Source organism: Chenopodium album, chromosome 14 (genome assembly GCF_948465745.1).
Source record: "Chenopodium album chromosome 14, dcCheAlbu1.1, whole genome shotgun sequence".
In the NCBI taxonomy this organism is placed as follows: Eukaryota; Viridiplantae; Streptophyta; class Magnoliopsida; order Caryophyllales; family Amaranthaceae; genus Chenopodium; species Chenopodium album.
Window position 1 is genome coordinate 51,423,886 of NC_137847.1, and position 110,244 is coordinate 51,534,129.

At 34.1% G+C, this 110,244-nt stretch overlaps 14 protein-coding genes and 1 pseudogene across 15 annotated transcripts; 4 read left to right on the forward strand and 11 right to left on the reverse strand.

The window, feature by feature from the left end:
- Positions 1 to 4,803: 4,803 nt before the first annotated feature.
- LOC145578299 ((3S,6E)-nerolidol synthase 1-like) lies at positions 4,804 to 6,103 on the forward strand. Its single transcript, XM_081635643.1, has 4 exons — positions 4,804 to 5,061; positions 5,193 to 5,285; positions 5,378 to 5,440; positions 5,903 to 6,103. The coding sequence occupies exons 1-4, from the start codon at positions 4,804 to 4,806 to the stop codon at positions 6,101 to 6,103; spliced, it is 615 nt and encodes a 204-aa protein (XP_081491769.1).
- Positions 6,104 to 13,031: 6,928 nt separating this feature from the next.
- On the reverse strand, positions 13,032 to 16,632 carry LOC145579513 ((3S,6E)-nerolidol synthase 1-like; annotated as a pseudogene). Its single transcript, XR_014099159.1, has 6 exons — positions 16,455 to 16,632; positions 15,970 to 16,234; positions 14,331 to 14,739; positions 13,872 to 14,231; positions 13,492 to 13,739; positions 13,032 to 13,381 (listed from the first exon to the last, which is right to left on the reverse strand). The product of XR_014099159.1 is annotated as a (3S,6E)-nerolidol synthase 1-like (transcript).
- Positions 16,633 to 37,587: 20,955 nt separating this feature from the next.
- LOC145579515 (alpha-amylase-like) lies at positions 37,588 to 39,759 on the reverse strand. Its single transcript, XM_081636755.1, has 4 exons — positions 39,612 to 39,759; positions 39,369 to 39,501; positions 38,271 to 39,076; positions 37,588 to 38,047 (listed from the first exon to the last, which is right to left on the reverse strand). The coding sequence occupies exons 1-4, from the start codon at positions 39,699 to 39,701 to the stop codon at positions 37,781 to 37,783; spliced, it is 1,296 nt and encodes a 431-aa protein (XP_081492881.1). The 5' UTR covers positions 39,702 to 39,759; the 3' UTR covers positions 37,588 to 37,780.
- A 372-nt stretch (positions 39,760 to 40,131) lies between these two features.
- LOC145577482 (uncharacterized) lies at positions 40,132 to 46,139 on the reverse strand. The gene is made up of 6 exons (XM_081634965.1): positions 45,854 to 46,139; positions 44,679 to 45,624; positions 44,357 to 44,574; positions 41,810 to 41,846; positions 41,240 to 41,304; positions 40,132 to 41,074 (listed from the first exon to the last, which is right to left on the reverse strand). The coding sequence occupies exons 1-6, from the start codon at positions 45,949 to 45,951 to the stop codon at positions 40,588 to 40,590; spliced, it is 1,851 nt and encodes a 616-aa protein (XP_081491091.1). The 5' UTR covers positions 45,952 to 46,139; the 3' UTR covers positions 40,132 to 40,587.
- A 1,884-nt stretch (positions 46,140 to 48,023) lies between these two features.
- On the reverse strand, positions 48,024 to 55,004 carry LOC145579516 (alpha-farnesene synthase-like). The gene is made up of 7 exons (XM_081636756.1): positions 54,818 to 55,004; positions 54,321 to 54,588; positions 53,864 to 54,230; positions 53,470 to 53,688; positions 49,004 to 49,145; positions 48,664 to 48,912; positions 48,024 to 48,317 (listed from the first exon to the last, which is right to left on the reverse strand). Exons 1-7 carry the CDS (start codon positions 54,971 to 54,973, stop codon positions 48,024 to 48,026), a joined length of 1,695 nt encoding a protein of 564 aa, XP_081492882.1. The 5' UTR covers positions 54,974 to 55,004.
- Positions 55,005 to 59,999: 4,995 nt separating this feature from the next.
- Positions 60,000 to 61,481, reverse strand: LOC145578300 (uncharacterized). Its single transcript, XM_081635644.1, has one exon. The coding sequence runs from the start codon at positions 61,479 to 61,481 to the stop codon at positions 60,000 to 60,002; it is 1,482 nt and encodes a 493-aa protein (XP_081491770.1).
- Positions 61,482 to 62,505: 1,024 nt separating this feature from the next.
- Positions 62,506 to 68,843, forward strand: LOC145578301 (uncharacterized). Its single transcript, XM_081635645.1, has 3 exons — positions 62,506 to 62,953; positions 65,541 to 65,604; positions 68,210 to 68,843. Exons 1-3 carry the CDS (start codon positions 62,506 to 62,508, stop codon positions 68,841 to 68,843), a joined length of 1,146 nt encoding a protein of 381 aa, XP_081491771.1.
- A 5,545-nt stretch (positions 68,844 to 74,388) lies between these two features.
- On the reverse strand, positions 74,389 to 76,062 carry LOC145579517 (anthocyanidin reductase ((2S)-flavan-3-ol-forming)-like). The gene is made up of 6 exons (XM_081636757.1): positions 75,915 to 76,062; positions 75,511 to 75,677; positions 75,223 to 75,423; positions 74,970 to 75,129; positions 74,655 to 74,868; positions 74,389 to 74,533 (listed from the first exon to the last, which is right to left on the reverse strand). Exons 1-6 carry the CDS (start codon positions 76,060 to 76,062, stop codon positions 74,389 to 74,391), a joined length of 1,035 nt encoding a protein of 344 aa, XP_081492883.1.
- An 805-nt stretch (positions 76,063 to 76,867) lies between these two features.
- On the reverse strand, positions 76,868 to 79,235 carry LOC145579518 (uncharacterized). Its single transcript, XM_081636759.1, has 2 exons — positions 78,193 to 79,235; positions 76,868 to 78,030 (listed from the first exon to the last, which is right to left on the reverse strand). The coding sequence occupies exons 1-2, from the start codon at positions 78,926 to 78,928 to the stop codon at positions 76,976 to 76,978; spliced, it is 1,791 nt and encodes a 596-aa protein (XP_081492885.1). The 5' UTR covers positions 78,929 to 79,235; the 3' UTR covers positions 76,868 to 76,975.
- A 1,129-nt stretch (positions 79,236 to 80,364) lies between these two features.
- On the reverse strand, positions 80,365 to 82,239 carry LOC145578302 (uncharacterized). Its single transcript, XM_081635646.1, has 2 exons — positions 81,639 to 82,239; positions 80,365 to 81,111 (listed from the first exon to the last, which is right to left on the reverse strand). Exons 1-2 carry the CDS (start codon positions 82,237 to 82,239, stop codon positions 80,393 to 80,395), a joined length of 1,320 nt encoding a protein of 439 aa, XP_081491772.1. The 3' UTR covers positions 80,365 to 80,392.
- A 2,308-nt stretch (positions 82,240 to 84,547) lies between these two features.
- LOC145579519 (protein HEAT-STRESS-ASSOCIATED 32-like) lies at positions 84,548 to 90,564 on the reverse strand. Its single transcript, XM_081636760.1, has 5 exons — positions 90,286 to 90,564; positions 86,004 to 86,195; positions 85,696 to 85,906; positions 84,983 to 85,206; positions 84,548 to 84,861 (listed from the first exon to the last, which is right to left on the reverse strand). The coding sequence occupies exons 1-5, from the start codon at positions 90,409 to 90,411 to the stop codon at positions 84,751 to 84,753; spliced, it is 864 nt and encodes a 287-aa protein (XP_081492886.1). The 5' UTR covers positions 90,412 to 90,564; the 3' UTR covers positions 84,548 to 84,750.
- Positions 90,565 to 92,177: 1,613 nt separating this feature from the next.
- LOC145579520 (protein DESIGUAL 2-like) lies at positions 92,178 to 93,234 on the forward strand. The gene is made up of 3 exons (XM_081636761.1): positions 92,178 to 92,393; positions 92,547 to 92,752; positions 92,856 to 93,234. Exons 1-3 carry the CDS (start codon positions 92,286 to 92,288, stop codon positions 93,088 to 93,090), a joined length of 549 nt encoding a protein of 182 aa, XP_081492887.1. The 5' UTR covers positions 92,178 to 92,285; the 3' UTR covers positions 93,091 to 93,234.
- Positions 93,235 to 93,642: 408 nt separating this feature from the next.
- On the reverse strand, positions 93,643 to 94,808 carry LOC145579521 (protein H2A.7-like). Its single transcript, XM_081636762.1, has 2 exons — positions 94,516 to 94,808; positions 93,643 to 94,105 (listed from the first exon to the last, which is right to left on the reverse strand). Exons 1-2 carry the CDS (start codon positions 94,711 to 94,713, stop codon positions 93,899 to 93,901), a joined length of 405 nt encoding a protein of 134 aa, XP_081492888.1. The 5' UTR covers positions 94,714 to 94,808; the 3' UTR covers positions 93,643 to 93,898.
- A 6,139-nt stretch (positions 94,809 to 100,947) lies between these two features.
- Positions 100,948 to 102,575, forward strand: LOC145577483 (uncharacterized). Its single transcript, XM_081634966.1, has one exon. The coding sequence runs from the start codon at positions 101,035 to 101,037 to the stop codon at positions 102,268 to 102,270; it is 1,236 nt and encodes a 411-aa protein (XP_081491092.1). The 5' UTR covers positions 100,948 to 101,034; the 3' UTR covers positions 102,271 to 102,575.
- A 5,762-nt stretch (positions 102,576 to 108,337) lies between these two features.
- On the reverse strand, positions 108,338 to 109,872 carry LOC145577484 (oxygen-evolving enhancer protein 3, chloroplastic-like). Its single transcript, XM_081634967.1, has 3 exons — positions 109,501 to 109,872; positions 108,700 to 108,998; positions 108,338 to 108,575 (listed from the first exon to the last, which is right to left on the reverse strand). The coding sequence occupies exons 1-3, from the start codon at positions 109,802 to 109,804 to the stop codon at positions 108,477 to 108,479; spliced, it is 702 nt and encodes a 233-aa protein (XP_081491093.1). The 5' UTR covers positions 109,805 to 109,872; the 3' UTR covers positions 108,338 to 108,476.
- Positions 109,873 to 110,244: the final 372 nt, after the last annotated feature.

Below are 110,244 nucleotides of genomic sequence, written 5' to 3' on the forward strand. Positions count from 1 at the left end.
AAAAAAAAAAAACTAAATTTCGTCGGAAAGGAGGTTAAATTCCATCGGAAACTTTCGACGGAATTAATTTTGATCGGAAATTTTCGACAGATTTAATATCCGTCAAAAAATATAACATTTAAAATTCTGACGGATTTTCGATGGAAATAAAATCCATCGGAAATTTCGTACTTTCCGACGGATTTTCGTGTCCGTCAAAACGGTTCCTTCGGAAATGGCTTGTTTTTTTATTAGTGAATGTGAGTTGGACTGTGTTTGACTAAACATTAGAACTGATCTGTTGACTGATTTGCAGGTATGTTTGACTGAAAATGGATTTTAAGCACTCCCGAGATTAAATACTTGACCCAACCAATAATAATGGCGGTGAAAGGTTGTTCATCATCGGGTTTGGTTTTGGGGAGACATTTTTAGGTGTCTACACCGATCGTTTGGCCTGTTGAAAGAAAACGTCTTTCAAAGTTGGGATTATTCCATAATAATCAGAATTTGGATAATTAAAGTAGACGGTCCAAAGTTGGGAGTATCAAAATCAATTTTGATAATCCCAACTTTGGACCATTTACTTTAATTTGGAAAAATTGATTTGTGTTCCCAACATACTTTATTTCAACATTTTTTCACTACCCTAATTTACAGAAAAGATTCCAAATGAGAAGATCATTTTGAAACAGAGGGAGTAAGTTTAACAAAAAAAAAAAAATTCAACCAATGAAAATTAAGTATAGTATGTGGTAGTCATTTTGAGGATGCCTATATCCTTACAGACTAATTAAAGTTTGATAACCCAATGAAGGATTCCCAACTCGTCAAGTTAGCCCCATGAAGTCTACCTCGTAACTAAAATCATCTCGATCTTGACTACCACTATAACAAATTTCAAAACAGTCACATAATTGAATTAAGCTCATTATCGTGTCTTTAATATATATATATAGAAATGGGATCATATGAGACCACATCCCTTATGTGAGAACCCTATTATATGTGAGGACATACTACCTCCGATTTTTTTTAGTTGCAACTTTGGGGTATTACTTGAGAGATATAAAATATTCCAAAGTTGCAACTAAAAAAAATCAGAGGTAGTATTACAACCGTTGGATCAATTGCATCCAATGGTTACAATTTATCCCAATCAAACATAATTTCAAAAATAATTTTCCAGCGTTTTCTCTCTCCTCCTTCATTCAACGCGCCATCTTCTCTCTCCTCCTTCAATTTCTCTACTCCTTTTTCTTACTACTATTTGCTTTGATTCTTCATCAATTCTTCTTCAAACTTCTTTGATTCTTTGTCAAGGTAATTTTCGTTGATTTTAGTTTGATTTTCATTGATTTAAGTTTGATTTTCATTGATTTTAGTTTGATTAATTAAGGTTTTCGTCAATTGAATTCTTCATTAATTAAGGTTTTCGTCAAATTTTTTGCGATTTTCGATTCAATTTCCGTTTGAAATGTTTGCTCATTTGTTCAATTACCAACTAAGTATTTGCTCACTTGACAAATGAGCAATTAACTATTTGCTTATTTGCTAAATGAGCAAAAAATTGATTGCTCATTTTCCAAATGATTAAAAAAGTGTTTGCTTATTTTACAAATGAGTAACTAATTATTTGCTTATTTGACAAATGAGAAACTAAGTTTTATTGATTTAATCAATGAAAATCAAACTAAAATCAAACTAAAATCAACGAAAATCACCTTGACAAAGAATCAATGAAGTTTGATAAAGAATTAAAACAAATAACAGTAAGAAAAGGAGCAGAGAAATTGAAGGAGGAGTGAGAAAATGGCGTGTCGAATGAAGGAGGAGATACAAAACGCTGGAAAATTGTTTTTGAAATTATGTTTGGTTGGGATAAATTGTAATCATTGGATGCAATTGATCCAACGGTTGTAATATGTCCTCACATATAATAGGGTTCTCACATAAGAGATGTGGTCTCATATGATCCCATATATATATATATATATATATATATATATATATATATATATATATATATATATATATATATATATATATATATATATATATATATATATATATATATATATATATATATATATATATATATATATATATATATATATATATATATATATATATATATATATATATATATATATATATATATATATATATATATTCTCTTTGGTAACATCTAACTTTTTATTTTTCTCTTTGGTAAATTGGAAAAAAAGTTATTATATTTCGTAATATTTTTTTATTACCAAATATAATAGATATTTTAATTAAAATAACTAATCATGATTGTTTTTTTTAGGAAATAATCATGATTAATTTTATAATAATTACATAGTTTTTTTTTAAAGAAAAAAAAAAAACCACCCCTCCTCCACTGCTGGCGCCCAGCATACCATCCCCGCTAGCGCTCAGGCTTTCCCCCGCCGGTCGACCCTACCCTCGATTCCCCTATCCCGATTTTCCCCACTCTTTGAGTTGCGCCCCTGTAACTCTTACCTGATACCACCCTCCCTTTTTTTCTCTCCTCTTCTAACCTAAATCATACTTCAGCACGATCCAACTCTTACATCATCACATCAAGGCCTGACTCACTCAAAAACATAAAATCTTATTTAACCTCCATTTCATATTTTTGCAACTTTTGCCAAAAATGGATGCAACACATTATTTGTAACTAATGTTTTCTTTCCTTTTTAGGTTGTCATTTCACTCTATCTCTTTCCTCATCACATGCATTCTTATTTTTCTTCTCTATCTTATACTCACAAATAAATTTTGCCTAGGAGTCCATGCACCCTTCAAAGTTGCAAAAAATGTGAAACAGAGGTAGTATGGGCCTGTTCTCATTGACTGAAATAAATTAAACTGAACTTATTAGAGCTGAACTGAACTGAACTTATTAGAGCTTAACTGAACTGAACTGAACTGAACTGAAATGAATATATTATAAGAGAATGAAATTAGGAGCTGAACTAAACTGAACTGAACTAAACTGAACTTGTTAGAGCTGAACTAAACTGAACTGAACTTATTAGAGCTGAACTGAACTGAATTGAAAATAATCGTATGAGAACAGGTCCTATATCTGACAATTTTTCGTGTTGTTTTCGGGAGAGAGAAAATGTGTGTGAGTTTTCATGAGTGAAAGCGATAGTTTTTTATATAGGGTTCCCTTTTTACAAGTCAACAATGACGGATTCTGATGTCTGTAAATTGTTCATCCACGAAATTTCTAGGGATACTTCCAACACTAATTTAAGGGATTACTTTGGCTAATATGGCTAAGTTTCTTCCTTCATGGTTGTGCGCCGGTAGGGACGGTAGGCTAGGTGCCAGTTGAGAGCCGGGGGGGGGGGGGGGGGGGCTGATTGGTTGGGGGAGGAAGATGTATTTTTTTTCAAAAAAAAAAATTATTTCTAAAATTATTATTATATTGTTTTAAAAAAATCTAACTATAGTTAAATATTTAATTAAAAAAAAACCATTGATGTTATAATAACATAATATAATAATTCATGATTACCAAAGATAATAACTTTTTTTTTTTTTTTAAATTCACCAAAGAAAAAATTACAAAATAAAGTGTTATCAAAGATAATTTCCCAAAAAAATATCCATTGTCCTAAAGAGTAGATATTGAAAACCAAACCACGTACTACCTCCGTTAATTTTTAGTAGCAACAAAGTGGTATTATTTGTGAGACATAAAAAATTCCTTTGTTGCAACTAAAAATTAACAGAGGTAGTATATAATGTTTTTATTTTTTTTTTAATGCAAAAACCACGTATATATATTTGAAAATTCTAATGTAGTCTTATTACTTTTGACTACCACAATTTTTTTTAAATGGACATTATTTGTTTTTTGATTTATCTTTTATTAGTTATTTTAATTACAAATTAATTTTTATTTATTTTATATATATTTTTTATTTCCAGAATTTATTTCTTATAAATTCACTCGCAGACTTTTGAAGGCCTCCTTGAAGAATGTTGAACAACATGAGAGTATGATAATAGGAAACACACTTAAATATCCGTATCATAAGAGCTCGCCAAGACTTATGGCCAAAAAGTTTCTTCCTTATTTCAAAACTTCCCTAATGTTCCTCCATGATTCCAATCATATCAACGACTGGATAAACGAGGTACAAGATCTAGCAAGAATCGACATCAACTTGGCTCAAATCTCACAGCAAATGGAACTAATTCAAGTTTCGAGGTATATGAGTATAATACATATTATAAAGTACATTATGATACTATCTCCGTTTCATATTATTTACAACGATTAGACATTTTGCCTTTCTACGTAATGTATAATATGAAATGGAGGTAGTATTTATAAGGTACACATCATAAAAATATAAGGTAGATGTCCAAAATTTAAATTAAAAAAAAACGAAATTTTTGAATTAAAATAAATAAAATTTTGTGCTAAGATGAACTGATAGATTCGGAGTAATGGACATAAGATTTCACGAAAATATTTGTCAAAATTAACAAATGGGACCTTAATGAACGATTAAAGTAAATATAATTGATACTTTTGGAAATTATAGTACTGTATACAATTGAAAATATTTGTCAAAAATTAACAATTGATTATCTACATACAATTGATTATCTAAGTACCTATAATTTACTTTAATATAAGTTCTAATAAGTTTTAGATAAAGTAAGTTAGTGCTCGTGTAATTTGAATATTGTGCTTACACTACACATAAACTGCATATCATATTAGTTGATGCACCTATGTGCTCAATGATCATGGTACACCCTAATAAGTAAAAAATATGTTCCTGTCCAAACATGGCACAACAAAGAATAGACCTCACAAAACCGATTTCATTAATTTATATCTTTGATGACATCTATGATGCTTATGCTACACTTGAGGAGCTAACTATCTTCACACAAGCTGTCAATAATTGGGAATATACAAATATAGACGAACTACCACATTACTTTAAAATGTGTCTTAAGGTACTATTTGACATTACTAGTGAGACGAGCCACGAGATTTACCTTAAACATGGATGGAATCCCGAAGTTAGTTTAAGAAAGGCGGTATGTATGTGTCAATGACAATTTTTCAAGTGGATTATTGATTAATAATCTTGTTTAAAAATAAAAGAAAGTGATACATATGTATTATATATATATATAGATTGATTGTTCTTGTTTATTTTTCGATGCAGTGGGCAGATCTGTGCAATGCGTTCCTAGTGGAAGCGAAATGGTTGGCTTCTGGATACTTGCCTACAACTAAGGAACATTTGGAGATTGGAATAGTTAGTACCGGAGTTGATGTTGCGTTTATATACGTGTTTGCTCTTTTGGGTGGAAAAATGAATCAAAATGCGACAGATTTGTTTAACAACAGGCCACAGATTGTATCATCAACGGCAATCACTATCGACTTCGGAATAGTCTTGGTGGTGCAAAGGTACGTCTTAGCATTAAGCACTAAAACGCGGCCTACTATGGCCTGGCTACATATGAATCATATAGTTTTGGATAACACATAAAAAGGCTCGGTCAAAATTTTAGCTAATGTAGCATGTGTCTCACCATATCAAATATTATTTTAATCTTCTACTTTGAAAAAAGAGGTAGATGAAATTTAAATCTGTAACCATCTTGTCAGGTTGGATTTGATATCATGCATGTTAAGAACCAACTCTTAAATAATTAAGCTGATGATTGAATCTCAAGATTAGTTTATGTACTCTATCACTAAAAGCAAATGAAAAAAAAAAAAATTTACTCCATATTAATAATTAAGCCATGTGGTAAAAGTGTCAAATTGAACACCTTCATTTATTACTAGCTAGGTTTTTTTTTCATGAGCAACTCTTTCGTATTGTGCAGGATGAGAATGAAGATGCACACGATATTTCATTCATAGCTTGCTACTTGGATGAAAACAATTAAAGGTAGCTCGGCAGAAAGTGCGCAACAATATGCACTTGAGATGATTTCAGATGCTTGGAAATGCCTGAATATGGAGTGTTTGTCCAATTCTCCGTTCTCAGTAGATTTTAGAGCAGCCTGCCTCAACATGGCTAGGATGATTTCTGTGATGTATGACTATGATGTCACTAACTAGATTGATTTAAATCATTGGATACTATTACGATTGTTAATAATTAGTGTCCATAACTACTTTTAGAATGAAGGTTGATTTATATAAGATTTAAAAATACATACAGGCTCTTTCACTAAAAAAAGTTTTGGGTTTTTCTACATAGTACCCCCAAGATTTTGCGTTTTATATGTTGTGCCCTCCTAAATTCAAACTTCTACACGGTGCCCACAAATTTAATTAACTTAATCATTTTTAACCTTCTTTAAAATTAATGTTAAATACTCTTAATTGACTACTAACTATGATTAGCAATATATTATATTTTTTTTCCTTTTCTTAAAAAAAAGTGGTTAGCAATAAGATTAATTTGGCAATACTAACTTCTCCCAAACTCACGTGTAATGACCCTCCCCATTCTTATTTCTTTCTTAAACTTCTGCAACAACCCAAAACCATAACCAATTCATACCCTGGCAACCCTGCAACCTTCCCCAAAAACCCAGAATTCTCCTCCAATTCAGCACACAATTTGTCGCATACTCATTTCTCCGACGAAAATGACTCAAATGTACCTAACCATACCTCTGCTCAAATGACGAACACCAAAAAATCTGATTGAAAACAATGCAAAGAAGAATTTGGAGATGTTATTGTATTAATCAATCCTTATTAACTTCGAATTTTTGAGCAAAAATCTTAGGGTTTGAAACAATTGGGAATTTGATGAAATAAGCATTCGAAATAAACAGGGACAAAAGATGGAATGCGAGGGGTTTGATCAGAAAGGGGTTTTAATTTTCTATTTTAATTTAAATTACTTCCTTTGAATTTAATTAGTAATTAATTATGGTGGGTGGTTAACCTAATCACACGTTAATTACCATAACAAAACAGCTTATGAAGAACATATATTAAACAATATATACAACTTGTGGGCACCGTGTAAAAGTTTGGATTTAGGAGGGCACAACATAATATAGAAAACGCAAAACCTTAGGGGTATTAAAATGCCAATAAGGAATGCGACACTTTTAAATTTCATATTGATACAATATAATACACAAAATGCGTTCCAAAAATGTCAATAAATACTTACTCCCTCCGTCCCCTTTTGATAGTCCCTTATGGGCATTTTTCACAGGAATTAATAAACACAAATAAAAGTAGTTAAAGTACATTGAAAAAGTAAATTGACATTGGGTATGCAAAAAAGTAGAGAGAGAAAGTAATAAAAGTACATGAGAAAACAAAATTTACATGAAAAACTTAAATTTGCACAAATATTGTTGCAAATTTGAGGGAATTTTGGTAAAAATTTAATATTAATGGTTGTTGAAAAAAACAAATGAGGTGAACATTTTGGGATTTAAATTTATCCATAAGAGACTATCAAAAGGGGACGAAGGAAGTATAAATTATTATCACTAATAACGAGAGTAATTATTCACATAGACAACTTTCTCGCCATCACCATCAAAAATTATACGAGAGCTAGGTGGAAAAGTCATACCTATAATTAGTAATTTTTCATTTATATGTAATTTACCTATAACTTCTCTTTGGTTTTGGACTGAATATGTGAAATGAGCTGGGGACAATTTGATATTTTGATTCCACCTCGATTGTTTTGAACCCCATTTGAGTCATACCTCACTACATAGTACAAGTATATTACTTTCTTGCATGTGATTATGCATTATTTAGTAGTACAAACTGTGCAATGACAGTTTTCATAGCTTTACAATGTGCTCCATATGTATACACTCTCGGCATATATGTAAAGTACTCCCTATGTATACACTCTCGGCATATATGTCTCAAGATATTTGAGACGTTGGACTTTTTTCAATATTAATTTATAAGATTTGATCATTTTTTGTTAACATAATAAAAAACATATTTTATAATAAAATATGTTATTAGATAGACATTAATATAAACTTTTATGAAATAATTTTTAAAATAATTTTTATTAATATTTAATTACTACCTTTGTTTTACATTTTTTGCAACTTTGAAGGGTGCACGGACTCTTAGGTAAATTTTATTTGTGAGTGTAAATGCATGTGATGAGGAGAGAGATAGAGATAAATAACAACCTAAAAAGGAAAGAAAACATTAGTTGCAAATAATGTGTAGCATCCATTTTTGGCAAAAATTGCAAATTAAAAATATGAAATGGAGGTATTATTCAAAAATAAACTCAAATTAGTAAAGTACATTAGCATGTGTGCAAAGTTGATGGTTTCGGATATTTTGGGACAAAGGAAGCATAAATTTCCTAGTTTAACAAGTTGATGTTTAATTCATTTTGAAGGTAGTGATGTATGTAGATCTTAGAGTTGTATATGAACACTATACACATATCTTAATAAAAGGTGTAAAATTGAAGATTAATGATAAAAACACACGTATGGATCAATGTAATTAATGCTTAGTTATTTTCAATCTTGCTTTGTTATAGTAGTTATCTTTTTATTTTTAGAAGATATCTGAGACAAAAAAAAAAAAGAAAAAAGAAAAAAAAAATCGTCACTAGAAAGGGGCCAAGGGTCGACCGGTATAGGAATTAAGGTATGATAGGGATTATTGTAATTAATTAAATGGGATCATGCTGTAGTCGTTACGAGTCGACGAATTGGATTCAAATAAAGGTGTAAAGGTCAGAGGATAAGATCGGAATGTTTAGGGACTTCTAGCTCCATCAAAGCATGCAATATCAAAGGGGCTAATAATATAGTATTAGCTTGTGTATTGCGAGTTGACAATGGAATTGAGAGACTAAGGGCCTATTCACTTCAGCTTAATTTCATTTCAGTTAATTCAGTTCAGTTTTTTTAAACTCCGTTCAGTTCAGTTCAGTTCAGATTCTAAATTTCTTGTCTCATAAAATATTCAATTCAGTTTAGCGCAGCTCTAATCAGTTCAATTCAGTTCAGTATATGTGAACAAGTCCTAAATTGCAAGAAACTAAGGGATAATGGGTGAATGCTAAGCTGTAAAGGAACCAATTGTTCCCATCTCGTCAAATCATCTTAATAAACTACAAAGTATCTTGAAAATCGAGCTCATTTGCTAGGCCTCCCCCCCCCCCCCCCCCCCCAAAATCCTATCACAAGAATGGCGGGGAAGGGGGGGTTTGTGGAATCGAATATCCATCACTTAAAGGGAGATGGAAGATCTCCCAGATTCTCCGATCTCATAACCTATTATAAACAAACAAATGAGTGTAATTGTCTCACTCTGAAAAATAAAGTAAACTCTTATATTATGGTTAAATTAAAGGTTATCCACAATTATAGGTGTACAATAATCCCATCTCCACCAAACATTTGATTGGATATGTTATAAAATATAAAATATTTTTTAATGGGGTGTTAGGGCCTGTTCTGATTTATTGAACTGAGCTGAGCTGAAGTGAACTAAATATTTTATGAGAAAAGGAAATTAGAAACTGAACTGAACTGAACTGATTTAAGCTAAATTGAAATTAAATTGAAGAGAACAAACCTTAATTACGAGTAATATCTATTATGTTATAGCTCTAAACTTCTAATGTCATTTCAAGGAATATCATATTTTATGGCTAAAAGTTGGGCAACAAAAACACGGATTGTCAATTGTCAATTTTAAAGAATCATTCAATAGGCATTCATTCATCCGCATGACCACATCCCCTACCAAAAAATGAATTGGACACTTCAGACGCACATATTGCTTTTTCGATGTATAATTTTTTTAAAAAAATTGAGAAATTATTGTGTGAGTTCAGACTCACAACGGAAACATTATTTTTCTCTAAATCTTCCTTTTCCTTTATTCTAACATTAGTGTTACGCAATAGATCTAACGTCATGAATCATGATACTCATGAACATGACATATCACATATGAAATTGAGGAAAACGATTTTTTTTTTTTTTTTTATCTTTTATTGAATAAACGATTTTATTTATTTATCATTATTATTTTTTTGAAAGATATTTATTATTATTATTATTATTGAGTATAACTTTTTTTCTCTTTTTTTTTTTTTTTTTTTTTTTGAGACAAAGGATAACGTTATTTCAGAGAATGTAACTGGACGGCAAAAACAACCAATGACTGTGAAATTTTCAAATCTGGTCTATGTGGTGAAAATGAAGCTTCTTGGGCGGATGTATAAGGAGTTAATGACATAAGGTCATACGAGTATCACTTTTCTGGGGCATACATTATTACCATAGTGGATTGACGAATGTTTTTTTTTTTTTTTTTTTTTGTTTTTGTTTTTTTTTTTTTTTTTTTTTTTTTTTTTTTTAATAGGCAATTACACCTTTTATTTAAAGTTTTACCTTGTGTTCTTCAAAAAAGAAAGTTTTATCTTGTATGGTAGGCAAGGGAATTTATTTTCTTAAAGATGTTGTATAAGGGTCTGTTCTCATTGACTGAACTGAGCTGAATTGAACTTATTAGAGCTGAATTGAACTGAACTGAACTGAACTTATTAGAGCTGAAATGAACTGAACTGAACTAAATTTATTAGAGCTGAACTGAACTGAACTGAATTGAAAATAATTGTATGAAAACTGGCCCTAAATGTATAGTAGATTTTGTAAATTAAAAAAAAAAAAAAAGTGCAATAGATGTATTCATTATAGGTAGTATTTATTATCAAATTCAAAAGATATTCTTTGAAGTATAAATGAAATCATATATCAATATTATTATTAAATATGTGATTATTTATTACGGAGTACTATTTTTGACATTGGTCATTTTTTATTTACTTCATATTATGTTTGTATTTTAATGGGTGTGTTTAAGATAGTTGTGGTTCATGTCTCTAGACGAAATTATGAATGTTGGGATTAATTAGCTAGGTTTGGTTCATGATCTACATAACTTCTTGTGTTGAAATTTTCAAACTATCAACACATATATGCATATTCCAAGCTCATATGCCACATGCCGAATCGTGCCGTGCTCATGTGCCTAAGCTAAATTTCACATATTACCGTGTTTGTCGTGTTAGATGGATCGTGTCATGATTTTCCCAAATAAAGGTGGTCCACAACTAGGCTTGCACAATAATGTGTCGCGTCTACACTCTACACCATACGATGCTCGTGTCGTGCTGTTTTTAGGCTAGCCTGGCCCAATGCCAAATTTAGATGCGTTAGGTCATTGATATAGTGTAATGTAAAAGCGATGCTGTATAAGGATTTCTATAGCAATCAAATGTTGTGAATCCTCCCCTCACAAATTTAATTTTTTTTTTTTTTGGGTGGATTACTGGCCCACATATTCTTATGTAGATATGAAAATGTCTTCTTGACTTCTTTCCTCTATTTTAGATAAACTGCAATGGGTGAATTAATGAAATATATACATTTGACAATGATTTTTAGTTTTTTACTAACCTATACAAGTGCGTTGTGCATATGTGACGTTTTAAAAATAATTTCAAATGTATATTTTCAGCATATATCACATTTTTAATAATTTTAATCGTAAAATGTAAAAACAATATATAGATTTGAGTTCAAAATTGTCATTGCAATTTAAATAGTTGCATTATTTAACCTAAAACAGAGGGTGTATGACCTTGTGATTATGTATGAAATTAGTTTTAATTTGATCAAGTACTACTTATTGTCCATCTAAAAAGGCCTAAACCTTACCATGTTGAATCAAGAATCTAGGTGAGATTTTTTTTTTTTTTTTTGAAAGAATCTAGGTGAGATAATTAAAAACTTCAATTTATTTTACTCACCATTTATTTATGTGATTCGTGCACCTGGGTGTACCATGTGCATGGTACGGCATGATACACCCAGATTAAGCAGAAAAAAAATGGCTTATAATTATAAAGAACATTATGAATTTATAAAAGAACACAACATTATAATTTAAAGGACACGGTTTATTTCTATGAAACAGTTTGTAATTAGTTAAAAGATAATTAATAATTGATTTTTACCACGCATTTAATATCAAATCATTCTAAAATATTCGGTTTTCGGAATTTCTTAATCTAAAATTATTTTTGACTAAAAGTAATTCAAGGTTTCCTTTTCAAATTTCAAATATTCAATATTCAATATTCAAATTTTCATTTTTAAATTTCAGTTTTCAAATTATTTTATTTCAGTCATTTTCTTTTAACAAGATTCTCAAAAAGTTGATCATATTTTTTCACCATATTTTTTATTTTTATATTATTCATCTTAATAATAAAGGAACATTGTTTGTAATATAAAGAACATAGTTTGTATTATTGATATGTAAACAACATGTTTAATCTATTGTAAATAACTTATAGAATATTGTTTGTAATAATGTAAAGAACATATAGTAGTACGTAGTAGTTTTGTTTATCAAAAAAACATATAGTTCAGGCTCAAAGAACATATTAATCAAACTTAAAGAATATATTCCATTCCAATTTAAAAATAAATATGTACCCAAAAAATGATAAAATAGCATTCATCATAATATGAAGAACATCATCTTCAACCTCAGAAAATAACAAAAAGAAAGAAAAAAAATTTAAATTGAAAAATACCTTTTCTCCCAGCAATAAATTAGTCAATTACATCTTTTGATTAAAAGATTCAATAGAACGACAAAATCAACCCTGTAACCTGTAATGACATTGAATCACTTTAAAATTCAAAATTTACTATGGTTTATATCTCTATATCAACTCAATTTCTCTCTCTTAACATTAAAAATAAAAAAAGAAAAAAAAATGATATTCTGTGTAGTGTTTATCAAAATTAAAATGGAATGCAAATAATAAATCTATTCCATAAATTAAAGAGTATAAATACCAAATCAATCCCTTAAACCAAAGAAGGAATCATTTTAAACCAAAGAAGGAATCATTTTGGAATTTTTTGCTCTTATACCTTAAATTTATACATAGTACAATGTTCTTTTCATTATTATTCTTGTCTTTTGACCGATGGTACACCCGAATTTATGATGAAATTTTCAAAGATTGATTAGATGACTAGATTTTCGATCTTAATTGGTTTACTCATTAAGCAATGAGTTCATGTGTTTCTCAAGGCTTGGCAGACGATGGTTGTCATCATATTTGTACATAATTGGAATCCTCCTTGCTAAATTAAGCAGAGCATTTTTTATATCTATTGAAAATGGAGACTGAGATAGGCACTCTTCATTGAGGTACTTCCATGCTTCTGAAATCATCCCTAATACTTGTTCGCGTGCACTTTCATCTGAGCTTTCTTGGTTCTCATTCATGTAACACGCTACAAATGATCCATCGTAACCATCTTGATCCTCATCCTACAAATTAAATGTAACATATTTTAGTAAGGTTCGAAACACAAAATCTTGTATGAGACAGTTTCATAATTAAATAACGTACTACAAAACTAAAGCAATACATGACATACCTTGGCACTCCCTAGGTCATCCCAAAGACAAGAAGTGTACCCGTCATAGTAGCAATTCTAGGATGGTTAATCCAAATATTTGTGTTTTTAACATTTCTTGCTTCACCCAAGAGTGAGAAGAGGGTTGCAAAAACAACATAAACACCAGAACTAACCACTCCATTCTTCAAATACTCCTTAGTTGTTGGCAAATGCTCGTAAGCAAACCATCTTGCTTCTACTAAGAAAGCATTGCATAACTCTGCCCACTACATGTATATCAACAAATACAACATATTATTTCCTAAATAACAATAATGCACGTAGGATTTCAAAAGGAGGTACGATTTATAATGACTCTGCCATTAACAAATTGAAAGATTAGTAAGAGATTCATGGACATACCCGTTTTGTAAAAACTCTTTGGGGTTCCATCCATGTTTAATGTAGATTTTGTGGCTCATCTCCGTTGTAGTGTCAAAAAGTGCATTAAGGCAAGTTTTCATGTAGTCCGGCAAACCTTTGATGTTGGCATATTCCCATCTATTGACTGCTTCGGTGAAGAGAGTGAGCTCGTCGAGTTTTCCATACACATCAAAAATGTCATCAATGACATAAACAAAAGATATCGATTTTGTGATTCTGTTCTTAGATCTGCCTTATCTGGGCCAGGGAGGGCGACCGAGGACCACATATGCCATTTTACTGGTTGGTTTCTTGCATGCTCCAACACCTCAGCCATGTGAAGTTCGTTCCACCACCTAAGTAAAATGAACATAAAAATCCAATCATAAATCATTACTGATGATTGATGAATAATTATTTATGTAGGGAAATTTGTTTGAAATTATGTTTCGTACCTAGAAACTTGATTAATTTCATTTTTAAGGGTGGTTTGAGACATGTTGACATCAATTTTAGCTAGTTCTTGTATATCTTCGATCCAATCATTCATACCATAACAATCATCATGTAGATAATTTAGCAAAGTTTCAAAATTGTGTATTTGGTTCTTTGCAGTAAGTCTAGGAAGGCTTTTATGAAATGGATTGTTAAGCGTGTTTCTTATTATCGCGGTCTCATCAGATCTTTTGACATGCTCCAAAGACGTCTTTAGGAGATTCCATGTAAATTCACTAGCTTCATCAGGTATTTGATCCCCTGGGATGCCTAGCTCCGATGCCTCGAAAAGACTAATTAGCCCTTTTGTGTCTTTCTCAAGCTCTTGTTTGAATCTCCCATTGTTGTCTATGAACTTTTCGAAAATATCTGTACGTGTAAATGGACACCAAATTTTACATACTACCTCCGTTACAGGTTATGTGCAACGATTTGACATAAAGTAGAGAGAGAAAATGTCTAATCGTTGCACATAACCTGAAACAGAGGTAGTATTAGTAGTGTCATATTAAAATTTCTAAATCAAGTGATAATATCACTAATATATATGATAATAAATTTATTACAAAGAAATCGGTTGTATAATTGTTTTATGATGCTCTCTAATCCATAATTTACTAAGCTATCATTATTAAGTACATTCATAACCCATTCATTGCCCTAACTTATAATAAAAAATAAATAAAAATAATAATAAAAAAAGAAAAAAAAGAAAGAAATAATGGAAGTGGAAATAAGTACAGGTTAATGAGTTATAATAACAAAATAAAAATGGAAAAAGGTATATGTATATGCTGTTTAGAATAAGTCAATAAGACTCCGATATAGAAAATTACAAGACTTGCTTGTAATTCTATAATTAATCAATATAATAGTATTAACTAGTCCAGAGTATTACGGAGTAGGGCTGTTCATTGGTCCAAGATCGGTCCGGACCAGGCCAAAGATCAAAATATTGAACTTGAACACTGAAAACTGGACCGATTAAGCTAGAATTGAAACCGAATCGAACAGAAAAAAATCGGTCCAAAACCTGGACCGGGCCGATTTGAACTGATTTTAGAATTTGTATAAAAAAAAATTACCTAAATTTTAAATAATTTATGAAAAATTCGAAAAAAAAAAAGGAAAAACAATATTATTTTAACATCTTTTTTTATATGTTTAGTACAAAAAAGCTCATACGACTAAGGTTTTCAAGGTTGTTAAGGACAATCTTAATCATCATTAAAGGTTTTATGCAATGTATAATTTTAAGCAAAAACTCTGTCCGATCCAAGACCGGTTTTCATAGGGTTTGGACCGAATCGGAAAAATAAATTCCTCGACCCGAAAACCGGATCGCTTAATTTGGTCCTATTCGGAACGTGGGTCCGGACCGATCTGGTCCATTTTTCATTTTTAACACCCCTATTACTGAGTACCTATTATACGTTACATTTTTATTTTTGCCTTTTAAATGTACGTTTAAATTGTTTATGGTTAATAAAAATTTGTCAATAATAAGAATAAAATGTTTAGTGTAAAATCATCAAATAACCGTTGCAAACACAAATAACTAAATAAGATTAAGATAGCATGAAATGTAAGACAATCAACCTGCTTGTACATTGTATCCTCCTTGTCTTAGTAGCCGAAAGCGAAGAGCAACACCATGAAGGTTATCACCACCACCTTCACTTCCGGTTTCGCTACATTTTCTCAGTACATGATGGATATCATCTCGAAAGTAGCATTCGAGTCCTAACCTCTGGATGGCATCAATCATAACCAACTCTTCTACGTGATCAACACTGCCTTCACTCGATTTGTTTGCCATTGTTTTCTTTATCTTCTTGACCAATTGCTGAAATTGATACTCTTGCTGTAAATAATGGGAAAAAAAAAACAGTTACATAACTTGTATATTATAATTTAATAAGCTAAATGTAATAATCTATACAAGCTTAATAAACTATGAGTACAACCATAGTTTTTCAAAGATGAGATAATCAACCCCATTTGTAATTTGTATTGCCTGTTTATCCGACCGAAAAATAAAAATGCAATAATAATAAAGATTAAATAAGATTAGATGACTCAACTGGGAAGGAAATAATATGGGACTGGTCTAAAAAGCTCTGCTTTACAAGGGCAGAATTTCCCTTGATGTAATTTCTTGTATTTGGGTCGTCATTATGAAATTATATGACTAATTAATTTGGGATTTTTAAGAGTAATAGAAGTTGTTATTTAATTAAAGGGGAATTATATGTATATATTTTTTTTTCTTCTTGTTTGTAAAATACGAAGAGAAGACAGCCTTATTTATAGTAATGAAGCAGATATTATCACAATCCTAGCCTTTTTCTAGTCAACTGTTAAATTATTGTTTTTATATTTTTTTTTTTTTGAAAGAACTATTAAATTATTGTTTATCACGTATAAAATGAAAAGGCTGATGAAGTACGGAATAAGTAGTAAAATTAAACTCGAATAATGAAAATGATTATTTTTCCTTGCAATAATACTCCCTCCGTTATTAAATAGTTGTTTCACTTTTCTTTTTCGGTTGTTTTTAAATACTTGTTTCATTTTCTTATTTGGAAAGTTTTTACAATATTTAATTCATTTCTCTTAAATAGTGGACCCAACATAAATTATATTTTATTAATTTCATATTCTCTCTTCTCTAATTCTCTCCACTACTTTTGCTTTTTACAATTTTTTATTCTTTCATCTACCCTACTACCTTCATATTTTATTACTTTCTCCAATTTCTCCTAAAACTCCACACATGAGAAATGAATCAAGTATTCAAAAACGGAGGGAGTAATACTTCTACAATGACTTGAGTTGAAAAATGACCTTCAGTCCTTCATTATTGATCCGCTTTAGTCTGAAGCCTTGACAACTTAAGGTCCCAGTTTTTTGTTTTTACAAAAGTTACCAGCTTTAAAATGTGATTTTGTACTCGGTTTAATAAATGTATACGCATGCGTCCACATCTACTGGGTCTGTAGGGTCTTGGGGCTAAAATCAGTATGGACTACCTAGTACTAAATTTATAATCGGTCATTTGTATATCTGGGTGTACCATGGATAAAAGTGGAAAGAACATCACTTATTATTGCAAAGAACATCACAAATATATAAAATAACACAACATCAGGAAATAGTTAAAATGATTTGTAAATTAATATTAACATTTAACAATATTTCAAAAATCATTAAATTTCAATCGTTTATTTTTTAAAATTATGTTTCTCATTTTTCAAATGACAACCATAGGATCATCCTTTATTGAGTAGCCTTTGTTAATTTCTCATAATTTGTATTTATTAGTAGTATAATATTTTTTTAGTGAAGACAATAATGAAAATGCCTTTAATTTATTTTCAACATGTGACTATGTGAGCACCAATTTTGAAGGATATTTAGGGTAGTTTATTAAGTTAAAAGGTGTAAAGTAGGAGTACATAGGTAATTATACATGAAATAAAAAAAAATAAAAATAAACACTTAATTTTAAGACACCCGATTAGGAAAATAATGACATAATAAAAGGGACGAAGGAAGTATAATCTACTGCAGAGTACGGAGTATCTAGTTATTTATTTCAATAATATGTATATATTTGTACATTTTTTTATGAGTATTGTTTGCTCAGTTACTACAGTTAATGTTCATTTGGATGATCTCAACAGGATAAAAAAAATGATACTTCCTCCATTTTTATTTGTTAGTCCCATATCCTATTTTGGGCTTTTTAAAAAAGATCTGCCTATATTAAATATATTCCATTTTTAACTTAATTTTTTTGGTCCTATTTTACGCATATTAATTAAAAGCTTGTAAAAATTGAAGGTACATTGGTTAATAAAATGTCAAAAACTCTTCTAATTGGTTAAATAAATTGATTAAGGATTGATGACATGACTTTAAGTAAGGGAATCCCTCACTTGAATTATGCAATTATGGTAACCTTCTCCCAAAAAAATTCAAAAAATTTAAATAAGGCAAAACTAATTAATTATGAGTTGTTTTGTACTTTATTGTTATTTCAAACTTATTTTAAGTGATTGATTCCATATGGGACAATCATATGATAGCAGAGGGAGTAACTAATAAGGCTCTATTTACTTTACCTTAAAATAATAATAGTCACTAAAATAATTTCAGTTTAGCAAAAATAATTTCAGTTCAGACAAAATAATTTCAGCTCAGTAAAAATTAGTAAACTTGAAGAAGAAATATAATAGAAAATCAGTAAAAATAATTCCAATTCAGCAAAAATAAGGTGAAGTGAATGAGACCTAACGGTATAAAAATCAAATTTGGAATTTATTAACTACTTTGTATCAGCTTAACTTTTTATTTGAGTTAATCCCCTAACATCACATCATATCAAATTCAAAAGGCAATGTGACAAGATCACGGTTTCAAACTCCATCGGCCATCTCTTCAAATTGAGTAATTAGTGATGGGTATGGGTTACGATAATAGTCAAAGTTTTACCCTTTACCGAAAGTGTACAGTGCATACTTCTTTTTTTTCAGAAGTGTTTTTAAACTTTTAGAGCACAAAAAAGGAAAGAGATCAGAGTGCTAACCATGGGTCTCACTAAATCTTGAGAGACTATTTGGGTGATTTACACTATCCACTTTGCTTATTAATTAGCTTTTAAATTGTCAATTTAACCAATCTCTACTATTCATTAGTCCAAGACTATCACGGACCTTTATGTGATTGATTAAATGATCCATTTTCATGCGTTATAGCCTTCAATTTGGCTTAAGAGAATTTTTTTTGGATCCAATAAGGTTTTTTCTACAAGTGCTTACCGTGATTCCCAAATGGTCTTGAAAGCAAAGACTTACTTGATGCTCGAAAGCATATCATTCATACCTTGGCATACCTCTCGACGGGGCCTAAGAGAATTTTTAGGATCCAATAAGGTTATTTACATCATGCGTATAAAAAAACTTCAGGCAATGATGTGAATGCTCAAGCTTACCTACTTACTGTAGTATTTTTGAAAAATTGTACTCTATAACTTTCATATGCTATTCGTGAATAATGTTTCCATTTGAATAATTGTACTCGATCATTATTTTGAAGTACTATCCTTCTTTAATTGATGTGCATAAAAAAACTACAGGCAATGATGTAATACTCAAGCTTACCTACTTCGTATTTTTGATATCTATCTGTCTCTTTCGATTTTATTTTATTTTATTTTTTTTATTTTTTATTTTATTTTATTTTATTTTTTTTTTTTTTTTTGTGAAAAGGATCAGAATTTAATTAACTACTCCACCCCTCTGAAGTAGCAAAAACGTGTACAAAGTCAAAAGCATACACCGCCCCTCTGTCTCTTTCGATTAACTTTATGATTTGTGGTTCTTTATATTTACTAATTTACTCTCTCCGTTTCTAAACAAAGGTTACCTTTAGTAATTTTACATGGATAATAATTTTTTTTTTAAATGTCACGATTATTCAATCTAATATCATATAATAACAAATATATAAAGCTAAACTTTTAGCCAGGTCACGAGGCAACGACACTTGGCGTTCTAACTTTTCGCCAAGTGTCGCGTCACATTGGATAGATTTAAATAGATTTCATAAGATAAAAAAAAAAGAAGTTAGTTTAGAATTATATTTGGATAGAATTTTAAGATGAAATTGTTAGTTTAGAGTTTTATTTTTGATAAAATACCAATATTTCAGATGTACAAATTAAATTATAATTTTATTCAAAAAAAATGAGATTATAATTCTAAAAAGTTATCATATAAATTTATCTTTTATATCATAATATTTTTTAGAGCGAAAGAATTAGTTTAAAGCGTAAAACATGCATTTATAATATATATTAATGGTTAAATAATATACTTCACAATCTAATAGAACTTTATTACTATGTAGACCTGTCAATCAGGGTCGGGTAATGAGTCATCTCGGATTGAATCACTTCACATTACGAGTTAAGAAATGTTCAACCTTTGCCCAAAGTTTTGGGTTCAGGTCAATCCAACGGGTTTTGAACATTTATTTGATTTAATTTATTTTTTGCTAATTTTTTTTTTATTTTTTTAATGTATTAATTCAAACATTTCCACCAACATTATTATTAGTCATTACATGTCTACTACTCTACTAGATAGCAAATTGTCATAAAAGCACATCAATTCCTAACAAATTTTATATCTATGATATATTTTAAAATTTGACATATAGATTAAAAATTTATCGCAAAATACAATAAACAACCCGGGCACAAAACTAGTATATATATATATATATAAAGGGGAGTTTTTTCTCGAGTTTTTAGAGAGCCACGTAGGATTTAATTTTTTCAGCACACCACGTAGGATAATAAATTTTAGTGGTAGCCAATTAAATACGAGATTATTAATTTCTTTTAGAATTAAATAATTTAAATGACACGTAAGCAGAATGAGATTTTCCAGTTTAAATTAATTAAATATAAAATATTATCTTTTAATATCAGGAATTTTATCTAAATATAACAAATTTTAGCACATAAATACATATATATATATATATATATATATATAAATTATTTTTAAAAATTCAAACAAACCGTGCATCGCATGGGCTTCATCTAGTTTTTGTATAATACTGTGTATATGGCAACATAATAGACGAAATTCAATAAATGTAGAATTAAATTAAAAGAGTCATGCACACTTTTTGTATAGGTAAATAATCTGGCATCACCTGGCCTCAAAAACTAATTGATAATCATATGATCTGAGTGCATTAGTAGATACTATATATATATATATATATATATATATATATATATATATATATATATATATATATATATATATATATATATATATATATATATATATATATATATATATATAAATTAAAAAAAAAAAAAAAAAACCTCGTACAAAAGTTAAAGAATGTAACGTCGATGCTTATTACTCGTATCATTTTTAGTTGGATATGAACACACTTACGCACCAAAAAAAAAAAAAAAAAAAGTTGAATATTGTTGGATAAACAGCCGAAAAACGTTTTTTGTTGAATAAAAGCTCAATTGACAAATGACAACACCACCTAGAATTAACATTTTGTAGGAATGAAATATTGAATTATTGAATTTTACTAAGTGTCCTCATCAGTGTTAAATTTGTCTCATCAACGTAAACAGAATAGACCTTTCAACAATACTCCTATGTAACAATTTATGCAAACTGTTGAGAAATATGCCTCGAATCGGTGACCGATTAGGTACATGATCATGTAGTCCATTGTACACGATCGTGTAGTCACTGTTATTATGTACTCTTCTATATACACGGTCATGTGGTTCATAGTACATGGTCGTGTAGTTCCGCGACTACAAGACATGTCACACGGTTGTGTAAGTCAAGGTACACGGTCGTGTGGTTTTGGTCCGTATGATTATTAATTGGGCTTTGGTCCAAATCAGTTTTTGTTTTAGAGAGTTCTATATATACCCCTTAGGGTTACTCCTAGCCGAATAAATTGAATGGTTATTCAGAAATCTAATAGTCTTTTGTGTAATTTCTTATTTGTGAGATCTGAGAGAGAACAAGATTAGAAATCTAAGAGACAATCAATCTGTTTTTGAGATTGGTCTCAAATCTGTTCTAAATCTATAATAAGTATTTCCCGAGATCAATAAAACTATTACTCTCGTCTGCCCGTGAACGTAGCCAACACATCGTTGGTGAACCACGTAAATCTGTGTCTGATTTTCTTGTTAATTTTACGTTCGATATTTATTCTTTTTCACATCCGTTACAACACAAACAAACTCATGCTCATCGCCTTTCATCATCGCTCACTCGCTCTAAAAACCAAGGACAGGTCGTTTTAATGCGTATGTAAAATGAAATTATATGAACAACCTACATATGAGTGCGTGGCCGCATGTCACTTAAATAAGCCTACAAATTACTTCTCCTATGCAGATGGTTTTAAGATAAAATCTCCCATGGACTAGTAAATTATCGCACTATATAATCAATTTTTTTTTTTTTTTTGATGTAAAGCCGGGGGTAAGAATTAAATTAAAACACGGTCAAAAGTACAGAGAGAGTTAGGGAGGTCTATCCTCCAAAAGTACATCCCGAATATAGTCTAGTAGATAATCTAGAATTACAACTGAAATATCCTGATCCGGAGACTTTCTACAATATTTTGCTAAGCTGTCAGCTACTTTGTTAGAATTCTTGCCTTCATAATAGAGCTTTGCTGCTTGTAGCCTATTAAATTGATCCCTGCAAGTGTTCAGAATAATTAGGTTAGCATCCTTCACTACCTTTGTATCATGGATACTCTCCACCACTTGCTTAGAGTCTGAGGAGATTTCCAGAGCAAACCATCCTCTCTCGATGGCGATCTGCATGCCAACAGAGATGGCTAGCAATTCACCCATGGCAGCTGACTTGATGTGGCATTTCATCTGGAAACCCAGCACCCAAGAACCTGCACAGTCACGAAAAACACCAGCAACACCAGCCCATTCCTCCATCGAGGAGAAAGAGGCATCACAATTGAGCTTGAGGTTAGGAGGAGTGGGAAGAGACCAACCTGGCAGCAAGGGAGAGGAAGGGTTGATATCCATAGACAACTTTAGTGAGGTGTGGAATTCCCAAGCTAAAGCTTGGGCCTCTCTAAGGAATTTATCAATGGATTGGGTAGAGTGGTTGAAAATGCAATCATTTCTTTTGAGCCAAAGTGTTCAAATAATAAATGAAAACAAGGTATGCCAAGGGAGCTGTAAGTCAGCAGAAGGAGAGGGAGGGAGGGAGAGATTGGTGAAGAGCCAATCCTTAAGAGATTAAGAGAAAAAAAACAGGAGGCATATGGAGCAATTCCCACATTCCTTTAGCTTGCACACAATCCCTGAGAATATGAAGAGTATTCTCAGGGGTATCCTGACAATGAGAACAAGCATCTGAATTGGTAATCTTTCTCTTGAATAGAGTTACTCTATGAGGTAACCTATCCAAGAAACAAAGCCAAACAAAAAATTTAATTTTTGGAGCTGTTTTAAGTTTCCAAATCAAGCCCAAATTGAAGTTTTCCAAGCACTCATTTTTAAAAAGATTAACAGCCTTTTTGAAATCAAATTTACCTTTTGAGGTAAGAGTAGAAAAAATGAAATCATTGGATGATTGACCTGTATTTGGGATAGGAACACTTAGACACATACTAGCAATCTCTTGAGGGAGATCAAAAGAAAGCTTAGAGAAATCCCGTTGAAAGTTAGAAATACATCCATCAAGCACAATGTCTTCTTCCTCTCTCTATAAAGGCCCCTGAATGAGACTTCTAAGAGACCCAGCCCCCGACCAGTTATCAGACCAGACAAAGATATCCATCCCATCCCCAACACCCCACTGGATACAAGACTTAAAAATGTCCCAAATCTTGCCCATGCTCTTCCAAAGATGGGAGCCTGCAGAAAAAGATCGAAAAAGATTGTTTGGTTCGGAGTATTTGTCTTTTAAGACTTGGACAACAAGATTATTCTCTTGGTTTAGCAATCTCCACCAGAGCTTCAACATGTGGGCTTTATTTAAGGATTTAAAACACCTAATACCCAGACCACCTTCATCTCTAGGAGAAGCAATTTTCTCCCACCCCACCAAGTGCAAGCCTTTGGAGTTATCTCCCTTTCCCCATAAAAACTTAGCCATGAAACTGTTAAGGTGGTTCAAGACAGACATAGGCAAGAGCATACATTGCATGTAGTAATTTGGGAGGGTGTTTAAAGTAGCAAAAACCAAGCAAAGCCTACCAGCCTTAGATAACATAGAGGATTTCCAGAGTTCAAGTTTTTTGATGATTTTTTCTGAAATGAATTTAACTTTGTTCCTGAAAGGTCTGCTATTTGAGATGGGAAAGCCTAAATAAGGGCTCGGATCTTCAGTTTCCTTAAAACCCATGGCATCACAGAAAAGAGCTCTATCTCCCAAAGAAGTATTGCTAGAGAACAAAACCCTACTTTTGTTAACACTAATGGTTTGTCTAGAGAAAGAACAAAAAGTGTCAAGAGTTTCTTTCAAGGAGAGAATATTTTCAATGGAAGCTTCCCAAATAGAAGGATATCATCTGCAAAGAGGAGATGAAAGATAGGGACTTGTTTCCTACCCATGCAAAAAGGGCTCCACACCTTACTTTCCACCTCTCTCTGAATGAGCTGAGACAAAATTTCCATACAAATAATAAATAGGTAGGGGGAAAGGGGATCCCCCTGCCTAATACTTCTAGAGGGAGAGAATTCATCAATAAGAACACCATTGATCAGAACAGAAGCGGAGACAGTAGAGACACAGGACATAATGAGCTCAATAGAAGGATCATCTAGGCCAAAGAAAACTAAGATATTTCTCAAGAAAACCCACTCAATTTTGTCATAAGCATTTTCAAGGTCCAATTTCAGGATGAACCAACCCTTCATACCCTTTCTTTTTTTCATAGAATGAAGGATATCTTTTTTATTACTCAAAGGGTGTGACCAAGGTTTATTAAACAATTGTGAATTAACAGTGTATATCTAAAACGTCACAAAAAAATTTAAACGAACATATATAATCACGATTGAATATAAGATAGTCATATAGGTTTCCCCAATTTTAATCTCTACTTTTTTTTTCTTTTTTTTTTTTGGCGATTTTATTCTTTCATAAGTTGCTAACGATCACTTTGGTGAATGTGAGAATTTTTGTCAGTGAAGAGTTTATTTTCTTCACTGTGATAAGAATGATTCAATGGAAACTCAGCTCATTTCATAAAATTTCAAACAAAAAATATTAGTGATAAATTAAAGGCTTTATCATGGGGTATACTTGACAAATGACAATACAACAGGCCCCAACTAGACCAGCCCATGGAATTAGCCCAAACTTCATTCCTTCTTTTTCCTTTTTAAAAAAAAAAATAATAATAATACAACTATTTTTTAACACAAGCAAAATATCATTTATATTAAATCGATGCTGCCCAAAAGAATGCCTAAGAGTAAGGCTAAACTACTTCTGCTAATAACCAGTTCTAGTAAAGCTAACCCTTCCACCTATACTACCCAAAAACATCATCCATCCATACATAAGAACAAACTGAAACTACTCTTGTGCTGCAGCAGCAGCCACTCCTGCAAGATCAGCTTCATAAATGTCTCGAACGCAATCTGGAACGAGGTAATGAGTCTTGTACCTCACTACCATATCCTTTCCAAATACCGCAAGCTTGTGGGCTAATAGATGTTCTTTTCCCTTGGCATATGTGAATTAACAGCAACCTCAAAACGACTTAGCACAGCAGCAACATCAGAGACTGCAGCAGCAAGCTCGTGATGTGGATTAGATCCCAAGTCACAAAATCTTCCATGTCATTAATTTTAGATAAGGTAGTTGCTCTAATCATTGTAAGAATATAAGTAGGCAAAAGATGCTCAATATCCTTCAAATACCAAGAACCATTCCTTAGCTTATTATATTTGCCACATTCCAATGACCTTTAGAATTAGGTACCTCAACATCCATAAGAGTATGTAATGGTGCCTTGCCAACCCAATGGTGATACCAAAGAGAAGTTGTTCTACCATTACCAATACCAACCCTTAAACCTTTCCAAATTTAAAATTGAGAAGCATTTACATTACAAGAAAACAAGGCACTATTCTTTTAAGTATTTTTCGTTAAAAATTCTAACCCATAATTTGTTAGGATTAATTAGTAAGAATAGTCCACCCTAACTTGGCCATAAAAGCTATATTCCAAAGTCTTAACCTTCTAATCTCCAGCCCTCCAATCTCCATAGGTTTAGTGACATGTTTCCATTTTTCAACCTAGCCTAAAACTGTATTTTGATTTATCAACTTTATTCCATAAGAATTTTCGACACTGCTTTTCTATGTCATCACAAACTGAATATGGTAGAATGCTAGATTGAATCAAATACACAAGGAAAGAAGATAAAACTGACTTAACAAGTGTGCATCTTCCAGCCATATTTAGGAGTTTAGACTGCCATCCTTTTATTCTAAGGCCAAAGTAATCACTTTTCTTCAATTTATTAGGATTGATTTCTACTCCTAAATATTTGCCAAAGTTAGTAGTACATGTAAAATTAAATCCCTGCATTATATTAAATCTTTTCTAATAATGTGATTTTTTTTTATTTATTTATTTTTTTTTTTGGAAAAATGATAGTGGATATATTTTGATTAACTCTTAAACCCGAAATGCTTCCAAATTCATCTAAAACATCCATAATAATTTAAACATTGGATTTTGAAGCATGGGCAAACATAAACACTGACACATCATTAGCATAGAGAATATGGGAAAGATGAATAGCCTGAGTTACCTATAATGGTTTCCAAAGTTTTTGAGTAACTTTCTCTTCAATCATTAAAGATAAACGCTCAAGGCACAAAACTTAAATATAGGAAGACATTGAATCCCCTTGCCTTATACCTCTTGTAGGCTTGAATTCCGAAGTTATATTTAAATAGAAAGAGTGTCCAGGGAAAATATTTACTGTGATTGCAGGAAACTTATGTATGCATGGGGCATTGGGGCATGGCTAGCCAAGAACTAACTTTTGGTGAAAAAAAGATTAGTTAAAATATTGTATTATATGAATAGTACAAAAGCCAAATCGAGACACTTAAATTAAAGAGTGCTCTTATGTGCGGTTGGCAGCACCGTGTACGTGGCCGCTTGTAAAAGAACAAAGTAACCCCTAAAACACTGACCGAGTAACTTCTTTAACATTGATTGATTAACCCCTATAACACTGATGAAGTAACCTTTATAACATTGATCTAGTAAACCCTTTAACCCTGATTAATTAACTCCTATAACACTAACAAAGCAATCCCTATAACTCTAACGAATTAACTGCTGAACATCGACAGGCCGGGTAACCTTTATAACACTCACGAAGTAACCCCTAAAATGGCTAGCAACGCAGTATGTCCAACCTCATATAAGAATTTGTGTAAATTAAAATGGATAAAGTAAGTATTAAACAAAAAAAAAAGATAAAAAAAAAAGAGAGAGAGAGAGAGAATCTTGACTTTAGTGGAGACTATTAATGAGGTCTCTTATAGAGCTGGGCATGGGCCGGGTCAGCACGCGGGCGGCCCGGGCACGGCCCGAGGATGGCCCGGCACGGCACGGCCCGCTGAGTGGCCCGGCCCGGCACGACGGCACGCCCCTCGTGCCTCGTGCGGGCTGCGTTAAAAAAAAACAAAAAATGGCACGGCCCGGCACGAGCCCGTGAAATGGCCCGCCGGCACGGCCCGAGGCACGGCCCGCCGGCACGGCCCGCAGCACGGCCCGTGGGTAACGGCTAGTTGGCAGCAGCTCTATTTCCCTCCAACGGCTATAAACGGCTCTATTTTCACCTATAAATACCACCCTCAACTTCCAATTCTTTCCACAACTCATCTTCTCATCTCATTCTTTTACTCTCTTATTCTCGTATATTATAATTTATAAATTATAATCTCTTAATATTTCTTAATCTCTTATTCTCTTATACTAAATTACTAATTAAGTAATAATTAAGAAAAAAATTGGGTTTCGGTTTAGTGGAAAGCTTTGAAGCACGGTTGTAAGATCTTTCTTATCTTTATCTTGTTATTATTAATATTATTTTAATTGTTGTTTACTTGTTAATTTGTTATTAATATTGTTATTAATATTGTTAGTATTACTAGTTATACTTATACTTGTTAATTGTTATAATTTGTTATAATTTGTTACTTTGTTAGTGTTATAAACTTATAATTGTTAATTTGTTATAATTGTTAATATTGTTGTTAATTATTATTTATTAGTTAATAATCTTAATTAATCATGACATCAAACCCGAACCAATCCTCCTCTAAAAAAGCCAAATCTAAACGATCATTGGAAGGCTCTTCTATGCCCCTCCCTACAATGCAAATCCCTACTATGCAAATCCCTACAATGGCCAATCCCACCCACCCCGGGTTTTCTACCGGTTTTCCCACCGGATTAGATCAACAAGGGGCATTCCAACCATGGCAAAGGACCCAATCTCCACCTTATTATGCCTCCGCACATGATATGCCTTTTGAATTTAACTATCAAACAACTCAAGCAAGCAACACACAACCTGCCGGCTCTAGTGACCCATCCGTCCAAAATACTATTCCCCCATCTGATAACCCATTCATTGAATGGTACACCGAAGAAGAAATGACCCTTTTGAAAAACCGAAAGAGTAAATGTTGGCAATATTTCTTGTTAAGTAAAGATGGTGAAAAAGCCAAGTGTAAAACTTGTGGTAATGTTTATTCGGCTCCAGCCAAAGGCGGTACGGGGCACCTAAACCGACACAGTGAAAAATGTGGTGCCCCTAGTACTGACCCAACTCAACCAAAAATTTCTCAATTCCATCCTTATGGCTTCACTTACAATTATGAGAGGGATAGGGATGAACTTGGGAGAATGATAGTCCAAGCCGAACAACCTTTTCTTTTTGCTGAAAGTGATCCGTTTAACAATTACATTAAACGAGCACTACAACCCCAACACAAAAAAATCTCCCGAAAAACCGTTAAAACAGCTGCCATGAAAACTTACTTAGAATACAAAATGAAATTAATTGAAGAACTTAAAACTCTTACTTCAAGAGTTTCTATAACTTCTGATGCATGGGATGGTGGTTATGGTTTACATTATTTGTGTGTTACTTGTCATTGGGTTGATAGTGAATGGTTATTGCAAAAACGTATTATTTATTTCAAAATGCTTGAATACCCCCATACGGCCTTTAATATTTCTAATTGTATTATGAGTGCTCTTGATGAATATTGTCTTAGGGACAAAATCATGTCCATGACGTTTGATAATGCAACATCCATGACAGCTAGTGCTAATCTAATTAAACCAAACTTGCATAATGTCATAATGGATGGAGATGCATTACATATTAGATGCATTTGTCATGTTTTAAACTTGTGTGTTAAGGATGGACAAGAAGCAATTGGTCCATACTATTCCAAAATTCGAAATGCTGTTTTGTCTATTATGTCTTCTAGCAGTAGGTATCAGGAATGGAGGCGATATCTTAAGCAAAATAAGATAAAGCCTATTAGAATAAAAACGGATTGTCCAACTAGGTGGAACTCCACCTATGACATGTTGAGTCAGGCAATTTCGTATAGAGTTCCATTTTCATTGTTTTACAATAATAAGTATCCACAATTCATGATAGCAGACTCCGATTGGGATAATTGTGAAAAATATATGCAATTTTTACAATTATTATATAGTATGACTCACTGTTTTTCTTCTGTTTATGTTCCTTGCATTCATTCTTTCCTTCAAAATGCATGTTTATTTGCTCAACTTCTTTCTCAACATCGATCACAACAAGATTACAATGATTATGTTCCACAAATGGAGGCTAAATGGCGTAAATATTACACTAAGCTTCCTATGGTTTATATGTTTGCTTCTATTTTAGATCCTAGATCAAAGTATGATGGCACATTTATGCTAATTGATATTTACTATGAATGCATGCAACTCGGTGATGGTGCCGAAGAATATAAAAATCATGTGAAAGATAAATTTTTTGAGTTATATAGAGTTTATGAATCTAAATATGGAACCGTCACTCATTTTGCCCCTTCTCAAACATCCAAAAGCGTAAGTAAAACGGGCAAAAGTTTGGCGGCCCAAGCTGCTAACATGTTATCTAAGTTTTCAGGTAGTGGATCATCATCAAGGCGAACACAAAGCGATGTTTCGGAGTTGCAAATGTACTTAAACTACGACTTCATGAAAGGCTTGGACGAAGATTCGAGGTTGGGGATGGACATCCTAGATTGGTGGAAATCCCAAAGCACAAAGCATCCAATTTTGGCGGCAATGGCACGTGATATTTTCAGCATCCAAGCCTCCTCCGTTGCCTCCGAACGAGCTTTTAGTGCTTCGGGAAGGGTTCTAGACGATAGAAGAACAAGTTTGTTGCCCGAAACACTAGAAATGTGTGTTTGCTTGAAGGATTGGATGGATGCCCAAGAACGCATCCAAGATCGTACTTTTACGGCCAACGATAACATCGATGGTTCCGATCGTTCTGGTTCAACTAGCTCCTCCGCATTAGCTAGTGAACATGAAGCCGAAGATGAAGACGAAGAAGATAATGAAGACCTTGATTGAAGATTACCAACAACTCGAGAATTAATATTAATTAGCGAAAATTCTAGTATTTCCTATGTACTCTATTAATTAGTGAAAATGTTAGTATTTCCTATGTTGGCTATGTACTCTATTAACATTAGCCGTATAATAAAATAACAAAATAAGTTATTCATCAATTATTGTTAGTTGTACACTTGTACTTCATATTATCTTTTACTTAATAAATTTTTATGAATGAATTTTTTCAACTTTTAATTTTATGGAATATGTTATATTGTTATTTAATTTTTGTCTAATACTTATATAGTTATATGAATAATATGATATATAGTAAATTATGAATGAAAAATAAATATTAATATAATTTAAACAATATTTAATATAACTTAACTCCATAAAAAATTTAATAACTATTAAATTCAAATATTAAATTGTATAATTATTCAATTCAATTTTTTCTTTCATAAAAAAAATTCAAGTTTTTTTAAAGTTTTTTTTAAAAAAGAAAAAGAAAAAAGGGTAAGCCGTGGGCCGGCACGGTGGCCGGCACGACGGGCGGCCCGGCACGGCACGACCGGCACGGTGGGCCGTGCCGTGGACAGGGGAAGCTTGAAGGCCGGCACGGCACGGCACGGCCCGCCTCCACCGTGGGCCGGCACGGCCCGGCACGACACTGTTCATGGCCCGCCTAGGCACGGCCCACGGTAGGCCCGGCACGGCCCATGCCCAGCATTAGTCTCTTACTCCCAAAAGAAATCGGAACTTCTAAAAAGCAAGTTTTCAATTAATACAATCAAGGTTTGTCTGTTTGTATTGAATAGAGTGTCATTAATTGTGTAGTGAAAATTTAGATGTTTGTTCATTCAAACTATTCTTAAACTTGCAGACATTCTAATCAAACAAACATGCATCATTTTTTTTTATGTACTTGTATATATAATTTGGGTTATCTTCCCCATTGCCTGTCATCTAGAGTTACGAGAAGAGAAGAACAGAGAAAATGGAAGCTTTGTCATCTTATTCTGTTGTACATATTTTTTGGTTTAATTCTTGCTTAAAGTAACTTTTTTTTAGAAAGAAAAAGTAACTTATTACTTGTGTAACTTAATTTTTTTTACTAATCTACTGAGCAAGCTATTGTAAATTAACTAGTTGTAAAGGAATTATTAGTTCAAATTTTGATCTATGTAAAATGCACTTATTTCTTTTTTTTTTTTTTTTTTTTTTTTTTTTTAACTTTGTCCAAAGTAACTACAAAGTTCCCAAAGCAAGTAGAGATGGAGTGCAAAAAAGAATTTGCTACATTGTATAGCTCCAACTTACTATACGTTTCTACTTCCTCTTCATCTAAAATTTCTTAACTGTGTGGAGTACGTGGACAATAATTATCGTTCCACAAAAAGAAAATTCAAAAATAAAAACTTTTAGAAACGAACAGAATGGTTTAATGCTCGTGTAATTCACAATTTCAAAATTTAATACCTGTATAACAGTAATTTGGCCCTATTCATTTCACCCTATTTTTACTGAATTGAAATAATTTTAATTGAATTTAAATTATTTTTACTGAAATAAAATTATTTTTACCAAACTGAATTTATATTTACGGATATTTTTTTTAAGGTGAAGTGAACGGGGCCTAATGCATCTTACAACTTTAATGCCCTGTTTAGTGGTAGCGTTTGAGGTAGCGGTTAGCGTTTTGACAAGTCAAAACACTAGTAGAAAAGATATGAGAGTGTTTGGCAAGCGATTCAAGTAGCGGTTTAGGGAGCTTTCAAAAAAATTAAAAATAGTAGCGTTTAGAAGTAGCGGGTAGCGTTTGTCACATTTTTATTACTTTTTAAATTATATATATATATATATATATATATATATATATATATATATATATGAATTTTGATATATTTTAGTATTCTAACCGCTACTTTTAATTTGCCAAATACTCATACTATCAACCGTACCGTTACTTTGACAGTTAACTTCTATCCACTACTAATTGACAACTACTTACTAGTCGCCATCTTAACAGTTACCCATTACTCAACCGTTAAAAGCCACCTACCGCTATTTTTGCCAAACAAGAACTTAATATAGAATTATGATATTAGACAAATCGTTAATGTTGTGTTTATGATCTAGTTAGGTCCACTTATAAGTGGACCTTAATATAGAAATATGATACGGAGTATTAGACAAATCTAAAAGAAGAGGGAAAATAAAATTAGTTTGGTGCCCACCTATAAGTCCAAGTTATTTACATTTTCCAATATGAACATAGATAAACTAATTAATTGGTCCAAGAACCTTCTAAATATTGGCACAATATTATATAGAAGTGCAAATTTTTTTTAATCAATCTTAGAATTCCAAATAATTCGTTCAACAAACAGAACCACCCTATTTGGAATTAAGCTAGCTTGCCAACTTTTTGACCAAAAGTTCAAGTTTTCTTCCAAAATCAGCCTTCCGAATTAGTCATCCCAATTAGTCACCCCCCTAAGGTTTTCCATTGAGTTGTCAACCCTAATAGTCAACTTTTGTCTGACTATAATTGTCAATTGATGAATACAAACAGATAATCTAAAATAACGTACAATAGTTCATAAACTAGGCTAAAAAGGCTTGAGGTCTCTCCTTTTTTGAAATATGGGGCTTCTGCGTTATTGAAGCTTAGAAACAGGGTTATGTGTTAATAAAGCTTAGAAATGACATTATGTGTTAATGAGGCTTAAAAGTGACTGGCGCTTAAGGATTTCACATTTCCGACATGTTTTTTTATTAACAAAGCTAGAGTCATTTTCATGCTACATAGTTCAAAAATAATAACTATAAAAAGTTGTACGGATTATATACACATACACAAAAAGAAATAAATAAAACATACATCAATATTTACTGAATCATAATACGTACTAAAAAAAAGGTGGGGATATAATGAGGAATTTTCCTTGCCATAGTTTTCATTTACTGAGGTCCAAGCCTCAAAAGTTAACCACAATAATGATGATGAAGTACAATAACTAAAGTCCTAAATAATCCTAACACTTACCATTATGAACAAAGCTTTGGGAGATGTTTAACATTATGTACACAGCACACTTTTGGTGTTGTCATCACATTTGTGACATAATGACTTTGTAACTTACCAAGAATATTTTCTAATTCTACAACTGTCAATCCCATTTCTTGTAGATGCACTCTAAACTCCTCCTTCTTGGCTAACTCTTTGACAAGAACTTCATCCCTAGTTGTGAACGATTTCGCTTCATGACCCCTACAACTCAAATTTCTAAATACTTTGAGGTGATTAGTGTCCTTGATAGAGCGTTTTAGTGTAGGATTTTGATGTATTACGGCTTGTACTATTGCTAACAACGGAAAACTTGTGTTTCTAGACAGCCGGTTTAGTACTTGTGGCGAAAGCTTGTTGTAGTTCAATGCTGCACATATTTGAGTCTTTTGTTCTTCATTGAGTTTTGGATGAACCTACAAAAAATAAGTAGCATAAAAAGAGTAAGTACTAATAAAAAAAAGTATTGAGCCAAAATAAGTTATTTTGTACAATAACAACTTATTTGTAATTTTATATAAAAAATTGTCATTACTTAAAATGCATGGTGAATTACCTCAAGAAAGATTTCAATAGCTTGGTATATCTTGTCACAAGAGTCACGAGCAGAATCTGGGATTACCATGGTAAGTGCAACAAACATGGAGGGTTTCAATCGATGATCCGGTGCAATTTCGCTAGCATATGAATCCACCAATCGCGCTACTCTTTTTAATCGATATGAGCAAAGCTTATGATGACTAGTGTTCCCATCCAAAAGAAAATTCTTCAAAAACCTTAGTACAATATTCACATTGTACATAGTATATTTCTTGGTTTTTCTTAGTGGAAATGGAAGAAGTAAATCATCTAATGTCGCTTGATCAAGCTGCAAACCAATTAAAATCTCGAGTTTGCTCTTGTAGGGTTGTGTTAGCTTCAAATTTGAAGCAATCCTTAAGGTCTCAAACAATCCCTTGATTGAAATAATCCTCTTATCAAGGAGAGAAAGTAGGTTGATTAATTTTTCGACGATTTTAGCCCTTAAAACTATATTTGTAACACGAAGAACTCTCACCCTTTGATAGTAGAAAATAAACTTGCTTATTGTAAGATGATCGAATTTCTCTAACACCATTTTCTTTACCAATAACTCAATCAAATCAATATTGAGAGTTGTTGAAAGATCCTCGAACCACCAAAACATACGAAAATAGCCACTTTTATTACTTATTAGAGTGCTCTTAGAATCACATGAGGATCGAAAACTCGAGCACTTAGAAGAATGAGAGGAAGGTGTTGTTAAACAACGCGATGCAAGCCTCCCAACAACCTCACCTACTAACCTTCGGACCGAAGAAACTGGATTGATATCGATCAATAAACGTTGACCGTCAGTCAATGCTAGTAAGAGCTCGGACCAATCCCATAAATCGACTCCCTCGAGAAATTTCTCGGTTCGATCCATCAAACTAGGCCTTCCAAACACAACCTTGTTCATTTCCAAGTATCTAGCTACATGGTGTAGAAACAATACGTTCGAATGAGTTATGTCAATGACACCATTGTTGTAGAAGAACCTTGTGATTAGCTCAAAGCCGGCCGGTCCACCCGGAAAGTCTTGGAATATTACTTTCATCTCCTTACCACCATTTTTGCACCTTTTCTCAAATATATTGCTCAACTTAGTAGAAAATAGAGCATAAATTTCCTGCCAAAAAAAAAAAAAAAAAAAAAAGCTTTATACACCCCAAAATTGTAAGAGAATGTACCAACTATGTAGTAAATGCATTAAAAACATAGGTTAACTTTATTTTATACGTAGTAACATGTAAATATGATGTAATTTTGTAATATGATCAAGAAAAATTACCTTGTTCACCCAAAAAATATGTTGGCCATTGATATCTACTTGAAGGTCACAATTAATTTCCATAATGATGTTTGAAAACAAGTAATTAAACAAAATTATGTCTAAATTTTGAATTATTTATGGTGATTAAGAATGTAAGATGTGAAAGGCAACAACATAGAAATATAGAATAGGGTGGAACTGAAAAAGAAACAGAAGCTTCTTTGTAGTAATTTTAATTTGTGGAATTTTGTGTTATTTGCACTAATTTCAACTTTTCAAGTTTAGAGACAAAACATAAAACAAAGAGAAGCAAAAAAACATGTCTTACATTAGACTAATAAATTTATTTAGTTGATAAAAGTTGACCATCCCAGAAAAAACCAACCACTTGTGGACAAAATTGTCACCAATTTTATTTTCATTGATCCTTGAAATAAGATTCGCTTTTCCTAATTTTATACGAAGTACAAGTAAATTAAAAAAACATATTCTTGGGTATGTTATTTTTTAATATCTTTTTGTTTTTGACAAATATGTTAATTAACTGATTGCTAATTGTTTATAAGCACTAATGTCCATTAATTATAAAGGTATAAATCCTGTTATGGTGTTTTTTGAGATGGTAGGTCCGTAATGTATGAACTAAAGCTAACAAATTGATTATTCACTTAATCTTGTCAATTGATTGCAATTTTTGGTAAGTATTTGAGGTTCTAGTTGGTGTATGTTTTCCCACTTGAGGCGTGTCGTGTTTTTCTACATGTTTGAAATTGCGATTATTGATTATGTTTATGATGTTACCTAGTTAATCAATAATTTTAACAAAGACAATATGTGTCGGAAACAAAATTGTACAAGTAATAGTTAAATTATCAAGTAGCTTGACAAAAATCGAAGTGTCTTATACTCTCAACAAATACTATCATGTTAATTACTTTGAATGTAATTTTACATTCTCTCACATTTTCAATTTAATATGGCCAATTTACACATGACTTTATAGAGTCCATGTAAATGAAAATGTGACATGACTTTATATTACACTTGTTTATAAGATGCATGGACATTATTATTCATATTAATGCAATAGCCCTATCTTTCGTTTGAATTAAAATATTGGTAAGATGGTTACTCCTTTTGGTCATGATTAGCAAGTTACTTAATGTTTAAAATTAAAATTCCATTTAATAATGAACAAAAATAATTCAACACTATAATTCAACACAAATCTAGACAAATGTATGATCATTAAAATTATGATCAAGCATGATATTTCGCCTACCTTATTGTATAACAATACACATCAAGTGTGAACAAAAATAATTATAACTAAGTCTCTATCCAATTATTCCAGTAGTCTTTATCCTTTCGCCCCACGTTTCCGGTATGCAAGCAACACTTTTAGGCGCCAATTATGGCTAATAATTATGGAGTAGTGGCTTGACATTAATAAAAATATTCTTTCATTTCTTTACTTGCCACAAAAGGCAGAAACCAATTTAACATAAATTTTAGAAAAAATATAAATTGAGAGAATAAATGAATGAAAATTATGGCAAAACCACGTATCAATTGGTATAAAGACGCTTTAAATATATATATATATATATATATATATATATATATATATATATATTTGTATCTTATATGTAATTCTAAGAAGTATCTACATCATTTTTTAATCTTTTGGAGACGTGGAAAAAGCTTGTTAAGAAGATAATATGGGACAGGGGAGTCAAAAAAATCTCACTTTTTAACTTGTGGAAAAAACTTGTTGAATATATGCCAGAAAAAAGAGTAATTATTAAATAAACTCTCTCATGCCCAAAGTGGGAAACTGAAATGAACAATTTAAATCATTCCATTTATATGTCATTGCCTGGAAAATTGGAAAAAGTATTATGCTTACCTATCCAGAAAATTAATATAGAAATAGTTAGTTAAATCATTTTTTTCATATTCTATCTCACGTTATGGTACTATGATAGAGTTTTGACTAAATGTTGATTAAATACCACTTTTGACCATATTATTCAGCTAAACTTGTAAAAAATTTATGTGAACGTCAGCTCGCTTTGTCGGTAATATTTTTGGAGTTGTACCAAAATATAGGATCGAATCTTGTTTATATACTTCGTAATTAAATTGACCTTTTTGGGTCTATCGATTTTACATATTGGACTACTCTTTATGAGCATCAAAAGATTGAAGAAATACATACAAGTACATGAAAATTGATTAAAAATGTAGGAGAATAATTATGCAAGACAAGTACATTGAAGCAACCGTTGACAATCAAAATGTCAACGTTCATATTACAACTAAGCTTTCCCTCTCCCAAACGGCGTAATCGTTTCCTGAAGTAGCAATCTTAAAATTTGATGGAACAAGGTCACCAACTTCAAATCTTGAACCAGTCTTAACAATAATCTTTTCATCAACCATGGCAACGTAGAGGTCGGAATCCGAGGCCAATATAATCACTCTACTTGATTCACATATACCATTCCTTGCCCTGATTGAAGCCAACTTAACGATTTCTTCCTTTAGTCCCCATTCGAAAAAATGATCATAGAACTGTAAAATCACAAATTATAACTTACGGTTAGTCTTAAAGATACTTAAAACAATGTAATATAATTCGAAAAAGGGGTGAGGGATAGCTTAAGTAGTTAGAGCTTCTCTCCCAGTTTTAAAAGATTCTAGGATCGATTCGCATCCCTGCCCTTGTGGCTCTCTATACACCAAAAAAAAAATATAATTCAAAAAAGAACGTTACAAAACTAGTGATCATACTTACAATTGATGGAATACCGGGATGAGTAAGAATATAAGCATATCCTAGCATAACTTTATCAGATGGGAAAGGCCACATATTTTGAGTAGAACCAGTGTCATGGTTATCAATGAAGGTAACAGCATGTCTTGGTGAAACTCCAATCATTCCACTCGGTCGCCCACTCGAGTCTTTCATTCGCCACCATTCGTCTAGGACTGCAGCCTGCAAGATACCTTTGGTAGTAAAATCGAACGCAGTAACAACACCTCCACCTGCATTTTCAACCCATGTAACCAGCTCATTTCTATGTGCATCTTGATTATACGCCGGCTTACCATCTTGAGTAGAAATCGAGTTCCAAAGTTCTCCTACAACAAAGTCCGGTTTAGTTTGCTTTACATATATCTTGGTTATGTTGGGTGCATAACCTCTCACAAAATCAAACCTCCATCCACTGAAACCAATCTCGGTTTTCAACCAATTCATCCAATCTGACAGCTCTTTCTGTACTCGTAAAGTCAGATGATCGATATCAGGAGCAGCAGGATAACCAGCTCCGGTATCTAGGTGGCCAGTGCCATCAGAATATTCAATGTCATCCCTACAGATAGCCCAAGGACCCCAATCTAGGCGATCATCCGGAGTTCCTCCCTCGAATATACAATATATCCCTCTTGCATCTTTGTAGTCTGCACACCTATGGTTTATCACTATATCAGCAATACATTTGATTCCCTTTTGGCGAAAAGCTTTGATCAATGTCTTCAGTTGAAGCTCGTTTCCGTATTGAGAAGCATCAAGATCATACAATCTTCCTGGCAAATACCCTGCAATTCAAAAAGATGAATTATAAAACATAACTGAATTCTAGCATAACAAAATTGTTACATAAATACATATTAAGAATGGCTGAGATAAATCTGTGAATATATCTCCCCTTATAACCTAATCATTTTTTTAAAATGATATAAGTAAAATAATAAAGTGGCACAAAAATCAATGCATAAAGTTGCGAGAGGAGATAAATTAGAATGTTATTCTTTGAGATTAACTATAAAGAATACATTTTTTTTTTCGGGTTTATATTTTCATGTCGAATGTAATGATAAAAGGCGGTACCCTGAGGAGCAACCGAGTGGCTAGGTGGAGGAAGCCAAATATGTGTGACACCAGCTCTAGCAAGATCATCAATGGAGTTCATGAGAGAGTTGTACAATCCTCCTTGTTTATTACATGACTCCCAATTGAATCCCTATTCAAGAGATATTTTCGTGTTAAATGATATTATCTTAGAAACCGCGAATATTAGCCAGACAAATTCATTGACATAAAAACAAATAACATGATCGGACAAAGACATACCTGGAACAGCAACGTCGGAGTAGGAGCGACAAGAAGAGGCGAAATGCTAAGAAGAAGACAGCAAAGAGAAACAAGAGGTAAGAACTTCATTATCTCTTCAACAATTATGATTGGTACCTAGACTCATCTATTCTTTAAGAAGCCATAAACCAATCATTATTGAATTATAAAATAATAAAAATCAAGTTGTTAAAAAGTCTTCGTTGTCTTGTAAGTCAAGCTAAGAACAAGTCGTTTATTGGCCTTGTTAAATTCTAATTCACCTATCTTGAACTTTATCAAGACTGGTAAAAAACTATACATCTTTTTATACTTATGGTCAATTGCAGTCACCTTCGATAGTGTACAACGGTTGCAAAAGATATTTTCTTTGAATTTGAGATAGGTTGACACGGAGTACTAATTATTGGATTTCATTAATGGACTGAATTGCACAATAATTTTAACATAATACACGTAAAACTATGCGCGGAATGCTAAAAATGGTGCACAAGCTCATATACTGGCCAGAAATTCAAGATGAGTCCAATGAAATTTGATTTCCACACATTCAAATACATCAAAGACATTTCAGAGACATGCTCAAAGGCAAGTCTGCAAAAACCCAAGTAATCATCTGAAACAGTAATGAACCAATATCATTCATATCAAATGGGTATGAGGCGGATTATCGAAGCACCCCCCTGCTTTGACTTGCCGATGACTGAGCAACTACCAGTCAGTTCCTTGCCTATCACAGGACCTGAATCCTCTACCTGACAAGGAAAAACGAATGTGCAAGCGGATTGCTCATTGGGACTCAACGATCCGGCAAAAAAAGCAAAGACGGCTGAAAATCCCCTTATTATTCACCATGTTTCAGGAATATTCCTAAGCTCATTTTCCTCACTACTTCTCTTGATCCAGCACAAGCAGCAAATTCCTGTCAACCCCCTCCCGCGATTGAGCGATCTCTCAAGCAATTATCTTAAACCAATCAGTAACCATTGATCTGAGGTCTTGGTGAACTGGTAAGCCTTGAAAAAGGCACCTGTGAACGAACAGGGAGCCCCTTTTGAGCAGGAAGTCCTCTTTGACCAGATAATTGATCAACAGGCTTGGGACCTGACACTGATCTTGAAAAAGCTTGTGCAAGATCAACAGCAGAAACAGCCTTTCCAAAACGCAGTCCAGAGCTGTCAGTGTCACTAGGCTTTGGCTGTTCAACAGGCTTGCGCCATGTCTCTGGTGAAGGTTGCCTCTCCTGCTGATGCTTCTCGGTGTCTCGGCCACTTCTCCAGTTTTCATTATGCCAATTCTTTCTTTGCACATCAGCTCTCTGAATATCTCCTCTTTGGTCTCTCTTCTCATGGCCTCTTCCAGTCCTCTGATCAATGGAAAGATTATCGATCCTTTCACCCTGGCGTGAGGTATTACCATATGCAGGAGCTGCTACTTCAGCACGAGGGGAATCATTTTTAATCCTACACAAATAATCAATAATCCATACAAGTAAGCACGTAGAACTGATAGATACTCCAGTAGTTTAGTACTTCATGTACAGTTGAGAAAAATCCTTCAGTTTTTTAGATATGATACACAGATGAAATCAATTTGGTGAATATAATGGGGAAGAGTAACATCATTACCGGCTTGGACCTTGCGCTTCATCATGGCTGTTGATAACATCATGAACACCACGCTCCTTCAAAATCTGGCCACATAAAAATAGTTTTTAGGACAAAAACAAATAACTAAACCCCCCACCCCAAAAGAAAAAAATATTCATCCCTAAAGACCCTGGTATTTCCTTTTACTGCTTCAAATGCACCACAACCTCTCAACTGCAAGCCCCACACTCTGAAGCAAAAGAAAGCTTTCTATATCCTACAGAAAAGGTAACGGGCTTTTCACCTTTCCCTTGTATTTCAATGTTTTCAGTCTGCGCCGTTCATTCTAGGAGTAGCAAACTAGTCCTTAATTTCAACCTCTAAACTACAGTCTCTAGCACTCGAAATTTGCATCAGTTCAACTCATGACTCATGAGGCTCCATGCCAATTGCTGTCCATTGAACCATGTCAAAGAAGTAAATCCGAACATTTAGAGTTTTGGACACTAGTTGGACAGGACAATCCTAGGTGAGTTTGAGTATTACAACACAAGTATATACAGAAAAAATAAAGGCTCACACAAGGTAATCTTGAATTTGAACATTTACCATTTCCCTTGGCCGAGCACCACCAAACACCGCCTTCCTGCATTAATGCAAACGGATAATTAACTCTAAAGCCAGATTTATCAGGATTCAAGAAATCACAACTCAGCACAACATATTAATCCCACATAACAAACATTTTCGTCTTAAAAACAAAGATCATTTATTATAGACCAGAATACAGCCTTATAAGGAGGACAGAATACATGTTAATAATTAATTGAAGAAACTATGTAATGGTAGAAAATGGATCAGCAGAAATTTTCTATTGTAAGGAAACCATGGGGTGATGGGACTATGGGAGTTTGTGGGTACGCAAAATATCAGTAAGAACACTAACAAAGTACCTTCCTGTCACCATAAAACAATAACTAAATAAGTCTACATCACATTGTTAATCGGTAACCTTGCCCTTCAAAATTAACCTCAACCCCACCACAATACCTCATATCCTGAAATTCCTGATCATAACTTAAGGAAGGATTTGATGCACAGTCTGTCCCTCCAATAACTTATAGTTTGTTTCCATTAGAAAATTGACTGAAGCAAAATGCCTACTACTTCACAATAAACACAAAGAATAGACGGAACCGTTTTAATTAAGGAAATTACTATAATGCTCACGAGTATTAAACTTTTCAGGTTCACATCTTCCCCTACCTTTGATCACCCATATACCCAATCTCCACCAAATTCTATATTTTTGTAGCCACAGAAAAGCCTACCAATACCAATTTGAGTGACAAACAAGTAAGACTACTGTTAAAATGACCTTGTCCAGAATTCCACACAATTTACAAATTAACAGAGAGCTGAACAAAAAGCTAAGTTATGACATGATAATGACCAAATAGGAAAAACAGAACCCAAAAAAAAAAAAAAAAAAAAAAAAAAAAAGGAAAATAAAATTTTAAGTGCTATCAAAGAAAGGAATTGGTAGCAGAAAGGAGAGCTCCACGCACGAGCAAAAAGGCGATTTTTATCTTTCCTCAAACAAGGAGAAAGAGCGGTGTAACACATCAGGAACATCTTCTCAATCATTTGAGATACAGACAATTGATAAATCGGTGCATATGTTCATAGCAGATAGGGCAGCAAGAACATACAGGATTAGCCTTCTCTAAAAGTCCTGTGGTAGCTTGGGGTGCAATTTGTAAATCTACTAAATAACTCTCAAGCCATGCTCGGTTTTAAAATTAATAGTAAGTGAAATTCAAATATAGAAGTTTCTAGAAAAATGTGCACAACAATAAATAATTAAACAATAAAGTTCCTAGGCAAATTAATAATTCTTTCAAAAAAATAAGGCAAATTAATATATATGTAAAAATCTAAATCAAAAATTTTTTTTAAAAAAAAAGTGAGAGAGAAAAGAATAAAGTAGAGTTTAGGAGAGAAAATTCCCTCCAAAAAATACTCTACTTTAGTATAGGTCATACATTTCTTAGAGAGGTTAAGGTGTGAAAAATACTGAGAAATAATGTCAACTGAAACATTGTTTGCCTTGGGAAACATGTTTAGAATGTGCAAACAAGGATGAGAGCATGTGACTAGGCAGATGCACCATAATGCAGCTTACAGTTGCAGCTGGGTCTGAAAATTAAGTTATGAAAGGCATAGTGAAAAAACGGCATTGCTGATGCCACATGGCTTCATGAATCTTCTCGGCAGTATTACTCTTACTTCAGACTATAATTTAAAAAAATGGCCAGGAAGAAATGCTTAACTGGCCAATTTAGATTTGGGAATGCCACAATGAACCTAAGAACTTAATCTGTGGGTTAATAAGAGGCTACTAATTTTATTAAAAAACAAGAACGTTATAGGGGTGTATGATAATCAGAACTGCATACTCAGTCAACCTACCTGAGACTCATGGTCATATGTTTTATTTATTACTCGTAGCTCTTTTACAAAAAAACAAAAAATAAATGATGGCTATATACAGATAAAAATAAGCATTTCTATTTAAAACCTCCAAACACAAATACCACAGATACCTCCTAAAAGAATCAGAAACCACTTTCCACCCCATCCCACCCCACCCTCCCCTTATAGAAAGGTTAAGGAGAAGGAACTTTGGCTTTATCTACCAGAAACATAAAAGCACTTGTATGCATTATGTAGAAAACACGAAGACTCACTTAAAATGAATCATCAAACGTGATCAAAAAATTCAAATCACATGCTATAAGCTATAACCCACAGAACCCCGCCCTCCCTCCAATACCCTAAAAAAAATGCTCAAGTTATAAAAAAGCAGAACAAGGTAGGGTAAAAAAATATGTCAGGCTACCACAAATCAGAAGCAACAGGGCAAGCTGCCTATGTCAAAGTAAGGAGATTCACTAGAAATTACAAAATATATATTGGAGTAAGCAACTTTATCACAAATTAACTGCCAGAAGAAAAATTGATGGCAAAAAAAAAGGTAAATTTGGTAGCCATTTAAAGGTGCAGTACTTAAAGCTAATGGTTAATAATCAAAAGAAGGATGCAGGTAAATTATGAGCTTCCTGAAGCATCCAAGCAATCTAGACAGGAACCTACCTTTCTCTTTGAGTATTTCCCACTACATTGTCAGCTGGCTGTGAACGTGGCTTTAAGTTCAACTTTGGACGCTCCACAACCTGATGCCCTGCTGCTTCATTGCCACTTACTCCAGGTTTCCCCTGGTTTGCTTCACTACTACTTGGTCTAGGTTTCACATGACTTGCATTGCCATGGATTCTGTCTGAGTTACCAGTATCAATTGGTTGTTGAAAACCCTTCATAAAACAGGTAGATGGACACAACAATTACCATAAGCATTCACAGTAGAGAACCTACAGACTGACATCAGACAATCATCAAATTATCATATTAATCATACCTGCCTATAGTCAACAGAAGATGGCTCTTGGACATCCAAAGGCTTGGTTCTTGGCAGTAGTTTCAACTTAGGCCTTTCAGACACTTCTGGAGGCTGCTGCAACAGAGGACCTCCATACTTTCCATCAGGGTGAGCTGGTTGACCCTCGTTAGTAAACAGCACAGAATTCTGCACAGGGGAATGCACCCTCTCAACACCAGGCATATCCTTAAAACCACCACGAATTCCATCTTCTATTGCAAGACCCCTTTCAACCTGCCTCACCAATGTATTGTCATTATACTCCCTTTCACAAGAAATGTTTACACCACCACCATAAGAGTCACTCTCCCTCCCATTCAAACTATTAGGCGAATCAGATGACCTAATGACTTCTACATCCACCTGATGTTGCACTGGCTTAGTCTGCCATCTCCCTGAGGAAATCTGGTCTAGTGCACTTGCTTGTGCAAACTTAGAAACAGTACTCTGCCCACTCCACGAAGATGGCCCAGCATCAGACACAACACGAGTCTCTTTTTTGACACCCCACGCATTTGGCCGAGAACTCCCACCTGCACCTGAATGGCCTCCCTCAACAACCCTAGCCGAGTAAGAGCTCCCCCCAGATCCCCTCATATGAGGCACCACAGGCCCCGAACTCGGTTGCCCAGAAAACTTTCCACCATCAGCTCGAGGGTCAGGCCGAATCGAAACCCCAATACTACTATCATCATTCACAGTCCTACGAGGAGCAGACGCACCCCCATCAAGCGGCTTCCTTTCATCTTCATCGAAATTCCTACCTATGTTAGCAGTACTAGTAAGAAAAGGAGTCTTATTATCATCCAAACTCCTAATCGAACCCAACGAGCTCGGGCGCAATCGATGGTCAGATCGACCCCCCATTGGGTTTCCCCATGAGCTTTGTCGATCAAAACCCGGTCGATCAGCCGGCCTCGCAATCCTGTTTTCATTTGCATAAGCAATATCAAGCTAGGGTTTTCAATCACAGATCCAATCCAATGAAAAAACATCATTTTTCACACAAATTACAATCAAATAGCTAAAAAACAAAAATCAAATTGAAACCCAGATAGCTCAGATCTTAGGGCAAACGATTATCACATCAAAATCATAAATTTCTACAAATAAAATCAAAATCAAACTGAATCAACAAGAATAGAAGAACATACACGCCAGGTGCAGAAGGAAGAGGAAGGTCAGATGGGATAGAACCGCCATGAAAATCCTTGAGAGTCATGGTGCTTCCGCAAGTTTTCTTCTTCGACATTTTTTCACACACTTTCTCTCTCTCTCCAACTGAAATCAAAACCCTAAAAAATTTACAGAATCTGGGAAATGGAGGAGAGAGAGAAAGGGGAAAAGCGCGAATAAGATGAATGAATGAAAGAAGGATTAGTGGAATCGATGAACCCAGAAAGGGGGGAGGAGATAGAAGAAGAAGAAGTGTGAGATTGATTCACGGGAGAAGAATTAGTTCATGTTGTTGGGCTATTTTTATCATTTAAATTAACCATATTATTAATTAATTAATTACTTATTTTATTAACAATGATTAACATTTGTCTGATGAATGATGATCCTATATCTATTTTGCCATTTGGTGCTACTCTGATCCAACATCTGTGATATGTTCCAACTTATAAGAAACTAGAAAGTTTAAGAGCAATTTAGAAACGATTAGGGGTGTTATGAGACGAGACAACTCGCGAGTAACTCGAGTTCGACTCGGTCAAAACTCGACTCAAGTGAGCTCGACTCGAACTCGAGATTGACTCGAAATGTTAATGAGTCGAGCTGAGTTGATCATTACTCGACTCGAAAGCTCGTAAGAAGCTCGAATTCTTTCATATTATATTATATATAAAAAAAATAAAGATATTTTGATAAAAAAAAAAAACTTTTATTTTAGATTATACATTAATAATAAAATTATTTATGTACTCTTAAATGACAAAATTAAAGAGAATGAAAAGATGTTAAAGAGAATGAAAAGATGTTATACAAAATCGAGAGTTTTACTAAGACAAATCAAATTGCAAGCTACTCGAGATCAACTCGGTCAAATTCGGTCAAACCTCGACTCGGTCAAAGATCGGTCAAAACTCGACTCGGTCAAAGATCGACTCGATTTGTCAACGAGTCGAGTCGAGCTACCCCAAACTCGAACTCGACTCGCATCATAAGCACCCCTAGAAACGACTTTTCAATTTACTTAGTTTTTTTGATTCATATGAGCCACAAGGGCGGGTACAACGGGGGGCGGGGGAAATTCCAGCATATGCTGGGGGCAAGGATCAATCCCGTAACCTCGAGGTTACGAGATGGGAGTGCTACCATCAGGCCAACTCCACATCCTCTTTCAATTTACTTAGTAAAATTATAGGAAAAATTGATTTATAAAAGTATATATATTATGACGAATACAATAATATATTATACAATAACATTTAATTTATTTTTATAATTATTAATATAATTAAGTCAAAACCATTATATTAATAGTGAAAAAGTCAAACTTAAATAAATATGGAGGGAGTAATCAATTTTTGGTACGGATGATAGGAAATTCAATATATTAAGTTGTTAAATGAATTGAGATATAAATGGTTAGATAATACTCCCTTCATCCAAAGATAATCTTTACATATAATACTCCCTTCAACCAAACATAAACCGTACACATTCTATGTATTTCCTTTGTAGTTTTTTAAATGCATCAATTTAACCAATACATTTGTCGAGATGTAGCTTTAACCATTAATATCTTTAATTGTATATTAGTAAAAATTGTAACAAAATTATATTATGAAACTAGACATTATGACTAATCTAATGATATATTATGTAATAACATTTATTTTTGTTTCAAAAAAAAAATGTAATAACATTTATTTATTTTATAGAAGTGGAATAATTAAGTCAACCATGATATGTAAATAGTGCAAAAGTCAAAGTGATACATTAAAAAAAAATAACGGATGGAGTAGTTTTGAATGTTCACAAAAAATCTTGTTGCTACTTATAATGGAATGTTTATTTACTTATTAACTCATGTGATCATATGCCTCCTTCACTACCTTTCTTTCTCTTACTTTTCACTCCATGTCTCCACTTTACTCAATTCCTTAATTAATACACGTATCCAAAACTTAATAAGAAGATTATATGTAAGTAAAGGAAATATTACAATAGGTAGTAAGCTAAAGATGACCTTAATTTTATTTATACTTCATTTATTCTCTTTTAGCTAAACATTTTGACTTTATTTCACACATGCAAATACATAATTTCAATCATTTACACTCCGTATCTCTAATTATAAAATGTTATCATTCGAATTCAAAGTTTGAGTGGTTCAATAAGTAAACGTTTGATCTTGTTCTTTGTATCACCATCTTGAACGCTAAAACCATCTCCTTTTTTATATATGAAATGGCATACTCGTGCAGTGTTTATAACAAGATTCACAAATGTTTGCTGCTTTGAAGTCGGACTGAGTAACTCCATGTTGATTTTACTCCAAGCACTGTCAATTATATCTTTCATATGCTCCCTAGCTATCTCCTCTGTTACACCCGCATCTACCATGTAACACATGATGGATGAATGTGCGTCACCTCTCTCAAGTTCCGCCTATTGAAAGAGAGAAATACAACATAAAGTCAAGCTCGAATTTTTTCATATTACATAAATTTAAAGGTATGTACGTTTCAAAATAAAAATTCCACATTAGTACGTGTACACAAATGAAAAAATTTCATCTAGCCTAATAGTTGTTACGTTTTTGTTAGCCTTTTAGACTCATAAAATTCTGTAAGATACAATATAGTCTGGGTGCCTATTAAACACTAGTATGCGCTATTTTATGGCCTGTTACCTTACAGATCGGCCTACCTTACAGCTGAGGCCGATCTGTAAGGTACAACAAGTTTAAGTTTCTTCGTATAAACAATAATTTAGCTCAATTCTTTGTACTTACTGCTGAAGTTCCTTGATCATTCAAGAGTCGAATGATTAACGACGAGTAATATATGAGATCTTGACTGTCATCCCACTTATCATTGAGCTCCTTTGATGTACAATCAGCTGTGCAGAGAAGAGCAATAAGGGAAAGCAAAGGACCAGAGGAAGAGATCCATGCTGAATTCAAATAATCGTCGAGTGATGGTATATATCGCTTCTTGTACCACCAAGCTTCCCTAAGCAGTGCTTTGCAAAAATCAGCCCACTAAAACAATGAAAACATATCTGTTGATGAGAATTGAGAACTCGAGTTTTCTTATATAAAGTAGCGATCAAATGTAGTGCAGAAAACTTACGCTGGATTTTAAGAAAGGCGATATGTCGTTCCAGCCTTTAGCTTTTTGGATATCAATAGCAATTTCATTAGTAGTTCTTACTAGTGCCTGGAAGCAAATCTTCATGCACTCTGGAAGTTGTTCGACTTCTTCAAAATCCCATCTAAAATGTGATACATATATTAGAAATAGCAACGAAAAGTGGCGGATCAAGTAAAAATAAATTTGATAAATTTTAAGGGTCATTTATTGAAAAATAAGCAATTTTTATAGGAAAAAATAAAATTATGGATGATTCTATGGTGTCATTCTTTAAAAAATGACACCATAACATGACGAGGTGTCATGTTATGATTGGTCCATTTTTGATTTATTTTAAAATACCTAAATATACTATACATGTATGTATAATTGTAAATACATGTATTTTTTTTTATAGAATATGTAATTATAATTTTTAAAAATCTATTTTTAACTTAATATAATCTTTTTTAAAAATTTAATTAGAATTACAATTTAGTATAAGAATAATTCATCATTGTTCTTCATTCCGACCACAACTCCGACCAAAATTCCGACCACAGTTCCGACCAAAATTCCGATCACAATTCTGTCCAAAACCCCATCCAAATTCGGGTATGAATTTTGTTTAGGGTTTGATTGATGATTTTGATTAATGTAAAAATCACTTTATTTGATAGTTTTGAGATGGAAAAAGCCTTAGTCATGTGTAATATGATGATGTGAAATGCTTAATTTCAGTTTTTTTTAACATCAATGTATAACGAGGGTTTGCTCTTCAATTTAGAATTCGAGTTTTTTTTTCCCCGAACTATTTGATCTAGAATTGTCTTTTGCGATTTTTGTAACATGTTTGTGATTAGGTAATTACCTGTATTTAGTTAGGTCATTACCTGTATATATTTAGGTCATTACCTTAAAGTTTTAGTTATAATTAATTAGGTTATTACTTGTAGTTGGAATATGCTTGTGTGTAAGGCATTCATTAGTACTCGTAAGTTTTTGTCATTAATTAAAAATCAAGACATTCATATGAATTTTTATGCTACTCGTATAACAAAAAAATAATTTAAGGAATTTTTATTATTATTTTTGCAAAAAATATATATGGTATCATTATCTTATTGTATATTGAAAATAATATTTAAAAAATTTTTATCATAACATTTTAGCAAAAAATATTTATAGGATTATTATCTTATTATTTTTTAGAAAAAAATATTTTTGAAATCTTGGGCATATAAATTAGTGGCTATAATTTTGGGATATTCCTAAATATTGATGGGATTGTTTTAGCTCTGCTTTTGACAGGTATTAAAGATGCTATATCAATCTTTCCTATATATATTTGCAGAGTTTTCTTATTTGAAAATTGTATTTCTATTTAAATTGTTAATTTTATATAATTGTGTATGTGTATGTCTGTTGATTATATTTAGGAAACCAAATATTATTATATTAAAATCTATTCAAATGTCACCCATAAATCGCTTGCTATCTTAAATTCTTCATAAATGATTTTTTTAAACGGAAAACGAAAAATGAATGGAGTTTTTAGAACAAAATTTATGAGGGGGTTATTAAAAAAAATAAAAATAAAATCAAAAATCGAATTAAAGTATTCAATTTGATCTAATACTATGTACTTATGTTATGACCTATAATAGCAACGGTTATTACCTTAATTAGTACAACTAAATTCTGATTTGTTGAATTAAAATTAATACATTATAGCTAATAAAATGACATTTAAGAGAAAATTTAAGAAAAATATAAGAAAAACATATATAAAATGAAATTAGTTTCAGTCGGCATCATTCAAAAGAAAATGTAAGAAAAATATACGTGATCTACGTAACTAGTTAAATAAAATGTATGTTACATATAAATCTAATCTGAAAATTAGTTTGCCATTGGAGTTGGATTGGAGTAGGGCTAATGTTGATTAATATATGTGATCTATAATATTATTAATTTAAAAAAGCACGAGTATAAATGAACAAATAAAGCCGATCAATAACTACTCGGGTTCAAGCTCGATCGGTTGAAGCTTGTTCATGTTCTCATATAAAATCTCGGAATCGTGCATGTACTCGCCTAACTAAAATGAACATGAACATAACCAAGGTAATATTCAGCTTAGTTAATATACACCTCTATGAATTGAACAAGCATATCCATTAAAGCTTAGCCATTACTCCCATTATGTCATAATACTTGCAAAACTTTTCATTTTCATCCATTTAATAATAATTGCAATATTTCTTTAATTCGTAATGACCTATAATTACTTTCTATTTCTATCAACCCCACTTAGGGCCTGTTCTTTTACTTCAGTTCAGCTTCAATCAGTTCAGTTCAGTTCACTTCACTTCAGTTCAGCTCTAATCAGTTCAGTTCAGTTCAATTCAGTTCAGTTTGGCTCAATTTAAAAAATGTGAACAGGCCCTTAGATTATTTTTAATTAATACATTTCTTTCTCTTACTAACAATTAAATATATCTCTAGTAACCATATTTTATATCAAATAATTCTCCTTCTAGTCACAACCCTATAAAGGCTATAATTTTCCGAAAACTTTTAGCCAACCCCACCGTTGCGATTATTATGAAACATATGGAGTATTTATTTTCTAACAATATATAGGTACGTAAATTATAGTATAGTGTGAGAAAGTATATATCATAATCTAATATTTTGTCACTTTCATATTATAATAAGCTTAATACCAAAATTTTAAAAACACTATTTTCCTATGTATTGACTAAACGTAGTTTAAGTTATTACCTAATCCACAATAAAGTTCGAGAAAATTTAATTACATTTATAGGATCAAACCAGGGTTGCGAACAAAAAAAGAATGCGACCACTTCATCTTCTACAAACTTGATACTCCTTGTTCTTTGACAAAATTGCACAATTTGAATCCACATAAAACATATTTCGAACCATTGAAAGAATACTTCTTTATTTACAAATACTTATGAACAATATCAATTTTCTAACAATGTATAACTATATTACATTTTTTTCCCCCACAAAATATAAGTATATTATGTTATAGTGAAAACGTATATCATAATTTAAATTTCTGTCTAGTCCATAATATAATAAGGTTAATACCATAATTTTAAAAAGATTGTTTTCTTATGTCATGACCAATGATAGTTTAGGTAATTACCTAACCCACAAACAGCTTCGAGAAAACTTGAGTACATTTATCAGATCAAACAGGGGTTGCGGTAGTTAAAAACATGCGACTAACTTCATCTTCTACAAACTTGACACCCTTTGTTCTTTGAAAAAATTGCACAATTTGAGTCCACATATATCATATTTTCGAACCATTTAAAGCGGAATTCGTCATTAGCAAATAATTATAAATGCGATTGTTGTTGAGATTTTTGTATGAACGTAAACCTAAAATCAAAAAGTGCAAAAACACAAAATGCAAAAAGACAATTGTTTTCGAAATTTTATCACGATTATAGCTGGGATATGCGAAATTATCAACAATTAACATTGAATTCGGGACTGGGGGGCTAATCTAAGGTATGATTGATGAACGATGATGAATGATGAACGATGAGCGATGATGTACGATGATGAGTGATGAGTGATGATGAACGATGAACGATGATGAGTGATGAGTGATGATGAACGATGAACGATGATGAGTGATGATGAAGATGATGAACGATGAACGATATGATAAACGATGACGAAAAATTTTGACGTAGATGAGGAGTGAATTTAGTTTTATGATTTATAAATTATAATTTTAATTATAAATTCGAAAATTATTTTTATTATAAAAAAGTTTTTCATATTTTATAAATATGTATTTCTAAAAAAAAATACATGTATTAAAAACAATACAAAAAAAATACATTTTTAATACATTATGGGCATTAAAAATAATTCAGATTAATAAGAAAAATACTAAATACGGCCCAATCAGATTTTGCCACATCAGCAAATTGTGGTGTCATTTTTAAAGAATGACATTGTAGAATTTTTATAAAATTATATATAAGATTTTTTTTATTTTTTTGTTTCATGTTCAAGTGGAAAAAGTAAAATTATATATAAGATTTTTTTTTTTTTTTTTTTTTTGGTTTCATGTTACACTTTCATCCGCCACTGGTAACGACTGATTATTACGAGTAATAAACAAACTAAAAATGTCATTAAACATTGCCTAAAAATGGTTAAAATTGACTCAAAATATGTAAGAATTTAACCTTATGTGCCAATGTTTATTACTCCGTATCAGGTAAAAAGTTACGTATTTTTAGCTAGGAATGATGATTTATGTAGCTATATCGTCTACGTGTGTACGTACCAGTCTGAACATAAGGCCGTGTCTTATAATATATAGGTTATTAGAGATATTTATAAACCAACCTCTCCACAAAGGCCGTGTCTAATAATATATAGGTTATTAGAGATATTTATAAACCAACCTCTCCACAATTCTGGTGAAACACTCTAGCTCTTCCAAAGAACCATATATATCATACGCATCATCAAGAACAAGTACAAAAGTTACAACTTTTGTAAGGCATTTTCTGAGAAGTGAATGTTGTGGTTCACACGCGACACCAACTGTCCATAAGAAACTCTCAACTAATCGATCTCGTGTGAAGCTAATGTTTTCTATAAGCCCAAGATTTTTCCACCACCTGAAAACACGGAAAAGATTAGGAGTCACTTAAAAAGTACGATTTACAAATGTCAACATTAATGTTTCTACTGTCACTATTTATGTCTCACGACATTTAAAAATAGAGGTACTACACGCTAATATTATTATTATTATTATTATTATTATTATTATTATTATTATTATATCCTTACCGCGACATTTCTTTGAGATCTTCTAAGTGCATGGCTTGTACAATGTTGAAATTTAGCTTAGCTATTAGATTCTTATTATCTTTGAGTTCATAAACACGAATTTGGCGGGTGACATCAAACCACAATACTCTCCTATGGCATGGAATTTCTGAGGCAAAAATAACATGTTTAGCAAGGTTAACATCCATGTCGAAATAGTTGTCTGTGAGATACTTTTGGGAAAAAGCCTTAGCCTTTTCCATCAGCTCTTCGCCGTCCACAGCTAGGTGACAAGCCTCAAACAGCTCAAGGATGCCTCTAATGTCGAATTTTGAACTCGAGTTTTCCTTGAGGAAATCCATCTCACCAATGAAATCGACAAACATTTCTGAGAAATCAAACAATTCAGTATATTAGTACTTTTATTATCGATTTTTTAGTCTTAACTCTTAAGGTTTAGGATGCAAGGATTCATCACCTTGTGAAACGTTATAGCCATGCTGCCGAAGAAGCCTAAAACTTAGTGAAGTACCTAAGATATTTTGTTCAAAACAAGCATTATTATTGTTGTTCAAATTAGAAACCATGGAATCAAGGGTGTCCGTGATTTCCATGTGTAACACGTTGGACAAACCGAGCTTCCTAATGGTTTCGACTATGTGTGGCTTCGACAACTCTGGTGCTTCACTCAACATATGCATAACCTTAACTTTAAGCTTCTCTGCACGTTCTCTGTATTTTCTTTCCTGCATTAAAAAAATTCTTGTTATTGTGGATTATGTAACCAAAAAAAAAAAAAAAAGTTAAACTGCCAAGTTAAAAGGCGATGAATTTTGACCCGGGGCATGTTATGTGACATTGACAGTCTAATAACTCGAACCTAGTAAAAAATGAGTACTATAGCTATATACGAAAATATAAGATCATCTAACTAAAACGCGAATATATATAGATTATGTATCATGTCTCACGTACTGTAAATTCACTTGTAAGGGACTGAACAAAATCATAGCTCCAGATGTTTGGCTTATAATTAGCACTTCGTCGTTCATGTGTTATGCCACATGAATCCGATTTCATCTCATAATTTGGCTGGTTTAACTGGTTTTGGGTATAGTTTGTGTTATTCATGTTGGCTCACTAGTAATGTAGATATTAATGTGTATATTGTGCAACTTGATCTTGGACCTTAGAAACTGTGATACTTCTAGTTTATATAGGCAACAAAATTACTGAAATACGGAGTAATTATCTTCGGATTTAGATATAAATATCAGAATTTGAAAATTCAAGCTATTGTGTACACCACATATTTTATGCTACATACACGAGGAAAGGACACATTCTCATTTATGTTGTGTGTCTGACCAGTGACCAGTGACCAGTGACCACAAGGTGTATACATCATGTTTGTGACGTCGTGTAAATTTGCATGGAAATAGAAAGAGATTATTATAGTCCCTTTGTTATTAAAAGGTTGATTACATATATATGGAAAAACTTAACGAGTGTTAAGAAATAAAAGGTTGGCCGAGTGTAAGAAAAAAAAGTGGATAAAGTTTAGAGTGTAAAAAAACTAAAAAAAGTGTAAATTGTGTGAGGTAAGTAGGTAAAAGTGTAAGACAGTAAATAAAAGGAATAAAGTAGAGTTAATAAGTTGAACTTTGGATAATATACATCGAATTCATAACCAACAAAAGTTGACTCGAGTGGTAAACAATTTGATGTCGTTTAAAGAAGCTCTCGAGTTCGAGCCTTATCGAATGCAGAAAACTCTTGTTGGAAGGCTCACCCACTACTCCACTATAAGCCAAGATGTGCAACCCGGGTCAGATCCGAATATAATCGGAGCTAAGCTCCGGTGAACCAGGTGGGGTAAACTCAAAAAAACATAGAGTTCATAACTTGAGCATTACCTAAATAATCCCTTTATATATCCTTAATAGAAGAGACCTTTATAGGTAAAAAAAAGTAGTAAAATTATTAGAATAGTATTGGGATCTAAAATAAAAGCTAACATAATACTTCGTACATATAGAAGAGAATTGGGATCTAAAATAAAAGCTTTGAGTAACATATATGTCATCAATTATCAAAGATACAGAGTAATTATAAAGTACTTCCTCATTTTTTTTATAGTTGCAACACTTTTTTTTCACGCTTGTCGATGCATGTTTTGAATCGTTAATATCTTTGACTACCAATATGAAAAATTATAAATTTAGACATTAAAATTGTACAAATCGATACGAATTGAATCTAACAAGATCTCACATGACTATATTTATATTTATGTATAAATCGTCAAAATTAGTCAAAGTGAAACACATTAATAGTGTAAAAGTCAAACTGTTGCAACTATAAAAAAATTCAGAAAAAGTATTACATTAGAAGGTTTGTAATTACTTTGAAACAAAGGAAGTCTTCTATGACACCACATATTTTTTAAGGTTAAAGAAAAAAAGCTTTGTAAGTACGTATATACTATATAGTAGCCAAAAATGTTATTACCATTACCATTGTAATTAACCAGGATTGTTATTACAAAGACATAGTTAAAAAAAAGTTATATACACCTAGGTACAAAATGCATTAAGGTTATTTTTTTATTCGATGATTAAATCAACTCTCATTTAATCATTAAAATAAGAAGAAAAAAAATATATTTATACACCGTATATCCGAGTGCATATAATATAATAACAACCACAACAGACATGGTCAACAATTAGTTACATCAAAAAGCTATAGGTATTCGGTACCTTGTTTCTAGCTAGTAAATAATAATTCATGCATAGAGACAAAATTAATACTGGTAGCACAAGTGTGAAGTGTTCATATCTTCTTTTTTTTTTTCTTTTTCTTTTTTTTTTTCCCCTGTAACTAGCATGTAATATGAATCTATGATCATGCAATTCACGTATGCACTTCAAAAAATGGTAGGCTAACTCAGATTAGATATTAATATATTATACTAGAGGATTAGAAAACAATCAAAACAAAACATGTATGGAGTACCATTAATGAGCAAAAAACCCTACACATAAAGGGGACCATTTTGCTCATTTATAACATGAACACAACAATAACAAACTTTTTACAAACAAAAAGGACCAATCGGATTTAGACTAAGCTAGTTAAGGTACATTTTACTCGTAGATTGGTAAGACGAATGGGTCTACCATGGAGATAGAGAATGATTATTCAACATAAACCTCTTATGCAAGTTGACATATTAACTATTACAAATTTACATTTCAAAGTAATTCATATTACGTACTTTTGTTAATAAACACGCAAAATATGATCTGGTACAAATTCAACGCTAAATGGTTAGAAAACCTTTACTTACAAAAGATACCATTTTCTTCATTAATAAGGACAGCATAAATAGTACTTAATAGAAGAGAACTTTATAGGTCAAAAAAGTAATAAAATTATTAGAATAGTATTGGGATCTTTAAAATAAAAGCTAACATAATCATAATACTTCGTATATATAGAAGAGAATTGGGATTTAAAATAAAAGCTACGAGTACCATATATGTCTTCGATTGTCAAGATACAGAGTAATTATAAAGTATTACATTAGTCATTAGAAGGTTTGTAATTACTTTGAAATAAAGAATAAGTCTTTTATGACGCCACATATCTTTTAAGGTTAAAGAAAAAGGCTTTGTATGTACGTATATAGCAGCCAAAAATGTTACTACCATTACCATTGTCAATAACCAAGAATGTTATAACAAATGCATAGTTGATAAATTTTGTATAAATCAAGACGTAAGATGTACAAAAGTTAATTTTTGCTCATTCAGTGATTACATGAGCAAATATATATATATACTTCGTATATATTTGTGCACCATACATTCAGATATATATAACATACTACCTCCGTTACATATTAGTTGCAACTTTTGCCATTTAGGGGTGCTACCTATTAGTTGCAACTTTCTTTTTCTTTCTGTTTTTGGTAAATTTTTTAGGCCAAATTTACTTCTTTACCCTTACTAAAAAAATCATAATCTCAATTACATTTTATAATGTGACCAGATTATACCATTTAACCAACATCATTAATTTAATGATTCCCACCAAATATCTTCTTCCACTTATTTATTGACCAACCAACTTCATTGAATGATTCAAACCACTTCACATTTATTTCCAGATTTGGGGAAAATTGAAAACCCTAGTTCATCTAAGTTCATCCTCTTACTCCTCCATAGCTTTCTCTCTCCGTCCTCCATGACTCTCTCTCACCTTCCTCCATGAATTTCTCACTCCTCCCTCCATTTAACCCACGAAATCTGTACGCCTACCTCAACAAACCCACGCAATTTCTCCAGATCTTGACCAATTGAGCACGATTTCCTCACAAATTGCCAATATTTTGTGTAAACTTCACGAATTCAGCAGATTTATTCACGAATTCAGCAAATTTCTTCATGAATTCAGCAGATTTTGTGTAAACTTCACAAATTTCCCAGATCTCTTCACGAATTGAGCAGATTTCTTGACGAATTTAGCATATTTCTTCACGATTTCAGCACGAAATCTCTTCGACTACCTCAACAAACCCACACAAACTTTAATTGTGCACGAAATCCTCTAAAAAACCCACAGATCTACACTTTAATATGGTGAATTTGAAGCCCCTATGTGACGCAATCTTTGCGAGTGATTGTGATGAAGAAATGGCGCTCCTTGTTAAGTGTATTGAGTCCATTGAGCAGGGCACTCCGTGGGCGTTAAATTTGTACATTCATAACAAAGGTCGTGACATTTTGAGTGAGAAATCGCTCGAAGCTTTGCTTGAAGTTCTCGGCGAGGTGGAGGATGAAAAAGCGGAACAACAAGCCGCTGTCGCATTGCAGTTGGGGGCAGAAAAGGTGACTGATGGTCGTGTTGTTGATGGTGGGAATTGCTCCTCGATGAAGGATAAAAAGACTGAGGGGAGCGGTTCCGGTAAACGAAGGCAGCCGTGGCCTCGAAGGGCTAGACTACGTTCTAAGAGGGCTAAAATATGTGTCCCCGATGAAGAAGAAGCTGCGGCTATGCCTTCTCCTCCTGCCTCTGCTGGTCTGAATTCTGAGAAAGAAAAGGTTGGATCGGGCCTACTTGTGAATGAGGACGGGGTTCAACTATCTACCACTGTAACAATTATAAGCATAAACCTTATCTTTTTGTTTCATTTTTCTTCTTAATTATAAGCATCCTTATCATTATTGTTGGTTATATTGTTGGATGGTTGTGTGTTGGAGGTTGTTTGTGTATGCTGAATATGGTTGCCAGCGGCTTCTAGTTGCTGGCCAGGGGATGTTGGTTGTTGTTTGCTGGTTGTTTGTGTATGTTGAATATGATGCTTGTTCTTTGCCTCGAAATGTTGTTTGGTTTGTTGAAGATGGTATTCCCTGTTATGTAGTCCCTCTTTATGTTGCATGTTCTTATAATGTTGCCTCTGGTTGCCTATTTGTTGTTGTAGTCCCTCTTTCTTTGTTGCCTTGTTGCCTGTGGGGGTGTAATGTGGTTGATGGATGATGACAAATGCTCTTTTCTATCATGTTTGGGCCATGGCCTCAATGATAATTTTAGATGAGAGACCACTGAAACTAGAGTGCCTTAATTGTTGTTAACTTGAGTCCCTTAATTGTTGTTTGTAGAGTCCCATGTAAACGTGACTAGCTACCATGCCCTAAATCCATAGGATGAAGGGACTCAATTGATTTATGTATGGCATGTAAGAATTGCTCCAATTGTTTTAAATGCAATAGTTGTTGAGGTAACTTACATGATGCCATAATATGTGATTAAAATATTGACCCTCTGATGGATAATTACAATCTTCTGCTCTGAATGTGTAAATACTCCGTAGAAGAAACAACAAAATACACAATGCGATCCACTTACCCAAAAGTCATTTAATTCATTAATCCCATAAGTTTCATTACATCAAGGTTTAGCAAAAGTGTTCCCCTAATTCATAGGCTTCCCAATACATAATAAGCAATAGCATTTCACTAATTAATAGGCTGCCTAGATTTTGCATTTCATTACATTATTTACACATAACCAACTAGATTTTGCATTTTTCATACCATTATTTACACAAAAGGGTGGTTAGGTGTGGCAGCCTATTCATAAGTTACTTACCTTAGTCTGCATCCACCTCAAGATGGTTGTCTTCATGTCCTTGTCCCTCATTTCCTACTGGTCTGAATCTGTCATTTAGGAACTTCACTCCTTGCTCCACTAATTCCTGGCTGACTTCTAAAATATCTGGTAATGACCCTAGATTCTCAAGCCTTTGTTTCTTCATGTGTGGTATCTTGTAATTGTTGCCCCCTTCTTTCTTTAGAATTTCCACCATGCATGACTGTAAAGTGATCCAAGTATACTTGTTCACCATTGGATCAAAGAATTCATAAGCCTCTTCAACTCTTTCAATTAATTCATCGATGTTTTTTGGGAATGAATGGTATTGAAGAGATTGAATAGCCCGAAATAGGCCTAAATCAAGCACATTCAGATCAGGAGATTGTGGTGGTTGGTATACTAGCTTGATGTTGAACCCATTCTGAGTTAATGCAGCCTGAAACTCATCATCAGTTGGTATTTGGTGAGGTCGGGCGTTGTCCCATTGAATGGTTATGTTCTTGCTTTTCTGTGGTGGCCAATTTTTTACTATTGCTGGAATAACCTTGTAAAGAAGCATGTTCCTTATGACTTCTTTAGTTACATGCTGGTGTGCTTTTGTTTCCCAAGTACCTGATGCTCTGTTCTTGCTGTTTTTTTTTGCCCTTTGTTGGTAAGTAAATGGAAAAATTCCATACTTACCATCATGGAGCATTTCACCATTTCTATGAAATAATGGTTTCGAAATAAGTCCCATAAACATGGCCTTTATCTTGAATCTCCTTGACACTTGACACATGTAAGGTTCATCTTCTTTTGCCAATAAGTAGAACCTCCTTGTCTCTGGACTGAGATAAAACCATTTTTCGTCTATATGAACAGCATGTTCCATTGACACAAATGTTGGATCTCTAGGGGGAATGGCTGGTTGAATATGTGAAAGAACCCACCTAATTCTTTGAACCTTGTGATTGTCTGTCAACTTTGGACGGTGAGTAGCTGTGTGAGTTCTTAATATCCCCCTTTTTTTCAGCCTATGTACTGTGACATGACTGATTTTTAAGGCACTTGCGTAGCTTCTTTCAGTTGTCCTCAAATACAAAGGGACTGATTGGAGTAATTCAATTGAGTACACTCTTGGTTTTGGCCCTGTTCTCCCAAATTTTTTTGTTCTGACATCAACCACACCCCCTTCCTGTCTTTGTTTCAGCAAATCTTGAAAAATTCTAGTGATTGTTGACTTGTGCACACCATATTCTACTGCAAGTTTTGCTTTATATCCTCTTGGTAGTGCACCATCTGTTTGTTTTTCTAACATGGCATCAACAATCATTCTTTTTTCTGTAAGAGTAAGCTCTGGCCTCTTCCTTTTGTTCACATTTTGATGTTGTTGATTATCTGTTTGTGCTTCTGTCTGTGCTTCTGCTTGTGCAAACATCTCTAACATGAACTCTTCTTCCATTAAAATCTGATTAATGTTGTAAAAGTCATCATCATCCATTGTTGCTATGCTTCTGTTTTCCTTACAAATGCAGAAAAAATGAAGTGAAACTTTGAAGATGCTGGATTTACGGAAGGGAAGATGATTAAAGGCTGGAGTTGCAAGAATTGTTTTGGGTTTTTTTTTTTTTTTTTTTTTCTAGTGGGTCTGTAATAATTTTAGGGACATTGTGTTTAATGGAGGGAGTCAGAATTTTGTGAACTTCATTGAATGAAGGGGTCTGTAGTTCTGTACCTATGTATTTATATGGTCTCCTTAATTTAAGTGGAAAATTTGGAGGGATTGTTGTTTAAATTTGGTGAAAAATTTGGACGGAGGGAAACTTTCTCTCTCCTGAAAATTCTGGAGGGAAACTTTCCCCCTAAAAAGTCTGTACAGATTTCCCTCCCCCAATTAATGAAAATCTGGTCCCCACTTTCTCTCTCCTCAATGTTTAATTGCTTGCATTTACTCACTTAATTTTAGCTTACCAAATTTTGTCTAGGAGTCCGCGAAGTTGCCAAAGTTGCAACTAATAAGAAACGGAGGTAGTAATAAGGACCACAATCCACATGGTCAATGATTAAGGTTACATCAAAAGGCTATAGGTACGTTGTCTCTTGGAAATAATTCATGCATAGAGACAAAATCAATACTGGTAGCACAAGTGAGAAGTGTTCACATCTTCTTCTTTTTCTTTTTTTTTTTCTTTTTTTTTCCTGTGACTAGCATGTAACGTATGCACCTCAAAAAATGATAGGCCAACTCAGATCAGATATTAATATACTGGTATTATACTAGAGGATTAGAAAGCATGTTTCGAGTACCATTAATGAGCAAAAAAACCCTACATATAAAGGGGACCATTTTGCTCAATAACATGAACACAACAATAATAATCTGAGGAAAAAGGATTGGAGGTTGCTGCTACTGGTAGTTTCTCATGTCTCCCGTTTAAGAAACATAAAGGAATTGGTACTGCTTCTCTAACTGGTTCTTTGTCTGAGGGCTCGGTGGCCGCCCGTTCAAGGCCACCAAGTGACAGATGAAGATTGTGGCTTGGAACTGTAGGGGTTTGGGTCAAGCGGACTCCCCTAAAGCTCCTTACATTACGTCTTTAGTCCACTCTTATGGTGTTAATATTGTGTTTTTAGCTGAAACCATGGTGTCTGTAAATTCTGTCATGCATAAGTTGTCTTCCTTGTCATGTTCAGGCTTTGTGGGTATTGATTCGGTAGGTCTTAGTGGTGGGCTTTGTGTGTTCTGGTTTACCCTAGTTGTGGTGGATCCTATTTTGGTTTCTCCGCATATAATATTATGTCGAGTTGTGGAGAATATGGTTATAAAACATGTCCTCTTTTTATATGAAGCTCCTCAAGTTTCTGACCGTATGACTGTGTGGTCGGAAGTTTCTGATATTTTGGCTACGTATCCAAATGTTGTGTTAATTGGAGATTTTAACCAGGTTGAATATTTATCAGATAAGGTAGGAGGTAATCCAGATATTCCTGGCCGTCATGATTTTATACAATAGAAACTGGACAATGGGTTACTTGGTATTCCGTTTTCTAGACCGTCTTTCACTTGGACTAATGGGAGATTAGTTATGGACCCCACTTTTGAGAGATTATATAAAGCATATTGTAGGGAATATTTCAAGCATCCCATACTTGAACCCCACTGTGATCATACATTTAAACATGGTGGCGTCCAAAGGGAAGGAAGGTAGAGTAAAAGAGTCGCCAACAAGTTTTAGGAACTTGTAAACCGTTCACAGGGTGAAGGTTACACCCCTTAATGATCCAGGAGATCGTTAACTCCAATAGGTCTGGAACCATAACTGGAAGTTCGGGGATAAAGGTACAAATCCAACCTAAAAGAGATTGAACCTGCCCTAAATAGGCCTCCACTTTATTCTTCTCGTATTCATGTGCGCTTTCTGACTAACATACAATCAATAGGTTAACCTTAAACCTGTTTAATCTATGTTGGTTGAATATTAATGCACAAACAAATCTATTATTGGCGATCACTTGAATTATAATCATATTAGCCTAACTAAGATTATTAATTATCTTATTAAGCGTGATTACAAGTACAAATTCCCTTTAAACCTGCATAAAAGGCATGATCAAGCAATAAAATCAAATAATAATATAATATCAAGCAACATAATAACAATCATCATCATAATAGTAATATTCTCAATCTCAAAGCATAATAATATTAGCAAGATCCTAGGCATGATATTAACAAGATTAATAACAAATCCTAGCATGTCACTAAACAATAAAGATCAAAACTTTATTCCTAGCATGATACTAACATGATAGAAGGAAAGAAATAGGAAGCATCATACATGACATTAGAAATATTAGTTAACCCTAAACATGATACTAGGAATCAAAAATAATCAAAGCATGATTTCTATATCAAAATAACAACAATTAAAGCAATTACTTACTTTGATGCCTCGTATCTCTTTCTAATAACAAAATACACACGTTAGTAACTTCAAGGAAAATAATCAATCAAACAATTAATTTAAATAATTGAAATAATGATTTGGGACCAAACCCTCAGAAATTATCAACCTTTCACGTCTAGGGCGAAGGCAACTTCGAACTTGGCTAGGTGTGTCTAGAACTTGTGTATGTGGAATTTTGTAAGAGGGAAGGTTTAGAAAAATAATAGAGAGAGAAAGCTTCTAGCTTTTAGAGAGAGAAAAGAGAGAGAAGATTGTGAATTGTTGATTGTTGATGAATGAAAACAGGGAGATACGACCCCTATTTATAAAAAAATAGTCCGGAAACAAATCAAGTCCTATTCGGAATAAAACTGGCATCTGTCGCCAAGCGACAGACATCAGCGCCAGGCGACAGACATTGTCGTTTGGGGCTAATTAAAAGATAAAACGCGCTTTTGTACGGAATCCTCTTCTTAATATGATTAAGCAGCAAATTCCGTGTTTATCAAATTAAAATCCGGTTTATCATAAAACACTTATTTTTTTAAAAAAATAAAACTCTTTAAAAATATAATTACTAATCCTAATACTATTAGAATTAAAAAGAACCTTCTAGATTATTCTAGAGGATTAAAATCAATCCTAATAACTTTAGGAATAATAATTAATAGGCCCTCCTCCAGATCATTGGGCGGCATATAAAATTCATTTCGAGCTCAATTTAGTTTAAACCATAACTTCCTCATTATTCATCGGTATTGGGCTTATAATATATCATTGGAAAGCTCTTTTCGAGCCCAATCCAACTACACTATTATTAGACCCTCATCATGGACCAAACTAAATTGGACTGACTATTTTCATAAATAGAGTAAGAAAAAGAAATTTTTTTCAAAAACAGAAAGAGAGATATTTCCCTAACTTATAAAAAGTAGAAAGTTGTTCTTATAAATAGTGCACGGACTTTTATACCCTTTAAAATGTTATTTTACCTTTATACCCCTATTAACCCTTCAAAATGTGTTTTACCTTTGTACCCCTATTTGTAATTTTGTATTCCAACAGTCCAACTTCAAATTATTCTTACCCGTCTACATTTCCTTACACATTTGAGCTTTCTCTCCTCCACTCCATGACTCCATCTCTTGAAAGCTTTTAACTTTCTCTCTCCACACTATCTTTGCCATTTCCAAGTACTAAATTCCACACCTTTGTTCACCACCTTCCCAAAATTTCCAAATCAAATTGTGGCCAAAAAAAATTTGACAATACCAATATATAGCGGAAAAGGAATAAATAACGAGGACCTTTTCACGGTCGATGGTTTGGAAACGGGAACGCTGAGGAAGGGGGCCTCGAGAAAGGAGAGGGGGAGGCGGTGGAAGAAGGCGGCCGGATTTTCTGGGAGCAAAGTCCATAGATTTAAAACAGGATTATCATTAAGTTAAGAACATTCTACTATGGATTTTGAACTTCACAACCTGTAATGATAGGATCACACTGGAATTCTATCAAAGATCATTATTTTAGCATATGAGCAATTCATCAGTGTAAGATAAGATTAATTTCATAATTTAGTCTGGACTTGAATTTAGTCACTATACACTATACAGGACTTCTTAAGTCTAAGAACTCATTGATTAGACTGGACTTGATAGGTGGATATAGGCTGCTTTAGTATAATATATATACATATCATGTACGGTTGGGCATAAGTGTGTGAAGGAATTGGTTGTTTTGGTTTCATCTAGAAGGATTGTACTTTTAAATTAGAAATGAACTCATTGATTAATATTGTTAGCCTCTGTGATGGATGAAATGAACTCATTGATTAATATTGTTAGCCTCTGTGGTGGATTAGAAATTGGTCGTTTCAGTTTCATCATTTATGATTCTTTCTCTATTTCGTATTGTACCACCGCAATTAAGTAATGCTAATATCAAAACTGTGAAAATAAACAAACAACAATTCTAACATTTGTTCCTTTTCTGCATTATCATTGAAAAACCTAAGAATTATATTCTAATGTAACTCTACATAGTATTCCAATTAAAAGAATCACCATATACAAATAATAAAAATAAAGATTTTTTTCAATATACGAGATATTTCACACGTAACATTCAACTTAGCACGACTACTATAGACACCCAAATGTGTCTCCCCAAAACCAAATCCGGTGATGAATACTTTTCACGTCAAATCATAATCGAATGAAGTGAAAGTGTGGAAAGTCTGGTGTTGCGGTTAGTTTTTATTTCTCTTTTTTCTCTCTGTTTTCGAAAACCTATTTTATGAAAATAGTCAATCCAGTTTAGTTTGGTCCATGGAAAGGGTCCAATAATAGTTTAGTTGGATTGGGCTCGAAAAGAGCTTTCCAACGATATATTATAAGCCTAATTCCGATGAATAATGAGGAAGTTATGGCCAAAATACTAAACTGGGCCCGGTTTGACCTTTATATGCGGCCCAATGATCTAGAGGAGGGCCCATTATGATTTATGATTCCTAATGCAATTAGGATTGATTATAGTCTTCTAAAATCTTCTAGAAGGTTCTTTTGAATCTTAATGTGATTAGCATTGATAATTGAGTTTTATGAGTTTTATTTTAAATAAAATCACAGTTTTACCCCTCATACGCTTAATTTTATCAAAATATGAAAACGTGTGAAAAACTGCCTGCAGCGCCGCACCACAGGCTGTTGCCTGGCGACAGGGGCTATTGCGGCGACAGCGTCGTGTTTTATTCCTTTTCGAACTCCGATTCCTTTTTTATCATATTCCGGACTGTTTTCATTATAAATAGGGTCCTTAGACCTCCGTTTTCAATCATCTACAATCTACAACCAACTCTCATCAAGAATTTCTTGATACTTTCTCTCTCTTTCTAAACCAACTTTTCACAAACAAAATTCCGCATTCACAAGTACTAGACACACCTAGCCAAGTTCGAAGTTGTCTTCGCCCTAGACGTGAAAGGTTATAATTTCTGAGGGTTTGGTCCCCAATCTCTATTTCAATTATTTAATTTAATTGTTTGATTTTATATTTTCCTTGAAGTTACTAACACGTGTATTTTGTTATCAGAAAGAGGTACAAGGCATCAAATTATGTAGTCTTATTGCTCTATTCTTGTAGAAAGCATGTTTATTATTTATTAATTCCTAGTATCATGTTAGGATGTTATTATTGTTTTCTAGTATCATGTTTAAGGTGCTTCCTATGCTTTCTAATATCATATCGATATCATGTTAGTATCATGCTAGGGCTAAAGCTTTGATCTTTAATGCTTAGTGACATGCTAGGGTTTGTTATTAATCTTGTTAGTATCATGCCTAGGATCTTGCTATTATTATGCTTTAGCGTTATTATGATTATTATTATTATTATGTTGCTTGATATATTATTATTGTTATTGCTTGATCACACCTTTTATGCATAAGGGAATTTGTACTTGTAATCACGCTTAATAAGATAATTAATAATCTTGTTTAGGGATAATATGATTATAATTCAAGTGATCGCCAATAATAGTTTTTATTTGTTCATTAAATTCAACCAACATAGATAAACAGGTTTAGGGTAAACTTATTGATTTCATGTTAGTCAGAAAACGCACATGAATACGAGAAGAATAAAGTAGAGGCCTATTATTAGGGCAGGTTCAATCTCTTTTAGGTTGGATTTGTACCTTCATCCCCGAACTTCCAGTCATGGTTCCAGACCTATTGGAGTTAACGATCTCCTGGATCGTTAAGGGGTGTAACCTTCATCCTGTTAACGGTTTACAAGTTCCTAAAACTTGTTGGAAACTCTTTTGCTCTAGCTTCCTTCCCTTTGTACGCCACCATGCTTAAGTGTATGATCACAGTGGGGTTCAAGTTTGGGGTAATGCTTGAAATATTCCCTACAACTACAAACAAACAATGCTTAAGCAATAGAAATATATACCTTTACCGGTCTTATATTCCTCCATGTGAAGCGCAAATACAAGACAAGTAAAATTAAGTTGCAAAGGCTAGTCATTCCGCGCGCAACGCGCGCGTTGGCTGCCCTAGTTAAATAAAAAACATCCACATCACTAGACTTTTCACACTTTCACCTCGTTCGATAATCAAATGACGTGAAAGGTATTCATTAGTGGGTTTGGTTTTGGGGAGACACATTTAGGTGTCTACACATATGCTACTTCCCACTGGCTTCAGGATTGGCCGGCTACCTCAGTTCATCACCAGCCCATTTTATTTTCTGATCACGCGGCTATTATTTTATGTGACAGTTTGCCTTCTGGTAGATGTAAACGACCTTATAGAATTGAAAACTGGTGCCTACGCTCTATGGATGTTGCTACTGTGGTTCAGACTATTTTTGTAGAACATATCTCTGGATCTCGCATGTTTTCCTTATCAAAAAGGCTATGTGTTCTTCGTCATCGTCTCCTAGCTTGGTGTGTTTCTCATAAAAAGGCGTGGGGCATTTATTGGAAAGCTTTGGTTGCGGATGTCACTAATGCTTCTTTTAATCTTGAGTCTCGGAGTAGTCGTTGTTTGTTTAACACTTTTAGGATGGAAAAGATTAAAGAAGCTCAGGTGGCGTTTCTTTTTTGGAGACAACGAGCAAAACTAAAGTGGGATGCGATTGGTGATGAGCATACTCGATTCCTTTTTTCTACAGTTCAGGCTCGTCGTCGGAAGAACATTATTCTTGGTCTTAAGGACAATGACGGTTCTTGGGTTTCAGATACGGGGGGCATTCACTCTTTGGTTCTGGATATTTACAGGTCACTGTATAGTGGGCAATTAGATCTTCCTTCTGTTTCTCAATTCCCTTGGGAGTCCCTTAACCTTCCTACTTTGTCTGACAGACATCGTCAGTCCCTGCTAGTTCCTTTTTTGGCTGATGATATTAGGTAGGCGATGTTTAGTATAGCTGATGAGAAGTCTCCTAGTTCTGATGGTTTTACTTTGGCTTTTTTTAAGACCTATTTGACAGAGGTGGGTGATCATGTTGTGAAGGCTATCCAGTAGTTCTTTTTTGCTCATGGCTATTTACTTAAGGACTGGAATCGGACTTTCTTAGTTTTGCTTCCTAAAGTTGATCACCCTGAACTTGTTTCTCAATTTAGACCGATAGGACTCTATAATGTCATTTATAAATGCATAGCTAAGTGTCTGACTTGTCTCCTGCATTGGATTCTGCCAGACATTGTTTCGGATTTTCAAAATGTCTTTGTACCTGGTAGGTTGATGTCTGATAATTGTCTGATAGTGCATGAGATCTTTTCATTTATGAATGCTTCCAAGGCTAGGAAACGTTTTTATGTGGCCCTAAAGCTTGATATGAATAAAGCTTATGACAGAGTTGAGTGGGATTTCCTGGGTTGAGTTCTTCAGGTTTTTGGTTTTCCTCCCTACTGGGTTCATCTGATTATGCAGTGTGTTTCTACGGTCTCTTATCAGGTGCTGGTTAATGGTTCTCCTACTAAGGGTTTTTGGCCTCAGCGTGGTCTACGTCAAGGAGATCCTCTTTCTCCGTACTTGTTTGTTTTATGCATGGAGGTTCTTTCGGCGATGCTTCGTAAGGCTGAATTTGAAGGCCTTTTTCAGGGTATTAAAATTGCAAGGGGGGCTCCTTCCATTTCACATCTGTTCTTTGCTGACGACTCCTTGTTATTCTTCCAGGTCTCTCCTCTTGCGTGTGAACAAGTGTTGAATGTGCTTTCTGCTTTCTGTGATATTTCAGGTCAAATGCTTAATTTTCAAAAGTCGTTTGTCAAGTTTAGCCCTAATACGCCTGAGGATTATCGAGCTTATCTGTCTGGTTGTCTGAAAATGAGGTCTGAATCTAGATTGGGCTCTTATTTAGGGCTTCCTGTTGATTTGGGCCGTAGTAAATGCTCTAATTTTGGGTTCCTCTTGGATAAGGTGGCCAAACGACTAGAGGTCTTTGCTGCTCTACATCTTTCGCCGGTGGCCAAGCTTATTATCATTAACTTAGTGCTCATTGCCTCCTTTAATCACATCTTATATGTGTTCAAGATTTCTAGTTCTATATATTCTCGAATGGATAATTTACTAGCCAGGTTTTGGTGGAAGTCTTCTTCTTCTAGTTCTTCGTCGTTGCTCCATCTTCCAAAGGGTTTAGGAGGATTAGGAATTCACAGTATTGCCCCTTTTAACTCTTCATTGTTAGCTAAGCAGAGTTGGCGGCTCATTCAATGCCCTCAGCTATTAGTTTCTCGGCTTTTGTTTGCGAAGTATCCAGCTCTTCGTTCCTTTGACTCAATCTCGACTTCTCTTCCATCTTAGGGTTGTCGGGGTCTTATTTAAGGGTTGTCCTCGCTGTCGAAGGGTCTGTTTTGGAAGGTTGGTTCAGGTTCCCGAGTTCGTATTTTGGAGGATTCTTGGGTGCCGAGGGGACCGGTATATTTTAAAGATCTTCCAATCTCGGCTTCTCGTCCATCTTGGGGTTGTCGGGGTCTTATTTCAGGGTTGTCCTCGCTGTCGAAGGGTCTGTTTTGGAAGGTTGGTTCAGGTTCCCGAGTTCGTATTTTGGAGGATTCTTGGGTGCGAGGGGACCAGTATATTTTAAAGATCTTCCGTCCGAGTCGGTTCGTCCGACTCTTGTGTCTTCTTTATTTGATTAGCGTTCTTACGCATGGGATGCTACTATTATTCACAAGCTATTTGATTCTATCTCTGCTGCTAGAATTCTTTCGTTAGATCGGCCAGTGCGATTAATGGATGATTTTGTTTACTAGGGACGGCGTTTTCTCAACAAAATCTGCTTATGCCCTTCTTTGTGAGCCTAGGGTCATGTTCGGTATTCAATCTCAAATCTCTCCAGCATGGTGGAGGATGTTCTAGGCTTTACCAATTCTTCCAAAGTGGAAAATCTTTGGTTGGAAATTGCTACATGATGCTCTTCCTTTGGCAGTTGTTCTACATTCTCGAGGCTTTCCAGTTGATCCAGTTTGTGCCTTTTGTCATGTGGATGTGGAATCTGTATCTCATACATTCAGAGATCGTCCTATTATTTACGGTCTTTGGCTATCTGGAGCTTTGGGCATTAATAGGGACCTTATGCAGTTTCCTCCGTTTAGTGTTTGGTTCTCGAGTATAATTTCTCATTTTTCGTCGTTGAAGTATTGGAAGGGTATTGCTTCTTTATTTGCTCTTCTTTGGACAATTTGGATTTCTCGTAATCAATTGAGGTTTAGGAATGTTGTTTGGTCCCCTAGGACAATCGTTGATTTAGCAAAAGATTGGTTTCTTCGTAGTATGCAATCTCTAGATTTGAAGAGGTCTTCGCAGTTTTCCTGTTTAGGTCGTTTGGAGGCTAGGCAGGATGTCCATAGGCTTTGTCTATAGGGGTTACCTTATATTTCTCCAACAGTTTGTTTGATTATAGATAGGGCTTAGGATTGTTCTACTTATAGGGCTGGAGCAGGCTGGATAGTTCGTGATCTTCATTCTTCTGAGGTACTAGGAGGTGGTTGTCGGGCTTTTATGGCAGGTTCAGCGTTGCAGTCTGAGCTTCGGGCCTATGCCTGGGGTTTGGAGTTTGCTATTCGTAAAGGCTTTTTGAAAATCCGGGTTTATACAGATTGTGTTGCCCTCCTTACTTATCTTCCTCCGTCTAGTTCAATGGACATTTCTGCTTGGTGGCTCATTCAGGAGTTGTGCGCTTCAGTTCAATCTTTTTTGGTTTGCCAAGTTCAAAAGGTTCCTCGTTTGTAAGTGTCTCTTGCTCACTGGTTAGCTGGTTGTGCTAAGCGTCGTCAATACTGTACTTTCTGTTTTAGTGGTTTGTTGACAATTGTTATTTTGTTTTTATTATTATTTTCCCTTCTCCTTTTCTTCGCTTGGGGATTTAGAGAAGGAGGTTGTTGCGTTGCTGAAGCGAATTCAAAGGTTCTCGACGACGCAAGACATTGGGATTTGTGCTGCAGCTCATATATTCACTAGGGTAGGTTTTGTTATAACTAGAGGAGTGGGGGCCCAGATTGTATCTCGGCTTCCCACTAATTTATTGTAGGTTGTATGACTTTTGTTTTTGATAATAATAATAATAATAATAATGTCGTGCTCTGCTTGTTCGAGGGTTTTTGCTGGAGATATTTTCGGTGATCACGCGGTGTCTTGTGCTGGTATTGTGGGTATTAAACATCGGCATAATGTCGTTCGGGATACCCTTGTTGATGTTTGCTATCGTTCTGGGATTTCGGCGAGAAAGGAGGTTGACATTGGGTTGGCTGGAGGGAACGACGAGGCCCTCAGACCTGCGGATGTGTTACTTTATTCATGGGATCGTGGTCGCGATGTCTGTGTTGATTTGACAGGGTCTTCTCCCTTGACACAGTCGGGGCTATCTGACTTTATTCCTGGGCGCGTTGTGGCTGATGCTGCTCATCGGAAGCGGGTTAAGTATGAAGCTCGATGTCAGGTGATTGGATATGGTTTCATTCCCTTCTCCTTTTCTTCGCTTGGGGAATTAGAGAAGGAGGCTGTTGCGTTAGTGAAGCGGATTCAGAGGTTCTCGTCGACGCAAGACATTGGAGCTCGTGCTGCAGCTCATATCTTCACTAGGGTAGGATTTTCTATAGCTAGAGGAGTGGGGGCCCAGATTGTATCTCGGCTTCCCACTAATTTATTGTAGGTTGTATGATTTTGTTTTTGAGATAATAATAATAATAATAATAATAAATAATAATAATAATAATAATAATAATAATAATAATAATAATCTTTTTACAAACAAAAAGGGCCAATCAGATTTAGACTAAGCTAGTTATGGTACTTGTTTGTAGATAAATAAGATGAATGGGTCCACCTTGGAGAGAGAGAAAATAAGGATTCAACCATAAACCTCTTATGCAAGTTGAAATATTAAAAAATACAAACTTACTTTCCAAAGTAATTAGTATTACGTACTTTTGTCAAATAAACACGCAAAATATAATCTAGTAAATTACCCAAATTCAATGCTAAATGGTTAGAAAACCTTTACATATAAACGATACCATTTTGTTCATTAAGGACAGCATACTGCATATATAGTAACCATTATTTCTCATACAAGTATGACCAATTAAAAGTTTAAATTGGTTACGGAATACAAATTCTTACTCGTAGATAAGATGAAAGGGCATATATCTTAAACAGAGTAAAAATTCAACCCTGCTACTTATGCAAGTAATTGAAAATTAGTGACCAGACAAACATATTAAGGGGGCGTTTGGTTAGTGCATTTTTTGGATTAGAGACAGATTTAATTAAACCAATACCGTTTACAGTGTGTTTGATTTGAAAGCATGGTAACAATTATCATTAGTTAAGGGTAATGGTTACCCCTCATTTGTTACCTCTCAAAAACTTGGGGTAACAAATACCCTTATCCTCCTCTTGGTTAAACCAAACAAATAAAAAGGTTATACCTAATTGATTCCTTTTCCCTTTTTATTTGTTTTTCCTTTCCACTCCGTTTTCATTTTCCAAACCAAATGCGGGTAGGTTTTTCAACAATAAGGAAACAAACATATTAAGAAGGTTGATTAATTATTTTGCACTTATGCTATGATATTCTAAGAGATTTGTTGACTAATCAAATTTTTTGACATAAGCAATCAGATTGATTAACTGCTTCCCTTGAGGCTTGGGCCTGAAATTTTCTGGGCTTTATTATTGTTGGTTTATTCTCACATAAACTGCTAGAATTGGATAGCCCATTAAGAAACTAATCAAGCCCTTTTCTCAAAAATTGAAAGAATTAACCAAGCCCACTTAAATAAATTTTCGATTACATATTTGGCTTATATTCTCAATGTGGGACAATTTAATTTTAACATTGAAGTGATTGAGATATAATACACCCTTCATAATTCTTGACTTCTTGTGAAAATATGGGGTATTTGAATTATACCCCTGGATTCGTCAAAAAAAATAACAAAATAAAATAAAATAATACCCCTGGAACCAAAACACAGTAAATTTCTTTTACAAGAATATATTTTTATACAATAGTTACAACATGTTAGTGTTATAACTTATGAATAATAAGAAGATTTTATGTAAAATTAGGAATTAATTTAAAATATAATGATATTATGAATTTCTTTTAGTTGGTTATAATCTATGGAGTAATTACCATTCCTTAAGCTATACAACAATTGCATTTGAGTTTATGTCCGCTATAAGCTTTTGACAAACTACTATCTTTCTATAGTAAGTGGTGCTCCCTTCATAATCTTACTATTGGAGTACACACCTTTCAGTGTCATACTCTTATCAGTGAAATGGATGATAAAATTTGCTGCAATTTGTTAATTTTCCAATGGTTCTAAAAGATTATTGTATAATTATAGATAAAACAGCTGAAAATCATTGTAAAATATACAAAAACTTCCAGTCCAAAACAAAGTACTAGTAAAATAGAGCTAAGAAGATGCTGTATTTCTCTTCAGTTCTTCAATAGATCTTTGCTCTTCAGATACTCCACAGTCAAGTCATAAATCTCTTCAATCCCATACTTGAACTTGAATCCCTCGTTAACGAGCTTCTCTGAAGAAAGGATCAACTTGGCCTTAGAAGGAAGTTCTCCGAAACTGCAGTCATCAACCAAAATGTAACACGAATAAATTCACTGTCCTTGAGTTATACATAATCATTGTAACACTACAAAGTTATTATAAACTCCAATTTAAGAAGAATAGTCTGAAATTATACTCTGTAGGAACATTATACTGAGGGTACTTGTTACTTAAAAACTTGGCGAGATCAACTACACTAGTGTTAACAGCACAGCAGATGTAACGCCCTGAAGCTGATTTGTTCTCAGCTAGGAAAATGTGTGCGCGACAAACATCTTCTACGTGTGTAATCGAAATTGAACCAGACAGTAACTGCATACCCTTCATACCATTTATGAGGGACTCATTTCCTGCAAAAACGCGACATATTTCCTGCAGGACATGAGTCTTTTGACTACAGGACTAATGAAAATATATTTATTTTTGTACATTTAGAATAAGAATTATGGACCTGTTAGCAGGCATGTAGCAAGACCGATGCTGCTAGGGACATCAGGAGTGAAAGCAGCACCGGTGATCAAAGATGGTATCACAGTAATGAGATCGAGGTTGTTTTCCTTAGCGAATTTCCAGGCTTCCCTTTCAGCTAGTGTCTTAGACACAGGGTAGCCCTGTAAATTATTGAAGAACAAGTTCAATTATAATTTAAAGTGTGACACATTCAATTAATTAATGTGGTAGTATAAACTTGTTTTAGTACATACCCAAAGAGGTGGCTTTTTGGAGTAGAGGAAATCAACATCAGTCCAATCCTCCTCGCTCATCACAAGACCATCCCCGGTGAGACTATTGATCGAAACAGCAGCTGCAGATGAAGTCATAACAACGCGTTTCACAGACTTTGCCTTCGTGCAGGCTGTCAATACGTTTATTACTCCTTGCATTGCAGGCTTAATCATATCTACCTGTCAATATCAGACTTGAAGGTCAATCTTAATCATCACTATAAAGATCAAAGTCAATACTTCCTATATATTCGTAAAAAAACTCACCTCAGGATCCTGAGAGGCAAAGTTGACAGGGGTTGCGACTAAGAAAACAACATCACAGCCTTCTACCGCGGCATCAAAGCTCCCTTCATCAGTTAAATTTGCTTTGAATACTTTCAGCTCACCAAGATCTTTCAGTGCTAAGAGGTGTGAAATCTTCTTCTCATCACCTACATCAATCAACAAAATTGTACAAGCAATTTAATTATATGTCGAAATCACATGTCTCTAACAATAGAAAGTTTGGTGAAACTACTTAAACTTCTTGTGTAACAGTCATACACACTTACAGACAGTAACAATCAACCAATCAAAGCCTTAATCCCATAAGTGAGGTCGGCACACTTACAGACAGTACCATGAAAATAAAAATGTGCTCAAAAGAAAGGTGTTAGAAAGAGAGTTACCAGGGTCTCTAGCAGTCGTATTGACCGAATATCCCTTTCGCAGTAACAATTTAACAAGCAGGGATGCCACAAATCCTGTACCACCTATGACACAGGCTTTCATGCTCTTCTTCTCTTCATGATCATGATGTTGGACTAATCCAGCCATATTATTTGTTGATTTATTTGCGAAACCTAATAGGACAATAAGTTGGGCACGATTAAATCCTAAATATGATGTTGGACTAACACAGTTCTAAGTTATGTTTTTGTACTAATGTTTGTTTTGTTAGTCTGTCTCTTATATATGCACATTAAAGAATATGTTAGAGAATAGCGGGTGAAGAAATATTGGCAGGTGAAAATGTGTTTTTCTAATGCAACGAGAAGGTGAGCATGTGACTATCTACTCATATTGTCAAACCTCAATTGCTAATTAACTTTATTTGTACATCAAAGTGACAAAGTATAAAAAATGTATAGCTCACGGACCTTTATAGATTGAGGTTTTAAAGCAATTAAAGAGATAAACAGGAAATTGCCGCTTAAACTCTGTATTAAAAATTAAATTATTTGGTCACAAGTCATTTTTCGGACTAGTATTTCTAACTTGGTGTCTAAGGTTAACGTTCATTTATCATTAAACACAAATTAATTAAAATTATTTTGTGTTTTTAGTTGTGGTGTCAATGTGGGACTTCCTGATAATACTACTTTGATTAATAAAGAATTACTTCATGTGACTAATGTCAGTCTGATTAATAAGTAGATAAAATTAGAAGACTTTGCACAATTTGCTTCATATTTTTTTTCCATAAAAATCCTTCTAAACTTGATTTAACTATAGGGGAAATGCTATGATTGCTATCATCGTTGTTGTAACATAGCTTTTGTAATTAGGACTAAGGAGACATGGAAACTTGAGAAGCGTAAAAGTCAAACTGTAATAATAAAAAACAAAGGGAGTACTCCGTACATTACTACCAGAAGGAAAAATAGGGTCCATCAGTTATTTTAGTGACAAACTAAACTGTTAACTGAAACTCATAGAAGCATTTACAAGAAATAACAGAAGTGAATAGCTAGAATACATTTTGAAAAAAAATACTACTAACAAGTAAGAGTAATGTTTGGAATGATCCTAGTTGAGAAGCATGTCCCGAGCTCGATTCAGCTGATGAAGCACAAGTTAACTTAGATGGGGAGCAGAGATTTGGATTACCGGTAAATGAATCCGCCTTGAAGAGAGCAAACTGTCCTTCTGATGGAATTCTACCTGACAAGTTGTTATATGAAAGATCAAGTGTCACTAAACTAGTCATATTCTGCATGTCAGTAGGAATGTCACCACTCAAATGGTTTTCTGACAGATTCAGACTGCTCAAAATCTTCAATTTTGAAATTTCATGTGGGATTCTTCCACTAAGGTGATTGTTGCTGATATCTAAGGACATCAGAGAGGAGCAATTTCCTATTGTTTTCGGTATCTCCCCATTTATGTAGTTGTCTTTTACATCGATGATCGATATGCTTTTCAGATTGAATAACTCATCAGGAATGTTTCCTGACAAGTTATTTCTTCCAAGAAAGAGTTTCTGTAATCTAACCAACTTCTGAATAGACCGAGGAATACTTCCGGTGATGGAGTTGTTCGATAGGTCTAGAGTTTGGAGGGAATTTCCTGTAATATACAGGGGAAGTTCACCAACCAAGTTGTTGTGAGTGAGTTCAATGATATTAGCCCTTGGCAAGTTCAATAATCCAGAGGGAATCGAACCATTTAACGAGTTTGTTGCTAATCTTACTCGAACCAAGGTCTTACAGTTTCCTAGCTCTTGTGGGATAGGACCAGTAAAAGAATTCCCAAACAATATAAGGTACTCTAGTCTTCTTCCTTTGCACAGCTGTTTTGGAATTTGACCTGTAATTTGATTGCCTGATACATCAACCCATTCGAGTTTTCCAATCTGGCCTAGATTTTCAGGTAGTTGACCATTGAAGTTGTTGCTCCATACCTGAAATCTTCTAAGCCTAGGAAGCTCAGAGATAGAGTCAGGAATCGGACCATTCATTTTGTTCGAAAATAGGTTCAGCCATTCAAGCTTCTTTAGCTGCGAAAAACTTTCAGGCATTATACCTGTGAGTGAATTAGTAGAAAGGTCAAGCATTCTCAAATTGGTTAAATCACCAAATTCAGCTGGTATATGACCTGTAATGTTGTTTTTCTGCAGGTAAAGAGATTCTAATTCACTCAGGTGACTTAAAGTTACAGGAATACTGCCAGAAAGGTTGCATTTACCAGCATCAAGAACTCGAAGTGATTTGATGAAACCCCACTCATTAGGAATACCTCCATTGTATGTGTTGAAATAGCCTACATGCAAGAACTTGAGATTCGACAAATGTGATAAGCTCGAAGGAAGCTTACCAGTTAGTGAATTACCATTTAAGCCTAAGTACTCCAAGCCTTGGATCTCTGAGTATTGAGATGGAATCTCACCTGAGAAGTAGCTTCCTCCAAGATCCAGATGCTTCAGTTTCTTAAGGCTCGTGAGCTCTGAAGGTAGTAGCCCGGAGAAGTTGTTATTGTAGACATCCAAGACTTCTAGCTGAGTCATTTTGCTGAACATAATTGAATGCAACTGCCCAGTTATGTTGTTATTTGAGATGTTAAGGAGTTGCAACGTCGATAAGTTTGCTACTTGAGGTGGAAGACTGCCTGACAATTTAGTACCTGTTAGAATCAGAGTATTCAGCTGGCTAAACTGTCCGATTTCAGGTGGGATTGAACCATATAGAGGCACACATGAGATGTTTAGACCGATTACTCGAGAGCTCATGTCACATGAGACCCCTGAAAACAAGCAATGTGATGTTGGAGATGAAGATTGTTTCCAGTCTTCAAGGGCTGAGCTCCGAGCTCCAACCAAAGACGCCTTCAGTTTTAGCAGTAGTTCGAGTTCTGCGTAGCCATAGCAGAATGTATAAGAAATGAACAAATGTATCAGTGAAATTTTCAGCAAGAAATAAGCCATTTTCTATTGATGAAGATTTTAAGAATATAAGTTGTAGAAATGAATTATATAGACTTATAGTTGATAAATTAAGCAATGAATATGTTTTAGTTTAAAGTGCTTTTTTACTAAACAGAAAAAAACAAAGGAATCAGCATCTTAGCTAGGTTCTTTCAGATAATGCAATGTAGCCAAACATTTACCTGAATTGCAAAAGATTTATAATGAGGATGATTAAAGTTACTTTATGAAAGAACAAAGAACAAAGCCAAGTAAAAAGAGCATGCAATTTCTTCTTTTATAGAGCTAAAAGGGGAAGAGGAATTTGTAAAAAAAAAAAAAGTAAAAACAACCAGAACACTAAAACAAGCATATGTTCCAACAGCATTAGCATTTATATGAAAAGCACTTTGAAGGAATCACGAGGTGCTGCAATTCTGCAAATTACAGTATAACCCTGAACCCTGGACCGACCATATTATGCATATGATGTAGACGGAAATTGATCACGAGTAAATTAGCGTGGAAAAAAAAAAAGGAAAGTATGTACAAGCATATGTTCCATGAGCATTTATATGAAAAGCACTTTGAAGCACAAGGCAGCGATGTAATATAATTTACAAACGGAGAGCATATAATGTAGAAGGAATTTGATCCCGAGTTTAAAAAAGAGGGAAGTCTGTCAGAACACCGTATGATCACCAACGCCCCACAAGGAGGCAGAAGGAGCGACTTAGTTTTCTGTCTCCTTAGTGGCCAAGGATACAGAGGTACGACCTATAGAACAGATCCTACAAGTATGGTCGTACTCATCAAACTCTATGCCGTTATTAAAATATTGTTATTTATTTAGCATCATGGTCAATGTGAGACTTTATTATAATACTTTCTCCATTTTTATTTAAGTGTTTTACTTTGACTTTATCACTATTTACATGTACCGCTTTGATCAATGTTTGTGTACTCATGGCTAATTAAAGATATCATTAGTCAAAGTTGTGCATTGACAAGTGTGCCGGCTAATTAAATTAGGGCACTTAAATAAAAACAGAGGGAGTATGGTTTTTAAATTTTCTTGAGATTGTTCCACATTCAACCTTATGATAAACCTTAGTTGGTCCAAGTGTTCAAGAATCAAGATTATACAAAGAAGTTCAATTGAAAACATAAATAAGGGAAATTTTAACTTTTTCAGCTTATCAGGGATGTAGATTGAGATATGGAGTACCCGATATGAAATACTCCATAATTGTTACGCAGTTACACTTTCTTACTAGCTACCAGGATATTCATTGTGCTACAACTTTGGTTACAAAATTACTTCATGATTTTAGAAGAAATCCAATTTTACATCTGTCTAGGTAAAATTCTATTCTATACTACTACTTGCACTAGAAAATCAGAATATCCAAACTATTGTTCATTTCTTTATCTATTTTTTCCTTAATAGTTTTAAACTGTATTGACTGTACAAGAGCTCTTTTCTTAGAGCTTACAAATAATGACAAAACAAGGAAGCAAAGCTGTTGATTTTAACAAAAACAGCTCCTCAACATGAGAATTATTTGATCCTAGTTTTCCAGCCAAGGAATCAAACCCTGATCTTCTACCACCAACAAACTCTTGTATATTCTCCAACATTGGCCTATGTACTCTCCCCGCGATCACCCGACATACAATCAAAGCCTTCTTCAAGGAATTTCTATGGTTTTCTTTCTCCTCAACATCGATATCTATGCTTCTGTATGCCCTTTCACTCGTCGAAGTAGTAAATATTCCCATAATACTATTGCTTGTACCCTCGCTATGCAAGAATCCGTGTCTTAGAATGCAACAAACGTTGCATCTTTGCAAAGTGCAAAGACTTGAGGACCCTTTTTTGCCTAAGGAGCAAGCAATTGTTGTGCCATAGAACCTAAGGAGTTCGTTGCCATCGGCTAGGAGACGGGGATGTTTCTTGGAATGTTGTAGCTTGTTTGCACGAATTTTAACCATTTCACGGTACTCCTCAAATTGTGCTACCTTTGTTTGTGGGTTGTGGACTTTCAGGATCTTGTCGATGCGTCCTCGATTTTCGACATCAATCCATTCTGCCTTGAAAATCATCTCTATCACTTTCCTAGATGAGTCCCCTTCTAGTACTTCAGTCACTGCACCAAAATTGTACAAGTAAAAATAAGAAGGATCATGCATTGCTCCTCGTACTAAAAAATTATATCCAAGACGCCTTTTTTTTTTTTAATGCAAAAATGCATATTGATTGGGAAATTTAATCTTTGGTCTAATTAAGTTAGCACACTTTGACTTTGAAAATTAATGCACATGTACTAACGCTACATTAATTTACCAAAAATGAAGATATCTTACCTAACTGAAATGGTAAATTCACTTGTCCCATAGTCCGGTTTCTATGAGAGCTTTTTGGATTGAACGGGACAAGTAGAATGAAACAGAAAGAATATTAAAATAGTTGGAGCAGGGTGGCATAGGTGATCATTTTAAGACCATAAGGTGAAGATGATGTGAAGCAATTTAGGACTCTTTTTATTTTATGTATGCCACAACCAAAAAGAAAATTGAAACCACATTGGAGATATTTTTATGACAAGTACCCAACAAAATCAAACTTAAATTTGCAACATAAAATTTAAAAAAAATAAAAAATAAAAAATAAAAAAAATTATACTGTACTATATTAAAACAAAACATATAAAATCAAAATTCAAGTTACCTGCATGATTAGAAAGATGATGTTCTTCAGCATCCTGCCTAGCTAATGGCTCACCACATTTATGACAATTTTGTCTGAACTCCCCACCAAGTTCACCCTCGGCAATCGATAACCATCGACTACGAAACGATGACCTCGAAACAGCGCTACTCCCTGGCTCATTAGTAACAGTTGAGGGAGAATCAAGCCCCTTATTAACATTCCTCAATCTTGGTCTAGATGCAGGGGAACCAAGGTAAAATTTTGAGGGTGAACTACTAGCATTACCGCCATTACGACCATGATCCTTTGTGTTCTTAACATCAGAATTGGTGAATCTGACATGATGGGTAACAGGGTTGATCAAATCACTGCTACGTATCGACATCGGGCTGCGACTAGATGAGCTTTGTTTGATCCTCTTGCTACCATGAATCACATCTCTGATGGTTGATTTACATGACAACGACGACGACGACAACGAAGGCGGTACGGTTGCTCGTGACTTAGGCTTACAGCAGCTGTTTGTGGTCTTTGTTTTGCGTTTTGGTTCATGAACTTCAGATGATGGGGTTGACTTGCAATCCAATGATTTCTTAACTGCTGTCCAAACTGCTGACATTTTTAAATTTCTCTGTTTCTTTTACTCTGTTTTTAGTTTTTTACTCTGTTTCCCTCATTTTTGAGCTTGTGAGAACAATTTATAATGTATAAATTGGCAATCAAAGAGAAAAAGGGGAAGAACTAGAAAGCATTTTTATGGAGAGAAATTGAAATTTTTCTTTGACCAAAAAATAAATAAAGTCACCTAATGAATTTTATTATTGTGCATGTAATTCTGGCAACTTGGTTTTGTTCCTATATTTGTTGATTCAGCACGTATTAATGGCGTGGGAGAATATGACAATAATTCTCAGAGCAAGGAAGTAAAAATAATTATTTTGTAATAATTATTTAATCTTCCTATTTTGTCACACTCATTATATAGGAACAATTATTCTGTATTAATGTTCATCAATAATTAAGAAATCATACTCATATTACCTTATTTGACTTTTACAATCAAGGTCAAAATTCACTTTCTACTGTATTTTTTTGGTTAAATTACACAAAGTATTTACCAAACATCGAAAAAAAGTTAACATCCTAAATCCTACTCCATACAATATAAGGGATGGCTCCTTAAAATTATATTATTGTTTGTTTTTCTCCTCTTCTTCAATGTAGGATACCTCACATATAAATACCGCAATATAGCCTTTTTAAAAGTGTTGGTATTATATTTATTGTATTTAGATTATTTAAGCTTCATAAATAGTCAATCATCTTGGATGGAATTCTACAAAATTACAACTTTACAAGCTTGTGCAATAATCTCTTAAATTTAACATATACTATCATTTATATGTGCACATACTCTTGATGCTTAAATTATTACTCCAAATGTAAGGGCATATACACTAATCATTTAATCCAAATTTCTAGATCAAATCTATTACAATCCCAATAAATTTAGTTTCGTGTGCAATTAAAATGTTACCTCCATTACGTTTTGTTTTACCCGTTCAATATAAGAACATATATATGTTTTATGATCTATTACGAGTAATACATGAAAAAACCTGTAATCGTATTAAATCTTGTTAAATTTGTCTTAATGAGTATTTTCAAAACAAATAATACATGATCAAAATACTACCTCCAATTTTTTATAATTGCAACTTTGGAATATTTTATATCTCACAAATAATACCCAAAGTTACAATTAAAAAAAATCAGAGGTAGTATTAATAGTCAACAATTCGTATAGAAAACCGGAATAGTGACTACGGGTGAGTAGTGAGTTATGCAGCTTCTGCAGACATTTTATCTTATATACTTGGACATTTGTGTATTGTTGAATTGGTAGTGACTTCAGTTTAGAAATACTAGTGTTTGTAAACAGTTATTGTAAATTTGTAATCAATAATCCAATAAGAAAAGGATAGAAAGTCACCATCAAAAAGATTGAAACATGTATCAGATGTTAGATGTATGACTGTTCTAGTACCATGTGACAGCCTGACACTGCTTTTAATTAAGGCTATTGTAACATAATTACATGAATATATAAATTGCAGCACAAGAAGGTCTTGTTACAAACTGGAATTAAAATAAATTCGGAGTTGTTATATTGAATATTGATCCTCAAGTTTGTTATGTGATTTATGCCAGACAATATCACACAAAAAATTATTCTTGTTACAGGATCTATTTTTTAATTTTTCTTCAACTATTAGGATTTAACAAACAACAATAACTGTTCTTAGGCTGGCATGTGTTGGTGAAAGGCTTCAAATTCTTTGACTCATCTTAAATGATTATAATCGTGAAACGAAAATGTCACCCTACTTGTCAGCTATGTTACTCGGACTAGCTCTTCACTTTACCTCGTGTCGATCTTGCACTTGACCCTTCATTTGGGAGCCAATATCATGGGAAATTTTCATAAAGTAGCCAAGTCAGACACTTAGGCTTGTGCCTATATCAAACACGAGTACTCTAATCCGAGAAACATAGCTTCTCAATAACAGGCATTCATGTCTACAACCGTCTAACACAAGAATGTTACGAGCCTACAGTAGTTTTATAATGTACCGTCTTTCTAAGATTGCATTCATTCTTCATTCTTTCTCTATCATGGCTGACAACTCTAAAATTTAACTGAACACTTTATCGTAAAACCAACTTAACAGAACCAAGGGAATTTAATCTAGCATACCCAAAATCGATTACCAGGTTCCCTATGCTGATAGCACAGAATCTCATGCTCCTCTCAAGGAGAACTATAGAAATAAAGTGTAGGGGAATGCTTAAATCAGTTCCCAAAACACTAAGGGCAGAAACTTCCAAAAGTACAAAATTTAGAGCACAAAGTACAAGCCAGGATCTGCATCTGGTGATCACCAACCGCATATAAAGACATCACATATCAGAACACGATTAAAATAATTTGGAGTACTGATAGTTACAAAACTCATACAAGTCTTCCACATGTTTTCTTTATAGTACAGCTAGCGGGACTGCAGTTAAATAAAATAAAGGGGAACACGCACATAGACACAACAATTATACCGGATTTGCAAAGGTCACCTTATAACAGACGATATGCAGAACCGAGAACAGACATGTGATTTTTGCCCACTTTGCTCCCACGGAGGCATTCTAGATCAACCACTTGGGAATGATCCACAAAAAGGTTCACCTGAAAGTGTGATAATAAGCAAGAATGTACAGATTACGTGAGATGTCCAGTTCACTAAATAGAACAAATTAATAGAGTATAATTTAGGAATGGAGAGTGGCAGATACTGTAAGATAATCACCTTAGGACCATATTGGCTGACAAACCAATCAGCTGCTCTGGCATCCGCAGCTTCAAACATTGTCTTCTCAACTCCTAATCGACCGATAATCTTGGCAATGATGTCTGCTCTTAATGATTCAGCTCGACGGCAAACATCATCAGCATCAATCATTATCATGTCCGCCCCAGCCTCCAGACATCTCTCTGCCTTTCGGATTAGGAGGTCTACATCTTCAACAAAATCTAGACATGCAGAACAGGACATTCATACACAAAGTTAACGAAATTATTGCAGGTCAGAGTATTAAGATTATCATACTTTGTGTTGCACCTTTTGGAAACCACCATGGATTTAATCACCCGCCACTATTAGGACATATAGCTCAAGCATGCAAAGATGTTATCATCCAGAAGGTTTAACAAAGTCTTTGTCGTTTAGTAACAGCTTACTCACTTTCAAGATATTCCTCTGCTTTTAAATAAAAGTAGATCTACATGATTTTCTCACACACCTTAAAAGGGAGGACCTCCAGAAAACAAGATAAATTTATGAACAAAAACCTTTCAGATTTTTTTGTAGCAGTTAAGGCATATGATTACGACAGAAAAGGCATCAAGTAATCACAAATTCACAACTTCAAGATACATAATAGAGAATAAATTGTTGTTCAAAAAATTTCCAAATCAAGCACGTCAAGGTAAATTACAATATCAAGGAGCAGGCCAGTTTACCATAAGATCTGGGCCTTGGGGCTATATAGGCTCCATATGCTCTGTTTCCAGACAATGGTATATCAGACTTGTCAAATTTAACTGCAAACTGAGGCTTAACTTTCAGACCCGCATCCTTGATCATGTGCACGTATCTTAAAAGAGTTTCTTCAGGAAGCTCAAGTGAACCCACATCTAGCTCGATTGTGTCAAAACCCAAGCGCTTGCATTCCTGAAGAGTACCGGAAAAAGATTTCAGAACAATTTTGACTAGGTAGTAGTTGCCTGTAAAAAAACCCAAAAGAGGATAAATCCTGATCATTAATTACCTCTATGTATTGTTTTAAAGCAGATGGGCCTTTGCGGAGCAAATTTTCACCCCAATCACCGGTACTGATGTAAACATCATGTCTGCGTGCCATATCAGTCATCTTTTTTATGTAGCTCTCTGGTGTTAGGCCATGAGAACCTCCAGAAAACTTCAGACCATCGACGAACTGCCCCATTGACTCGAAAACATCCTACAATATGTGCAAAACCAACTTAGCCATAATAAACATTCACTTTCCACATATATAAGACTTCACTATTGTGGAAGAAGGGGGGGTGGAGGGGAGGTAATTATCATATCACTTTGAGACATCTATCCCCATAATATATAAAGCAACAAGAAAACTTTAATGAAATAATCAGTATAACAAACTGCAATCAAGTTTGATGCTTTGTCAGCATAACAACTCTAGGATGTTGCTCTAACTTGCAATCAGAAGGCTGCTTTATGTCAATTCAGCTGCCTTGCAAAGAAAAAGGAAGGTGTCCACAAGTGCTAATTAAAGCTTCTAAAGGACCTTCCCTCATAACCCTTTTAAATCCAACAACCCCAGGCCCCAAGCAGCTCTTAATGGTTCCTCTCAGAAATGTGGCAACTAGATGTCTCTTGAATAACAAGAAAGCTTTCTCAGCAGTGGTTTGTTGTGAAGACACTAGATATTTGACCAGAATTCCATGGTTCATGACTTCTCATAACCAGCACATCATCAAGATATTGAAAACCCTTTTTTCCAACAGTGATATAGACTATAGAGTACACAAGCACTGTACTTCTAAATTTTCATATGCTTATATTGTCAGAGAAACAGAAAGATTACTCACTACATATGCAGTGAATATGAAGCAAAATATAAGAGCCGTATGCATCTTCAAATGCTTAAGCAACCCTCTAAGAAACTTTGTGCTGATCAAAGCAGTAACTGACCTGGCTTTGGAGAAGGCATGAAGCCTATCGAATATCAGGGAGGAAATACTAAGAAACAGATGGTTGAATCTTGAAACCTTTCATATTTGATTGGCTAATCACCAAAAAAATTACCAATATAACCAAAATTATAGCAAATATAACCCATATGTTCCACACGTATTTTCTTAAGTAAACATGAAAATGATCTTCAGTTAGTTCAGTCAGTAAAACTCTAGCCTGATACTTTACTGGAATCAATTTCAAAGAATTTGTGTTGAAGCCAAACAACTGTTTAGCAAAGATTGGTGATCTTAATGTTTAAAATCAAGATCAAATTTTGAAATCACATTTGCTGCTAGCAATAGGTATTGGTCATCCAAAAAGAGAGAGGCAGGGGTCTATCCTACTCATTTATACATTAAAATAAGCTTCAATTCTGGAAAGCATCCAAGTTTTAAACGTGGATAAGGCACTTTGTTACTCCAAGTCTGCAGGACTCCACTAAACTAATAAAGTTAGGGAGAATATAGGACAGAAGTCACTTCATACTCCATACAATTTTGTGCAATTTAAGACCAACACTTAAACAAAATAATGTGCTAAAGCCAATATGGATTATGTCCCTAAAAGGATGTAGCATTGTAGCAAGAGCAGTACAATGTTGCATATCATATCCTTAAGATCCAAGGCAAATATAACTCAATCTTCAAACATTAGCAAAACTGTGCGCCCAACACTAAATGCAAAATGGCAATGTAACAAGGTGTCTTACATGAACTAACACAAGCCTGGCATGGTGTCAAAAAATGAGGAAAAATATGCATAGTCCAAATGGGCCATATGAGGTCGACAACTTGATATCTTTTTTTTTTTTTTTTTTTTTGAGGAAAACTTGATATCTTATATGAACTAACACAAGCTTGGCATGTGCGTGTGTGCGCGCGCGAGCGTGTGTGTGTGTGTGTGTGTGTCACAGGAAGTAAATCACTAGGATAGCTTGGAAGAGCCTGTGCCAACCTAAGGATACAGAGGTCATAGGATTCACTCAAAATTATCACCTAAATTTGATAAGGTTGACCAGATTATACTGGAAACTTGACAACAAGACTAATTGGGAGGCTGACCTAATGTTAGAGAAGTGCGTGAGTGCGTCAATAATAGGCAAGAACCCTTAATCTTCGATTAGGATCTCACACTTGGAAAGCAGTGGGGAAGGTATTGGACTGGTACAGGTACTGGGATATAGAGATGGAACATCTATAGACCTGTGGAGATGAAGCTCTTAGAACGAAGTCATGTCATTGGGCCCTTCCCTAGGAACCAGAACAATAAACTTTTTAGTGATTTATATAGAAATCCCCACGATATTCAGCATGATTTATACTTCTCTATCCATGATGAACTACTCAAAATAATCCTTAAAATTCCTTTCTCAAACAACAAATATAGGTTTCTCTCGCAAATAACATCAAAAGGAAAGTTAACTCTAAAACAGCTTCTAGATTAATGGCAGACAACTTCTCAGCCAAGACATGTTGCCTAGTAGCCCATCTTGGGATTACATTTGGAAAGCACCTGGCCACCCCAAAATCATATTCTTTAGTTAGCAGCATTTTGGAACAGAATTCCCAATAATGTTAACTTAAATAGAAGAATGGTTTCAGCTTCCAGCACTTAAACTTTATGTGCTCATGTCTTAGAATCTATGGAGCACATTCTTTTCTTCTGCCAGAGAGCAACAGAACTTTGGGACATCATTCACCTTCCCATTCTTTTGACCAAAAACTTCAAATCATGGCTTTTAACTAAACTTATTTCAACTAATTCTTCAAACCACCCATCCCTTGGACTTTTATCTTCCTTTGCTATTTGGTCCTTGTAGAATGGGTATTTAACTAATCCAATATCACCACTGAATGGTTTTTCAATCACAAAAACAAACCAGGGCCAAAGAGCCCACCCTGCATGCATGTTCCACCACCACCCTTGTCTATGAAAATTAGCACTGATGCTTCCTTTAACCACAACAACAAAGTAGCAGGTTGTGCTGCAGATTTGGGATGGAAATGGTTATTGGGTTGAATCTCTAACTTGGAAAGGATACACTATCTCCTCGCTCCATTCTGAGTTTACTAAAATCCAGAAAGCTCTACAATGAATAGAAGACACATCTATTAAATTTTTTACTGTATGGCAACAGGCTCAAGACAAGCCATTGGAGAGATTAAGCAACATAATGTTCATATGTAAGGTTAACTTTCACTATAACCCAATGCAGGGAGTATGGCGTTGCTTAGCAGACAAAATGAAGTGCAACTGTGCAACTGCCTTTTAAAGGAAGCTCAGATAATGGATTATTATATAAGCTAGCTAAGTATAATAGTAACTAGAAACTATGTATGATATAGGAACTCCTGTGTTTTGAACTCTCCCCCAGAGTGTACTAATATTATCCTTTCCAACAAACATGGTTCAACCACGAACAATGGGTCTGTAACTTAATCCTCTTATGATGAACTCTAGTAGTTAAGTAATGCATCCTGGTTACCAAAAAAATATTAGCCAACTCGTCTGCCCATTCCATCCGCCTGAAACAAGGCATCAAAGTTATAATTAGAGGCCACTAGTTCAAGTGTGCCTCAACAGGGTAAGAATTTGATGCTACTTTATTATAGACCTCCATCTTGCTTCCTATTAGTGTAGTCGAACATCTCATGATCATGAAATTCAACAGTTTTTCCAATTAATATGGAGTAATTGCCAAGTATTCCGTGATTATAATCGAACTCAAACAATAATTTTATTTTATATTGGCAACAAACTAAAGGCCGTTCTATTTATAGTGCTGCAGACTACTGTTTTGATTTGCAGACTACTGAGTATAAATTAACATAATGAGGAGTATTAACTGTGTAATTCAAACTAGTAATGCGACAACTAATTTCAGACAGAATTACAAGATTATTTACACAAAGTAAAAGAGCAATCATAAGGAAGCTATATTGTTGAGCATCAATAAAAAAAATTAAAATTAAATTAAATTAAATTAAAAAACCTTAAATTCGGAATTCGTGACAAAATCACGCGGGTAGCATTTGAAGCTAAAAGTTTACTAACTCAGAGTCCACATATCCATCAAACATTTCTTCAATGATAATCATTCACCTAAAACATGAATCCAATTCTTTTTTCTTCATGCAAATTAAACAAATCACATCAACTTCTTCATGCAACTGAAATAGATCAAATCAATTATCTTACACTTTAATCTCCATCACATCATAACATTTCTAACATTGAGAAATTAAATTCAATACTTAAATCCACAAAAATGAAAATGAACAACCAAAATTCAAAGAAAACAAAATTAGTACCTCAAGAACATTTTGAGAGAAGATAGAGTATTGAGGGCCACGAATTTCAGTAACGCCAAAACTTCTAGGCTTTTCTGGACGATCTTCCTCCTCGAAGAAGCTCTTCCACCTCAACGAAGATGCCATTAAAACGTACTAGGAGAGAGAAAAAAATCCCAGAAATGCAGAAATTTGAGTTCAATTGAATTTGTGTGAGAAGATGAAGAATTTAGGGATTTTATATGATCAAAGTTATTATGATTATGGAAAAAGTTGGTTGAAGGGAGTGTGAGTCGGTTGTTCTAGAGAGCGCTCAAAGTTTGTACAAATGTTATTTTGTCAGCAATTTATCTGTTTTCTGAATGTGGGGTCCATTGACCCCTTTTTTCAATTTTATTACTCTTACAGTATTATCCAGTTTTATGATTATCTTGATCCATTTGTACTAGTATATTCTCTTGATAACTTTAGATTTTAAGCCCATTGTTTTTATTCAATTTGGATGTACAAAGGCCCAATTATATAAAGATAAAAGTTCACAAAGCTTCAATTTGTAAAGAACAAGGTTATGGATTCTCAATTAGAAATTTTAGAACTAGTTAGTAGGCAGGTTGGGTTAGATTCGAATCTATAAACGGGTCAAGTCATAAGTGAATTGTCTTTAAGGATTTAAGCATATTAAAGTGGATCGTGATATCTTTTACAAAATTACTCGTATTAGACTATTAATGTAAGAGCAGTTGTTTACTTGTTTACATTGAAAGTAGATGGATCAATACTTATTACTCCAAAAACTAGGGCCGGCAATTTCACCCGAATTCATGGATAATCGAACCACCCGATCTGATTAAAAGGATAAAAATCCGACAAAACACGGATTTTATATGGATGATGGATGGATCGGGTTGGATTTGGGTGGAGCTTCATTCATCCATCACCCGACCCATCCATCCATCCGCTTATATTTTTTTACAAAATTTCAAATATTTTTTTACCTATTTGTAATACTACATAAGTATATACTTCATATATACTAGTAATATAAGTTAAACTTCGTATAATAGTGTGAATGTTGGAAAATTTAAAGATTTCGTCAAATATATATCAAATTATTAGTTTATGTATATTGGTACTATGACTAAAGGATAGTGTATTTTATTTCACTCATTGTTCACCCGATCCACCCGATTCATCCGTGGATGATAGATGGATTGGATGTGGATGAAGAATTATTATTACTAAAGGATAGTGTATTTTATTTCACTCATTGTTCACCCGATCCACCCGATTCATCCGCGGGCGATGGATGGATTGGATGTGGATGAAGAATTAAATGGTGATGGATGGGTTGGATGACGGATGGATCGTTGGTGGATGGAGGTGGATTACGCTCCACCCGATCCACCTCCGATCCATTGCCAACCATACCAAAAACTATATGCCACGAGAAATGAGAAGTTTTCAAGTGATATCTACGTTAAGTCGTTAACCATCTTCACTTTCGAGTTTGATTGAGAAACAAAGAAGACAAGCAAATCTACTACCATATACGCCATAATCTTGTATAGCTTGCAAGAGAATGTATAGTAATGAGCTTTAACGACGCCTTGTACTAATGTGTGCTGGTGATACCCTTCTTTCCTTGCTCCCCATGCCAAGAATCTAAAACTAACAGATTGAAAGACAAAACAAACTTGGAATAAAGAACAATTTTAAGAGGAGAAAAGAACCTTTTTAGTTCAATCTCTTGCAATAGCTAACTATCAAGCCTTTAATTTTGTGTAAATTCCAACAGCTAATCTTTTCTTCATGTCATCACATTTTATTTGGGATGATCAGCAAGTACGCCTTAAACTTTATTCTATATTCCCTACTTCTTAAGGACTCCCCCTTGTAAGCTCCCTCTTATAAATGCTCGTATGTTGTTAGACCAATGAACACTTAAAGCCTTCCAATATTTTAAATCTCAATCAAGCTTTTAATAGAAATAAACCTTTGGAGATTTTTCTCTAGATCATAAAATGCCGCTTTTGTCTAAAAGAATGGGGCCTGTGGTCTGTCTCTTTATCATGATCATGGATATTGTGGCCGGGATATTAGGCATCGAAGCTCAATTTGCTCAAAACAAGGTATGTTTTCACCTCATCATTTACTCCATGCTCTTATAGTATATGAAAAATACAGTATAATAAACAAAATTCACCGACTCATGAAATGAGAAATGATCTCTAGAATTGAGAAGAGAATAACTAATTCAATTTGTTCTGTATTGTACATTACAGGAGAGGTTTATGAGAGTTTGGATATTCGAGTGCAGAGAACCAAGCTATGAAGCATACAAGCTCGGATTTGCAGCCTGTGTATTGCTAGCAATAGCTCATATTATTGCCAATGTACTCGGTGGGTGTGTTTGCATATCATCTAGGGAAGAGTACATCAGATCTTCTTCGAACAAACAAATAGCTGTGGTTTCCCTAGTTGTCTCTTGGTACGCGCTCTAAACACCTTCATACTCCTATATTATTAGCCACTTATTTAAAACAACTCGTGTTATATTGCAAAACTTAACATCTTCCATTGCAACATACCAGGATCGTATTGCTGATCGCCTTCCCCCTACTGGTTCTTGGGACGGTATCAAACTCAAGATCACGACAGACTTGCGGATTCTCGCACAAGCATTTATTCGTGATCGGAGGGATTCTATGTTTCATTCATGGATTGTTCCTTGTTGCTTACTACGTTGGCGCCAGTGCTGCTAGAGCAGAAGAACACATGATCAGGCAACAACACAGAACTACTGGTCCCTTTCCTCTTCCTGCCTAAATATACCTTCCTTCCTTCTTTCTCCAATGTTGTTTTCTGCCCTGTTTGATGAGCTAAAATATTGATTGTTAACCCACTCCCTCTTTTGACTTTCTTATTTGCATATTTAAATGTAATTGACAATTTGTCTATTCTGTTTTATGGAAATTATAGTTGTACTCTTATATCACTATTTTTTGCATCTTTACAAAATTTAGTCAGGAGTTTCATTATTCAAATTAACCAATTTGCCAACCTAAACCTACCTATTTAATCTACCGAAATCACATTTCAAGAACTTTACAACACTAATAAATAAATCCCTACCAAAATTAGTCACAACTAGTAGTACCAAATTCGAATGAATAGACGTTTAAACAAATCTTCAAGAACAATGATTTGCGAGTTAAACATCAAATTTCTCTACTCAAACCGGTCACATTACTCGCATTACGAAACTCATTTAAAGAGACGTTTGTTTCACGACGCTAACAAAACATTAGGTGAATTTCTTCAAAAATCGCATAATCCGAATTTAAATTAAACCGCAATTTGCAACAAATAGGCACAAAATTTCCAACCAGAAATGCTCAAATTGAAGCTTTTTAACTCAATTTCCATAAAAGATACGGAGTACCAAATATTTGTAACCATAAAATTCTACCCCTAATCTAAAAACCAAAGTTAACTCATAGAAACTAGACAAACTCATAAAACTAATATAAATCCTAAAGAACTGTGTAGAAAATAAAACTATCTGCTTGTATGTTCATCCATCTCTACAAATTTCTACGATTAAACTTTGATTGGATTCCTTTCGACGTCGAATTTACTCGTCATCAGCAGCCGACTTCTTGGGGCCCTTGTTGGGAAGGAGAAGGTTGTGGATGTTCGGCATAACACCACCAGCAGCAATCGTCACATCGCCGAGCAGCCTGCTGAGCTCCTCGTCATTCCTGACGGCCAATTGAATGTGACGCGGGACAATTCTGGTCTTCTTGTTGTCTCTTGCTGCGTTTCCAGCCAACTCCAAAACCTTCATTGATTGACAGGAGAGAGAATAAAGTTAGGTTATCAAAAATCGCAATAAATTTGGAAAGAAAATATTAGGTTTAATTGAAATCTGATACGAGAATTTTAAGGCTTGATCGAGACGAAAAACTAAGGCGAATTTTAGGTTTAAAGCGAAATGTCAAATTAATCAAAGAAAATCGACCAAAATATTAGATATCAAATTAAACCTAGAAAAATTAATGACAAAATTTACGAATCAGAGCAAAATAAATTCGAACAGATTAACACAAATTTCAAAAAAAAAATAAAAAATAAAAACTCGAAAATAAGATAATCATCAAAGAAGATTTACGAATGAGAACACAAACAGGATAGATTCGAACAAATCAACAAATATGATGAAACTATAAAGAGAGAGGAGAGAGAAAATACCTCGGCGGCGAGATATTCGAGGACGGCGGCGAGGTAGACGGGAGCACCAGCACCAACACGCTCGGCATACTTACCAGCCTTAAGAAAACGAGCGATTCTTCCAACGGGAAACTGAAGACCAGCCTTGCTACTACGAGAGACACCTTTCTTGACGGCGGCGCCGGCTCCGGGGCCGATGTTCTTGCCTCTTCCGGCCATTGACGACGATGAGAGAGAAAGTGAGGCGGCGGTTGTTGTCGTGTAGTGTGAAGGGAGAAGTTTGGGCACGGCAGTTGTAGAGAGAGAATGTGAGAGAGAGGAGATGATGAGAGAGAAAATAGGTGTGGAGAGGAGTATTTAAAGGGTGTGGGAATGATTATTAGCCAATCAAATTGAATGGCACGGATCGGTGAGGTGGACCGTTGGATTGAAGAGGAGATCTACGGTGTGTGTTGCTTTTGGGGGTATGATGTGGCAGATTGTTGTTTTGGATATCTGACGTAGGAATTTGTCAGGGTATTAGCGGGATAGTTTTGATTTTTAAGTAATTGTGCAGTTTTGCGCCAAAAAAAAATGATCATCTTGAACTAAAATTCATAACAAGAAATTTACTGAAAAAAACTGTATGAGAATGCCAGATGGATACGGAGTACAAGGATGTGTGAGATAATATATTAATTTAATGATCTGTCTCCTGAGTTATTAAATTACTCTATAGTGTAATATAGAATAATCTTGAACTACACGTAAAAGATACGAAAAATGAATAACGGTTGTTGATATTAATATCAGAGTCTCCCAATATGCAGATGATCTTTTAATGTTTGAATATCGATAACGTTCATTTTTAGTTCCAAACATGACATAAAATGCATTGAAAACTATTTTCATAAGAATTGGGATGAAAAGTTCAGTGAAAACAAAATTTTAAATCGATCTTCTTCCTTTAGCTTTATGATGATCAGAGAAAAGAAATAACTACAACTAGACATTGCATGCGTGTTCAACTTATTTATGAATAAACTTCAAAATAAATGATTGAAGATGAATCACTGAAAAGAATGAAATGCTAAACCAACTAGTGCACTTCAAATGACAGTTTCGAAGTACTCCGTAATAACATCGAAACTATATGAAAGAATTAATTGATGTTGATGTTGAAGATGAACGAGGATGAAGATGATAGCTTGAAAGAGAAAAGGACGGACAAGGACCATTATTTCATTTTGATTCTACTTGATTTTATATTGATTGTGCGAATTAATGACAAGAATCTATATTCTCAACCAAAGTAAAACTGCAATTAAAGCACTTTTACTTATGAATAGCTTTCACACTAGGCTAAACCTGTCTGAATTTTTATCTTATATTATGGGGAAAAATTCAGGACCTAATAAATAGTTTTTTTTTTTTTTTTTTAAATGATCTACATGAGTTATTGGATCAACTTTGGATTTTTTTTTTATGTACAATTAAATTAAATTAAATGATAATGGATAATGATTGCTTTTATTAATGATTGGGTGTTCCAAGGCGAAGGGAATATTATTTCTTCTAATGTTTGAATAATGATATTGTTGTCATTATTCTTCAGTTTAAGGCAAAATATAAAGTTTATACATATGTTTAAAATATTAGAACAATCAATAATAAAATTATTATGACCACCATGAAAATAAAGCACTAAGCAAACATCAAATAAGTTTGTTATGTTAGAATGTTTAGGAGGATTTTTATGAAGTGGAATGTAGTGTCCATTTGAAGAAGAAAGGGTAAGGGCAGTACTTATTGTATTAACTTATTTTGATGGATTAGGACACATAATCAACAATTTATTTTTTTTTTAGAACAAACAATTTAATTACATTAGATTTAACTAGAAAAAAAGACTACTATAAATAGTTTATGAAAGTCATACACTAATATAAACCCTTACAGAGTACAAATTTATCATTGAAACAAAATCTTAAATTGAGGTGTTTAATAGTGCAAATGTCGAGATTGAGATTCATTTACTATAATCAATCAAGAAATAGCTAGAAAGATATATAAATAACCCTTAAATCCATCTTATTAACTTCAATTAACAATCTTGGTAGATTTCATAATTAAAATCTACATCATAGATTTGACCTTCAATCAGCTAACATGCATGTCATGTCATTATTTACTTTAAGGTAGGTAGCTCAGTATCGTATGTAATGGTCAAACTTCAGCCAACAAAATCATAATCAGCTTTCACATATAGTACAAAGGTTAGCGAGGCAATATTTTTTGTTCGCTACACCTTGAATTTATTTAAGCTTCTAAAATTTGACATAACAATTTTTTTCATTTAATGTGTGATTGGTTCTCAAATACCAAGTGTTATTAGGGTTAGCATGGAAAAGTGACGAATAATTTTTTTAACCACAATCACCCGAGTTTAATATTTTCTATCATATATATGGCATCATTTAACAATAAACTGTTGTTGACAACATGAATACCAAAAAGTCCAGTTTGATTAATTATTGCCACATTTTAATTATAAATAAAAGAGTAGCTTTTAGATATGATCACATTTCAATTCAACAATAAGATCAGATCATATAATATATAGAAATAAATTAATTGTGACTTTGAATTCGATGATTAAATTTTATTTTACTTTAACTTTTTAAATATTTATAGGGCTATACAAGATTATTTATTTCAATGAATGCATAATGACAGGCTTATCATCTTCAATTTCAAGCACATGCAGTTTAAAGTGAGTCTAAGGGCATGTTCATTTCAGCTTAATTTCAGTTCAGCTTCAATCAGCCCAGTTCAGTTCATCTCTTAATTTCAATCTCTCATAAAATATTCATTTCATTTCAGTTCAGCTCAACTCATTAAATGTGAACAGGCCCTAAAATGGATAATATACTTAAAGATAAAATATTTTCTACTAAAATGCATGCTTGCAACACCTAACAAATCAGTTTGACAAGCATGCAAAATGAATCTAGTAAAAATCAGATGGCAATTTGATATGGTAAGATGTAGAAGGTTTTTTTTTATTATTTTTTTGACAAAGAGAACTATATAAATAAAAGCAATATAACAACCTACAAGAGCTTAAATAAAAAAAAAAAAAAAAAAAAAAGGGACAATCTTGTGTAAGCAAGCTAAAATAACACACCTAAACCAAAGTCTTGCAGGAAACCTATTATTGCATAGCCTGGTTAACTAAGAGAAGGTTGTTTAGTTGAATGAAGAATAAGAATGAGTCCTTAATGTGAAAACTTTAATTGTGTAAAAAAAATGTGATAACTTTAAATAGAGGGATCACCAATAAAAATAACGAATATCAATGGGGACCCATCAACAATTTAGAAATGAAATTTGTAAAATGATTTTTATTTTACAATAGTTATTCATTTAATGATAATTAGATCAACTTAAGAGAGTTAAATACATATTAAAAGTCCGTCATTTTGTCATTCACTTAAGAGAGCTCAATAATACTACTAGAGTGATTACGTTATAACAAGTAGAATCGCTATAAGTTCTTAATTATATAAAACAAAAGGTAACCGAAGTAATACTTCTCTTCAAATCTTCATTTTCGATATTTTATATTTACCATTACAGTATTTGCATCCTCAAAATGTCAATAATTATAACTATTAAGTTTTGATACGCTTTAGATACACAAAGTTAAATTACAAACTCCTTTGCCATAATCGGTCATTTGTATCCAACTCTGACCTATTATTTTGCACCATAGTTTGTGACGAAGATTAATCGTCAACCAAATTTAACATATAGGTGAAGAAGAATGAGTGAATGGATCGGAGTACGTATTATTATTGTAAAAGCTTGAATGAGGAGGGAATTTAACTCAAAAATGATGAACTTTATATACTTCCAACATTTAGATTCTATTTCATTATCTTCCAATGATTGGACACAATATATGGGTATAAACAACTTAAAACATGTTATAAACTACGTGCATTATATCGACACTTAATAAACACTGTTCAACAATAAATAATCTATCTTGACTTTTTTGACGTTGGTTATAATTTCCTTAAAAAAAATATAATTAAAAAAGGTCATTATTTCTTTTTGATGTTTGGAGAGGCACAAGGGCGAGTGATGATGTTATGGAATCAGGATGAAAGTTCTAACCCCTTGAGTTATCCTTCACTCTAAAAAAATGGTTATTATTCGCTTTTCTTAATCAAATATCAACGTATATATAAAGAAAAAATTAACAAGAAAGGTCTGAACTATTAGCATTCTTCTTTAAAAGGGTCAAACTATTGATTAATCCACAACAGTCCCAACTATTAAGGGTTCTTCCAAAAATGATCCTTGACCTGTTATGACTAGGTAAACCGGTAAATATTGCCACGTGTTGCAATTTTGTTGGCCCATTTATTTTTACAAAATCTAATTAATTAAACCCTTCTTTCTCCACCTAGCCTACGCCATCTCCAACCACTAGACACCGCCCATCAACCCAATTACCTAGAGCCATGCCCACTCGTCTCCTACTCACCACTTCCCACAATATCGCTCACCTATCCTTGCTCATCACCACCCACGTTCCCACACAACACAACTCGAGAGGAAGAGATCGCAAAAGTAGGGAGGTGTGTGGTTGGTGTATAGGATGATCTACGATGGTGGTTGGGTTAAGGAAGGGAGGATGCTTTTAGAGTATGGCTTGGGTTCTAGTGGGAGAGGAGTGAAGTTGTAGCAACAGGTAGTTAGGGGTCCATCCGTTCATGTGCTTGTCGGTGCAGAGATTGATGGCTGTGGAAAGGGTCAAGTAGGTAAAATGGGGGGAGAACATTTTATTAAGAAAAAAATAATATATTAAAACATTAGCCAATTGACTCGTGACATGTGGTGTCTATAACCGGTTTAACCAGTCATAAATAGGTCAAGGACTGTTTTTGGAAAGACCACCCCATAGTTGGGACTATCATGAATTAATCAATAGTTTGAACCTTTTAAAGAAGAATGCTAATAGTTGGGACCAATCTTATTAATTTTTCCTATATAAAATATTAACAACGATAAAATACTCCGTAATATGCTAGTTTGTACTTGTGCTATATATCGGGTTATTTGAATGATTCATAATTCTTTTGAATGATTTTGTTTCCATTTTGTAATGATTTGATGGGTTACATGAATTATTAATGAATTTATTATATTGATTCTAATTGATTTTGTTTCCATTTTCATTGATTGTATATGATAATTGTAGACATTTTTGCCTTTTTAAGTGGATTCAATTGGATATTTTTTGGTAATTCAAATTATATAGATGATATTTTAATGTAGGTTAAGAAATGAGGTGTTGATAATAGCTGTAATGTTTGTACAAGTCATCGTTAGCTGTCAACAAGTACTCAGTTGTGAGGATAGATAATTAAAGTACGAGTGTTTGGTAGTTGTTGTTTAGCTATTATTTTTTGTAATTTATATTTTCCCCCTAAAACTATAGCAAAAATACTACGGAGTAACTATTTTTTATAAAAGCTACTTATACCACTAAACATTACCCTCTAATTACATTGCCAAATACTCAATTTTTTTTAGTTAATTACTCAAATAAAAGATACTGTTGATTACGCCTTAGTCGCACGTGAATTAGCAATTTCAAATATTCTTATCAAATATGCTTTGACATTCGCTATAGGCATTTAAAAGCTGATAACTACTTTAATAACTAACAAAAATCATATCAACGGTTATTTTCAAGGTCAATTGTACCCCTAACAAATTTATCATGCAATGGAAAGAAAATCTTACAAGCGACACACTATATTGTGGAGATGAATATATATATATTTAGACTTCTTTATAGAAAAAAATAGTGAAAGTGAAAAACATGCTGAATAACTATATATTTTCTTCCGTACAACAGTCAAAGATCTGTTATTTAATCTCTTCATATTCCATATTACGTAAATTACTTGTATTAATAATCAGTCATATCACCATTCAAACAAGAGAGCTCATTACTATACAATAGACTTGCATTAAGCTCTCAGGTACAAAATAAACCAAAGTAATACTTCTGTTGAAACCCTCGCACTTACGTTCATCGTAACAACTTCCATATCATCTAAAAAAACTATTATTTCTAAAATATCAACCTCTGATACCTTTCAGATATAAAATTATACTACTAATTCCTTCGCCATGCTCAATCACTCATGTTCGACCCTCACCTCTTATTTCAAACCCTTTTCTACAGAGATTCGTAGTTAACCATTCGAAAACCGTTATAGTCAACTAGTCAAGACAATCAATTAGGTCACCTAGTAACTCCCATAGCCCCCCTCAATCCCTCATTCAAGAAAGATAGGATAGCATCAAGCAAGGATAGCATCAAACATTCACACGCACACCTCGCACGATGCACCCCATTCCCCCACTATAACTCCCTGCCTTCCCCCTCTTGTAGATCTAACTCTTCAACTCTCAAACCCTTGAACTCTCTACCTTCTCTCTCCTCCTTCTCTCTCTTTCTCTCTCCTCTTTCCATCAATGGCTCGCAACAAAGCCCAGAAACCCTTGACTGAAGCCCCACCAGAGGCCGATTCTTCCGAAGAATCCACCTCTAATTCAAGCCAAGAACCCGAAGAAGAAGAGAATTCCGGTTCTTCTTCCGACGAAGAACAAACCCCATCAACCCCACCACCGCCGCCGGCCTCCGGCAAGAAAGTCCCCACTTCCAACGCCGCCTCCGCCTCCGCCGCGCCAACCACCGTCGCCTCCGGCAACAAGGGGCCTCTTTCCGAGGACGAATCTTCCTCCGATGATGAAGAAGACGAACCCACTTTGCAGAAAATCAAGCCCATCTCAAAACCCGGCTATGTAACCGGTACCCTCGGTAAGGATAAACTTAAGTACACCATTGCTGCTCTCCCCGCCGGTCAGATACCCGAGAAGCGCGCGTCGGAGAGTGCACTCAAGAGTTCGTCGAAGAAGCCGAGGAAAGAGAAATCCGGGAGTGTCGCCGCCGTTTCTGGCGGCGCCGGTGGTGGGGTTCCAGAAGAGGGATCGAAGAAGTTGTTTCAGAGGGTGTTTAGTGAAGATGATGAAATTCTGATTTTGAAAGGTATGATTGATTTTAAGGCTAAAAGAGGGGCTGACCCCATGATTGAAATTGATGATTTTTATGGGTTTATTAAGAAATCTTTGCATGTTGAGGTTAGTAAGGTTCAGATTGTTGATAAGGTTCGTAGGCTTAAGAAGAAGTTTTTTAATGCGAAGAAGAAGAAGCTTACTAACCCTATTGAGATTCAGTGTTTTGAATTGTCTAAAAAGATTTGGGAGAATAATTATAGTAATGCTGGGGATGATGTTGTTGTTGAGGATGATAAGGGTACCAATGGGGCTGTTGCTGAAAATAATGGTAATAGTAATGTGGGATCGAAATCGAAAGCTCGGGTTTTGAAGATTAAGAGTGGTGCTAATGCTGGGGCTGTTGGCGAGGATCAGAAGAAGAAGAATGATAAGGAGGATGAAGTGATTGAGAAGAGTGGGAAGGTTGTTGAGACTGACGAGAAAGATTTGGAATTGGAGGTTGGGGAAGCCGTGGCGTGGGAGGAGTTAAGGAAGAAAGGGTTGAGGATGATGGGAGCCAAGGCGAGGGCTGAGATCAGTGAGATGTGGGAAAAGGTGGCGATGAAGCAAGCTGAGGCGAGAATTCTGCGGTCTGAAGCCGAGCAGGAGGAGACGCGGAGGATCATGGAAGCTCTTAGGTCCGGTAAACATTAGGTGAATCGAAGAAGTTCGGGCGCGGTAAGATTTTGTGAAGATTGGAGCAGTGCAGAAGGTAGTTAAATTGCGGTGTTTTATGGTAGTTTTTCGTAGTTGAACTAATTATTGGAGATGATTTTTCTCCTTATCAAGCCTTAGGATGTACATCCCTTTTAAGAGGCTTTTTATGTTTAATATGCTTTTAGGGTACAGTTTGTTGTTGTTTAGATTTCCGGATTTAAACTTGAGATGCTTTGACTGTGGTTCGGTCATTGTTAGTTTCTTATAGTATAAAATTCAAAATGCTAGCCTTGTTATCCTTATCTTGTTCTTGCTGTTGGTGTGCTTTAGTATTTTCTCTAATTTTATGCTGTTTGCAAGTGTTGATTTTTGTTCTTCTACTTGCGAGTGTTGTGTACCTTGCCGTTTGTAGAACAAGCATTTATGATGCTGTTGCGCACTTTTGCTTTTGGGTGGGATATAATTAAGGCTTATAGTTAAATTTGCTCTTCTAATTGCCTAATGTCTCCTTTTGGATTCTTAGAAAAATCATATTGGTTCTGCCATTTTGATTGTGTTTTCTAGCTGTATTAATACTTCATAGGAGTTAGCTGTCACTTATCTATTTGGTTTGGATTGTTTTCCTTTATGAAACTGTTGTGCTGTGGGGATGCTTAGTCTGTCATCGTTAATTATGTTTGGGCGTCTATGTTACATGGCATTAGATCTATGCAAGGGGAGTTGTTCTTGTTCATGAAGTAAGATTGGGTTTACTGGAGGAATTGTAATTGTTTTTTGTGGTCATTTAGTTACGCGTTGAAGTATGCCTGTGTGGTGTTTTCCATCACAATCTTTCATGGCTAGGTTTTTAGACAAGTAAATTTATAATGCTGTGGCTTGCTTTTACTTTTGTGAGGGATATAATTTAGGTTTTTAATTTTTTATGAAGGATGTAATTAAGGCATGTGTCATGCTTTTGCTGTTTTGGTTGCTTAATGCCTCCTTTTGGATTCGTAGAATAATTATATTGATTCTGCCATTTTGATTGTGATATCTAGTTGTATTCTTACTTCCATAGGAGGATAGTTGTCACCGTTAATTTAGTTATCACCATTAAGTTGGTTGGGATTGTTTTCCTTGATGAAATTATTTGGAAGCCTCTTAGGCTCTTAGCTTGTCGCCGTTATTTATTTTGGGCGTTTTTGTTACATGGCATTTGGGGATTTAAGCAAAGGTAGTTGCTTATCTTGTTCATAAAGGAATATTGGGTTAATTGGAGGAAATGGAACTGTTTCTTGTGGTCTTTTAGCTCCTTGTTGAAGTGTAATGTTCTCCATCGCACCTTTCGTGGCAAGGTTTTTTAGTTTTTGAATTATGCCCCTTGTCTTCAGAGACCAGGTTGGGCTCTTGGGTACTTTTTCCTTTAGTCTTTGGTTTTGTTTCACTTAAGGAGGTTGGGAATGGAATGAGAAGAAACTCTTGTGCTCCTTTACATTCATCTTAGTTGGAGAAAACATTTTAAGGTCTTTCTCTGCCTTTTAATAGTATTGATAACCAAGGCTTTTGCTGAGTTATGCTCTCAGGCTACCCACCGCCCTGTTTCAATATGATGAAACCTTAATTCTGCTATTTTAAGTGCTTGTCCTTTTGATGCTCTATGAATGCTGTTTGGTTTGTTGGTCTACTCTATTATTGGAGATGATATTTCTGCTGATGAAGCTTAGGATGTGTCCCTTTTGAGAGGCTTTTTATGTTTAATATGCTTTTAGGGTACAGTTTGTTGTTGTTTAGATTTCCGATTAAAACTTGAGATGCTTTGACTATGGTTTGGTCATTGTTAGTTTCTTATAGTATAATTTACGAAATGCTATCCTGGTTATCCTTATCTTGTTCTTGCTGTTGGTGTGCTTTTGTATTTTTTCTAATTTTATGCTGTTTGTAAGTGTTGATTTTTGTTCTTCTACTTGTGAGTTTTGTGTCCCTTGCTGTTTGTAGAATGAGCATTTTTAATGCTGTTGCATGCTTTTGGTTTTGGGTGGGACATAATTAAGGCTTATAGTTAAATTTGCTCTTCTAATTGCCTAATGTCTCCTTCTGGATTCTTATAAAAATCATATTGATTCTGCCGTTTTGATTGTGTTTTTTTAGCTGTATCCATACTTCCATAGGAGGTAAGCTGTCACTTAGTTATCACCATTTATTTGGTCTGGATTGTTTTCCCTTATGAAATTATTGTGCTGTTGGGATGCTTAGCCTGTCATCGCTAGTTATGTTTGGGTGTTTATGTTACACGGCATTAGGAGATCTAAGCAAGGGGAGTTGTTCTTGTTCATGAAGGAAATTTGGGTTTACTGGAGGGATTGGAATTGTTTTTTGTGGTCATTTTGGTACGTGTTGAAGTGTGCCTGTGTGGTCTTCTCCATCACAATCTTTTATGTTAAGGTTTGTAGACGAGTACATTTCTAATGCTGTGGCTTGCTTTTACTTTTGTGAGGGATATAATTAAGGCTTTTATTTATTTATTTATTTATTTTTATTATGAAGGATATATTAAGGCATTTGTCATTTATAATCAAGGCTTTTGCTGTTCTGGTTGCTTAATGCCTCCTTTTGGATTTGTAGAATAATTATATTGATTCTGTCGCTGTGATTGTGATATCTAGTTGTATTCGTACTTCCATAGGAGAATAGCTGTCAACATTAATTTAGTTATCACCATTAAGTTGGTTGGGAATCTTGGGATTGTTTCCCTTAATGAAAATATTGTGCTGTTGGAAGCCTCTTAGGCTCTTAGCTTGTCATCGTTAATTATTTTGGGAGTTTTTGTTTCATGGCATTTGGGGATTTAAGCAAGGGGAATTGTTTATCTTGTTCAAGAAGGAATATTGGGTAATTGGAGGAAATGGAACTGTTTCTTGTGATCTTTTAGTTCCTTGTTGAAGGGTAATGTTATCCGTCACAACCTTTCATGGCAAGGTTTTTTAGTTTTTGAATTATGTTCCTTGTCTTCAGAGACCGGGTTGGGTTCTTGGGTACTTTTTCCTTTAGTTTTTGATTTTTGTTTCACTTAAGGAGGCTGGGAATGGAATGAGAAGAAACCCTTGTGCTCCTTTACATTCATCTTAGTTTTGGAAAACATCAACCAATGCTTTTGCTTAGTTATGCTCTCAGGCTACCCACTGCCCTGTTTTGATATGATAAAATCCACCTTTATTCTGCCATTGTGAGGTACTTGTCCTTTTGATGCTCTATGAATGCTGTTTGGTTTGTTGGTCTACTCAATTCTTGGAGATGAATTTTCTCCTAATCAAGCTTAGGATTTTTTATGTTTAGGATGTTTTTAGGGTTTCAGTTGTTTGTTTAGATTTATAGATCATATCCTGAGATGCTTTGACTGTGGTTTGTCTATTGTTAGTTTCTTATAGTGTAAAATGCTTAATGCTAGTCTTGTTATTCTTACCATGCTTTTGCTGTTATGGAGCTTTTGTGTTTTCACTAAGCTTATGCTCTTTGCAAGTATAGATATTGGTTCTTGTTCTTCTACTTGTGAGTGTTGTGTGCCTTGCTGAGTATGTTTATAATGCTGTTGCTTTTGGGTGGGATATAACTAAGGCTTTAAGTTAATTTTGTTCTTCTGGATTCTTAGATTATCATATTGATTGTGCCGCTTTGATTGTGTTTTCTATCTGTATCCGTACTTCCATAGGAGGATAGTTGTCACTTATCACCATTAATTTGGTTTGGATTGTTTTCCTTAATTTAAATATTGTGCTGTTGGATGCCTCTTAGACTCTTAGCTTGTCATCATTAAATATGTTCAGGTGTTTTTGTTACACGGCATTTAAGGATTTAAGCAAGGGGAGTTTGGTGCTCTTGTTCATGAAGGAATATTGGGTTTATCGGAGGGATTTGAATTGTTTCTTGTGGTCATTTAGTTCCTTGTTGAAATGTGATGTTCTCTGTCACAATCTTTAAAGGCAAAGTTTTTAGTTTCTGAATTGTGCTCTTGGTCTTTTGAGACAGGATTGAGTCCTTGTTAGTTTTTGGCTTTTGTTTTACTGATGAGGGTTGGGAAGGGGATTACAGAGGTCAATATATCCAAACGCTTTTGTGTCTGAAGGTCTTTGATGTATAATGCTGCTTTAAATTCATCATAGCTGTGGAAAACAAATCAAGGTGTTTCTCGGCCTTTCAACAGTATTGATTTGTATTAACAGTTACTCTTGGACTTTGCTCATATCTCTGTGATGCTTGTGATAACCAAGGCTTTTGCTTATTCGTGCTCTTCAGGCTAACTTCTGCCTTTTTTCAACATGATAATATCTGCCTTCATTCTGCCATTGTAAGGTACCTGTCTTTTTGATGCTTCCATTAATGTTGTTTGGTCTGTCGGTTTATCTGTGCCTCTTAGTTTGTCATTTGTTGATAATTTCGCTTTTATTCTTTACATATTATTTTGAAAGCATGACAGCGAGACTTTAGTGTATACAGTATTTGCTAAGATTGTAGCAGTTGGAAGTCGAGGACTAGAAGATATTGTGCTGGGATGAATATTATACCGGAGGCAGATAGAGAGGCTTTAATGCTTTATTGATGGATGTTGAACTGTCATTGTTTTGAGGTCTATATGTTCTCCCTGTCAAGTTTCAGTAATAGGGCCTAGTTTCTGCATATATATATATATATATATATATATATATATATATATATATATATATATATATATATATATATATATGTATATATATATTTTTTTTAATTTTTTGGCGGGAACCTTCTGCTATAAATTTGATCTTTGTTTTCTCATTGATGGGAAGTTGGGGGATGTGAGGGGTCACTTTTGTTTAGCAATCTTTGTTGTCAAGGGGCATCTTAAGTGAATTATTCGGTTGATCTGCACTTTGTTTTACTTGGTGTATTATTGCTCCTTACACATTCATCTTTGTTGTCTCCAAGTAATTCATCGTCACTTCTCTTACTTCTCTGATACCTCTCTTATTCCTGTCAAAGCAATACGAAATATTATTTTGCTTTTAACTCTTTTCTGTATCAAAATGCCGTCTTTGCTGTGTTTGTTGATCCTGTTGAAGATTCTGACGGTTCATAAATATTTGAGGATTAGAGTTCCTGTTTTCTGTATCAGTTCGTGTCTGTCTTAAGAGATGTTAATTTTTTAAAGGTGTGAGCAGAGTATGAGAAGAATGTTAAATGTCATTCGATGCAGTTGATCACTCCAGGCTGTCTCTTGGAAAGCCTGATCTTTCCTTTTTGTTTGCTTGGAGTTTAGTAGTAGTAATTTAGCGGAGGATGAGAATGTTATTCATTGTACTGGTATATGATTTGTTCTCCCCTGTCTACTGGTATTTGTGGTATGAACTTTGATAGTCGAGTCTTGAGTGTATTTGAGGAATACTCTTGGTACTTGTCTTCCACATGGACAAATTCAACGTTGTTAGTCTCATTACTCTTGTTAGCTAACGGCATTCGAAATCGTTCATGATTGCCATGATGTCTTTCCTATAGTATAAACAATGGCGTCTCTGCATATCTTGTTATCAATCTTATCATTGTTCAAGATCCAATGCTTTCCTTTCTCAGCAGATTTTATACGAGTAAATATGAATGTTTAGTGATCATTGCTGCTATGATTTTATTAGACTCTTGTGTTTTTGATCTTTTTTTTACCAATTGTGTTTGATTTTTTTTATGTTTTATATTTTTTTTTTTTTTTTTTGCCAATTTGTGTTTGAATGGCACACAGCCACACGCTAAGTAGAGAGATTCAATGTTGCACAGCCGAATATTTCATATTTGGATTATTTGCCCATAGTTTCATGATGTGATCAAAATTGATGATGTATATCTTTAGCTTAAATTATTGGCTTTGCAAGAATTACAACACGAGTTCGACATTGTCGATCCTGATTCGGAATATGTGGATTGTGAATTCATTGTTCGTTTATGAAAATCTAGTTATCCGAAGTGTGTTGAAATTGGAATCCAAGGATACCTCTGCAATTGAAATCACAATGGCTGAAAATGTACTCAGACAAAATCTATATGCATTTTCGACATTATTAGGAACTACACATGAAATAAAAGGGTTTTCATTACAAAATGGTTTTCCTCATAATATAAAAGGGTTTTCATTACAAAATGGTTTTCCTCATAATATAAGAGCATGAATTCAATTCTTACACGAGGTTACAATGAGCGATATACAATTAACCAAGCTTGGCAAGAACGTCATTAAGGTTGGATACAGTCTGAGCATAGTATTTCTCTGCTTCTGTACTGCTCTTTTTCTTTGCAGCATAGTCGAGCTGTGAGACAAAGTAAGTCAATTAGCAAATTTGATGGTTGTTTACTCGTTTTCATTGACAATAATAACACGAGAAGTTACAATCGATAGCCAAATTATCCAGTTAAGACGGTAAGAGCACTCACATTGTTGATACTGTCAAAGAGTTTGCTGGTGAGGTCTTGGAGAGATTTCTTCTCCTCCTTGGGCTTAGCTGAGATGACAGTTTTGAGGTCATAGCGAAGGTACTCGGCCCTGAGCCGTAGGTCATTCTGGACAGCCGGCCATGCCTTCTTTTCGATAAACTGCTTCACATTGAGGATTTCTTTGGCTGATTCCTTTGCTCTTTGGGCTGCCTCAGTTGGAGGCAGGGGTTGAAGGTAGAACCTGTCCTTGGTGTAGGGCAAGGTACCGTCTCTTGCTTGGTCCGAATTCAATGTCCCGGCTGCCCAATACATATCAAGTTAGGAAAAAGTTAAACGAAGATAGACTTTGAATGTGAACTAAGCAAACTAGTATGTGTCATTCCAAACTTATTACCCTAGTTATTATAATCATACTCGTTTCAATAACGTGTAAGGTATTTTTTTTTTTTTTTTTTTTTTTTTTTTTACCAAGGCACTCGATCATGCCTATTTCAATACATTCAACAAAAATAATACGATTGCTTTTAACACCGTTTACACGCTTCATTTTCTAGCTTTATCCAACATTCTATCAATTGATCATGCCCGTATCATTGCCATCCAATAAATATGTTACAACTTCATAACAATCTTAAATAGTACGGAGTATGTCAAAATCCAAATTAAGAGCAATGAAACCATAAAATAACCCCTCTCGTGAAAGTCATGATTGGTTAGGTATGAAATCTTTTTGTACAACAAAAATGGTAAAAACGTAACCAATAAAAAGGAACAGAGGAAGTAATATGTTAAAACACTTACGAAGACCCCCGGATGGTGGTGGTGGTGGGCCAACGGGGATGGACTTAGCCTCAGCAAGAACAGCCTTAACAAAGGAGCCAGAAGCAAGTCCAGCAGCAACAAGGCCCAACACAGATCGGCGGCTAGTCTCATTAGTCTCAGCTGACACTTGCTGAGCCCGAACATTCAAGCCCAACTTAGGGACCGCAACTCGGCTTGTAGTCGGCCCACTAAGTCGGCTTGAGCCGCTGATCTGAAGACTACCTTCCAATACAGCTTGAGATGAGCCGCGTAAGCCAGCCATTGAAGCCATTGCTTGAGCCATCTTTTTTTTTTTTCCCTTCTTTTTCTCTCTCTAAGTTAGATAACAATGGTGGTTTAATTTTGGAGAAAGAAGGAGAAATGTGGAAATATAGATGGTTGATTTTGATGCATTACACCTTATCTGATGTGGGGTCCTAGTTGGATCATATTTGGATATGTGGTTAACCAATTGATGCTTTACATGTGTTTGTTTATTTCATTTGTTGGATTGGATTCTTAATTGGGCCGTTCATATTTTGCCACGTGGAAATTTGTTTTTTTTTTGAAGTAATTTGCTAACTAAAATATGGATTACAAATTTGTATCTAGGACAAATTGATAACAATCTCAAATTCTCAACAATTGCTATCTTATTAAAGTAATCAAACTTTAATAAAGTAATAAATCATATTACAATATATAGGTAATAAATCAGTATAAGTGTAAAACTTGCTACCATTT

Bases quoted from the DNA above. Each gene is read 5' to 3' on its own strand.
- LOC145578299 (XM_081635643.1), top strand. From the start codon at position 4,804: ATGGCACAACAAAGAATAGACCTCACAAAACCGATTTCATTAATTTAT. The intron at 5,062-5,192 runs GTATGTATGTGT...TTTTCGATGCAG, and splicing joins AAGTTAGTTTAAGAAAGGCG to TGGGCAGATCTGTGCAATGC. The intron at 5,286-5,377 runs GTTAGTACCGGA...GTTTAACAACAG, and splicing joins AACATTTGGAGATTGGAATA to GCCACAGATTGTATCATCAA.
- LOC145579515 (XM_081636755.1), bottom strand. From the start codon at position 39,701: ATGAAGTTCTTACCTCTTGTTTCTCTTTGCTGTCTTCTTCTTAGCATT. The intron at 39,502-39,611 runs GTATGTCTTTGT...TCTCTTGAATAG, and splicing joins CTCCGACGTTGCTGTTCCAG to GGATTCAATTGGGAGTCATG. The intron at 39,077-39,368 runs GTACCGCCTTTT...TTTGAATTGCAG, and splicing joins CCACTCGGTTGCTCCTCAGG to GGTATTTGCCAGGAAGATTG.
- LOC145577482 (XM_081634965.1), bottom strand. From the start codon at position 45,951: ATGTCGAAGAAGAAAACTTGCGGAAGCACCATGACTCTCAAGGATTTT. The intron at 41,305-41,809 runs GTAAATGTTCAA...TTATGTGGCCAG, and splicing joins GTGCTCGGCCAAGGGAAATG to ATTTTGAAGGAGCGTGGTGT. The intron at 41,075-41,239 runs GTAATGATGTTA...TTATTTGTGTAG, and splicing joins GAAGCGCAAGGTCCAAGCCG to GATTAAAAATGATTCCCCTC.
- LOC145579516 (XM_081636756.1), bottom strand. From the start codon at position 54,973: ATGAATAACACAAACTATACCCAAAACCAGTTAAACCAGCCAAATTAT. The intron at 53,689-53,863 runs GTAAGGATATAA...CCGTGTTTTCAG, and splicing joins GATCTCAAAGAAATGTCGCG to GTGGTGGAAAAATCTTGGGC. The intron at 48,318-48,663 runs GTAAGTACAAAG...CTCTTTCAATAG, and splicing joins ATGATCAAGGAACTTCAGCA to GCGGAACTTGAGAGAGGTGA.
- LOC145578300 (XM_081635644.1), bottom strand. From the start codon at position 61,481: ATGGATGATGATGACTTTTACAACATTAATCAGATTTTAATGGAAGAA.
- LOC145578301 (XM_081635645.1), top strand. From the start codon at position 62,506: ATGAAGATTGTGGCTTGGAACTGTAGGGGTTTGGGTCAAGCGGACTCC. The intron at 62,954-65,540 runs GTAATCCAGATA...TACACTATACAG, and splicing joins TTTATCAGATAAGGTAGGAG to GACTTCTTAAGTCTAAGAAC. The intron at 65,605-68,209 runs GTATAATATATA...TTTATGTGACAG, and splicing joins GGTGGATATAGGCTGCTTTA to TTTGCCTTCTGGTAGATGTA.
- LOC145579517 (XM_081636757.1), bottom strand. From the start codon at position 76,062: ATGGCTGGATTAGTCCAACATCATGATCATGAAGAGAAGAAGAGCATG. The intron at 75,130-75,222 runs GTATGTACTAAA...AATAATTTACAG, and splicing joins CCAAAAAGCCACCTCTTTGG to GGCTACCCTGTGTCTAAGAC. The intron at 74,869-74,969 runs GTCCATAATTCT...GCGTTTTTGCAG, and splicing joins TGCTACATGCCTGCTAACAG to GAAATGAGTCCCTCATAAAT.
- LOC145579518 (XM_081636759.1), bottom strand. From the start codon at position 78,928: ATGGCTTATTTCTTGCTGAAAATTTCACTGATACATTTGTTCATTTCT. The intron at 78,031-78,192 runs GTAAATGCAACC...ATTCACTCACAG, and splicing joins ACTTCGAGTTCTTGATGCTG to GTATAATGCCTGAAAGTTTT.
- LOC145578302 (XM_081635646.1), bottom strand. From the start codon at position 82,239: ATGTCAGCAGTTTGGACAGCAGTTAAGAAATCATTGGATTGCAAGTCA. The intron at 81,112-81,638 runs GTAACTTGAATT...ATAATTTTTTAG, and splicing joins TCATCTTTCTAATCATGCAG to TACGAGGAGCAATGCATGAT.
- LOC145579519 (XM_081636760.1), bottom strand. From the start codon at position 90,411: ATGGCATCTTCGTTGAGGTGGAAGAGCTTCTTCGAGGAGGAAGATCGT. The intron at 85,907-86,003 runs GTAATTAATGAT...GGTACTCTTCAG, and splicing joins CTTTAAAACAATACATAGAG to GAATGCAAGCGCTTGGGTTT. The intron at 85,207-85,695 runs GTAAACTGGCCT...CTGCATGTCTAG, and splicing joins CCCAAGGCCCAGATCTTATG to ATTTTGTTGAAGATGTAGAC.
- LOC145579520 (XM_081636761.1), top strand. From the start codon at position 92,286: ATGCCGCTTTTGTCTAAAAGAATGGGGCCTGTGGTCTGTCTCTTTATC. The intron at 92,394-92,546 runs GTATGTTTTCAC...TGTACATTACAG, and splicing joins CTCAATTTGCTCAAAACAAG to GAGAGGTTTATGAGAGTTTG. The intron at 92,753-92,855 runs GTACGCGCTCTA...GCAACATACCAG, and splicing joins GTTTCCCTAGTTGTCTCTTG to GATCGTATTGCTGATCGCCT.
- LOC145579521 (XM_081636762.1), bottom strand. From the start codon at position 94,713: ATGGCCGGAAGAGGCAAGAACATCGGCCCCGGAGCCGGCGCCGCCGTC. The intron at 94,106-94,515 runs GTATTTTCTCTC...CAATCAATGAAG, and splicing joins TCGAATATCTCGCCGCCGAG to GTTTTGGAGTTGGCTGGAAA.
- LOC145577483 (XM_081634966.1), top strand. From the start codon at position 101,035: ATGGCTCGCAACAAAGCCCAGAAACCCTTGACTGAAGCCCCACCAGAG.
- LOC145577484 (XM_081634967.1), bottom strand. From the start codon at position 109,804: ATGGCTCAAGCAATGGCTTCAATGGCTGGCTTACGCGGCTCATCTCAA. The intron at 108,999-109,500 runs GTAAGTGTTTTA...TGTATTGGGCAG, and splicing joins ACCACCATCCGGGGGTCTTC to CCGGGACATTGAATTCGGAC. The intron at 108,576-108,699 runs GTGAGTGCTCTT...TTTGTCTCACAG, and splicing joins TCTTTGACAGTATCAACAAT to CTCGACTATGCTGCAAAGAA.